General features: G+C 44.8%; 2 protein-coding genes across 4 annotated transcripts; both read left to right on the forward strand.

Annotated features, from left to right (window-relative positions):
• Nucleotides 1–11,885: 11,885 nt before the first annotated feature.
• On the forward strand, nucleotides 11,886–52,076 carry pitpnaa (phosphatidylinositol transfer protein, alpha a). The gene is made up of 12 exons (XM_084308647.1): nucleotides 11,886–12,000; nucleotides 24,502–24,532; nucleotides 30,956–31,101; nucleotides 34,746–34,850; nucleotides 35,165–35,234; nucleotides 39,046–39,120; nucleotides 40,246–40,329; nucleotides 42,022–42,099; nucleotides 47,049–47,159; nucleotides 47,605–47,727; nucleotides 48,025–48,085; nucleotides 50,051–52,076. Exons 1-11 carry the CDS (start codon nucleotides 11,984–11,986, stop codon nucleotides 48,070–48,072), a joined length of 888 nt encoding a protein of 295 aa, XP_084164773.1. The 5' UTR covers nucleotides 11,886–11,983; the 3' UTR covers nucleotides 48,073–48,085; nucleotides 50,051–52,076.
• Nucleotides 52,077–53,090: 1,014 nt separating this feature from the next.
• inpp5ka (inositol polyphosphate-5-phosphatase Ka) lies at nucleotides 53,091–101,787 on the forward strand. Of its 3 annotated transcripts, none has more exons than XM_084320350.1 (14): nucleotides 53,091–53,186; nucleotides 53,636–53,722; nucleotides 59,652–59,756; nucleotides 63,962–64,070; nucleotides 66,170–66,286; nucleotides 66,487–66,662; nucleotides 66,961–67,072; nucleotides 67,240–67,349; nucleotides 68,986–69,012; nucleotides 70,755–70,989; nucleotides 87,268–87,405; nucleotides 88,677–88,760; nucleotides 92,242–92,346; nucleotides 101,708–101,787. In XM_084320350.1, exons 2-14 carry the CDS (start codon nucleotides 53,646–53,648, stop codon nucleotides 101,756–101,758), a joined length of 1,446 nt encoding a protein of 481 aa, XP_084176476.1. In that variant the 5' UTR covers nucleotides 53,091–53,186; nucleotides 53,636–53,645; the 3' UTR covers nucleotides 101,759–101,787. The 3 variants fall into 3 exon arrangements, with proteins under 3 accessions (XP_084176476.1, XP_084176474.1, XP_084176475.1); XM_084320348.1 differs by lacking the exon at nucleotides 101,708–101,787 and adding an exon at nucleotides 93,007–96,113; XM_084320349.1 differs by lacking the exons at nucleotides 68,986–69,012; nucleotides 101,708–101,787 and adding an exon at nucleotides 93,007–96,113.
• Nucleotides 101,788–137,825: the final 36,038 nt, after the last annotated feature.

A 137,825-nucleotide genomic window follows, 5' to 3' on the forward strand; every position in this document is an offset into this window, starting at 1 on the left:
GTGTCTGTCTGTCTGTCTGTCTGTCTGTCTGTCTGTCTGTCTGTCTGTCTGTCTGTCTGTCTGTCTGTCTGTCTGTCTGTCTGTCTGTCTGTCTGTCTGGACTGGGCTCTCTCTCTCCCCTCAGGGTCAGCTGTGCTGGACTGGGCTCTCTCTCTCCCCTCAGGGTCAGCTGTGCTGGACTGGGCGCTCTCTCTCCCCTCAGGGTCAGCTGTGCTGGATTGGGCGCTCTCTCTTTCCTCAGAGTCAACTGCATAAGAAGAACATCAGCAATCAATAATAATGGCTTGAATTCATACAGCGTTTTTTCAGCCTTTTGAAAACACCCAAAGTAGTAGTAGTAGTAGTAGTAGTAGTTTATTCAGTCATCATCTCACACAATACAATATACCCCATCATTTAACAATATTTGATTTTACAGTGACTGAAAAGGTACAGACTGAAGCATAATGCTTATATATGCCTGTCCTATATTCTTAACAAAAATTGAAAAAATTGGCGGCTACGTGGCAAGGCGCTCGCCACAAATACTGGAGACGCTGGGCTCGCCTGTTCGAGCCCAGCGCTCCACATTGCTTTCAGTTTAGCTGGTCGTTCATACTAATACACATTGGCCGTATTAGGGGGTGGGAAACTGATGGGTGGGGATTGGGCGTTGTGGACAGCGACTCCTACAGGTCGGTTGGTGTGCCTGCGAAGTAGAATCAGGAAGTGTCGGGGGCAGCGTGAGCCTCCCACGCGTTACTCCTCGCCACTGAGAGATCGAGCTGTGCAGGTGAAAAGATGCGACTGCTGTTACCTCAAGTACCGGAGGGGACTTGTGCTATGTATGACTTAGTCCACATTGCAGCCGGCTTGTGGGAGGCAAGAAACAGCGTTCGTGACAGGGGAGTGTTGAATTGGATGATACGAAATTGGGATGGGAGAAAATGTAGAAAATGGGAGAAAAAGTGGATAAAAAAAAATTAAAATTAAAAAAATTAAGACTCCAAAACAGTATTCTAAAAGAAAATAGCAAAAGAAAACAGTATTATTCACCCCTGTAGTTTTCAAAAATAGCTTTACAAATTTTTCTTAAAAACCAAAAGCGAATTACTCATTCTTAACTGTATATCAGCATTGTTCCACAAAGCGCTTCACAGAAACCATCAAGCATTCACACTCACACAGTCATACACTACTGGTGGTTGTGAGCAGCATCAGCAAACACAGCTGCCCTGTGGCAGACTGACGGAATCATGTCTGCTAATCAGCGCCAACCACCATCAACAACCTTCATAAATACATTCAACATTAATGGAATAGGCTAACTACCAACTTAGCTGTAGCAGTTAGCTGTTATATGCAATCACATATGTTTAACTACGGGGTAGTAGTTGACCTAGTTGTTAGCTTAAGCTAGTTAGCTGTGGTTATTTACAAACATGTAGATGAGATTAATCATATACAGATCGAGAACATGGCTAACAGTTGGGAATTCTAAGGTACATCTTATTTAAGCATGTAAAATGGCAACTAATCAATTCAATCAATTAGATTACCAATATTATATCAACATGAAAATTTGGAAGGGAACATAATAGTATTTTATTTTAGTATTTACTATTATAATATTAGTAGCCGATTAATTTGCAGCCCGTCCTAGGTTCTGATTGGCTCTCTAGGTTAGCACTTTAGCTTCTGATGCTGTGGTGGGCACTAGTCCTAACATTGCTAACTAAACTTTTAGTCAGAGAAAAAACGTCATGAGTCACAACTATTTACATCCACGTGCTGTAAGGAATCAGGAATACGGAAAGCACATTGTCTTGTAATAGAATGACTGAAATCACTGCAAGAGCTAGTATAGGCTAGCTAGCCCAACAGTAGAATATGCACTAGGCTACTGCATGCACCTGTCATGTTACTGTTGGTTCCTTCCACTTGAACTTCATCATCATTAGCAGCAGCAGCGGGTAAACATGTCTGTAATTTTAGAACATTGTTCTGCGTCTTTTACTAGCAATTTTAGTTTTTTAATTCTAGCTTTTTCAGCTCCACCCTTTCTTTTTTTGCATTCTCCATTTCTGCGCTTCTAGGCCTACTCGCGGTTGGGAGGAAACGTGAATCTCATTCACTGATGTCTCATGTCTCATTCAAGACTGGCTAACAAAAGCATGTCTTTCACTTAACACCAAGAAAACAGTGTGTATGATGTTCACAAAGTCACCAGTAGAGGTCACTCACTCTAATGTGTTTCTGGGAGAGGCGGAGCTGGACATTGTACATTAATTCAAGTATCTTGGGGTCACATTGGACTCTACATTGACCTTCAAAAAGTAATGTGAAGAAAGTGACAAACAGTCAAGTTTAACATCGAAAACTTCAGGCAGATCAGGCCCTGCCTGCCAGTTAATGCTGCAAGGATGTTTCAGCATTCAATGATTTTATCACACATCGAGTAGGCCTACTGTTTTATCAACTGGTCTCTTTTATATGTCACTACTCTTACACCAATATAATTACTCTACAAAAAAGCCATAAAAGTATTTGATAGGAAACCAATTTCATTTCATCACTGTAATGTTTTAGAAAAACATAACATGCTAAGTTTCGAGAATTTCCAAGTTTTCAAATATACTTGCTTCATGTACAAGGTTCTGCATGGACTTGCCCCTCCCCCATTGAATGAGTTCATCCAACAGAAAGCAGACACTGGCATTACCACCAGGGCCATCAGTAGAGGGGACTGTAAGGTGCCTTTTCGGTATACTACCATTGCAAAAACTGTGTTCTCTGTTAAAAGTGGTAACTACTGGAATAGCCTTCCAGTTGTGATTAGAGAGTGCCCTACATACTCCATGTTCAAGACCCATCTTAAACTGCATCTTAAGGCAAACCAGAACTGTGATCATTTTTAATCTGATTTAGTTTATGCAACTTGTTTATTGTTTTATTGCCGGCCCACACACTGGCCCACACACCGGCCCACATAATGGCCCACACACCGGCCCACATATGGCCCACACACTGGCCCATACACTACACCGGCCCACACACTACACCGGCCCACACACCGGCCCACATTAGTGGCCCACACACTGGCCCACACACTGGCCCACACACCGGCCCACACACTGGCCCACATACTGGCCCACACACCGGCCCACACACCGGCCCACATACTGGCCCACACACCGGCCCACACACTGGCCCACATTAGTGGCCCACACACCGACTCACACACTGGCCCACACACCGGCCCACACACTGGCCCACACACTGGCCCACACACCGGCCCACACACTGGCCCACATACTGGCCCACACACCGGCCCACACACCGGCCCACATACTGGCCCACACACCGGCCCACACACTGGCCCACATTAGTGGCCCACACACCGACTCACACACTGGCCCACACACCGGCCCACACACTGGCCCACACACTGGCCCACACACCGGCCCACACACCGGCCCACACACCAGCCCACATACTGGCCCACACACCGGCCCACACACTGGCCCACACACTGGCCCACATTAGTGGCCCACACACCGGCCCACACACTGGCCCACATTAGTGGCCCACACACCGACTCACACACTGGCCCACACATCAGCCCACATTAGTGGCCCACACACTGGCCCACACACTGGCCCAAAAAAAAATGAAAAAGTAAAAAAAAAAAAAAAAAAAAAAAAAATCCCATCGGGATTCGTCCCGAACGTCCCGATGGCCAGTCCGCCACTGGTCTCAAGTGACTACCTGGTAAAATAAAGGTTAAATAAAATAAATAAAATATGACCAGGAGAGGGGGCTGTGCCCACTGATGTCTGGAAAACATAAGAGACATAAGAGAATAGGTGAGTGGGGGAGGCCGTGCAGGGTGCAGTCCTTTGGTTGGGGAAGTCTCACTCTCTGGGGTGGGTGAGCTCACACACTATGGCAGAGGGAGAAATAGCCCTTTTTGGGGGTATTCACCCTAGGGTAGGCAGGCAGTATTCCTCTGTCACACTTGCTCCATAGAGTCAAGGGTTTCCATTAGCTTCCGAATAATCCTCTCCACTTCAACATTTCCACCATAGTCATTGAGTTTAAACAAGCCACCTTCATTCTTCAAACATCCCCTAAATAGTCAATGGGGTTCAACAAGTCTTGTTACTTGAAGGTTTCCAACAGGTAACACAAACTCAGCCTCTGGCCACTTACCACTCTGTTTTGGAGAAGAATGTCGCTTCTTCTGGGTGTCTGAGGTCCTCTCTCTTCTCCTCTGGTTGTCAGACCTGAAATACAGCTCAGACCTATCAGATGAATGCATTGGCCACAGGTGTGTCCACATCCACATGCCAATTGGCTGCAGAGTGAAGTAGCAGAGGTTCATTATATTATATTATATTCAAATGTATTATGTCATATAATACGTCGTATAATATATGTCATTATACAGCACAAGTACAGTACAACGAAAATAGGTTTGGCATCTAACCAGAGTGCAAATGTAGCAGTAAAGTGATGCAGCCATATACAATGTACAGGTGATTAAACTGGGTACTACTTATACAAGTTAATACTCCTGAGTTGTAGTTTAATATGTACAGTGATACAAGGACAGTATGGTAGTAGTCATACTTTGCAGCAGTGTAACTAGTACAGATATATAGATATAGTATCTACATATGTGTAAAAGGACTACATGTGCAGGTAAATACAGACAGGTGTGGATAGATATACTGTACAGTATATGTGGTGATAATAAATATTATATTATACATATGGTATATACAGCATTTGTACATAGCATCATACAGAGCTATGGGTTATATGCAGGTGTGTAAGAAGTATATATAGGGGTTATATGCAGGTATATTCAGACAAATATGTATATATATATGCGGTAAATATAAGAATATGAATGTAAATATAAATATGCAGTATGCGGTATATACAGCACTGTTGTACATGCTATCATACAGAGTATATGGTTAGACTATAGTACTGTACGAGATGGGTAGTTAAGATTATTATGATTACTATGATTACAGTGTAGGGCAGTTGTAGACAGTAAAAGCAGTAGGTACTGTACGTATAAATTGAGTATAGGCAACAGAGTTCAGAGTCGTACAGTATAGTTAACAGAGCCTAAGGTGTAGGCAATGGAGTCAGAGTTCAGCGCTTATCAACGTGGCACTGAGTTCAGTGAGATGACAGCTGAGGGAAAGAAGCTGTTCCTGAGTCTGCTTGACTTGGAGTGGAGGTACCTCCTGGAGGGAAGGAGGGCAAACAGTCCATGATTGGGGATGAGAGGTGTCCTTGACAATGGTGTGTGCCTTCCTCAGACACTGTTTGTTATGGATAGACTCAATATTAGGGAGTGATGTAGGTTTTCACCACCCCCTGCAGTGCTTTCCGGTCAGAGGCAGTGCAATTGCCATACCAGACTGTGATGCAGTTGTAAAAGTTCACCAGAATCTGAGGGGACAGGTGGGCTGTGCTCAGGAAGAAGAGGCGCTGGTGAGCCTTCTTGACCAGTGCTGAGGTGTTGAGGTTCCAAGAGAGGTCCTCGGATATGTGGACTCCCAGGAATTTGAAGCTGGAGACACACTCAACCTCCGTCCCGTTGATATGCACAGGGGTGTGTGCGCTGGCTCTAATCTTCTTGAAGTTCACAATGATGGTTTTCTTGGTGTTGAGACCTCCTTCCTATAGGCTGACTCATCGTTGTTTTTGATGAGGCCCACCACCTTTGTGTCATCTGCAAACATAATAATGATGTTGGTGCCATGTATAGGAGTGCAGTCGTGGGTAAAGAGGGAGTAGAGAAGGGGGCTCAGCATGCAGCCTTGCGGGACGCCAGTGTTCAGGGTGAGGGTGGAGGATGTGAGATTGTCTATCCTAACAAACTGAGGTCGTTAGGAAGTCTAGTATCCAGTTGCAGACAGAGGGTTTGATGTCAAGGTCCTTGGTTTCCACAAGGTCACCAAGTTTGGTGATGAGTTTGGAGGGCATGATGGTGTTGAATGCTGAGCTGAAGTCGACGAACAGCATTCTCACATGGGTATTGCTCTCGTCCAGGTGAGAGGACGGAATGTATCGCTGAGGAGATGGTGTCCGCCATGCTCCTGTTTTCACATGTTCCGCTCACTCTCTGCACTCTGTTGTGTGTTGTGAGCCCAAGGGTTGTCACATTACATTAACCTTTCAGTAACCTTTCAGCAGTATGACCTAGGTGTCTATAATAGTTGGAAATATCTGGTGTACATTTTCTAGACGAACTAACATGAAAGTACAACCTTCTTGGATTTTTTGGTGCAACAACCAAAAATGTCACTTTAGTAGAACTTGTTTGCTTTAGACTACTACGATATATACTCTATATCCAAAACCAGATTTTCAAATATAAATATAAAGACAGATAACACGCTCATCAGGGGCGGCTGATTGGCGCAGTGGGCAAGGCGCTCGCCTTTAACGCAGGAGACGCTGGGTTCGAGCCCAGCTCTCGGCGTTGCTACCGGCTGGCCGGTCGTTCATACTAACACAATTGGCAAGTGTTAGAGGGTGGGAAAGCCGGTGGGTGGGGATTTGACGTTGTGGACAGCGACTCCTACAGGTCGGTTTGGTGACGCCGGTGCGACGGAAGCAGGAAGTATCGGGGGCAGCGTGAGCCTCCCACGCGTTACTCCTCGCAACTGAGAGTTCGAGCTGCTGCGGTGAAAAGATGCGACAGGCTGCCTCCGCGTGTCCCGGAGGGGACACGTGATGCAAGGCTTCTGTCTTCACTACAACCGACCTGTGGGAGGCATAGTCTAGCAACGTTCAAGACAGGGGAGGGAAGAATTGGATACACGAAATTGGGATGGGAGAAAAATAGAAAATGGGGAGAAAAAGTGGATAAAAAAGAAAAAGATAACATGCTCATCACAGACAAGCTTGATGTGGCCAATTACTTAAACATTTTCTTCACAAACATAGCCACAACACTGGTAAATAAACTACCCTCCCACTCAGGGCATTTTGGGGTAGAACACATCCTAGCCTACTACAATAACCTAGGGGTCCGCAAAGACGATTTCAAACTAGAAATGGTAAGAACATCTGAGGTACTCAAAAAACTGAGCGCCCTCCAACCAAACAAGGCCACTGGCCATGACAATATCCCCTCCAAATTCCTCAGAGACTCAGCAGCCACCATCACCCCAGTCATCACACACATAATAAACCTCTCCATAAAACAGGGACACGTACCGAAAGACTTCAAAATTGCGAGAGTAACCCCCCTGCACAAAAAGGGCAGCAAATTGGACCCAGGCAACTACTGCCCTGTTTCTATTCTTTTTTTTTATCCACTTTTTCTCCTTATTTTTCAAATTTTCTCCCATCCCCAATTTCGCCTCGCCAATTCTCCCTTCAATTCTCCCCTCCCCTGTCTCGAACGTTGCTAGACTATGCCTCCCACTGGTCGGCTGCAGTGAGGACGAAGCCTTGCATCACGTGTCCCCTCCGGTACACGAGGAGGCAGCTGTCGCATCTTTTCACCTGCACAGCGCGATCTCTCAGTGGCAAGGAGTAACGCGTGGGAGGCTCACACTGCCCCCGTTACTTCCTGATTCTGCTGTACAGGCGCACCAACCGACCTGTAGGAGTCGCTGTCCACAACGTCCAATCCCCACCCACCAGCTTTCCCACCCCTAACACTGCCAATTGTGTTAGTATGAACGACCAGCCAAGCTGGTAGCAACGCAGAGAGCTGGGCTCGAACCCAGTCCTATTTCTATTCTTAACTCCATCTCGAAAGTCATGGAAAAAATAGTATACGAACAGGTCGAAAAGTACCTTGCGGAAAAAAATCTAATCTACGAATTCCAATCTGGCTTCAGAACATCCCACTCCACTGACACATGCCTTCTCTATTTGAATGACCACATCATATACTGCGGCATGGTCATGCTGGACCTACAAAAGGCCTTCGACACTGTCAAGTTAGATAGATAGATAGATAGATAGATACTTTATTAATCCCCTTGGGGAAATTCAGGTATCCAGTAACAGCTCAGGCAGACAATAGAGCACAAAAAAATTAAAAAAATAAAAAAATAAAAAGGACAACCAGTACAACAAACAAACAATGAAGGTCAGCGCTGAGGTACAAAGTTGTGATGACTTAAATAAAAAAAATAAAAATAAAAAAAGTATACAAATTTAAAATAAATTTAAAATGAATTGCATATTGTCCCAATGGGGGGGGGGGTGGGCGGGTCATGAGAGAGAGAGAGATGGAGAGAGAGGGGGGGGGGGGGTCACATGGTGTTGAACAGTTTGATGGCTGTGGGGACAAAGGACAGCCTGAACCGCTCAGTCCGCGAGCGCAGCGATAAAAGTCGTCCACTGCGACTGCTCCTCTGTCCTGTCAGGGTGTGGTGGAGAGGGTGGCTGTCATTGCTCATGATGGCCTGCAGCTTACTCCGTGTGCGCCTCTCCACCACAACCCCCAGTGGGTCCACCCTCCTGCCAAGGACTGAACCAGCCTTCTTTACTAGCCTGTCCAGCCGCCCGGTGTTCTTGGCTGACATGTTGCCTCCCCAGCAGACTGCAGCATAAAAAACTATGCTTGCCACCACTGACTGGTAGAACATGTGCAGCATGTCACTGCACACCTCAAACAACCTGAGCCTTCTCAGAAAAAACAGCCGGCTCTGTGCCTTCCTGTAGAGGCATCAGTTTTCAGCGACCAGTCCAGTTTGCTATCCAGGTGCACACCCAGGAATTTGTAGGACTCCACCATCTCGATGTCTTTCCCTCCTACAGTATGTTGACTGGATAAAGGGGGGGCTTACATCTCCTGAAGTCTATGACCATCTCCTTGGTCTTGGAGGTGTTCAGAAGGAGGCCATTTTCCTCACTCCAGGCACCGAAGGCTCCCGCCAGGTCCCTGTACTCCCTCTCCTGCCCACTCCTCACACACACCACAATAGCTGTGTCATCAGAGTATTTCAGGATGTGGCAGGACTCACTGTTGTAGCTAAAGTCCGATGTGTAAAGAGTGAACAGGAAAGGAGCCAGGACGGTCCCCTGCGGGGGCCCGGTGCTGCTCACCACTGTCCCAGAGACGCATTTCCCCAGCCTGACGAACTGTGGCCGTCCCGTTCCTGAGTTTGTCTTCAAGTATGGGAGGTTGAATGGTATTAAAAGCGTGCGAAAAATCAAAAAACATAATCCTAACATAGCTCCCCGGCTCATCCAGGTAGGAGTAGGCCCGGTGGAGCATGTAGAGACAATCACTCCATTCTGATTGACAAGCTAAAAGCAATTGGTTTTGATGTCTATCAGTGAGCTGGATGCAATCCTACCTGGAGGGGAGAGAACAGATGGTGGAGGTAAACGGTACTCTACCCCCCCCCCTCCCAGTGAGCTGTGGTGTTCCACAAGGAAGCATACTAGGACCGTTACTGTTCCTAATTTATGCAAATGACATGTCGTCAGCTTGTGACTGCAACTTGTTCCTGTTTTGCGGAACAAGTTACAGGTTGAAAAAACCCTCAGCACGGAACTCGGCAGAATCTGCACCTGGCTCTCTGATAACAAACTATCATTACACCGGGGTAAAACAGTCCATTCTCTTCGGATCAAATAACAAACTCAGCAAGACCGACGGCTTCTCAGTTACAGTGGGTGACAATATTGTCACAAGGAAAGATGAAATTACATACCTGGGTTCCATCCTAGAGGCAAATCTTTCCTGTGATAAAATGGCATCCAATGTAATAAAAAAAAGTCAACCAAAGAACTAGATTCTTGTAACGGATCTCCTCTCTGGTAAACAAGAATACCCTGAAGACTCTGGCAGGAGCACTCATTCAAGGGTACTACAACTATGCTTGCACCTCATGGTACCAAAGCACCTCAAAGGCGCTAAAAACAAAATTACAAACATCACAAAACAAACTGGTCAGACTACTGCTTGACCTTACTCCAAGAACCCACCTCACCCCTGCCCACTTTGACAACCTAGGATGGCTTAGAGTAGACGACAGAGTAGAGCAACTTGCAATGAGCCTGGTCTACAAGATACACTACACCACTAAGGTACCCATGTACATGTCAAAATACTTCCCAAAGGTCAGTGAATACCACGACCACAACACCAGAGGGAGCTCCACAAATCATGTTAAACCCAGATTCGGCTCAAACAAGGGACTAAACACGTTTCGCAATTATGCCACATCTATGTGGAATGCCCTACCCATAGCTGTGAAGGAATGTGAATCACTACCCACCTTCAAAACCACTCTCAATGAGCACCTATGGGAGACTGCAATTCAAAACTGTAAATGTCTATAAATGTCCAAACCCAACCCCCTCCAATGTACAATTCCCCCCCCCACCCAGCCTACCCAACCCCCACCCACCCAGCCACCTCCAATGTACAGTTTTTTCTCTTTTTAGACTCTTTTTGTACTCATAAACAGTACTGTATATTTGTAGATCTGGTATGTCATAAATGTCTAGATGCAACAGTACTGTATGTCATGTATGTCATATATGTTATGATGAATTGAAAATGGGGGATCCTGATGTAAACAAGACGAAAGTCTTTCTCTGGTCTGCATCCCCTCAACAATTGTGTGTATTGAGCTGTACTGTATTGTACCCATTCGGCAATCTGTTAATAACATTTTCAATCAATCAATCAAAGCAGTCTTACCCCTATGGAAAGTCATAAAGTAAGCTAGTGACCACTGCTGTCCCTGTCATCCACTGTCAACACCACCATTCCTCCCAGGTGTCAGACTCCTCATTCACTTCCATTTATTTTGGGGAAATGTATTACCTTTGAAAAACAAAAGCAGATCTGGTCAATTTGTTGTAGGTTTGAGTGTGCTGTGTATCTTTACCTTGCATGGGATGTTAGATGAGTGGTTACCATGGTTACCTGCTGCCTTGTTGGAGGAAAGATTCTAAACATTCTGTGAAAAGTTGACAGTTGGTCAAACTTTTGACTCAGAAAAAAATATAATTTTTTTTAAGATAACAGATATAGAGTAATATTGCTTTATTGTTTGTTTATAATTCAGAAGTACGATATTTAGACTTGGTCCTCAAACAAAATGGAAGTGAATGAGGAGCCTCAGGACTGGTGGTGTTGATTGTGGACGACAGGACAGCAGTGGCTGCTACTTGTTGTTACTTGTTTTACTAAAGACAAATATCCCTGAGGGGTGAAATAAAGGTCCACATTTTGAATGCTTGGAATGTTTCTCTCGCTGTTTAAAATACAAGATAAGATAAGATAGTTATTTATTGTCTGTTGATACAGAAATTTGTTTTGTCAGAACACTGCGTTACAAAAAAGAAAAACAAAAGACAACCATGTTACAGCATAGACAGACATACAGACAAGACATCAGAGACACAATGTATTTAACCCCTTCCTTCCCTCCCAACCAACGTTATTCATTTGATGTGGCACAGTCCCATAAATCCAATGTTATTTTGTATTGCGCAGCCCTTTTATATTGTGTAGGACTGTACCACATTTCTTTAATTAAGTAGGCGTATTGAGTGTGGTACAAATACAAATATTTGAATCAAGCATTTTATGGCTGATGAAAAACAACTACCTCATTCACATCCCCAAGTGATTTGGGTTGACTTTGCATTATTGACACTTTAGATTCGCCTCGCAACTCGCAAGCCAGAAAGAAATGTTGATGCAAGGTTTTGTCTGGCTTGCGACGAGGCTACAAATAAATGGTTTTGTTGTTATGGAGATTCATGGTCGACTCGTTTACCCGGTAAGGTACCTTAATAAATAGGCAATACACCTGAAACTAAAGTAGGCGTGGCCATCACTTTGACACTACGCCCCTTTCGGCATCTGTCAGGAAGAAACCCCACCACAGCGCACAAAACCACAGGCGGAGAAGAAGCAGCACTCAACTTGAAACATCTTTGGTTTTTGCATACACCTGTATGCGATTTTTGCACGGAAGACGCCGCCACGATGCTCATTAAAGAATTGTGAGTATTTTGAAACCGCTATCAAATGTATTGAACTAGTATCAAACATTCAGGGAGGAGAGAGAAACGAGCGCGAAGCGTCCCTGTCGCTCCACTTGCCGTGCGTCCACTGGCACTGACAGACACTGCGTTATTATCAACTGATCAGAATCAATGAAGTTGGCTATCAACAAAAACATAGGAAACACTAGTCTGATTATATCCAATTTATTGTAATTTCAAATGTCCGTATAGTTCTTATCTGTTAAGGTGGCTTTTACTCTTATATCTCTTTTTTATGCACCTGGCCTGTCTAAATGAGGGAGTGAATTGTTGAATGAAAGGATGAATGAATACATAAGGTGGTGGGTGATAGGGTTGCAAAGGATAAGTTAAGCTTATAATAGTCAACATATTATTTGGGGCAAGTACACATAATAAGGCAATACTATGTCTTGATCAAGTTTTGGCAAAAATATCCCCATTTAATGTTAAAGGGGAACTATCTTATAAATGGCCTTTTTCAGTGTTTAGCATTGTTTCCTAGCCATGTGGACTTATATTAATAGGATCTATGTCTCTAATTCTCATATTGGCGCATTCTTCCAATTCTCCTCTCACAATATTCACCCTCACTGAACTGAGTCATCTGAAAATGTGCATATCTGTGATTAGGGATGGGTACCGAATTCGGTACTTTTAAAGGTACCTACCGAAACACGTCGGTACTACCGAGTATCGATTCACGTGAGATCCGCCGGTGCCAACTTTCGGTACAATGCGCAAAAAAAAGGAAAGTCCGATGACGTCACGTTTTGTTGGTTGCAAAAACCAAACCGCACGTTAAGGCACAATACATGTTTTTCTTTTTTACATACTTGCACCACACGCAACGTTTTTAGCTATGTGCTCGCACTGCCGCGGTGGGTTTTATTTTTAGCGGTCGGAACTCCTTCGATAGTTTCACATATTTGTAACCCATTTAACGTTCTTAGACTTAAGCTGACGTTAGCTAACCGTCGGACATAACGTTAGCTCCTAGGGCTACAGTGCAAGCCGGCACAACTCAGGACAGAAGAGTAGAGAGGATGTGACGTCGGTAAACAAGCCACACACACACCGCAGAGCGGGTCGCCTGAATACTTTCGACAACAAATGTTTGTTTCCGCGTCTCTGATTGGCCAGGTCATGTGACATGTACGCCCAATCGTGGGACCGCAAGTTTCTACACTGGTTAAGCTTAGGCGCTCTTTCGAAGTTGGTTAAGGTTAGAGTTTGTCTTAGAGCATGGCGATAGAACGCCTGCCCTGATTCCAAACTCTAACCTTAACCAACTGCGAAAGAGTCGCCTAAGCTTAACCAGTGATAAACTAGGCGTTAGGTAGTTTGCAGGCTGTTAGACCCGGAAATAGGCGCCGAACTTGCCGTCCCACGATTGGCGCACATGTCACATGACCTGGCCAATCAGAGCGCAAAACTCGAACGCGGAAACAAACATTTGTTGTCGAAAGTATTCACGCAAGTGGGTCTTCTCCAAAGCGGGGGAGAAGCACACAGTGAGTGTGGAGCGAAAATAACTGCTTGAATACTCAATCAGCAGCTGGGGTAGTTCATTGCTGCTAGATTGTTTGTTTGTTTAATCAGTTGTAAAATACTTTACATCAGTAAGATGTAAATAATAATAAAGTCATAATAATACATTATTTATTTATTAAATATTAAGTTTGGAATATTTTTTTTACAACTGAGGTAGGTAGATACAATTTTTAGAGACTAAAGTACAGAAAAAAGGTACTGTTGGGTACCGGTATCGATTCACAGGTACCGGTATCGGTTCAAATGTGAAAGGTACCCATCCCTATCTGTGATGTCAGAGATTTCTCAGCTGCATAATAATGTGGCAGTTGGCACCAGGCCACACAGTGGTTGGAGCCCAGCCTCAAAACGGCTTAAGATCTTGAGGTAGAAAAATGCTGTTTTTGAGTACTTGATTAGAAATACAAAACAATGAATAAAAAACAAAATAAAAAAAAACATACAGAGGTGTTCCATAGACTCACAGGAATTGTGTAAAAGTGCCCAAATAGTGAAAGAAATTGTAAAATAGTTCCCCTTTAATTCAGATGAATTTTCAACCCTGAACTCTGCATTCAATGTGCGATGTACTCCTCCATCACATGCATCCTGTTTAATGGAAATCCAGTAACATTAGAATTACACAACTCTGTCTGCACAGTGCCTTCTACCATCATATGTGCAGAGTACTGAGACAAATACATGCTTTCAGACAAGTATTATATTACTGGGGTGAATATATTTGATGTGACATAATATATAGCATATTCAGTTAACTAGCTAATTGTAGTCTAAAGCAAAGCTCATATAGTGTCTAACTGTTACACCTTCTCCTCATTCGTTTTTGCTACCATGTGGGTTGTAGCTTGATTGAGCATGCTAATTTAATTTAAACTCTTTGAGACCGACCATACCGCTTGCGAGACGGCTAACATTACTAACTTTCAGAGGCTGTGATGGATGAACCTAGACATTGAGGAATATTAGTAGATACTAAGCATGTAGATACCTGTAAAGAGGCTAAATATAGCTCCAAAGTAAACATTTAAGTTCAACTTGCATAACTACATTTATTATTATTATTATTATTATTATTATTATTATTATTATTATTATTATTATTATTATTATTATTATTATTATTATTATTATTATTATTATTATTATTATTATTATTATTATTATTATTATTATTATTATGTATTTATGAGGGTTATGTCTGCTTTGTAAACGGTTTATGTTTTTATATGCATTTGCCATGGCAAATACAGCCTGTGCAAATAACCCCTATATGTATTCCTGTTATTTCCCATGCTATGCCTGTTAATTTCCATGGAAGGCTTCCACCTTTTGAATATTCCCTAAATTTACCAACCCTATGGTTGATTGAAAGTATGGTTGGATTCACTAGGTTCTGGAGTCCTTGAATACTGGACACATGTATTAGTACCATGTCATGTGCACATCATCTCTGAGCCAGCATCAAGTCTGGTGTCATCTGACCATGGTGCAAAGTACACACAATGTTTTACTGTGGCAGCAGATACAGTTGGATAACCCACATAAAAGTACAAATACAGCTTCTGCTTCTGTCTTAGACAGATATTGTCTAATAAGCAACATGGCTGTAGTGTTTTATTTTTTATATATATATACAGTGTTTAAATGCATCAATCTGGTGCACTTTGAGAGCAAAATAAAGAGGCTAGATTTATGATGAACTTTGTGCTCAAAACACAAAATCGACTAGACTAGTGCTTCCCAATCCTCTCCTCGATGCACCCCAGACGTTCAATGTATTTGTTAAATTCCACCACCAGCACACCTGATTCAACTAATAAAGGGCTAGTTAAGTTGAATCAGGTGTGCTGGTGGTGGAATTTAACAAATACATTGAACGGCTGGGGTGCTTCGAGGAGAGGATTGGGAAGCACTAGTCTAGTCGATTTTGTGTTTTGAGCACAAAGTTCATCATAGATCTAGCCTCTTTATTTTGCTCTCAAAGTGCACCAGATTGATGCATTTAACTTTAAAATGTACAAAAAAAATAAAGAGGGTCGGAGGTTCACCCCCCATAGTCTCTGAAAATCCTATGGGAAACACTGCACCTGATTCAACTTAACTAGCCCTTTACTAGTTGAATCAAGGTGTGCTGGTGGTGGAATTTAACAAATACATGGAACGGCTGGGGTGTCTCGAGGAGAGGTTTGGGAACCACGGGACTAGAGCATACATTTGAGCCATCAAAGAAATTAAGCAAAAGTGGTTACCTGTGTTGAACTGGTTTATTTTTTAGAAAATAAAAATATATAGTGGATTACTATTACGACTACTACCACTGCCAATACTACTGATACATCCCTATTGGCAAACTTTATATTTAAAAAAATTGTAAAAAAAATTTAATAAAAAAGAAAGATTTCTTTTTAATAAAAAAAATAATAATTTGGTTCATTATACAACTGTGGCGGGACTAATTAGACTGTGGCGGGCCACCACAGTCTAGGTAATTAATGGGAAACCCTCATTTCATCACTGAGAACTTTTGATATACATCAGACCGGCATCGTGGCATCAGAACTGCACTGTGCTGGGGGGGCAGGTGGCGCACAGAGATTACGTTCGTCACCAACACCGGGAGACACTAGGATTCGCCTGTTCGAATCCAGCTCCCGGCGTTGCTATCAGCTTGGCTGGCCTCTCACACTGATACAATTGGCTGTATCAGGGGGTGGGAAAGCTGAAGGGTGGGTCCTGGGCGTTGTGGACAGCGACCCCTACAGTTCGGTCGGGGCGCCTGCTCAGCGAGGGTTGGAACTGAGGAGAGATAGTGTGGCCTCCCACACGCTACACTCTCCCCGGTGAGAACCTGCGCGGCCAGGTTGGCCTGCCCCAGGCTGCACATGCGTCGGAGGAAAGCATGTGACAGTCTCCGGTCTCCCGGACCAACAGTAGGGGAAAGTACGCAACAACCAGGAAGGGTGGGATGGGAGAAAAATCGGGAAAAAAGGAGGGGAAGAAAGATAATAAAAAAAAAAGAAAAAAAGAACTGCACTGTGCTGTGATCACTACTGTACGTCTAATTTTGTAGGAGTAAACAGATTTGTTCACAATGTACCATTGTTAGGTCACCCGGAGATTAAGTTTGAATATTAATAATAATATATACAGTAATAACATAATAATAACATAATATTAAATGTCCAGGTAGGGAAATGGGGAAATCTCCTGTTGCTGAATGGGGAAATTCCACATGGGGAGAGACTGAAGGGCGACGCCTCAAGATGGATCAAATGTACCAGTGTTGGATAGCAATTGCTTGACATAATAATACTAACAAAACTAACATTTCAAACAATGTACGTGTCCTGCCGGCCAAATACAATATCCATCTATAGGAGGAATGACGTTTGTGTTTTACTTCAAAAGTAGGCATCCACGGTGGGTAGGGATGGGTACCGAATTCGGTACTTTTGAGGTACCGAACCGAAACACGTCGGTACTACCGAGTATCGAATCAAGTGAGATACCGAATTTTTCTTTAAATTTTTTTCCCCCCAATCCCCTTCCTGGTTGTTGCACACTCTACCCCCTACCGTCGGTCTGGGAGGGCGGAGACTATCACATGTGTAGCCAGCCCACCGCTTCTTTTCACCTGGCAGCGCGGACTCTCACTGGGGAAGTGTAACGTGTGGAAGGGTCACACTACCTCCGCCAGATCCTTCCCTCGCTGTGCAGGTGCCCCGACCGAACTGTAGGAGTCGCTGTTTACAACGACCAGGACCCACCCCACCGGCTTTCCCACCCGCTGACACTGCCAATTGTGTCAGTATATGGACGGCCGACCAAGCCGGAGGTACCGCAGCTGGATTAGATCCCACTGTCTCTGTGGTGGTAGACAGACGCTTAGTCCGCTGCGCTACCCGGCCGCCCCCAAGGCTACACCCTTTCTGATGACCAATGACTTTTGGCTCACCAGCAAGAGGCACTTTGTGCTGAGCAATATCCAAGCAGTCACTCTCCTGTCAAACGTTTCCAAATAGAATCCGCTATTGTTTTTTTAATACATTCAAGCTATATTACATTTAAAGCACTTAAATGCTCTTATCCAGAATGACTTAACAACAAACGCAGCAGTAGGAATGACACACATCCTTTTTTTAATCACCAACATAAATAAGGCTCAGTGTTTCACCTAGGATTTTTTTCAGGGGGAGTGGTAGGCCCCCCAAAACTACTAGTGTTGTCGTGTCACAGATACGTGGTGTCAACAGTGTCGTCATAGACGCGTGCAAGGCGGTTGTTCGTATCGGTGCATTTCTCTACACTGAGCTGAAATGAAACAATTGCACATAAATTAGGTAAAAAAATATTAACAATATTTATTTACAACACATAAATTTACTTATTTACAATTATACATACAGTAGTGACAACACACATACACAATACAGGGAGGCACATACAACACTCGTAGCTATTTACAACCAGTGTCAGACCGAGCACACTCAAGTTCTTCGGAAATTCTGAGGGCTCAAGTTTCAAGTTCAAGTTTCAAGTTTCTTTATTAGCTGACATACAAAAATACAGAATACTTTTACATGGAATGCTTTTTCCTGTTATGCTCCTAAGAGTGTGAGATCATAGGACGCTTGGTTCATACACATACAGCTCATTATAGTAATATTCCACAATTTATTACATTTTAGATAGTAATAATGGCACAGAGCATAAAATCACCGACATGCGCTTTGTTTGATGCATGCAGGACTAATGAGACAACATATGCATATTCACCACCGCAAACAGACTGGCAGCCGACAACGGGGCGCCATTGTGCGGAGGGAGGGGGGGCTGCACACTGGACGCTCTGACCAAAGAGTCAGTTTATCAGAGCGGAGCAGATTTTCTGAGTGCATTTATTAACTCACCTTAACTAGGGCCCTATGAAATCCATTTTTATCTTTTCCTGTTTTCGGATATGAATTTTCCTGTTTTCGGATTTCTCGGTTTTTAATTTTCCCTGTTTTTCGGATTTCTCTGATTTTATATTTTTTTCCCTTTGGATTTAACAAAGAAAAACAATACAAAATTATGTTTTTAACTAACTTTAATAACAGTACATCTGCAAACAGTGCCAGTGTAGTTCAATGTTCAGTGCCAGTTCAGTTATGAGGTTTCTTTTTTTCAATTCAGTTCAGTTCAATGCAGTTCAACTGCCAGTGCAGTGCAGTAACTAAATAATAATGAAATAGTTAAATAATACAAAATAATAATTTGTTTAAAAGAAATCAGAAAAAACTGTAAAATGTAATTTATTTCAAAGAGATGTCCTTTAAAGGTCCATGCTTCTCCCCATCTCTGGCTGACATCACCATTGTGATACATGATGGTTAGGCCTTTGTGTTTTCCTCAGTGAGGGATTATCTTTTGTCAGTCAGCAGCGTTTTGCACTTGCTGAAGCTTCTCTCTGTATATACATTTTTAAGTTTAAATATCAACATTATCTGGCCATCCTCAGTAAATTCTATCAAACTTTCCAAATACCAGAGTTGGGATGGGCACGTGCGCACACACACACACGCATGCACGCACGCACGCACGCACGCACGCACGCACGCACGCACGCACGCACGCACGCACGCACGCACGCACGCACGCACGCACGCACGCACGCACGCACGCACGCACACACACACACACACACACACACACACACACACACACACACACACACACACACACACACAGACACACAGACACACACACACAGAAAGGGAGAATGGCTTATATGAACTATCCAGTTCATATATCAACTTATATCAACTATTCAGTTCGTTTTTATAGTGTAACGTTTGGTTACTTGAAGGAGAGAGAGAGAGAGAGAGAGACTTGTTACGCGTGACGCTAGATAGTCTCGGAATGTCACGGAATGGATTTGGTAGCTTTTTTCTGCGTCTCCGTAGACCATGCCGCGCCACAGTTTTAAAGTCTTAGTGAAGATTAATTTATATGAAAACTGAATTTAGCTAGCTTGCCAACATTACTGTGATTAAAGCAAACAAAAAAAATATATAATAATAATAATAATTTACATTTTCTTTTTTATATAATCTTTTTTTTATTATTATAATTTTTTTCAGGAGGGGCGGGGGGTCCCACCAAGGCAATGGTAGGGGAAGCACTGAGCTAGTTCTTAACCCTTTCACTGTCGTGCGGCAGTGAAAGGGTTAACCCTCTGTGTATTGTCACAGTGAAAGGGTTAACCGTTTTGGTAGTGCGGCAGTGAAAGGGTTAATAAAGGCAGTGTACCCTTTTGATGCAAGGCCTATGGTCATAATTATTTTCATTAGACTCTGCCACTATTGTAGTACTGGTGTTGCTCCTGACTAGAGTTTTTATAACAACTATATTTTCCAGGCCTGATGGCTCCCCTTCCACTCTGATCCCCTCTAATGAAATATTCAGGCCATGCTAGACTGGCAACAGGTGGCCATTAATTGGCTATTGTACCATGGACCACCGAAGGGAGACACATAAAGGGTAGCCTACCCTACACACACAAACAGTCGTGGGCACACACACACACACACACACACACACACACACACACACACACACACACACACACACCTTCTTTTCTCTGCCTGGTTGTCCCTTGACAGTGGCATTCTTCAGGGTGGTTTTCTATCTCATCTCTCTCTGGCCTACAGTCAGAGGTCTGTCAAATCTCCATCAACAGTAATAGGCCCCCATGTCTCAACTACAGTGTGCTACACAATATGTCTGGCTAATACTCCTCACTTGTTCCAATTAGACAGGCCAGTATTTAGTCTGCCTGACTAATGACCCATTGACAGATGACTGGGTGTTTTTTTTGCTTAGATCCTGACTTATGGTGTTATTCTAAGTTGGTTGTGGGTAGCCTATTGGTGTGTCCCTGTTATGGTTTGTAACCGACCCCAATCGCACAACACAAGACAGGTATGAGAGTAAGCCAAGAACTGGGCATTTATTGAAACACACAGAAAACGGCACTGTCCCTTTAAGGGAGAACACAAATTACTGGAAAACAAGAAATGGGAAAAAGGCACAGTGCCTTTAAGAGGCGAGCTGGCTAAGGGGAAGGCTAAGGGAAACAGGAACAGGACAAGGGAAGGAAACTGGGAGGACTAGGAGGAACTAGGAGGACTGGACAGGGAGGACTAGGAAGACTAGAGAGGACTGGACAGGGAGGACTAGGATGACTAGGAGGACTGGACAGGGAGCACTAGGAGGACTAGAGAGGGGAAGACTAGGAGGACTAGACAGGGAGGACTAGGATGACTAGGGTGGGGAAAACAGGGACAGAGGCCCGCGGAGGCGGGCTGGGGACAGGGAGGACTAGGAGGACTAGAGTGTGGAAACAGGGACAGAGAAAAACAGACAAGGCCTGGGAAAAGGCATTAGAAGAATGTTGCTGCTCTGCAGCTTCTCCCGGGAAGGTTCGTCTGAGGAATAGACGATGACGTCAGAGCCGCTCTGCAGATTCCTCTCGGCAGCTCTCCGAGGTGGAAACGGGACAGAGAGGGAGAGAGAGCGGGTTAGCTCAGAGAACAGTTGGGAACAGAGCAGGTGACAGGAGAAGTGACTTGTCCCAAAACAGATAATCCAGTGACAGAATCTTCGGTGTAAATACACACTGCGAGTAATGTCCCAACAACAATCCACGTGATGAATCTTCGGTGCTATACACACTGTGAGCGAAGTCCCAATACTAATCCAAGTGATAATATCTTCGGTGTGAATACACACAGTGAGCGATGTTAAAGCAAATATTATCCCAATGAACAATCCAAAAGGCTGACACTGGGTGAGTGACAGTCTGACAAAAAAGCAGGATATCTTCAGTGTCTTAAACACACGAAAAACGAATTGGGTCAAAGACAGTCTTGCAAAACTCACCCAGGCGCTGTGCGTAAAGAGAGCAGGATCAACAGGGCGAGCGCGTCGCCACGGGGAACGGGTTGTCCAAGCGGAGGTCTGAGTGGTGCGCGACTGCTTGGAGTACGCGCCGGTACGGGGGGCACATCTGGCGCGGAGGTCTGAGTGGTGCGCGACTGCTTGGAGTACGCGCCGGTACGGAGGGCGCATCTGGCGCGGAGGTCTGAGGGGTGCGCGACTGCTTGGAGTCCGCGCCGGTACGGAGGACGCATCTGGAGTGCGTCTGAATGCGCGTCTGGAGTGAAGAGCGCGTCTGCGCGGAAGAGCGCGTCTGCTGCGCGGAGGTCTGGATGCGCGTCTGGGCGTCTGCTGCGCGGAGGTCTGGATGCGCGTCTGGACGTCTGCTGCGCGGAGGTCTGAAGTGGAACACTGGAATACCTCCCGTGGAAGTTTAGAGAGCGCAGTCCAGTGTCTCCTTCCAGGCAAACGGCGACAGGAGGCGAAGGCTAGAGCGCATCTCACGCCGGAGATGAAAACATAATAACAGACAGAGAACCTCCCGAAGGAGTTAGGTGATAGAGATATGATACGGAACGACCCGACAGGAACTGAGGGGAGAGCGAGGTACTTAAAGCCCACAGGGGAACTAATTAGAATGCACATCAGGTGCGTGAAGGTAATTGATACTTGAAACTAGAAGTGTGTGTTCGGCACCAGACCAATCAAACACATAATGACAGGTAGTCCAAGGGTGTGGTTGCTGAAGAGCAAACGAACGCGAGGGTGGGGGCTAGTGAGGTGAGGAGAATGCAATTGATTAACAGAAAACTAAAGGAACAGAGCGAGTAGGCTTAAAGGAACAGAGCGAGTAGGTGAGCAGCGGACAAAACCTCACAGTCCCACTGTTTGTTGAACATGCTGGTCCCACATTGCTAGAACATTGGCCCCAGTGCCCTAATAAAACAAAGCGACCATTTATTATCGGGCCTCATTGCTCATTGCTCATTGCTCATTGACAGTATAGATGGCCTATACGGTCAACTACAGAAGCAGAATTCCCTTTTCTATGACAGGTTTTTGAATAATAACATTTTCTTCTAAACACACAATAGTCAAGCTAACATTACTGAAACTCATACTGGACATTGGTCTGGTAGCAAATCCTGGCTCAGACACTGAAATTACCCCAGTCTCTCCACTGCTATTTTACAATTCTATAGGAAAGGAACTGCTACCAGGAAATATGGTGTTTTAAGATGTGTTTTTATGGCATTTCTGCTTTATTGGGGACAGGATAGTGAGTGACAGGAAACCCAGGACGTTGCGATCACGCGGTGTGTTTCCTACCCCGATGATATCATATAATCTTAATATTAATACCGTGGGTATCACACTCCTATGCAGAGCTGTGTCTATTCCTTTACACTATGAAAGTCAAATGTGATCTGAATAGTGAGATCTTTTCTTTTTCTTCTTTTCTTCTTTATTATTATTATTATAATTATTAAAAATGTTCTTGTTTAATCTGATTGTTTGTTTCTTTGTATATGGTATAAATTATTATTTTGTGTAAATTAGGTTGTATGCAGAGTCGCCGACCATCAAGTAATACCGGTACTTGTTTAGTTTAGGAATAGGGGGCAGGTAACTATACGAATTATTCTTCTTCCTGCTCCTTTTGCCCATGGTATGGTATTTATGATTTTGTATAAAAACTCTATGATTGTATTGCTTCCATGTGGCAAATAAAAGTCTGAATCTGAGGGAGCTCCAGTAGCTCACCGCGTATCTCTGCGCTATTGCGGCGTCGGGGACAACCGTGCGCGTCACGGATCTGGGGTACACAAGTTCGACTCCCGAACTCGCCGTATTTTCTCAGAGTGTCTTTCCCCCCGATCTATATCCTATTTATTCAACCTCTTTCTGTCGGTCGTGCTTGACCAGAAAAAGCGATAAACGCTAAAAGAACCAGCTGACTGGTCAAAGTAAAAAAAAAAAAAAGTCTGAATCTGAATCTGAATCTGATCACAGCCTGCAAAACACCTCCAAGACGGCAAAACATTTGACCAAGTCCGGACATCTGTGACCAAATTAGTTTGAAAGAAAATGCGTCTGTAAATTTTTATTAGGTGTATACAGAGTATCACAAATAGCCACATAATACATTTGAACATTTATGAGTTATGCAGTGATGTAGTAATCAGAAAAGTAAAGTATTTTCCGCGTAAGGAAACCATACCTTTATGGCTGCGTTCATCATCGTTTCCATGGACACAGTGAATAAACGAGGCTGCACAGACACTGTGAAATCTAATTGTTTAACTTCTTTCAACAAATCTTCGGTTATTATTTATAATAAAAAATATGGGGTATACTATTATTTATTCAATATGTTAAGGGGAAATTATTTGAGTATAAGCAGCACCGGTTAGTTTACTTCCCCTTTGGGCAGAGATGTTGGACAGGAACGCAAGTGGAACATTGTCCAGGAGAATACATGGGTATAGACTACTGCACTTCCGCGTTACATTGAGCTCATGGGAGAGAGCCTTGGCATTAAGTGGTTGTAGCTACGGCTGTGGGGGTGCTGGAGACATGACCCAATAGACTTTTATACGCCTAGTCTCCTGAACACCGAGAGACCAGTCCCAAGTCGATCTGCACTTTCTCGGCCGAGCTATAGTCACTTTTCCGCACCTACTCCGAACTCTGCATGCGCAGATTGATAAACCTAGATCTCTGAACAATCCAGAGAGACTCCGTGGGCAATCTGCGCATGCGGAGTTAGGTAGTAGGTGCAGAAAAGTGACTATAGCTCTGCCGAGAAATTGCTGATCGACTTGGGACTGGTCTCTCATGGCTCTCATCCACATTCATTCATTTTCTCCCCCCACTCTCTCTCCCATGATTTCAGAATACCGGAAGTGTTGCGGTGGTCTATCAGACAAAGGACTTTAAATGCAGTAATGCCTTGTTGATTGCTGTGTTGTAATTATTTCTCTCTCTTTTCTCTTTCTCTTCTAGCCGAGTCATCCTGCCCATTTCGGTGGAGGAGGTAAAAAATCTACTGCATTGTCACCTTATTCATCCGTATCTCCTGTTTTCTTCTGTCATCCATGCTTACAATCAGCGTGTGGCTGAAGTGTCTAAAGCCTTAGTCGGTTCCTTAGATTACAGTGCCCATAGCACAGATTGTTAGTTTTATTAACTTCCACTATCCATTAAACAGCAATGAGTAGGTCCAGGGGCGTAGCAAGGACGTTTGGGCCCTGCACATATTTGTGTCTCTGGGCCCCCCTCCCCTCCCCATATGCACCTCCAGACATTATTAATCAACTTCACGGTTATACAGGCTCACCCAGAGTGGCAATAATGGCAGGGTAGCACAAATTGGCTGTTATTACCATATCTTCCAAAAAACTGCCACCTCTTTCAAATCTGTCACAAGAGGACAATTCTAGTGAAGCCTCAATAGCCTGCCCTGCACAGGAAAACTCACCTTTTTGGAACTTTTAAACCAACACTTTAAAGCAATCCTCAGCAGTGGGCCCCAGGTAGTCCGTTTTACTATTCCCCCACTTCCGGTGCCCCTGCGTCAGTCTACACTCAAAATGTCATATGGTACTGGAATTTTGAACAGAATACTTTGCTCTAGGTTTGAGCCTTGGAGCAGATTATTATCTGCTGCCAACATTAGCTAGACTTAGAGCAATGAACCAGAGAGGTCTGCGCTTCTTCTGCTGGGAGGAAGGAGAACTACTGGTTGTATAACTCTCCAACAAGCTATTAGTCTACATTTTTCTTTTTGCTCCTATACATTACATACCTGATGTTCCTGTTCTTACAGATGCTTACTATAATATAGTATATATCATATATACCTGACCTTATTGTTCCTCAGTGTGCTGTAGCTACTCTATGTTAGGGCTGGGCAATTAATTGAGTTTCAATTTCAATTTTGGCTTCCCACGACCACGAGAACAAGAGAATCGAGATATAACGATCATTATTATTAATAATAATAATAATATTATTATCTCTGGAGAGTAACAGAAAGAAGCATTTTGTATAAAAGTATTCTGTACTTCTGTATGACAACTAATAAATAAACTTGAAACTTGAACTTGAATACACTTTATTTGTATAGCACCTTTCATACAAGAATTGCAGCTCTTAATTGCTTCACAGCAGTAAAGAAAAGACATAGGCATAAAATGAGCACAAAATTGACAAAAAAGTGCAGACATAAAATTAGTATAAAATAGTTAGCAAGGTAAGGTATAGAACATTAAATCACATAGTTTTTCATATTATGATCTAACATCTTAATATAGGCATCTTTTTTTACGGTTTGATTATCACGGATACACATCCTTTTAACTTTAGCTTTTGTGATTTATGATCACAGGGACTCAAACCCATGATGGTCTAGATCAGAGGTTCTCAAACTTTTTTATACCACGACCCCATTTTATTTAGGATTTTTTTGGCGACCCCACACGTAATTTCAACGTGGAAATGAGGAATATCAAAATAAAAGCACACGTTGTTGAACCTGATCATGCATATTTATTATAAAATGAAATTACAGCACTATGTTATCAATGAAATGGATTCATATTATCAACAAAAGCAACAGAATTGTTTCTGTATACACATTTATAAAACAAGGGCCTGTCCAGTGAACTTGACTTTCAGTAGCTCGTCAGTCGTCACACGAAAGATCATTGAGCACTTCCTGCTCAGACAGTGGCCTGCTGCGTCATGCGTAATGAACGGATCTTTGATCCAGTTGTCCAAATTGTCCGTGCGCTCTCTCCGAAATTGTTCAATGAGCCCTTCTAGTGGCTACATATGATTGTTTTGCAACAATCTGTTCCTACAAAAAGCCACCAAAAAAAATAGCAGGAAATACCCCAAAATCTCCGCTGATTATCCTGTAGTGCCACTAACGGAGTCTTAATCCAGCTCATTATCAGCACATGTCTCTGCCAATAGGTTGTTTTTGTCTGCAAGGAAAATCCGCTCTTCTTCTCTGAGTAAAAAAAAAGGCGATGTAATGCTCTGCCTCGAGATAGCCACCTCACTTCAGTGTGGTATAGCAGCTGGTTATGCGCAGAGCCCATTTCATCGCGGCCAACCGGCACCACTTCTGACAACAAACCTAACCATTGCTAGTCCAGGTTACACACAAAAGACCAGACCCCCCTCCGCGATTATAAATGCGCAGGATGTACTGAGATGTGTATTGGAATACTGTGTGTCGGCCTGAAGGGGCGAGACGTGGCAAACACACACAGCGGCCCGGTGGAAAACTCTATCTGAGTTTTTTTTTTTTTTTATGCTTGACCCCACTGTCACCTACCCACGACCCTACTTTGGGTCGCGACCCGTAGTTTGAGAACCACTGGTCTAGATTATTGTGCCCCATGGTGTGTTGCTCTCAATTGGTCTTGAGTTGTAAATGCAACGCACCCTTACTTCACAGTGTTTTCTTTGCCCCTCCCCCCATGCCCAAACAGTAGTGTCAGCTCATGTTGAGAGGAAGGAGGCCATGGCACGTTTCTCCAGTTCTTTTTAAATGTCTTTGGTAACTTGTCGGAGATGATAGAAAGGCAGCCTTTCGTCGAGAAGAAAGGTAAAACTGTTGTCTGGAAACACTTTGGTTTCGAGGTATCAGACTTGGAAGTTGAACAAGATAAAATACTATACTATTTGTTACACAGTTGTGGCTACACCACAAGGCAACACAACCAATTTGTTCAATCAAGGAAAAGTTAAATAAATGCTTATAAAGTTCTCAAATCAATGAGTGATCGTGTTTTCATAATCAGGATTTGAATATCAATCAAAATAATCGTGATTATGATTTCTGCCATAATCGAGTAGCCCTGCTGTAGTATGTGAGAGTTTGTTTTTAGTCTCTCACAGACTCTCAGGTCTTATTATATTCTGCTCTCACTGGCAGCTGCAAACACATGTTATAGTAATGTTTCCCGGCCACTCTTGCTGCACACTGAATTTCGATGCCCTTGCAGTTGAAAGGCTCTGTTGTAGGCCTACAGCCACTATATTTACCAGATTGAATTTAGCTGGCTCTTATCTTGCATACCATCTCTTGATTGATTGATTGAAAAGTTTATTAACAGATTGCAGAATGGGTACAGTACAGTACAGCTCAATACATACAATTGTTAAGGGGATGCAGACCAGAGAAAGACTTTCGTCTTGTTTACATCAGGGTCCCCCATTTTCAATTCATCATAACATATATGACATACATGACATACAGATAGACAGTACTGCTACATCTACAGACGCAGCGCTCAAAAATCAAACCAATTCTGCTGCTTGTCTGCTGCTTGTTGCTGGAACAAAGGGAGGGTAGTTAACTTAAGTGCTTCCCCAGGAAGGGGGTCGGGGGCTACTGCCCTCAGACCCCCAAAATAATTTTTATATGGGCAGTCTGACTTGGGGTACTGACCATATATTAGTGTTGCAATGCATGATAAGTAAACAGTGAAAAAAGCTAAGAAATCTGATGGGGCTGGGACATTTGGGACGAATAAATATTTAAGATGAAAATCTGCCCAGCCTGTGGGAGGAAGTGGAGGTGTGAAATCTGGCCCGGTCAAGAACAATAGGAGTCACACAATCAGTTTGGAGTGCAGTGGTGGAGGAGTGGTAGAGGCGCATGAGAGGTTTGAGTTTTGAGTGCTGTATCTGTATACATTTATGACATATCAGATTTGCAAATACAGTACTGTTTGTGATACAAAAGTGTCCAGAAAAAGAGTGTATATACATTTGACGTAGAAACTGTACATTGGAGGAGGTTGGGTGGGTGGGGTGGGGTTGGGTGGGTGGGGGCTGTACATTGGAGGTGGGGACACACACACACTGAACACTGTACATTGGAATACTGACAAAGCCATACTTGGTCATTTACTGTACAGCTGGGTTAGGACATTTGTAGGGGCCAGTTTCGAATTGCAGTCTCTCGTAGGTGTTTTTTGAGAGTGGGTAGTGATTCACATTCCTTTACAGCTTTGGGTAGGGCATTCCACATTGATGTGGCATAATTGCGAAACGTGTTTAGTCCCTTGTTTGAGCCGAATCTGGGTTTAACATGATTTGTGGAGCTCCCTCTGGTGTTGTGATTGTGGTATTCACTGACCTTTGGGAAGTATTTTGACATGTACATGGGTACCCTGGTCGCGTAGTGTATCTTGTAGACCAGGCCCATTGCAAGTTGCTGTACTCTGTAGTATACTCTAAGCCATCCTAGGTTGTCAAAGTGGGCAGGGGTGAGGTGGGTTCTAGGAGTCAGGTCAAGCAGTAGTCTGACTAGCTTGTTTTGAGATGTTTGTAATTTGTTTTTTAGTGCCTTTGAGGTGCTTTGGTACCATGAGGTGCAAGCATAGTCGTAGTACCCTTGAATGAGTGCTCCTGCTGGAGTCTTCAGGGTATTCTTGTTTACCAGAGAGGAGATCCGGTACAAGAATCGAGTTTGTTGATTGACTTTTTTTATTACATTGGATGCCATTTTGTCACAGGAAAGATTAGCCTCTAGGATGGAACCCAGGTAGGTAATTTCATCTTTCCTTGTGACAATATTGTCACCCACTGTAACCGAGAAGCCGTCGGTCTTGCTGAGTTTGTTATTTGAACCGAAGAGAATGGACTCTGTTTTGCCCATGTGTAATGATAGTTTGTTGTCGGCGAGCCATATGCAGATTTTGCCTAGTTCCGAGCTGAGGGCTTTTTCAACCTGTAACTTGTTCTTGTCAGTGGTTGGTTACCATATCAGCAAGGGTACAGGTTCAATTCAATTTCCTATGTCCTTCTCTCTGTTTGGTCACAATCGGTGATGACTACTTTTTCTACTGTTTATTTGAGTTTTTTTCATCTACATCACAGTTGTTGCTGCCCCCCCCCCTCTGGTCATTGTTACTTCAGACATTTTAAGCTGAAACTTCAAGCCTATAACACTGCATTCTTTGCCATTCATTTCCCATGAAAGCTGACCAGACGGTGTAATAAGCCAATTATTGCACGACTAAGCCTTGTAATGGGGGTCTGCTGCATGCAGAGCCGCTCCCCTGATCCCCCTCACTGTAGCTCGTATTGTTATGAGTATTAGTCATTTTAGCTGGATTTCCCCCGCCTGGTTGAGAAAGCTCGACGACTCTTACTCAAGAGTTTTCACAATGAAACGGGGGGAAGGGGGGGAGACATGTGTAATGGATAGGATAGTTATTGTCCCGAAGGGACCGCAACAGGAGGGCAATCAAGATGGCAAAATACGTGATTTGTTCCAAGACCCACGTTTTCCCTTCATAGATTGTACTTCATATTTTTGGTGATTTATAGCCTCTATCTTCCTGCTATCGCTGCACACGGTGAATCCGACCGCTAAAGCCACGGTTTAACTGACAAGCCTGTCTGGCGTGCGATAATTGCACATGGTTTTGTCTTTCATTAATGACTTCCTCCACTGATTTAGTTGAGTCTTATTCACGTCAGCTGAATAACCCAGCAGCAGAGTCTTCTACCACGTCGTCAAGACGAGTCTCTGGGACAATAAGGAGACACACTGGTTTGACGTGTGGAGTCACATTCCTAAGCTCCTAATCAGAGCAACTGACTGAGCATCCCCAGCTACCAAAACAGCCATCAGCCTGGTTCTTTGGGCAAGGCCTCTCTGCCAATCTTCAATGAAAAGAAGGCATGCTCCTCTACCAGCAGAACTAGTAGTGCTACAGAAGGAATTTCAACTTTGGCATTGATAGACAGATGGATAGACTACATACATAGTTTTTTGTCTGGCTCTTTTGTCAATCTCAAATGTTATGTCACTTCCCCAGCCCTCACTGCGAGAAAGAGACACACCCCCTCAGTTTGTACACAGTTTCGCTTTTAGTTCTACATTGAGTCAAACCCATTAATAGCTCCATGTGCTAATATAATTTCCTGTACTTACAGGACTGCAGTGTGTTAAAAAAAAAAAAAAAAAGGGCGAGTGGGTGAGCGCGTGGGCAGGGCGGACTGACTGTAGCGGCAGTGTGTGAGTCACTCTCCCCTCGTCACACACTGCCACCGACCCACTGACTGACTCGAGGGCAGAAAGTGTGAGTAAGAGCCGGGGCAGAGAAGGAAGAGAGGGGGCGGGGGTAGAAAATAATAGGAAGAGGTACAAGGGGACAAACCGTTGTACTGTTTGCTAAATTCAGTGTCTGACTGGGGGCAGTTAACTGAGGTCATGAGTGGCACTTCCACAGGAGACTTTGACCTGTGTGTGTGTGTGTGTGTGTGTGTGTGCGTGTGTGTGTGTGCGTGTGTGTGTGTGCGTGTGTGTGTGTGTGTGTACAATCCATCTGTCTTTCTTTCTGTCTCTCCCTTCCTTCCTCTCCATCCCTTCTGTCCGTGTCTACCGCCTCTCTGATCCCCTCTTCCTCCTCCTCCCTGTCCTCTGCAGTACCAGGTGGGTCAGCTGTTTGCCGTAGCTGAGACCAGTAAGAACGAGACGGGAGGCGGAGACGGGGTGGAGGTGCTGGTCAACGAGCCCTACGAAGAGAACGGGGAGAAGGGACAGTTCACGCACAAGATCTACCACCTGCAGAGGTGGGTTACTTACAGCAAGATGGGGACAGGTGGGTTAGTTACAGCAAGATGGGGACAGAGGTGGGTTACTTACAGCAAGATGGGGACAGAGGTGGGTTACTTACAGCAAGATGGGGACAGAGGTGGGTTATTTACAGCAAGATGGGGACAGAGGTGGGTTATTTACAGCAAGATGGGGACAGGACTATTGTTATTATGGGGTCACTAAACCTGCTTTTATGGTTCAGCCTAGAGTAAGGATAGTAGGCTCTCCACACTTCCTTAGATTGTTAATCTTTAATAATAAATGTGTTTGTCACTCCACAGAAAAATTTGTTATTAACCAACTAGCCAAATTTGAATGATTTTAACCTGTTAAGCTGTAGGAATATTTCGCCTAAAGGTACATGCCTAAGTAAATGGAAGATTGCTCCACTTCTGCAAGGTCAATTTGCATGTTCTTGGTATCTAGGAACATCTAGGGACCTGGGGGTATGTATTTCCAGTGTCAGAAATATTGTGTCTGTTACTAGGCTGAGTAAATTGTAATGAAGAAAAGGAGAATATAAATTATGATTTATGATTTTTGCATCTTTGATCATGTTAACTGCGGGGTACGAGAAAATGCTCACTGAGCTCATTCACCACCTTAAAAATCTAAGCAAATGAATAAAGGGAAGATGATTAAACAGAAGGATTTGTAGATACAGTAATTAATGATAATCGATTTTAATTATAAATTCATATTTGACCTTGAACTTGACCTTGACCTTATTATTGCCAAATCATACATCTATGGATAGGGAAAATGCTCCTCTTTCCAATGGCAGGGTTGAATCTGGATTTAGTAATTTCCTTGCGGTTTTTACGATAATTAGCATTTTCCGATAAATTCGTATTTCCGATCAATCGTATAAAACATCGGTAAAAATGAAAATATACACTTTGACTACTGTTTTTGATAGGGTTATGGTCTTTACTCTTGGCTACAAAAAAATATATTTAAAAACATTAACCTCTTAACATCCAAGGGCCCACATGTGGACGATTCTTTGCCGACCTCTAGTGGCTCGGTGTGCATTTCTTTTAATACAGTATATAGATAGAATTAAAGCCCTATTTGTTGCCTGTCGATTGCCCTTTCAGGTGACAAAATCCGTTCAGCGGTTCTCGAGTTACATGCCGATATGTGAGGCGTGCCCCAAAGTACGCAAAAGTACACATTACCACCCCCGACTCCCGGGGCTCTAGCTCCGTCAATCATTTGGCTATCTCGAAAATCTTTGCACAGGGTTGTAGCCAATGAGTGTGGCTGATACCCCATGATATGATAATTGGGGATCTAATTGGGGATCTAATACAGTATTCTCTGCTATGAATCACTGGGGGCGTGTCTGCTGAAAGCACTGAAACCACACCTTTCTCTCTCGCTCACACTCTTCTCTCTCTCCCTCCACCCTCTCTCTCTCCTAACCTCTTCTCTCTTCTTGTCTTTCTCTCTTTGTCTCAATTTACATTAAGCAATTTACCTCAGTGAAAAGACTTTTCACATGTTTTAAGCTATTTATTTTCTAACATGTATAATATGTTTAGAAAGAAATCTCAGAATTTCCTTTAAACAGACTTTAAGATGATTTATTATATAAAAAAATATCATACTTTTTCTTACTGCCATTTTTGTTGCAATAGCCAGGCAGTAGAACTCTGGGATTTGCAGTTTGAAAACACACTAATGAATGGCAATGTACTGCATTTATATACCTCACATTAACTCATTCACTCACACATTCACACACCGAAGGCAGAGGTCAACCTTGCGAGGTGCCAACCTGCTCATCGGGAGCAGTTAGGGTTAAGTGTGTTGCTCAAAGACACTTCGACATGCTGCCGGGGAGGAGCCAGAATCGAACTGGGAACCTTCAGATTTCCAGACAACCACTCTACCTCCTGTGGCTCCCATAATAACCCATGTTACTACAAATCACCACAGGTGTCAAATCTACCAAAGAGACCTTCAGGATCAACACTGTAAACAACGAAACATGAACTGCAACCGTGACACCTTGACGTATCACCTGCTAGTACACGTTACCAATGTTAATCTCCCCTGGCAGGTGATTCTGCTGCTGCCATGAATGTGTTTACATTAGAAAGCTTCCTCTATTATGATGCTACATTGACCGCACCTTCCTTTTGTACTCCTCGCTGCCACCACCACGCCTCGTTGTAATAGCCAGAAGCACGGGCGGGACTCCAGTGTAAACTAAAATGAATTCAATACATCTTTCTGGAATTGGTTGATTTGACCTCGGTACAAGAGAGCTAATCAAATAGTCCCCCCCCCCCCCCTCCGATTAACACTGAGACAGGTCAACAAAGGAATTCAAACTAATGAATAATGTACACAGGTCTGTGACACGCCTATTCCTAGTAGAAGCCATTGTTGTACACAACTCTTTAAGTGCAAAATAACAAAACAACTGTATTATTGACATGTTTATAACTAGATTTATGCTGCAAGGGTATATCCCTGAAACACCCCGAATCCTCAAGGATTGGCCATCTTTAACCTCACCCCTCAAGTAATCACGTCCGGTTGACCAGGCGTCTTAAATAATATTATTACATGGCGTTTTAATTATTTCTCGATAACTGACCGCTGCCATGGGCAACGCGCAATAATGACCGCTGATACGGGTAACACAGCGCTATTGACCAATCACAATCAAGCATTTTGATCGCAGTCACGAAAGCTAAGCATTACCATTATGCACAGCTGCACTCATCAGTGCAATCAGACCACACACCTGCCGGCTGCCGGCGTTGACAGAGGAGCCACAGAACAACTGCGTCTGTATTTGATCTCGTCTTGTCGATGGTGTAAAATGAATTAGGTATATTGTTAGTAAGTTAGCCATGTAATAAGCGGGATAATGTATAGCTATACTCGGTCATTGTCGCAAAATAATTGACCTTCACTGCGTTTAGAACACCTCTGCGCGGCGCCTCTGTGTTCTAAACTCTGTGTCGGTCAATTATTTTGCGACAATGACCTCGTAGCTATACATTATCCCTTACATACATTATTGATCACATACACATCAGTAGGATATCACAAGACTAATTTAGACTAAGACAAACACATTTAAAATGTCATAATAATCAGTCATAATCATTTGAGGAGTAGACACGTTTAAAGATGTTGTTTGCTAGATGCTACACAGCAAGGTTTGTGAACAGCCATGGGAAAGTAAGGGAAAGTTATGGTGGCCATGGTGTAGGTCATTTTGGCAAATGTGTTGAACACAAGGAGCCACATCTAGGGATATAATCTTTGACCGTTGACTGTATGACAAACGGGTCAGGAGATATACTAATTTGAAAAACTCATCGTTTTGCCTGACGGTGCTAGAGGAAAGGTTGTGGGGTCACCAACATTAATAGGCTTCTTCCTCTAGGGGCCATGAATGTCCGGAGTAAATTTGAAGACATGCAAATAACGCTAACGTCAAGGATCTGACGTGGCGATGGCGGTTGCAGTGAATCCATAATATCCCTGATGCTGTGGCTTCAGGGATATAATAACTATGTCAATAGTAGTTAGCTAATTAGTAGTCAACCTACAGTATCCTACACATCCTCAATGCCTGTCTTTCACTCTGCAGTAAAGTGCCAAACTATGTCCGTGTGCTGGCACCAAAATCTTCTCTCATCATCCACGAGAAGGCCTGGAATGCATACCCCTACTGTCGAACTAGTGAGTCCTCCTTGTACACACACACACGCACGCACGCACGCACGCACGCACGCACGCACGCACGCACGCACGCACGCACACACACACACACACACACACACACACACACACACACACACACACACACACACACACACACACACACACACACACACACACACACACACACACACACACACACACACACACACACACACACACACACACACACACACACACACACACACACACTCACACAATTCTAGGTGACATTAAATAATTTATCAGGGCATACATGCTGGCATTGGGTCTGGGGATACCTTTTTGTGGTGTTGTGGAACTCCAAAGATGCCAAAAGTTTGTTGCTAGGGACTTCAGCATCTGCCCCAGACCGCAGCTTCATCAGTGTCAGATACAGGTGAGGTCCATAAATATTTGGACATTGACAAAATGTTCACAATCTTGGCTCTTTACAGCAACACAATGAACTTGAAATTAAACAATCAAGATGTGATTTAAATGCAGACTTGCAGCTTTTAATTGAGGGTATTTACATCTAAATCAGGTGAACAGTGTAGGAATTACAACCGTTTCTACATGTGCCCCCCCCCTTTTTTTAAGGGACCAAAAGTAATTGGACAAACTAACAATCATAAATCAAATTGTCACTTAACATTGAGTGCCACGGACACGTTTTGTCGTTAGTTCATGCCGACCTTTGAGTGCCCCCGACGCTATATAGCGTTTGTTTGTCGTTTTTCTTTTTATTGGCGATTTGAATTCATATTTCATCAATCGAGCCTCGGGTTGCGTCTATACTTTCTACAACGGCGCTCGGTTTCCGGGTTCCTCCGATTGGCCACGACGCACACGTGACCTCCGCTAGCACGCCCCCTTCCTGCCGCGCGCCGCGCTGCGCTGCGCTCGCCAAGCTCCTGCCGCGCCGCGCCGTGCTCCCAGCTTCCTCAATGAAATGGAAATCGCTACTTTACATCAGGGTGAACGCTGGCTGTTGGTAACACCACCCACTTCAATGACAGGCTCTCATATTTGCGAATGCATAAACTATTAAAAAAATATACCGTTAACTGGAATATGTTGTTTCTTTACACATATGTTGGATTATGTAATTGTCATAATTTGTCATGACAAACCAATAAAATCGCTACTTTACATCAGGCTGAATGCTGTTATGCTGCCACCACCCACTTCAATGACAGAGCTCGGCGCATTACATCAGGCTGAATGCTGTTATGCTGCCACCACCCACTTCAATGACAGAGCTCGGCGCATTACATCAGGCTGAATGCTGTTATGCTGCCACCACCCACTTCAATGACAGAGCTCGAGCTCGGCGCATTACATCAGGCTGAATGCTGTTATGCTGCCACCACCCACTTCAATGACAGAGCTCGGCGCATTACATCAGGCTGAATGCTGTTATGCTGCCACCACCCACTTCAATGACAGAGCTCGAGCTCGGCGCATTACATCAGGCTGAATGCTGTTATGCTGCCACCACCCACTTCAATGACAGAGCTCGGCGCATTACATCAGGCTGAACGCTGTTATGCTGCCACCACCCACTTCAATGACAGAGCTCGGCGCGGCAGGAGCTTGGCGCTTGAGGAAGCTGGCGAGCGCGGCGCGCGGCAGGAAGGGGGCGTGCTAGCGGAGGTCACGTGGGCGTCGTGGCCAATCGGAGGAACCCGGAAACCGAGCTCCGTTGTAGAAAGTATAGACGCCCTCGGGTTAGTGCTGCAGAGTCTCTCTGAGCTCAATTGGGAAGATACCGCCCCCTATCGTCTTTCCCTGTGTAACTGCACCCCATTACTTTACACTGACGAAGGGGGGCCAGTTTCCTCATTTTACTTTTCCCTCAAGCCAACTGAAGAATCCATTGTGTGTCTGTGTGTGCGCGATCAGGAAATGAGAGAATCGATATTTCAGCCCGCCTCTATAGCGTGCATAAGTACACATATACTATCGATAATCTAGCGTTTATTTGAAAACTATTCATAAATAGGCCAAAAAATTCCAACATTTTTGTGTATGCTAGAATATTCCAGTAAATGCCATTTATCACGGAATCTATATATTTTCCTTGAAAACGAGGGCTTTTCAAAATGCTATAAAACGGAAATGAACCGATGAAAAAACAATCCGTTTCGACAATGTTGACTGCAAACAAGTCATTGATAAGCGACGGCCAGATTAGACACATAGCCATAATTTAAGACAGAGATTATGCGTTCACAACGCTATCATTGAAGTGGGTGGTGGCATTTAACCATGCTTTACCATGTTAATGGCCGGTAATCAAAGTGTTAATTGGTTGCAAATTCTTTGCAGTCTGGAACCCATAGACAGTCTGAAACCAGTCTGGAATCCGTAGACATCACCAGAGGCTGGGGTTTGTCCCTGGTGATGCTCTGCCAGGCCTCTACTGCAACTGTCTTCAGTCCTTGTTTTTGAGGCATCTTCCCTTCAGTTTTATCTTCAGCCAGTGAAATGCATGCTCAATTTGATTCAGGTCAGGTGATTGACTTGGCCATTGCATAACATCCACTTATTTGCCTTAAAAAACTCATTGGTTGCTTTCGCACTATGCTTCGGGTCATTGTCCATCTGCACTGTGAAGCGCTGTCCAATGAGTTCTGAAGCATTTGGCTGAATAGGAGCAGATATTGCCTGAAACACTTCGGAATTCATACTGCTGCTTTTGTCAGCAGTCAATCATCAATAAATACAAGGGAACCAGTTCCATTGACAGCCAAACATGCCACGCCATAACACTACCACCACCATGCTTCACTGATGAAGCATGGTGGATCATGAGCAGTTAATTTCCTTCTCCATACTCTTCTCTTCACATCATTCTGGTACAAGTTGATCTTTGTCTCATTGGTCCATGGGATGTTGTTCCAGAACAGTACAAGCCTTTTTGAAATGTTTTGGCTAACTTTAATCTGGTCTTCCTATTATTGAGGCTCACCAATGGTTTATATCTTGTGGTGAACCCTCTGTATTCACTCTGGGGAAGTCCTCTCTTGATTGTTGATTTTGACACAGATACGTCTACCTCCTGGAGAATTTTCTTGATCTGACCAACTGTTGTGAAGGGGTTTTTCTTCACCGGGGAAAGAATTCTTCTGTCATCCTACAGTTGTTTTCCATTGTCTTCCGCTCTTTTGGTGTTGCTGAGCTCACCAGTGCATTCTTTATTTTTAAGAATGTACCAAACCTAATGTTTTTGCTATCTCTCTGATGGATTTGTTTAGATTTTTCAGCCTAATGATGACTTGCTTCACTGATAGTGACAGCTCTTTGGACCTCATATTGAGAGTTGACAGCAACAGATTTCTAATGCAAATACCACACTTGAAATTAACTGTAGACCTTTTATCTGCTCCATGTAAATTAAATAATACACACATGGCCATGGAACAGCTGAGCAGCCAATTGTCCAATTCCTTTTGGTCCCTTAAAAAGGGGGAACCACATATAGAAATTGTTGTACTTCCTACACCGTTCACCTGATTTGGATGTAAATACCCTCAAATTAAAGCTGCAAGTTTGCACATCTTGATTGTTTAATTTCAAATCCATTGTGGTGGTGTACAGAGCCAAAATTATGAAGATCGTGTTGATGTTCAAATATTTATGGACCTGACTGTAAATTAAAAGCTTGACATCGGAAGATGGTTTCATAATAACCTTGTCTCCTTTCCCCTTCCCCTTCCCATGTCATATCATCTCCTGCTACAGTTCTCACAGTAAGTACAGCTTCCTATGCCTTTCATGGTCTTGTATATTTTAACACCGCTCATTTGGGGTCACTTTTTAATTGATTTTATATTCATAATCTGTCTGCACTCCAGTTGCTATGGTGAGAATCAGAGTTGCTCTGAAACAATCCCAGTACTGTTCCCAATTAAAATAGTTTGGCTTTTTTAACACGGGGAAAGATGAGACTGTAACCGTGTCTGTCAGACGAAAGCAGACACGCCGATGATGAGCTTCACCTCACATTGTTGTGTGTGTGTTGGTCTGTGTGTGTGTGTAGTGTATATCAGGTTCTGTGTGTGGCTGCATGTCTACAGCTTTGTTAGTGTGTCTCTGCACACGCACAAATGTTCTTGCACAGACATCAATGAGCATTTGCACGTTTATGTGAATGTTAGTGTGCAGGCGTGCATTGATCCTTTAATGTGTCTCCCTCCTTACAGAATGAGTACATGAAGAAAAACATGATGATTAAGATTGAGACATGGCACAAGCCTGACATGGGGGAACAGGACAATGTAAGTGATCTGAGCTGCTTGTGGAACTGACTGCTTGAGCAATCAATTGGCCTATCTCTTTTTTTTTATCTACTTTTTCTCCCCATTTTAATTTTTTTTCTCCCTTCCCCAATTTCGTATCGTCCAATTTTACCCTCCCCTGTCTTGAACGCTGTTGGCCATGCCTCCCACAAGCCGGCTGCAATGTGGACGAAGCCTTACATCACGTGTCCCCTCCGGTACTCGAGGAGGCAGCCGTCGCATCTTTTCACCTGAACAGCGCGATCTCTCAGCGGCGAGAGTCTGCGTGGGAGGGACACGCCGCCCCCGTCGCTTCCTGATTCTACTGCGCAGGCGCACCAACCGACCTGTAGGAGTCGCTGTCCACAACGTCCGATCCCCACCCACCAGCTTCCCATCCCCTAATACTGCCAATTGTATTAGTATGAACGACCAGCCAAGCTGGTAGCAACGCAGAGAGCTGGGCTCGAACCCAGCATCTCCTGCATTTGTGGCGAGCGCCTTGCCCACTGCGCCACCTAGCCGCCCCTCAATTGGCCTATCTCAAGTGAAGAAAACTGGGCGGGTTTGAGATAGGCCAATTGTGCAATACATTTTTAAGTTTCCGTTTCCAAAGCAAAATTCTTACAAAATCTTAAAGAATTGTATGAAGCTTGAAATTTAAACCTGTACATTTTCTTTACTTTGGTTCATGGACAAATGCAACCTATTTTACATGGCATCATGTGGTTGCAATCTTTAAAATTTTTTATAAAAATTATGTCTTTTATGTGGTTATAAAATGCATTGGGGGAATACACTAGGAGTTGTAATAGTCAAGGAAAACTGCAATGCAAGTCATTCTCTTGTCACTTCCTTGCCAGACCACAGTGAGTTTTGCTGACATCATGTAGTTTTGTCCTCAAAACAGAGGATAGTGGAAATCTACTCCTGAGGCTCTTTCCAGTCCACAGCTTTAGCCTGTCCTTCATCCTCGCCGCTTCCGACTCTTACAAGTGACATGATGGTGTATTAACCCTTTGTCGTGTGGCAGTGAAAGGGTTAACCTTATGTAATGTCGCAGTGAAAGGGTTAACCATTTGGTAATGTGGTAGTGAAAGGGTTAACAGGTCTCCCTCTCCGCAGGTTCATGGAGTAGACCCCGACACATGGAGCAAGACTGAGGTAGTTTTCATTGACATTGGAGACAACAGTCAAGTAGACCCAAAGGTGAGAGCAAGTAAGGAATGGTACCTGGTCTTGTGGCAGACACACTAATGTACTGAGAAATATATCTGTGAGAGAAGCCAAATCTAATTATTATTTAGACCTAATTACTAGCTCCTACTCAAACCTGTAAAGTGGTAAACTCAAACAACAACAACTCTACCCACACATATGAATTAGTTTGATTTCTGATCAGAATTTAATTTGCCTAGCCTTTAATAAACATTTAGCAGATGCTGGACATTTATTTGAAAAGGAATACTCTGGGCCCCTTCTTATTGATGATAATTGTGTGTGTGCCATAAACCAGTTCAACTGGAGAGGATCAATTGTATATATATATATATTATTTCTTTTAATAAAAAATGTTTAGATATAAACTGTCCTCTCCAATTATGACAGAGCAATTAACACATATTTAATCTTTCCATCTCAATGGGCAGATTTCCTAATGTTTGGAAATTGACCCATGTGAATCCTTTACATAAAGGAGGCGATAGAGTTTATATAAATAATTACCGTCCAGTCTTCAAACTACCCTGCTTAGCAAAGGTCCTGAAATATTTTGTAAACAACAATTAACTCAAGTCTTTTTTTAAAGTCACTCAGTACTTAGTCGGCACCAATCCGGATTTAGAGCTAATCACATCACCATTTCAACTATTATATTGGTTACAAATGTAATTATATAATATCTGTATTACATAGGAAGAAACACTGCTGCTAATTTTGTATGCATTTGATACAGTGATCATCCCTTGCTCTTACAAAGATTATCTAATATTGGTTTGGATAGAAAGGCTTGTGATTTGTTTCAGAATTATTTGTTTGAGAGTGTGTGTGGTGTCGGGAAATGCCCAGTCTGAATTCTTGTCAATAACAAAAGGTGTGCCGCAAGGTTCAGTTTTGGGTCCAGTCCTCTTCACCATTTATGTTCCCTTCCCTGAATGGTTGTCAAGGCCATCTTTATGCTGATGACACTATTGTGTATTGTATTGCTGACTCTGTACAACTGTCCATTGAGAACTTGCAAACTTTCCTTTAATGCTCTTTAGGAAGCACTTATTAATCTTAAATTGGTACTTAATGCAAGTAAAACAAAATTCATGCTGTTTACTAGAGCCAGAAATGTTGAATATAATGGTTTGCATATATCCAATGTGAGTGGCTCTAGCATTGAGAGAGACACTGAGTATAACTATCTTGGCATCTGGCTTGATGAGAAATATACATTTAAATACCATATAGACAACCTTGCCAGCAAGCTGCAACATAAAATTGGCTTCTTGTACAGAAACAGAACCAGCTTTTCTGTGATTAGTAGGAAGAGGATGGTTGAAGCAGTTTTGGACTATGGTGATGTAATTTATAAACGTGCTGCTGCTTCCACTCTTAAACCACTTGACTTGGTCTATCACTCTACTCAGATTTCCCCTGTTTTTAAGCTTAGTTCTTTTTTTTTATCTTGTTGTGTTACTACTTTTGAACTGTCTATTTACTCAACATAATTTGAAAATGAGTGCAACCTCAGTGGTCTTTGAGTTTTTGAATAAAGATTTGATGGAAAGCTGTCCACGGATGAGAGAAAAGAAAAGGGAGATGCATTAGTCAGACTGCTACTCAGCTACTGCTACATATCGTTTGTGATTGCAGTCGGTCACTGTTTTAAGTTCATGGACATCTTTCTTTTCATAGGACTTAAAGGAAAATGAGGATCCCACGACCTTCAAGTCGGCGAAGACAGGCAGAGGACCCCTGGGACCCAAGTGGCAGGTATTTCATCACCCGCAATCTGTGGAACTGCTGTTGGTGGAGTGGCACTGGCTCACACACAAACAGCAGAGAGGAGTTGGCACAGGGCTGAATAGCTAGATATCATAGTAGCTTCTCAAATTGAAGGTCTGTGCTGGTCTGTGTGCATTATGAAATGGCAATTTGCGCATCATTGGAATTCTGAATTGGGCAAATCTTAATCTACCTGGACAGGCCGCCCAAGTAGAGCCTATGTATGGGAAACACTGAACCTATATGCAGTGGGGGGGGGGGGGGGGGGGGTCATTGAAAAGATAGGATATAATCTTTACTCGCATGTGTTCCTAAAGAAATGTTCGGTTCACACACATATATTTTTAGTTGCTAAATGAAAAGTTCACACTGTCTGCATTATGAACTGTAAAAAGAGTAATTTCATATCGGTGCCTATCGGCCAACATATGGGCCAATACAGAGTCTCTGATAGGCCAATATCAGCTGAGCGATTAATCAGTCGGGCCCTAAACAACAAAACTAGGCTACTTGTTATTTTTAAGATGTTTAAAAATAATAAAAATGTCTGCTAAAAGGCTGGGAATCGTGCAGTGAGTGGTTGCTATAGTAACTAAGGACTCTGTGGTAGAAACACAATGGATGGTGCATGCGTAGAAGCTGGTCTGTGTTGCCAGTAATTTACCAGTGACTTCAAATATGAAAGAAAATGTATCATAATGATGAAGGATACAGATGACTCGACATTCAAAGAGATGGGAGTCTGGACTTGTTAGTCCCAATCAGGGGCGGATTTAGGATTGTAGGAGATCCGGGGCTTAGCCCAGATAGGTGCCCGCGTTAGCAGGCACAGAATTTTTTTACTTCGACACCACAACCTTTAACTTATACCACCACCTTAAAGCGGACAAAAGGCATTAGAGAACACTTAATTCACACCCTTTAACACTTTCGCGGCCACTGGGATGAGTCTAATTAATCTCAAGAGGACCGTGAAATGTAAACAGACGTGGGGCTGTTTGTAGAGCTAAATCTATACTTTATAGTATTGCTATCTGTCTATTCTCATTGTGAATTGAGACCATAAACCGTCCCTTCAAAATGGCTTAAAGAATTTTTTTTCCACCAATACATTCTCATTTTATAGCGCCGTGAATATAAGCATTATACCGGATTTGGTCTAGTATATTTCCTGGAAGCCGAGATAATGGACTAATAGCTAATAACGTTAAATCCAATGGCATTTCGGTTATAGATACGCTCCAGTTAAAACTCAAACTGCATATGATCGGTACAATCCTCACGCATGTATGCATGAAAGGGGGGGACGTTGTTTCTGATTATTGATTACCAATAACCGCGTTAGCCTCATTAGCCTCATAGGCCGAACGCCTGGATGGCTATCAAAACAAGGCCCGATCGGGATGTACTTTACATGAAAAAGATCTTACCGTGGTCCGGTGGGATCCCCCCGAGCATTTCCCCGTTATCGATCGCCATCTGGTAGATCGATATGTCCATTGGCTGATGATAAATCCCCATATTGCATGGTGAAATCTGTGATGCAAAACGTAATCAAAGCTACATGCTGCACATCTAGAATCCTGCTAACTGAAATCTCCATTGAAAGTAAAAAAAAAAAAGACTGATCCGTTCAGCCACAGGGCACACTGCATTATCGCGATAGTGCCCCTAAGAGGATCTGGCCGGTATTGCACCTTCTCGAATTCATAGAGTAGGGTAAATCTGCAGTGCCGCTCGGCGACCTTGAATAGGTTATTAATATGGAATAAAAGCAATAACAACTTGCCACGGATTTCCGTGCTTCTGTCCACAACGGGTGGAATCGAAACACGGATAAATACGTTGTTCGTCTCCATTGTGTTAATTAATGAAGCAAACAATAATAATAATTAATAATAATAATAATAATAATAATAATAATAATAATAATAATAATAATAATAATAATAATAATAATAATAATAATAATAATAATAATAATACACTGTATTTGTATAGCACCTTTCATCCAATTGCAGCTCAAAGTGCTTCACAGCAGTAAAAAAAGACAGGCATAAAATGAGCACAACATTGGCAGATCAAGAGCAATGCATAAAGTGCAGACATAAAGCATAAAATAAATAGCAGCAAAATAGACAAAGTCAAGGTAAGACATAGAACATTAAATCACATCGTTTTTCATATTAGGATCTAAGATCTAGGGTTAACTTGCCGAACGTTGAGCGCCAGGACCCCCGAAAACCAGAGTATAGTCGTTGTTTCTTTTATTCGATATTTCCATTCATAAAGACATGCCGGCAGCCTGTGTTATCACTGGGGATGGGGCTGAGATCTCAAAAGTCCAATACTGCCGCCTAACGCCTTGCGGCCGCTATTGCACTCCATTTGGAACGATGTGGCTTGGTGTCTGGGCCGAGCTGCGGCCTGCGGGCGGGGTCTAACTACTCGGTCAAGCCAAACGCTTATAACGCATGCATAGACGAGGGTCGGGTTCATGTTCAATGCTGGATTACGTTGGCACATTGATCGACATCAGTACTTGGAATGGCGATCAGATAATTGGAATATTATTTTCGGGACAGATCCAAAAATTCCTTCATGCTGATCGGGCGTGTGTGTGTGGCGTGTTCCGTTGGTTGCGATCGAAGCACGGAGGGCCCCCCCCCCCTTCATGCATCCATGATGAAACATAATACCTATAATCTAAATTTGATTTGAGAACAGTAGCTAGTCCAGGGAAGAAACGATAACGCGTTTACTAGAATACACGTTGCCGGCCATTACGAAGCATTTTGGAAATGACACCAGACCACCCTGAAACTACACTCATATTCACGACGGTATAAACGGAAATGTATGGATGGAAAAATGATCTGTTTTTTGCATCTTGACCGGAAGAAACTCAATGACAATCGACTATATTAATAGATCCATAGCTATAATATATAATATAGCTTTAGGCCTGCAAACACAGCCACGTATCCCCATGTTAAAAGGCGCTGGCCTTTCAACAGTAACGGTCCTCTGGCGCTGAAAGTGTTAATAGGCGTCTTTGTTTACGGTTTGATTATCACTGATACAAAGTAAAATAGTGCAGTGCAATAAATTAGTTAGTAAAATAGAATAAAATAATGCAATAGTGCATTGCAATAAAATAGTTATCATCGTATTTTTTCGGGAGGCCGGTAAGGAGTGCATTACAGTAGTTGAGTCGGCTTGAGATAAAGGCATGGATCTGGTTTTCAGCTTCCTTTTGATTTATAAATGGCCGTAATTTAGCTATGTTTCTAAGGTGGAAGAATTATGTTTTTGTCAACTTGTTGATTGTGATTTAAAGCTTAGGTCTGAGTCTACCATAACACCAAGACTTAACTCACTCAAATACAGTTAGCAGCTGGATAGACTACAGATGGAAATTAGCTTCTGCTAAATCTGGTGCAAACATATTTTCATGTAACAATGATTAATTGTTAAAAAAAAAAAAAAAAAAAAAAATTATTATTATTATTATTATTATTATTATTATTATTATTATTATTATTATTATTATTATTATTATTATTATTATTATTATTATTATTATTATTATTATTATTATTATTATTATTATTATTATTATTATTATTATTATTATTATTATTATTATTATTATTATTATTATTATTATTATTATTATTATTATTATTATTTTTTTTTTTTTTTTTTTTTTTTTTTAAGTCGATTCGGGGCTTTTCAGAAAACATTCTGGGCTTGAGCCCAAGTAGCCACCCCCTAGCCCCGCCCCTGGTCCCAATTAGCAAGATGGGACCAGATCACTTCTCTTAACGGACTTTGTTAAATTATGTTAGAAGATTAGAAACAGGCCTGCCAGTAGGCTACAGGTTAATTGTGCGTAAGTGTTATAATTAAATTCAATAAAAAAGACAACATTTAATTTAATTTAAAAGATGTAAATATATACCTAAATTGTTTTATTCAATGTGTTGGTAGGTACATAGGCTATACTTATTTTCTTCATAAAAACTAGATTTGATCTTCAAAAACAACAACAACAGTTTTCCAGTCATCTTATAATCAGGGTGGTGTTATATTCAGGTCAATACGGTATTTGACCAAAGGCTTTGGTTGTATTAATTAGAACACAAGTCTCTGAACACAGTATGCTGTGGGACAATGTTTCCATTCTTCCTTTTTAATTTCTATGGGAACACATTGGATCATTAGACTTAGATATTATTCTACTTCTCTGACAGTTCCATCTCTGAGTGAGGAGCAGTATAGTTTTGTACTTTTTATTAATTTTTTTTGGTTAACCCTCCTGTTATCCATGGGTCCCGAATTGAATGAGGACAAATGGGTAAACATAAAACGAACATGATGATGTGTTTTCAAAGTCCTGTACCCACACATTGGTGTTCCTTGGGGTCAACTTGACCCCAGGCTGTTTTTAACTGTATAAAACATTTTACAAATTTCTTTTGATTGTTTAGGATGATATTGAGGGGACTATTACATACATATTACATTTCTAATCTTAAAGAAACGTCCCTCTGCTTTAGGGCCCTAATCTAACATTCCAAAAACACTCATAGTTCACATGGGGGAGGGAGACTACCCACAATTACTCTGATATTTCCCGCAACATGGAGTCAATGTTTTATTTTATAGTCGACAAAGAACCATTAAGCACCTGAAGCTTGGGTAACAGTTTTGATTATGATCATTTTGTGGAGGTTTAAACTGCTGGGGTGTAAAGTAAATTTGAGGATGACAGATTACAGGGTCAAAGCTGGGGCATTGTTGTGCGGTTCAAGTGTAATCATATAGGTGTTTTGTCTTTTATGCAGTTCCTGCTTGAAGACTAATAAGCTGTTTTGTGCGTGTGTGTTTGTGTGTGTGTGTGTGTGTGTGTGTGTGTGTGTGTGTGCTTGTAGGAAGAACTCCAGAGCCCCTCCAGCGGTCCTCACATGTGTGCCTACAAGCTCGTCACAGTCAACTTCAAATGGTTAGGACTTCAAGGCAAGATTGAGAGCCTCATTCAAAAGGTACTGTGAAAGATACTTGAGAAAATGTTTACTGTTTATTGCCCTCTAGCGGCCAAAATGTAAATTGCCACACATAAGTATTGTATGAAACACAATAGGGATAGTTCTGATTTTTAGATGCAGTTTTCCAGAATGCCTTGCACTACAGTACACTAAGCACTCCACACAGTCCAGAGACCTGTCTTACTGTCTAACAGACCAGGTGTCAACATAATGAAGCAACCATAATGAAGCAACCACTGCCTGGGATCTGAGAATCCAAATATCCGCACATCGTTGCTATTTCCAGTTTGCAAACCACTGACACTGTTCACTGAAGACTCTTCTAAATGTAGATGCATGTTGTTTTAAAGTATTCCCTTCCTCAGTTTAGATCACCCTCGTCGTTCTTGTGTGGTTACTCATCTAATCTCTCTTCTTCCTTTTCTCACCCATCCGTCTGCAGCAAGAGAAGCGCTTGTTTATAAACTTCCACAGACAGCTGTTCTGTTGGATGGACAGATGGGTGGATCTGTCGATGGACGATATACGACACATGGAGGAGGAGACGCAGAAGCAACTGGATGAGGTAACTATAGAGTGCACATAGTGTACCTTATCTAAAATAAACCTGTGTAGAGTCTAGATTGTCCGGCAAGCTCATCTCTTTTATTTATACTTTACTTGTGGTAAAATATTGATAGTAGCTATCTCAAGACCTTCTCTTGTAATAATGACACTTTGCAGAGTGCAAACATCTGTATTTTGGAATATTGATCAATAAATATCATTCTAAATAACCAATAAAACCAATCACATTTTGGAATGAAATCCCTCATACATGCCTTTCTCAGTGATGTGTGCCTGTGTGTTCTGCATGTTCCAGATGAGGGAGAAGGAGCCACGGAAAGGCATGGCTGTGTGTGAGGAATGAAGCAGCCTGGACTGTGAGTATAACATGACCCCACTGCCAGGTCTACATCACCATTTGTTGGACTGAAGATTGTTTTGTTTGTTTGTTTGTTTGTTTCAGTCTGAAATGTCTTGTCTGACCCTTTGAATTAAGGACAATCAATACAATTGAATAATAGCTTTTACAAAATCTTTGAGGTTGTAAAAGCTATATTTATTAAACAGCATAAGTATTAATGGCGTAAGTTACTTACTAGGTCATGAGAAATGGGGCTATCTCTGCATCACTGGAAAATTATTTTACACTGTTTAGTTTTTTACTGTTTTTTTTTGTTGTTGATAAAAAGCAGGTCAGATGTTTATCCTGTGTCTGGATCTATCATGCATGAGTTGCTTTTCTGTCTTTTGGATGTTTTGCTCTGGTCAAGCCATTGTTTTTATGTCAGACATTACAAACTCCTCATCACTGTGCTGTGATGTTGCTACTCACTCTGGGGTGAGGTTGTTACTATGGGGTGATGTTACTCACTCTGGGGCGATGTTACTCACTCTGGGGTGATGTTGCTACTCTGGGGTGATGTTACTCACTCTGGGGTGATGTTGCTACTCTGGGGTGATGTTACTCACTCTGGGGTGATGTTACTCACTCTGGGGTGATGTTGCTACTCTGGGGTGATGTTACTCACTCTGGGGTGAGGTTGTTACTATGGGGCGATGTTGCTACTCTGGGGTGATGTTGCTACTCTGGGGTGATGTTGCTACTCTGGGGTGATGTTACTCACTCTGGGGTGAGGTTGTTACTATGGGGTGATGTTGCTACTATGGGGTGAGGTTGCTACTCTGGGGTGATGTTGCTACTCTGGGGTGATGTTGCTACTCTGGGGTGAGGTTGCTACTCTGGGGTGAGGTTGTTACTATGGGGTGAGGTTGTTACTATGGGGTGATGTTAGTCACTCTGGGGTGAGGTTGTCACTCTGGGGTGAGGTTGTTACTATGGGGTGAGGTTACTATGGGGTGATGTTGCTCACTCTGGGGTGATGTTGCTACTCTGGGGTGATGTTGCTCACTCTGGGGTGATGTTACTATGGGGTGATGTTGTTACTATGGGGTGAGGTTGCTACTCTGGGGTGAGGTTGTTACTATGGGGTGAGGTTGCTACTCTGGGGTGAGGTTGTTACTATGGGGTGAGGTTACTATGGGGTGATGTTGCTCACTCTGGGGTGATGTTGCTACTCTGGGGTGATGTTGCTCACTCTGGGGTGATGTTACTCACTCTGGGGTGAGGTTGTTACTATGGGGTGATGTTGCTACTATGGGGTGAGGTTGTTACTATGGGGTGATGTTGCTCACTCTGGGGTGATGTTGCTACTCTGGGGTGATGTTGCTCACTCTGGGGTGATGTTACTCACTCTGGGGTGAGGTTGTTACTATGGGGTGAGGTTGCTACTCTGGGGTGAGGTTACTATGGGGTGAGGTTGCTACTCTGGGGTGAGGTTGTTACTCTGGGGTGAGGTTGTTACTATGGGGCGATGTTGCTACTCTGGGGTGAGGTTGTTACTCTGGGGTGAGGTTGTTACTATGGGGCGATGTTGCTACTCTGGGGTGAGGTTGTTACTATGGGGTGATGTTACTCACTCTGGGGTGAGGTTGTTACTCTGGGGTGATGTTGCTACTCTGGGGTGAGGTTGTTACTATGGGGTGATGTTGCTACTCTGGGGTGAGGTTGTTACTCTGGGGTGAGGTTGTTACTATGGGGCGATGTTGCTACTCTGGGGTGAGGTTGTTACTATGGGGTGAGGTTGCTACTCTGGGGTGAGGTTGTTACTATGGGGCGATGTTGCTACTCTGGGGTGAGGTTGTTACTATGGGGTGATGTTACTCACTCTGGGGTGAGGTTGTTACTATGGGGTGATGTTACTCACTCTGGGGTGAGGTTGCTCACTGTATGGCGATGTAAGTGTGATTAATCAGTCACAATGTTTCCTCCTTTACCTCTTCAGATCTGGCTCTGACACAGGAGGCCTTGCCCGTGAACAACTGCCACACACCCTATTCCTTGGACATCCAATCGGATCTGTAACCACTGGATAGACCTCATCAAGAGCATGCCATTTTCAAGTTGGAACATTTGCTCTTAATGAGAGAACCTATACTCTAAGCACATAATGCAGTTCTGTACATGCAGCTGACAGCAGGCAGCTCCAATTTTGTCTAATCAAATCAAGAGTTGGGGAACAGGGTGAATGGGTTGGGTTTTATGATGGCTTGGCTTTGATGCCCCTTCCATTCCTAATTAGAGATGTCACTCTCATGTCTTTTAAATGAATTGTTATGTGCTTTTGGATACCCCCCCCTCTTTGATTCACTCTTTTCCAATTGTCATTGATTCATCACATGTTTACTTACTGGAGGGAAGTAGATTTGTAGGTCATTTAAATTCTGTTTTCCTAAAAAGGTCAGTATAGTGACGATACATTCGACTGCCTTTTCTCTGCAAACATCATGAATATCGCTCCAATGTTGGTTTTGGAATGAAAAATGGTTTCAATGGAACCACAATAGTCTTACATTCACAGCCATTACCACGTTAGGCTAGTCGCATGTTAGGCTAGTCCCATGTTAGGCTAGTCCCATGTTAGGCTAGTCCCTTGTTAGGCTAGTCCCACACTAGTACAAATTGGGTGTGGCTATTAAGATGAGACTCTTCTGAATCCAATGATTCCAATCATATTCATGTGTGTTGATGTGACTCTCCATAGTAGAAGATGTATTTATTGTCAACATTCACAAGGCCTTTGAATGTGGTGATAAAATTCATTTTTTTTTATATTTATTCTTTTTATTCTTTTTTTTTTACTTGACCTCACTATATAAAAGTACCTATTGTGACCTCTAGGATTATCACAGTGTCATGAAACTAGAGACCTAGACAGTCGGATGATGTATGGCCTACGGGCTACATTAACAATAAAAGGGGCCATTTTCAGAAAAACTGCTCACCATCCAATCCTTAGGGAAAACAACAACTATTCTCCATTGTCCAACAACAAATTCTCCATACTGTATGTCAAAGTTATTGCTATCAAATCACGCTATGGACTTTTCTAAAGTGTTCTTGGGTCTTTTTCAAGACAATTTATTAGACATACAGTACTTTGGTCATTATAGGTCAATTATAATATCTCTAGCTCTGTTATTGACACAAATGAATAAGCCCTTTGACTTTATGGCGAGACATGTAAAGTTAATAACATGGACTTCATGGCTTAGAGCTCCCTGAGCCCGGTAGGTCTATTCTCTAATCCATGACCGAGTGCGAGACAACATGATAAATGGAGCTATAGCTTAGCAGTAGAAGGGCAGCTTTTGACTTCCAGTCACGGTTAGGTCAATCTTTATGTCAATCAAGTGATGCATTTTGATCATCTGAAGATGAACCTTTTGTCTTTTTCGTTGTTTCTTCTTGGCTTGCATTGAAAAGACCGGGATGATAGTTTATACTCTCAGATTATGATCTATAATCCTGGCCCTGTCGACCATTTGCCAGCTCAGCCTCGGAGATATCCACTCCTACTTTAGTGATGGCTTTGGTTTCACTGTTAAAGAATATGGGGTTATGCAGGGGAACTCCCTAAAAACATGGTATCTCATGTATAACACCCCCCCGCCCACCTTAACCCTAACGTTAACCTCATTGATTGAACCTCATCATCACCTCACCATCACCGCCCACTGGATACGGTGCATGACGTAGTGATACCTGGTATTTAGTTAATCCCGTTATGCAGGAGTAATCTGAAAACAGATTTCAGAGTAAGGTCAGGAACACATCAAATAAATGATCTGTAATTGTTCACTAGATAGGTCTACTTTATTTAATTTGAGCTTGTTTAATTATTGTAATATGTGAATCCTATCTTGAATTACTGTAAGTGTATACTGTGTTTTACTGGAATGAGCAACTGCATTGTATCCTATTCTCTAAAAGATTGAGTATGATATTAAAAAGAATATATTTTATACTTTGCCTCTTGTATTGTGTGTTGATTGAAAACTTTATTAACAGATTGCAGAATGGGTACAATACAGTACGGCTCAATACAAACAATTGTTAAGGGTATGCAGACCAGAAAAAGACTTTCGTCTTGTTTACATCAGGGTCCCCCATTTTCAATTCATCAGGATATTTATGACATACAGATATACAGTGTTTCATCCTGACATTTATGATATACAAATATACAGTACTGTTTATGAGAAAGATCGTAAAAAAAAATATATACATTCGAGGGGGAAGACACTGTACATTGGAGGGGGTTGGGTGGGTGGGCTGGGGGGTTTGGACATTTACCGGGACCAGTTTCGAATTGCAGTCACCCGTAGGTGCTCTTTGAGAGCCGTTTTGAAGGTGGGTAGGGAATGGGATTCACATTATTTTACGGCTGTGGGTAGGGCGTTCCACATAGTTGCGAAACGTGTACTTAGTCCCTTGTTTGAGCCGAATCTGGGTTGAACATGATTTGTGGAACTCCCTCTGGTGTTGTGGTCGTGGAATTCACTGACCTTTGGGAAGTATTTCGACATGTACATGGGTTTGTTGTGGTGTGTATCTTGTAGACCTGTTATCATGAATTGAAAATGGGAAAACGCTCATCATTGCTGACGCTTTTGCTGCCATATTAATGTATTATACATTCAATTCACTATATACATGGATTCGAACATAACATAACATTACATTTGCGGCATCTTTTTCTTTTTATCTTCTTGGCGTGGCACGATAACCTCGATAACCTTACGCTCACCTCGCTCACCTTAGAGGGGCTTCGCCTAACCAATCAGAGAGGGGGCTTGCTCAACCAATCAGAGAGGGGCTTCGCTCAACCAATCAGAGAGGGGTCTGCAGAAATGGGCTCAACCAACCAGAGAGGGGTCTGCAGAAATGCGGCTACGGAAAGTATAGATGCAGCTGGACCCTATTGGAAAATCCCAGTGCTTTTTCTCCCTTAGAGGGCGCTGTTGGCCTGTTTATATTCGACAGTTGTTCAGGAAGTGACATTTATTATTTGGACGCTGAGCAAAACTAGAAAATAACATCTGCGTCCACGGGAATTGCTAATAGCGAAGCATTATCAGGTACTATGCGACCCAGAACAACTACACTTTGAGGCTATTTGTGACACATTTGACTGCTTAAGTTAACCTCAGCGGATAGTGCCGTTTATTATTGCTCAATGCTTACTACACTACCGTGTTGCGTTAGCTAGCGAATGGCAGCTGGAAGCATTGCACGATCAAAGCTCATTTAACGTTATTTATCCCATTGTCGTGTATGCAATGTGCAGTGTGTATACAAACCAAAACAAATGTTGGCTGTTGTTTAAATGTTTAGCTATAGCCACGCAGTAACGTTAGTTTTACATTGTTTGCACATGCAAGTTAACGTTAGCCAGTGGTGACTGAGGTGATTAGGCAGCTAACTGAATGTGCATCTCTTGCATTATCCCAGCCTTCTTTTATTTTGCATTCTACGTTACTCCACCTGTTTTTGTACTGTTATTTATCACTACACCATGACATTCCAGGAGGGAGATAATGGAGGAGAAGGAGGAACAAGAGGAGGTCCAGAAGTCGTACATCGGTGCGCAAAAGGGAATCGAGGACAACTTCAGGTCAGAACTGTATTATATGCTAGATTGTGAAGTATTTGCTCAAGCGCAAAACAACATTATATTAGTGCATTGAATCCACCATTACACAATACTTAGTTAGTTAGCACTTAGCACAATACCTGTCAGTCAGCCTAAATCTGGCAGCATTATGTCAGGTTGCCCAACAACTATGCAGTTTAGAGCAAAAATAGGCAACAATGTTGCTCCACAGAGGAAAGTGCAAATGACCACCTGGCACTGAGTTTGTGAAAGAAAGATTGGCTGGGTGGGTGGGGTGAGGGGGCTTTTGGATTGCATTCTTCAGTGGGATTTTGCATAGTTTTCGTACATGGCAGTATTAAATTTTTTTTCTCTCAGAGAGATTAACCAGTCCACTAATCACCCTGTCACTCGAAGGCCTCCAAATCCCTGACCAAAGACTTTGGCCATCTCATTTAGTAGTTGGACTCTCTGGAAGGCACCAAAACGTGCAGCCTTCTCCTAGACAGTTGTTCTGTTCTTTCTCTCCATCGAAGCGGAAGGATTCTGATGTAGTAGTTTTGGAATGTGTGATTGTGGTGCCTGGTGATGCCAGTGTTTGAGAAAAGAAAGGAATACACATTGCCGAAGAGCCAGATGTTTGAGTGAAAACTTCAGGTGTTCCTGTTCTCCAAGCTTCAAGAACCATCAAATAGAAGAACCATCTTCAGATCCAGATCCTCCGTAAGCCACTCGCTACACACATCTCGTGACCACTGTTTACCCTGCAACCATCCACCTTGAGCCATAATGGAGGAGATCCGGCGGTTGTTCGGTGCCATGGGACGCGTTCGTTCAGACAGCCTGACCAGTGACGCCACCCAGTCGACGGTCAGCAAGCTCCTGTTGCGGCATCGCCTCAACCAGCTGATGACCTGTGTGGATGACCTGGACCCCAAAGACAAGCTGCACGACCAGGTGGCCAAGACGCTGGACAGTGCCTTCCTCATCTGTAGCAGGAAGGCCAACCAGCCCAAGAAGGACGGCTTCAGGTGGACATAAGATGCATCGTAGCATAGCTTCTTTTCTGCTCTCTGGATGTTGAGCTGGAGAGGGAGGCCGGTCTGCCAGGGTGATATTCCACAGTTCTTCTAGTTTCCTCTTTCCTTTTTCAAATGATTGCTCTCTTTATGTCTCTCTTGTGTCTTCCGCAAATTCTCACATTTGCTTGAGTATGTAACTTGTCCGATAATAGACCATAGATATAAGCTCAACTTAACTGAAAATACCCCCAATTCTTGTTCATTGAAACTCCACCACATGTTGCTGCTACTGTAGGACTTTGCAACTTTACCCCTCAGTGTCATAAGAGGCCTCAGTTCCTCCAACTCGACCTCCTCACCATCTCCCGCACCAGGCGTTCCACACTGGGAGACCAAGCTTTTCTGTAGCTGCCCCCAGGCTGTGGAACTCCCTCTCCCCTACCATCCGAGGCTCTGACACCTTCAACCCCTTCAAAACCAGAAAAAACCCAGCTGTTCACACTTGCCTTCGCGCAACATGGCCCTGCTCCCAAGTAGCCCACCCCCTTCCCCCCTGACTCTTTTCTTATAAGCTACTGATCCATGTCGCTTTTGTTTTTTGTTACCGTTTCGTCCAATTGGCCAGCACCCTGCTTCCTTTTTTATTTTATTTATTTCTCCTGTTGTTACTATAGATATATATTCATATCTTTACCCTTTCTTTTATATAGCTTCTCTCTCTTTGTAAAGTGTCCTTGAGTCAGAGAAAGGCGCTTCTCTTAATCCAATTTATTATTATTATTATTTAATTGAGCAGGGAAAATAGGATGTTAATGGAGGGGTTGAGTGGGGAGATACGAGAAACTCACAATACGATACTGATATTTAGTCCTTGATAATATCACGATACACAATATCTGCGTTAATTGATACATTGCAAGACAGTTTATTTAGGATAAATCACGATATTTGTGTAACTGAAGAAGAAGACCTTCCCATAAAAAGGCAAAAAGCAGGAATTGTGTATTTGGTCACAGAATTTACATGAAAACGTATCAGATTCTTTAGTGTGCATCACAAACTGGCCAACTATACATGAAACAATGTACAACAAATTGCATAGTGCCTCTTTAACACACACTGACCACAACTTCATTATTATTTGGCTAACTATGAATTATGTCCCCAACGGGAAATGTTGTTACTATCTGCAATAGAAATGTCATCATCTGTTTTATCTAATAAGATAACGTTTTCAATCTGTTCACCTCATTCCAAAAATGTTTATTGCAGTCAAAAATTGTTAAATATCGATGTCGACTTCGGCGTCACTGTATCCACTATTGACTACATCAGGCTGATCACCTCGTGGTACTAAACACAGTGCAGGTTGAGTTGGTGTGACTGGTCTTCATGATGGTAACTAAACACAGTGCAGGTTGAGTTGGTGTGACTGGTGTTCATGATGGTAACTAAACGCAGTGCAGGTTGAGTTGGTGTGACTGGTGTTCATGATGGTAACTAAACACAGTGCAGGTTGAGTTGGTGTGACTGGTCTTCATGATGGTAACTAAACACAGTGCAGGTTGAGTTGGTGTGACTGGTGTTCATGATGGTAACTAAACACAGTGCAGGTTGAGTTGGTGTGACTGGTGTTCATGATGGTAACTAAACACAGTGCAGGTTGAGTTGGTGTGACTGGTGTTCATGATGGTAACTAAACACAGTGCAGGTTGAGTTGGTGTGACTGGTGTTCATGATGGTAACTAAACACAGTGCAGGTTGAGTTGGTGTGACTGGTCTTCATGATGGTAACTAAACACAGTGCAGGTTGAGTTGGTGTGACTGGTCTTCATGATGGTAACTAAACGCAGTGCAGGTTGAGTTGGTGTGACTGGTCTTCATGATGGTAACTAAACACAGTGCAGGTTGAGTTGGTGTGACTGGTCTTCATGATGGTAACTAAACACAGTGCAGGTTGAGTTGGTGTGACTGGTCTTCATTATGGTAACTAAACACAGTGCAGGTTGAGTTGGTGTGACTGGTCTTCATGATGGTAACTAAACACAGTGCAGGTTGAGTTGGTGTGACTGGTCTTCATGATGGTAACTAAACACAGTGCAGGTTGAGTTGGTGTGACTGGTCTTCATGATGGTAACTAAACACAGTGCAGGTTGAGTTGGTGTGACTGGTCTTCATGATGGTAACTAAACACAGTGCAGGTTGAGTTGGTGTGACTGGTCTTCATGATGGTAACTAAACACAGTGCAGGTTGAGTTGGTGTGACTGGTGTTCATGATGGTAACTAAACACAGTGCAGGTTGAGTTGGTGTGACTGGTGTTCATGATGGTAACTAAACACAGTGCAGGTTGAGTTGGTGTGACTGGTCTTCATGATGGTAACTAAACACAGTGCAGGTTGAGTTGGTGTGACTGGTCTTCATGATGGTAACTAAACACAGTGCAGGTTGAGTTGGTGTGACTGGTCTTCATGATGGTAACTAAACACAGTGCAGGTTGAGTTGGTGTGACTGGTCTTCATGATGGTAACTAAACGCAGTGCAGGTTGAGTTGGTGTGACTGGTGTTCATGATGGTAACTAAACACAGTGCAGGTTGAGTTGGTGTGACTGGTGTTCATGATGGTAACTAAACACAGTGCAGGTTGAGTTGGTGTGACTGGTGTTCATGATGGTAACTAAACACAGTGCAGGTTGAGTTGGTGTGACTGGTGTTCATGATGGTAACTAAACACAGTGCAGGTTGAGTTGGTGTGACTGGTGTTCATGATGGTAACTAAACACAGTGCAGGTTGAGTTGGTGTGACTGGTCTTCATGATGGTAACTAAACACAGTGCAGGTTGAGTTGGTGTGACTGGTCTTCATGATGGTAACTAAACACAGTGCAGGTTGAGTTGGTGTGACTGGTCTTCATGATGGTAACTAAACACAGTGCAGGTTGAGTTGGTGTGACTGGTCTTCATGATGGTAACTAAACACAGTGCAGGTTGAGTTGGTGTGACTGGTCTTCATGATGGTAACTAAACACAGTGCAGGTTGAGTTGGTGTGACTGGTCTTCATGATGGTAACTAAACACAGTGCAGGTTGAGTTGGTGTGACTGGTCTTCATGATGGTAACTAAACGCAGTGCAGGTTGAGTTGGTGTGACTGGTGTTCATGATGGTAACTAAACACAGTGCAGGTTGAGTTGGTGTGACTGGTCTTCATGATGGTAACTAAACACAGTGCAGGTTGAGTTGGTGTGACTGGTCTTCATGATGGTAACTAAACACAGTGCAGGTTGAGTTGGTGTGAATGTGTGACTGCCTGGTGGTCTTCATGCATTCACTACAGCAGGCTGATCAGCCTGTGGTAGTAACACTGAATGCACTGTGCAGTTGTTCTGGATCTTAATCTTCGCCGCTGTGATCATCTTATGCCCTGGTCACGCACCTTTGTTGTTAAGGTTGAGGCTCAAAGGATTATGGGTGTTTGCCTCACAAGTGCAACAAGTTTGTCTATTCAAATGATGTGGACTGTATACTTGTATTATTAGAATTAGGTTATTTCCTTTAACCTCATCACTTGTTCTTGATCTGAAAATACATCAATGATAACATTGATATCGTATGACATCTGACTGAAATATGATCTATGAAGTCTTTGACAAAAGACATTTCTTGGTTTACTAATAGTCAATAGTATTTTTCTTTTTCAACTACCGGTAATTGTTTAGTTGATTTAAATCGGCAAACCTGTCAAATTTTGTTTCACACAATATCCATCCGCATATGAACTCAACCATGCAGAAGGACTTCTTTAAAGTCCAGGTAAAGCAAATTCAGAGATTTGTTTCTAAACACATTATACATGTTAGAAAATAGTAAATAGTTGCTAAAAGACTGAACTATGTAGTAGTGAATTGTGGAGTTAGACCGTTAAACAGTATTACAACAGCTGTGTTCCCGATTTGGGGCCTGAAATCATGTTTTGATGACGCACTGGACTGGAGCCATCCTTGGCATAACCTCTCCCCTAACACTCAATCAATAAAGTGTGATCTGACTGTGCCCCCACAATAATAGTTATTAATGTTTTTAATTATTCAAATTTGGCTGGGTGGTTTAATAACATTTTGCTGTGGTGTGGCACATGTAGAACATACGTTTATTTTCACTTTACCCCGACTTGTAACATAATTTAGCTTGTTAATGTCTAAGAATTTTGTACCCCTAGCCCTATTTCCTACTTCCTAGTACTTACCAATTCAGTTGTTGATTGGCAGTCCTTTCTCAACACAGTCCATGCTGTTGTGTCATACTGGATACCCACAGCTCTGACTAGTTAAAGCCAATGGGACCATGCCACAGTCTGTACAAGCCCTGAGGACTACTTGCACAGACTGGAGCGCCTTCCAATGTGATCTTCCTTTCATTTGTTGACTATTAGCCAGAGCTGCGGGTATAAGTGTGAAGACAACAGCATGGGGTTGCGCTGAGAAAGGAGTCTACTGATGAACAACATCATTAGTAAGCAGGAAACGGGGTAGTGGTCCAAAATTCTGAACATAACCCTTCAAAGACTAAACATATTTGTGAATAGTTTTTTATGCAAGAAATGTGCTTATCATTTCCCACAAAATTACAGAATTTTGATTGAATTAAATATTTATGTTGAACATGTAAAAAATTTAAATACATAAAAATGTAAAACAATTAGTCAAAAGCAACAACAAACCAAAATGGTTAAAACAAATTAACTAACAAATAACTCATTCAGCATTCAAATAAACCACAGCTGTAATTGATAAAACTTTATGAAAATCTTTGCAGGTGAAGACCAGAGGGAGATGTTTTAGTGTGATTTCTGAAGAAAAAAAAAAGGGTCATATTGTTGTTGTATTTGGAAAAACAATGTGTGAGTCTCCCGCCCTGCTCTCCTGTCTACAGACTGCACATGGTCACATGGAACGTAGCCACGGCAGATCCTCCCGATGACATCACTTCCCTTCTCCATCTCAACTCTCACAAGACCCCGGACCTCTACGTTATTGGGTAGGCAGTTGAGGAAACGTGTACCAATTGGTTCAATTTCATATAATCTTGAGAAACCCAAAAGTTGGGCGACTAGGTGTCGGTGGCGCAGTGCGCAAGGCGCTCGCCACCGTTCAAGCCCAGCTCTTGGCGTTGCTACCAGCTTGGCTGGTCGTTCATACTAATACAATTGGCAGTATTAGGGGGTGGGAAGCTGGTGGGTGGGGATCGGACGTTGTGGACAGCGACTCCTACACGTCGGTTGGTGCGCCTGCGCAGTAGAATCAGGAAGCAACGAGGGCGGCGTGTCCCTCCCACGCAGACCCCCGACGCTGAGAGATCGCGCTGTTCAGGTGAAAAGATGCGACGGCTGCCTCCTCGAGTACCGGAGGGGACACGTGATGCAAGGCTTCGTCCACATTGCAGCCGACCAGTGGGAGGCATGGTCTAACAACGTTCGAGACAGGGGAGGGTAGAATTGGACGATACGAAATTGGGGAAGGGAGGGGGGAAAAAAATGGGGAGAAAAAGTAGATAAAAAAAAAAGAAACCCAGAAATTATCGCTGGAAATGTACTCTCACAAACCCTGCCCTCTTTTCTTGATCCTCCAATCACAACTGTTGCTTTTTGCAGAACTATGCGAGCAGACTCAAATCCTTTTTAGAATGGCATACAATTTAAAGGCCTCCTCTGTACATCTTGTAGATGACGAGCCGTCAGACTCTTGTCCGTAAGAGCGTCTGAGTATGAGATCAGGTTTTATACAAAAAAAAACATGTTTTCCAGTCACAGATTATTTGTGGTGACACAATACAATATCAGAGAGACGGCCAATTTTTTTTTCCCCCACACAGAAACCCATTAAAGGTTCAGTTCAGAATGATCTCCACAGTACACCCAAAGTAGATTTCAGGCGTTGTACAGACTGGAGCATGGCCACACACACTAGACTTTGCATTAGCTTTGTGGTAGTATGCAGTGGTGGTTGCACGCCGTTCCACCACTTCTTTGAGCAGGAACATGCACAAATGTGCACACAAGAATGCATTACACTCGACTCTGTGCCAAGTACCCACCTGGCTACTTTGCATAATAATAGCTCAGGTCGTCGGGTGTGTTCAAATACTACAGTTGGACCATTCAACACACAACCGGTGAATGAAATGTGTTACATTCCATTCCTATAGGCAATTAGGCATAGTCTTTATTCGCGAGGGAACATTTATGCACATGTGAAACTCGCGCAGGTCATTAGAACACAGTGCAACCACCTATGAAATCACCACTGCACCACTGGGTAGTTTGCAGTATCCAGTATGAAGAACAGCATGGCCACACACACTAGACTTTGCATTAGATGTGTGGTAGTATGCAGTATCCAGTATGAAGAACAGCATGGCCACACACTAGACTTTGCATTAGATTTGTGGTAGTATGCAGCAGTATCCAGTATGAAGAACAGCATGGCCACACACACTAGACTTTGCATTAGATTTGTGGTAGTATGCAGCAGTATCCAGTATGAAGAACAGCATGGCCACACACACTAGACTTTGCATTAGATGTGTGGTAGTATGCAGCAGTATCCAGTATGAAGAACAGCATGGCCACACACACTAGACTTTGCATTAGATGTGTGGTAGTATGCAGCAGTATCCAGTATGAAGAACAGCATGGCCACACACACTAGACTTTGCATTAGATGTGTGGTAGACTCAGTGGCGTATTTAGACCACTATCACTAGGGCACGTGCCCTAGTGATGATCATCTGTGCCCCAGTGATGAAAAAAAATTTTTTTTTTTTTTTTTTTTTTTTTTAACAAATGTTTTTTATTTTCCCTTTTTTAACATGATCAAATGATCATTTAACATGATCAAATAATTATTATAATATTTTTTACTTCGCTTTGAAATATTATAGTGAAATATTTTGCACTGCATTTATCTTGTTGAAATCCTCCAACAGGCTCTTTTTTGTAAGTTGACTGGTTTGCACACCAATAATACAGTGCAATAATAGAATAGTAGAATAGATAGTAAAATTATGCAATAGAATGGCCAGAGTAAAATAGTGCTACAGTACAATCAACAGCGGGGTGTATTAGAAGGCTATGGTGAAGAGGTACGTTTTTAGCTTATTTCTGAAAATATTAAGAGATCTAGCTTCCCTAATGTCCATAGGTAGTGTGTTCCATAACTTTGGTGCATAGTTGGCAAAGGCTGCATCCCTGATTTTCTTTAGACTGTGGCTTGGAACCTTCAATAGACCAGTAGTAGATGATCACAATGTTTATACTTTGTATATAAGGAGGAGGACCTTGAAATCAATTCTAAATGTTACCAGAAGCCAGTGTAGGTTACTTACTTGTAACTTCGGGTTTGATCCAAGGAGTAAGTTGCCCCATATTGCTCTGTAACATTTCTCTTTTTGTTATAGGACCGACTAGTAGGATTTCAGTTTTGCCCTCATTTAATTTTAGGAAGTTGTTCGTCATCCATTTGTTTATTGCTAAGAGACAGGCGGAAATGGAGTTTATAGCTGTGTGATCATTTGGTTCAGCGGAGATGTACAATTGTGTGTCATCTGCGTAACTATGGAAACATACATTGTGCTTTCTAATGATGTCTCCTCAATGTTCAATGTTCAATGCAATGTTCAATGCAAGTAAAGCACTTTAAACTTTAAGTATGACTAAATGCTTTATTGACTATATATATAGTAACTGTTCCAAAATGCATAGATTTCTATGTATTTTAGGGGTTTGGGTGGCTAGCTCTTTTTAATATAAATGTCAGATTGTTTTATTTATTTCATAGATTTCTATGCATTTCAGGAGTTTGGGGGGCTGGCTCCCCAAAATAATTAAATAACATAACCCTAACCTAACCCTAAAACCGAAATAAAGTTAAAAAAAAATAGTTACAAAATCCACCCATTTTCGCCCACAAACCGGCCAAAACTGGCCAAATTTTCGTAGTTGTTGGTGCCCTTCTGTGCCCTACTGAAGTGCTGGGTCTAGATACGCCCCTGGTGGTAGTATGCAGCAGTATCCAGTATGAAGAACAGCATGGCCACACACACTAGACTTTGCATTAGATGTGTGGTAGTATGCAGCAGTATCCAGTATGAAGAACAGCATGGCCACACACACTAGACTTTGCATTAGATGTGTGGTAGTATGCAGCAGTATCCAGTATGAAGAACAGCATGGCCACACACACTAGACTTTGCATTAGATTTGTGGTAGTATGCAGTATCCAGTATGAAGAACAGCATGGCCACACACACTAGACTTTGCATTAGATTTGTGGTAGTATGCAGTATCCAGTATGAAGAACAGCATGGCCACACACACTAGACTTTGCATTAGATGTGTGGTAGTATGCAGTATCCAGTATGAAGAACAGCATGGCCACACACACTAGACTTTGCATTAGATTTGTGGTAGTATGCAGCAGTATTCAGTATGAAGAACAGCATGGCCACACACACTAGACTTTGCATTAGATGTGTGGTAGTATGCATGCAGCAGTATCCAGTATGAAGAACAGCATGGCCACACACACTAGACTTTGCATTAGATGTGTGGTAGTATGCAGCAGTATCCAGTATGAAGAACAGCATGGCCACACACACTAGACTTTGCATTAGATTTGTGGTAGTATGCAGTATCCAGTATGAAGAACAGCATGGCCAATTGGCCACACACACTAGACTTTGCATTAGATTTGTGGTAGTATGCAGTATCCAGTATGAAGAACAGCATGGCCACACACACTAGACTTTGCATTAGATTTGTGGTAGTTTGCAGTATCCAGTATGAATAACAGCATGGCCACACACACTAGACTTTGCATTAGATGTGTGGTAGTATGCAGCAGTATCCAGTATGAAGAACAGCACGGCCACACACACTAGACTTTGCATTAGATTTGTGGTAGTATGCAGTATCCAGTATGAAGAACAGCATGGCCACACACACTAGACTTTGCATTAGATGTGTGGTAGTATGCAGCAGTATCCAGTATGAAGAACAGCACGGCTTGTGTTGAGACAGAACTGTACGACGGACAACATCACTGTTAAGTAAGAAATAGCGCCAGGCGGCCAGGATTCTCTACTTCTCCTTTAACCGCACATCTTTTCCACTGCCAACTATGTGTGTCTGACCCATCCCAGCCTGCCGCTACTACAAATAACCTGTGTGTTGTGTGTTGTGTCAGTCTCCAGGAGGTGTACTCTGGTCCAGTGAGGTTCGTATCTGACTTGACGTTTGACGATCCATGGAGTCGGATGTTCATGTCTGTATTAGCACCACGGGGATACCTCAAGGTATACAGCATCTCCCCCTGTCACCTTGCTTCTCACACAGACACACACACTGATCTATTCATTATTCTGTATCTATGGTTACACCTGTGGTTTACATAGATGATAATAATGAATGATCTATCTATTCATTATTCTATATAGGGCTGTACCGAATAGTTCGAAGCTTCGTCCATAACGTTGACATTCGAATTCTAAATCAACATTTGAATTTAAAATTTTAATAATCATTTAAAAAAAATTGTCTATTCATTCTGTTTAAACCAATGGGGGTTTTCTTCACAGTTGCAGATAAAGATTAGGCTACACTAACACATTTTTAATAAAACAAGCCTATCTGCATCCACTTGGCGCTCGGCACTCCATCAAGACATCACCATCACTTTCGTACCAACGTGCCCTTATTGGATTATTTATGTTGACGAAACTGACGAGTTATATTCATTAACTCACTCAGCGCCAGAGGGTATTGCACTTTGGAACTCAGACTCATTCCCTATGATAACACCAGGCTGCGTGAATACTTTACCCAAGGCAGTTGTCCTTCCGCGTTCGGTTTGCGTGCCCTGATTGGCCTCTTAGCGCCGAATCGCGTTAGCCCTACTATCGCCTAACTACTCGCTCAATATACTCAGCTGTAAGTACAATTATGTTGACATTGTTTTCCTCTTATTGCTCCTTCCTAGCAGCAGCACGGCGATCGAAAGGAGCCTTGAAGTTGTACAATCACAGCTTTATTGTAAACAATTCCAAATGTTTTACATCCGTAGTACTTTACCATCTCCGCGGTCAACTAACTGCGAGCATCTGCAGCGACGTGATTCTCTTCACAGTAATATTACATTTCTCCCGATACTCTGCTAGCTCTGTATAGCTGTAAAGACATTGATTGTCAATTCATTTGAAACGGATCAGACTGTGGACACCACAACAGCTGTAAGTACAATTATGTTGACATTGTTTTCCTCTTATTGCTCCTTCCTAGCAGCAGCACGGCGATCGAAAGGAGCCTTGAAGTTGTACAATCACAGCTTTATTGTAAACAATTCCAAATGTTTTACATCCGTAGTACTTTACCATCTCCGTGGTCAACTAACTGCGAGCATCTGCAGCGACGTGATTCTCTTCACAGTAATATTACATTTCTCCCGATACTCTGCTAGCTCTGTATAGCTGTAAAGACATTGATTGTCAATTCATTTGAAACAGATCAGACTGTGGACACCACAACAGCTGTAAGTACAATTATGTTGACATTGTTTTCCTCTTATTGCTCCTTCCTAGCAGCAGCACGGCAATCGAAACAAGCCTTGAAGTTGTACAATCACAGCTTTATTGTAAACTATTCCAAATGTTTTACATCCGTAGTACTTTACCATCTCCGCGGTCAACTAACTGCGAGCATCTGCAGCGACGTGATTCTCTTCACAGTAATACTACATTTCTCCCGATACTCTGCTAGCTCTGTGTAGGCTAACGCGATTGGGTGCTGAGAGGCCAATCAGGGCGCGCAAACCGAACGCGGAAGGACGACTGCCTTGGGTAAAGTATTCACGCCACCAGGCTCCCTGGATGGATAATGAATGGAAATATCGAATAAAAGAAATAACGATGAAAACCCGACTTTTCTCGGGTTTGGCGCTCAAGCGTCTGGGAGTTAAACCGACTTATCTCGGGTCTGGCCCTGAATGAGTTAAAGAAAGTTGATTTTAATAAAAAAATAAAAGACTAATTTAATCACTTTATTCAAATTGAGCATATTTAAAAAAAAATTATATATTTTTTTGATTACGTCATAAAATATGACGACAGACATTCGAAGCTTCGTTCGAATACTTCAATAGAAGCTTCATGTAAAAAAAAAGACATTCGGTACAGCCCTAATTCTATATCTGTGTGGTTTACCCATCTATGACAAGTATCCACTGTGGGAAGGGCCTTAGTAAAGTATCTTGAGTTTCCTTTTTTCTTTTTTTAATTGATTATTTATTAGATTAAATAGTGTTGAAATGGTCTATTAGACTACTAATAGAGTATTAAATACTCTGTGTTGAAATACTGGAGACGTGTGTGTGTGTGTGTGTGTGTGTGTGTGTGTGTAGGTATCGTCCATCAGAATGCAGGGTCTGCTGCTGCTCTTAATCTCCAAACTGGACCATGTCCCCTTCATCAGAGACATCCAGGCCACATACACACGCACTGGCATCTTTGGATACTGGGTGAGAGATAAGATGAGATAATGGGTTTTTTATTTATTTTTTTTGGTCTGACGTTTGGGTTGGGGGAGGGGTCTGATGTTTGGGTTGGGGGAGGGGCTGCGACACCTCAGGCTCTAATAAGAGACCCACCTAGAGGTCGCTGTTTGACAGACCGTTTCTAAAGTTCTCAATCTCACTCTTTCCTTCCCTCGCTCTCTCAGGGTAATAAGGGAGGCGTGTCAGTCCGTCTATCCTTCTATGGCCACATGCTCTGTTTCCTCAACTGTCACCTAGCAGCGCACATGAAGTACGCAACGGAGCGCGTGGACGAGTTTGAGCGCATCCTGGACTCTCAGACCTTTGGCCCTAAACAGGCTCTGCAGGTCCTGGACCACAGGTCAGTAGAGCAAGCCAAAATGAAAGCATGTGTTGTAGTTTGATTTCACCAGGAAGAGAGAGGCCAGGGAACACAGCTGTTGGGGGAGGTAGGGTGTTCCATAGACCAGATGCTTTCACAGAGAATGCTGTCTGGCCAGATGTAGTGGCAGCGTTGTGCTCTGGAACACCGGTGTGGTGTCAGACTGTCAGGTTATTTTCACCTTATGTCTCCTGGGTGGACGTCTGTTTGTGACAATGATGGACCAGTGAACGGCAAGTGTGTCTCGCTCTCTCTCTCTCTGATTGTCTGGCTCCAGGTTGGTGTTTTGGTTTGGGGATTTGAACTTCCGCATCCAGGACCATGGCATGCACTTTGTGCGCTCATGTATCAACAACCAAACCTACAACCTGCTCTGGAGCAAAGACCAGGTTTGACCATTTTGTACTTTCCATAATGGATTGGTCAACGAAACATACAGCTGGGCTGCTGAATTATTTACACTGGAGTCAGTGAAACTCTTAATAATAAGACAGTAAAGTCTCTCATTTGATACATTGTGACATGTACAGGACTGCCATGACTTTGTCTTTCTCAGTTGACAATGATGAAGACGAAAGAGCCGATGTTGCAGGAGTTTAAGGAGGGGTCGCTGGATTTCCAGCCTACATACAAGTTTGACTTGAACTCTGATAGCTATGACAGCAGGTAAGTGTTTACATGTATACACACACACACACACACACACACACACACACACACACACACACACACACACACACACACACACACACACACACACACACACAAGTTGCCTAGTAATAGGCAATGGTGATATTTTCTTGACCTGAAAACATTTAATCTGCGATTATCCAATCCTGTTGTAACTAAGCGATTTGCCTGAAAAACGTTTCGCTTTTGTGCATAGATCACTAGATTTATCAGTTTATAATATGCATTTCATGTTTGCATTTCCTGGTTGAAAGCAGATGATGTTTGTGAAATGGACGTTAGATGTCTCATTAACACTATGGTCGCCAAAAACGCTGTACCACGTCATTCCCCGCCATGCTCATTCTGCCAAAGACGCCGTACCACGTCTTTGATATCAATATTTCAAAAATCTGTGATCGAAATCATATTTCTCCCCCGGAGACTTGAGATCTACTGTTGATCCCCTCTCAACTCTCCAACGGTTCAAGAGCGCCATCTGGTGGCCAATCGGCGGATCGCCCAGAGCGGAAACAGGAAATGGAAGCTGGTGCTCATTCCAATTCGGTCCGATCACTCGGTAATAGTCCCAGGACTCGAGCTAGACACAACGGATAGCAATCTGTTACCAATAACTCGATAAACAACATGATTTGGACGTATATACTATTATACAACCTGGAAATGGATCGCATATTTCTACATCCCATAATAGGAATATTTCTGTTCCACGCTCATCGCCCAACGCTATGAGGAAGCTACGGTAAGATTCAGCGTTATTTTTTACCGTGTTCGATACTAACTGCTCTAATGATCATATCACCCACACTAGATGAATCATCTAACGTTGGCCACGGAATTATAAACGACCCCCCCCCCCCCCATCCGGTCAACATCAGGTGATCAGTAGTAACTTCTAGAAGCACGTCCATTTGAATTTTTTTTATCTCTCGCAGATTCCTATCAAACTGTATTTGATCATCAATATAATGCATTTAGGGCTATAAATCACGTTCCGGAGAAAGCTGCAGAAAACGATAAAAACATACTTATACTTTAGACCGTATTTTAGTATGAATATGTGAATGAAAAAGTATAACGTTGCTACACCCTGAACAATAGATACTTGACGTTGAATGGGCCATAGTAATGTCAATTTAGCAATACAATTTAAAAAGTTATAGCCCTGCAAAGAAGGTAAACATCCCCATAGACAAATAGAGCTGGCGGAGGATGGTATATTAAGAATATAAGCCTGGCGACCAAAGTGTTAAATACTTGAGCTACAAACGTAGGACTGTTCTGACATTGATATTGATGTAACTAAAAAATGTTTTTAATGTGCTACACATTTTTGAAAATGCTGGTTGAAATGAAATTCAATGTTCAGTGCTGTAAACACCACCCCCAAAGTTCCTGCACTTTGAAAAAGTCCTACCCTCAGAGCAGGGACGTTTTGGGGGGTAAAATAATGTCCCGGAACTTCTGCTTAGACCCTGGTCCCCGTGGTGGACACGCACAGAGTTCCTCAAAAGGTCCCCAGTTCCGGGGGGAAAGTTCCTGCAGTGGGAAAGGGGCAAAAGTCCAAACTGTATTTCTCTTTTATTGAATTCTATATTTTTCAACTCCGCAGGCTCTACGGGACATGGTTTTCCTTTCAGTAAGATTTCAAAACACCTCCACTCCCTTAACGTGTCACCTCTTATCCATGTTTCAACTCCTCTAACTGCTGTCATCCAACATAGCATGCTAGTTCTTAGTGCCTGAACCACCAACGTTCAGATGTCTTACTAGAGCAAGGTTAACTTCAGCCATAACCCTCTTCAGCTGCGGTCAACTACAAATTAACCACACTGGCCATAACTAACAGTCTTCGCAAGGCATGATTGTCAATCGTTGAAATGCTTTTTCCGCCTCTACTGAATACAGCCGGGACCAACGGAACATCAGGCCTTCGGTTCTGTGGATCTAGAACTGATACTTTTGCTGTTATACAGCCAACTATCGGTCATTCCCATGCAGTACCGATTGACTGAGTTAATGAGCTGCAGTACATTAAAGGAAGCACTACTCTTGTCGTTGGGAGTTGGACAAAACCTTTTGTTTTTTTCCCAGCACAATGCAGCTTGTCTCATCTTGTTTGATCTATTTTACACCATTCTCTCCATCTTCATCTCTGAAATTGTCGTTTATTTTCTTCTTGTGTGCCCTCTTTCACTCAACATATAGTAAAACCGGGAAAAATAATGTCTCACTGATAAACCGGTTCTCGAGAACTATGGGAGGGTTTTGCTTGGGCTATTAAGACATAGAAACATACGACGGGATAGTGGGTATTGTGAGATGTCCTGGCGATACTCGGAGAGAGTATAATAGCCTTATTAGCAGTACATTTAAACCGCAAAATAATCCAGTTCAGTGCCATGTGGCGTGGCATGTTGGGTGACACGGATGTGCAGCCGTGGTAACTTTTCCAGCAAATTGTGGCAATGCGGGGGATGACGTCTGTACATTGGCACTTAAGTTAACTGAGAAACAGCACGTCGGCATTCCTTGTTGAAACCCACAGGTGGCAAGCTAGCTCATTACCTTGCACTTGGCGGTAGCGATTGGTTTATGGGAGCTGAAGGACATAAGTTTAAAATGTTTCTTCCCGCAATGTGACAAGTGCCTGTTGAGGAAATATAATGGTTCAGTGTCTGGATCCCATCGCCTGGTAGGATGCTGACCGTGGTCACGGTTGTCACTTGTTGGCCAAGATACAAAGCTCCAATTCATCATTTCCACCTAAAAGGTTGTTTATAAACCTAACCGTTTCCACTGCCTACAAATTGAATAAACATTTAAATAAATTAAAGAATGTCCTTTCAGGGTGTGGCTGTGTAGTGTAGAGGTCTAAGTACTATCCTACCACCCCTGAGACCATTCCCGATAGCCTTTCCTCCGGCTTGGTCAGTCGTCCCTACGAACACATTTGGCCGGTGGGGTAGGAGTCCTGGTCGTTGCAATAGTGACTCCTACTGGTCGGTCGAGGCCTTCTCAGTAGGGAGGGGATCTGTGGGAGATGGCGTTAACCTCAGAGCGCAGTATGCTCTCCTCCTGTCGCGTGAAAAAAAGTGGCTGGCAAGACTAAATGTATCGGAGGATACATGTGGTAGTCTACTACACCCTCCCCAGACCGTCAGTAGGGTAGGGTAGCGACCAGGGGGGAATTGGCATAATGACTAAATTGGGATAATGGTAAAAGGCCAACTTTGGGCCCTAGACAGTAGACACTAATACAATATGTCCGTGTCCCTTTTAATAGCCCTCTCCTTCCATGTGTGTTTGTTTTCACCTGGTAACCACATAGCTCTCTTCCCACCTCTCTACCCCTCCATCATCTCCACTTCGTCTGTCCAGTGGGAAGAAGCGTAAACCAGCCTGGACGGACAGAATCTTGTGGCGGGTCAGACCAAAAGCCCCACCCCACGAGGAGAAGGATGAAGACGAGGACCCTGGATTGGCTGAGAAGATTTCCATGCAGCGGGCAGAGGAAGAGGAGTACCCTCTCAAGATCAGACAGGATCTATACAGCAGCAACATGGACTACGGCATCAGTGACCACAAGCCCGTCATAGGCCTCTTCACCTTGGAGGTGAGAATCTAGACCTATAAGGATGGGGAATGTTGGGATGATTTTCAATTCTAATACTGACTCCTATACTTCAAATTCCATACTGGTTATTGAGAATTTATCTACTTTTTTCTCCCCATTTTCTGTTTTTCTCCCATCCCAATTTCGTATTATCCAATTCTACCCTCTCCTGTCTCGAACGTTGTTAGCCCATGCCTCCCACTGGTCGGCTGCAATGTGGACCAAGCCTTGCATCACGTGTCCCCTCCGTTACACGAGGAGGCAGCTGTCGCATATTTTCACCTGTACAGCGCGATCTCTCAGCGGCGAGGAGTAACGCATGGGAGGCTCACGCTGCCCCCGTTGCTTCCTGATTCCGCTGTACAGGCGCACCAACCGACCTGTAGGAGCCGCTGTCCACAACGTCCGATCCCCACCCACCGGCTTTCCCACCCCCTAATACTGCCAATTGTATTAGTATGAATGACCAGCAAAGCCGGAAGCAACGCAGAGAGCTGGGCTCGAACCCAGCATCTCCTGCGTTGGTGGCGAGCGCCTTGCCCACTGCGCCACTTAGCCCCCCCCCCCCCCCCTATTGAGAATTTTTTAAACTTACTTCTTCATGCACTACAGTTAAGATCAATTAACATTCACATTCACCATCTGCTTTTAAAATGGAATCGGATCATACTCTAGTCTAGACCGATCTCAAACTCTGCCCTCTTTTCTTGATTCTCCAATCACAACTGTTGCTTCCCTCAGATAAACCTTTTTGTTTTGTTGTTGCTTCCCTGTTTGTCTGAGGGAAGCAGTAGTTGTGATTGGAGGATCAAGAAAAGAGCGCAGGGTTTGAGATCTATTCATTTTTTCTATATATATATATTGTGACGAACCTGATGGGATGCAGGTTCGCCACGGTTCAAATACAAACAAAAACGAAGGTCCACACAGAACAATATCAATAAATACAAAATATTTATTGATTAGGCGAAAAATCCAATGGGTAAAGCAGTAGAATGGTCAGGGTACGTTCCGGGGTCGATATATAACACTCGCTCTTCTCCAACACCAAACTCCGCTCTCCTAACCTCTGCCCCTCCCTTGGTTAATGTACTGCGTGAGATGCTTGTGAGTGCACGTGAGGTGTGTCTCTACATTATGTGCAGGTGTACTATATCAGCTAGTGTGTGTGTGTGAATGTTGTACAGGTGTGCTACATCAGTCCTAATCCTCTACCCACGTGACGGATATATCTTCCCTCCCTTACATATCCCAAGGAGGGGGGAGTAGATCTGTCACAATATATATAGAGCTGGGCCGGTAACGGCGTTAACGTGCTGCGTTAATGCCGGACTGTTATCGCACGATAATTAGGGGTGGGACGATACATCGATCCAGAACGATACATCGATCCAGATCGATATATCGATCTATTATCAAATAGGATCGATGCAACGTAAAAAGATCAATTCATATTGCGATACTCTTATTTAGAAAATCCCCTGTTGAGCATATCCGCCGGGCCGCAACAACAACATTAGCTCAGCGTGTGTAGACGTTAGACAGCATTGCTTCAGAGTCCGCCTATTTTGAGACCCGAAATAAGTGCCTGTTGTTTTTTTCCCCACAAGGGGTCAAATGCATCTAACATGCTTTCCATCCTCGCCATTCCTTTATTTACATTTACATTTAGTCATTTAGCTGACTCTTTTATCCAAAGCGACTTACAAGTTCTGTATGACAAGCCATCAGGAAGGGCACAACTCTTATCAGCTGAGCAACAATGTTCATCAAAGTGTTGAGTGCTACAGTGTAGGTTAGTTTATTAGGACAAGTGCATGACAGTACGGTTCGTTTTTTATTTTTATTTTTTTAAATTCAGATAATGGTTGAAGAAGTGCGTCTCTAGTCGACGGCGAAAGATTGGACGTGTTTCGGCTGTCCTAACTGGGGTGGGTAGTTCATTCCACCATTGTGGGTAGGGATGCACCGAAATTTCGGCCACCGAAAGTTTTGGGCCACCGAAAGTTTATGGCCAAAAATGTCCTTTCGGCTTTCGGCCGAGTTTTTTCACCGAAAATATATCACCGAAACAGAAACCACCAGCTGTAACCTAACTAGGGATGGGTACCTTTCACATTTGAACCGATACCGGTACCTGTGAATCGATACCGGTACCCAACGGTACCTTTTTTCTGTACTTTAGTCTCAAGAAATTTAATTTACCTACATCAGTCGTAAAAAGAAAAAATCCAAACTTCAAATAACTACAATTTCGACAGTTTTCGGCTTGTCATTGCTCCGACTGCTTTGTTGTTGAATCAAGTCAAATCCTAGGTAAGCATATATTGTGCGTGTGAACGTTGACATGAAAAGAAAAAAGTAAAAAAAAAAAATTAATAAAAAATATATTTTTATTTTTCGGTTTCTCACTTGATTCGATACTCGGTAGTACCGACGTGTTTCGGTTCGGTACCTCAAAAGTACCGAATTCGGTACCCATCCCTAAACCTAACGCGTGTTGTTGTGATGATGTCATCAAAACGCGGATTCAGTCATTACATGCGCAAACGTGAGCTCTTCAGTCCTGCGTTCTGCAGCCTGTGTGATAACTCCTCTTGGGACTCGGGAGGCGCGCTGTAAACTCTGCGCGCAACGAGTCCAATAAATGCGTCTTTAACATGCTTTATAGTTTATATCCTTATTTACTATGCCCGTCGCGGTTAATCACAGAGTGATCTAATATGCATATTATTCAGAGCGAGAGGGATTGTGTTTCTCACATTGACGCTGTCAATGTGAGAATGTAGTCGGACGGTTCGACGTTACCAGTGTCAGGGTCTCGGCTTCTGTAATGGGAGAGAAAGATGACTGAAGGATGAGGTTCTCGATTCAGCATTTGGAATGGGTGGGGGTTGGGAGAAGGAGCTGCGGATGTTCTCCACTTTTTCCTCAAAGAAGATCGCAAAGTCTTCGGCAGAGAAAGATGAGGGAGGGGGGGGGGGGGAGAGTGAGGAGGGAGGACATGGTAGCATGCAGTTTGCGAAGATTCTTGGCAGAGGCCTCGATCCTATGGTGAAAGAAAGAAGCTTTGGCATTAGTAATGGTTTTGGAGAATGTTAACAAGAGGTTGTGATATGTGTCGATGTCAGCAGTGAGGCGTGACTTTCTATACTTCCTTTCAGCTGTTCTCAGGACCTGTCTTTGTTCTCTCACTGGATCTGTCAGCCATGGACTGGGTGGGGAACGGTGGGCAGGTTTCTCAACGAGGGGACAGCTTGTCGAAGGAGGTTGTAAGGGCTGAGAGGAGGGTGGAGGTTGCCATCTCTGTGGAGAGAGCACAGTCTCGTTAAATACCGAAATTAACGTTGCGTTAGCGTAAACTAACTAAGCTAAGAGAACAGCAGAGGTCCACTAGGGACTGGAAAGGAGGGGGGGTTACTGCATTCTCGAGATAGCCCCACTAACAGGATCTGGCCGGTACTGCACCTTCTGACTCCCAATATGCCTTTTCCAGCCAAAATACAGCGCTGTGACAGTGAATAGGATATATTAATATCGGAAAAAAAAGAAAAACGAACCAAAAACAGTGAACAGGAGGTCTATTTGTATTAAAAACAATAGATTGTTTTTCATTTGTCTGGAAGAGATCAAAAATAAAAATGTCAAATGATATTTCCATTAGAGCTGCCGCGGTATTGATGTTTTCCTTACCGCACACATTTGCGAAATATTTCCTACCGCTGCGGTTATTACCGCACACACACACAAAAAAAAAGTTTGAATGCATTTTTTTTTGTAGTCTACTCTTTATAGCATATAGCCTGCCTCTAGTCTAAATGTCTATCTTTAGAGGATGACTTTGCAGCATGAATATTGTTTGGGATTCGGCAAGCACGCATTCGTTAAAAGTGAAACACTGATTCGAAGTATCCCCTCTGTGTCGCGACCCTTTCTTCTTATTATTATTATAACGTTACTACTTATGATTACAAAGGCATTCGTTTTGTGGCATTACGTTATATAGTTACACGTTCATATTTACCGGACCATAGCAAGGCAAGCGTTACTCAATTCATATCTCAGTTCCTTTCTTTGCTCAGAGCGTGCAGAGTTGTACCCATTCTGCGGTCTGTTAATAAAGTTTTCAATCAGACAAGTGTATAGAACGAAGGGCTTTTATTATAACATTTCGTTGCAGTAAAATCATTATGCCTCGTTCCCTGAGGAGCGACGGTACGTCGGTAATCCACTCCGGTCTCCGGTGGGAGCTAACGTATATTAGCCGTGTTGTGACTGAGCTCTGATCAATGGCTGAGATTCGGGAAGTAAAAGCACTGCAAGACGATCCATCGTGTGACGCGTCTCTTCTGACCAATCAGTGGTCTGCAATGTTTCACATGACTTTTCTGGTACCCAATAGGGTCGCTTGGAACCTCGATAGAGGAGTAGGGTATATCTGCAGAGCCGCAAGCCCAACGAGAGAAGGGTGCTTTATTATTATAAAAAAAAAAACAGCGGTGACGCGGTATTCAGCCTACTCTTGCGGTGGGCGTGATGTAACAGCGATACCGCGGTAATCGCGGCAGCTCTAATTTCCATTGCCTTTTTTTGTTGATTTAAATGTTACTGATTGTGTTAAATGGGCATATAATATCATCTCATATCGATCGCAGGCACCTGAGTCTAATCGTATCGTATTGTATCGTGAGAGACTTTGTGATATCGGCAAATATCGTATCGTTGTCCAAAGAATCGATATCGTATCGTATCATGATGAAACTGGTGATTCCCACCCCTACTACGGATGAGGCACTGGGTCTTATGTACACTACTATACTATACAATATACAGTTATACTATATATCCTTATGCTATCTTGCTATATCCATCTATTATTACTAAGAACCACTCCCGTTATTTTAATTTTAAAGTGACCTTTTCATTGTTGAGTGTGAGCATGTGCGTGTGTGTGTGTGTGTGTGTGTTCGTGCTAAAGTGACTGTTAGTGTGTGAGCGTATACAGTATGTGTGTTGTGTGTGTGCTCATGTGTGCTTGTGTGTGGAGAGTTCAGTGTTCAAGACTCTGATGGCCTGGGGGAAGAAGTTCAAGTTCAAGTTTCTTTATTAGTTGTCATTAGGGATGCATGATAATTATCGGGCCGATATCAGCAATTATGACGTCATCCCGATAAACCCGATACGTTATTGATAGCTCCGATAATATATAATATATTTTTTGGTAAAAGAAAATGCCGTGTGGGTGAATTGGGATGAAGGGCATTTGTTTTTACTGTAGGCTCCTCCCGTTTTGCCAGTACAGTGGTACGACTGATAGCGTGTGGTTTAGGAAGAGGGCGTTTTACACAAATCCAGCGCTCTCTTTCTTGGCTGTGACGTAGCCACGTAAGTTTCAGATGCAGCGCGGATGTAAACAAAGATGGCGTCAGTCGTTTGGGAATAGTTTCAGAGGAAAAAAGTTCACTTGCTATTTGTAACAAATGCATTGCTGAAGTTCCACGAGGAGGGAAAAGGGCAACAACTTATAATACATCCAACCTAACAAGTCACCTGCAACATCACCACGATGGTGTGTTAAAAGCCTACGTGTTAAAAGCCGTAGCAGAGCCGTTGAACGGCTCTGCTCCGTAGTAGCCAGGTTAATTTGCACCACCAAGCACTGCTTAAAAGCTAGCGGCTTGAGCCCTTGGGTCATTTGTCAAACTTCTTTAATTTAGCAAACGCCTCGTCAATAGGTACAAGCGCCGCGGGTTCCTTTGTAGCTGGCTTTGGATTCACAGCAGCTTTAACTGCTCGCAAGTCGTCGTAGGCTTTTAACACACCATCGTAGCGGTGGTGATGTTGCAGGTGACTTGTTAGGTTGGATGTATTATAAGTTGTTGACGGATTGTGAATTTTCTGATTCAAATTATATTTATTTGGAAAAATAAATATGGTCACTTTATCAGTCAAAACTGTTGTCTTGGCTTTGTTTTGTTCATAGTAGTAACGCTCATGTCATGATAAATCTGGTTAGGTCAAAACGTAAGGTTATGTATATAACCAAGTTCTATGAATACTGGTGACGCTCAGCGTCAGTCTGCATTAACCTCACTTCGTGCACAGCACTGAATAAAAATACACAATGTACCTTTACATACCGACATCCGTCTGGCCACACCCCTATCCACTTACCTTCATAAGCAGGTGTGTGGTCACCTACTCGCCTCCTTCCCAAACTTTCACCACAAGGCGAGGTCAAGGGCCGCAGTGGCGTCCCGACGCTGAGCGTCACCAGTATTCATAGAACTTGGTTATATACATAACCTTACGTTCTATATCATACTGGCTCCGCTCAGCGTCAGTCTGCACAACAGGAGCTGAGCGGGAGCCAGAAGCTCGACAATGTACCCCGCTGAGGCCCCCCACAATCATCAGACAGGAGAGGACCGAGCCCCCCGACCCTCCCTAATGGAGGATACCCTCCCTATTGGAGGACGGGAGGGAGACTGATCCGACCGTGCGAAGAGAAACTCGAGCAACTCAACGCACAGGGTGAGCAAACCGTGGCTTGACTCCACGACTACGCACACGCACAACCCGCATGCCACCAGGGAACGAACGGAAGGAACAACCCTCGTTACTGCCCCCAAAATCACGGGGTCAAGAGCAAACTCAACCCTGTGGCAAGGCCGTAGCAGCGGAGCGCGAAGGAAGACTCAGACCCACTGAAGGGACTGGATCCCCTGGAAAAAGGGGGCCCGGAGAGGTCAATGATGCCACGCATCAAGACCTCACCAGGTGGTCACTTAGTGACACCGCCCCCCACATCGCCAGCGTATTCGGACAGGGCCCCTCCAAGAGCGGGCCCTTCCCCCCACTAGTACGCCGCCTGGCACACTGACCCTGCAACACAGGCAGTCAGCATGGCCGTAACTTGAAGCACTCAAAAGGCTAACCATAACGGAAGCAGGCAGCGCACCGGGGAGACGACCCCAGAGGGGTCGATCCCTTAAACCAGGCAGCAGGCTTTAGACCCGAGCCTGGAGCACTGCGGACGAGACAGGCGCCAAAGGGGTCAACTGAAAACAGCACCCCGGCGGAAGGGGCGTATGCTGGCATTGTTGCGCACCATGACAAAGCCTCCACCAAAAAAAAACCACCCAGAGGGGTCGAGGCAGAGAAGGCTGACACGATTGGCAGACGTCATGAACGTGCAGGGGCACACTCAACCAGGTAACCCGGGAGTTGACTCTGCTCCAACACACCAGGGAATCAACCACCCTCTTGATACCACAGGCGGTGGTTGTTCCTATAACCCCTCAAGAAAAAACTCAAACACACCTGCGGGTATACATACACCGCAGTACAAGTGTTTCAGTTTTCAAAAAAGGGTTATTCCAGGCCTACGGGTCGACGAAACAACTTCGGACCAGGCCCGGCGGCTCGGGAAGCACACAGGGCTACCAGAGGAGGTCCAGAAGACCACCCCAACAGCCCCCTCTTCGCCATGCGTGAGAGAAGGGCGAAAAGAATGGAGAACCAGCCCCTTTACGATAGCGCAGGGTACAACCTGTACCCAACAAAGGGTCTCCATAACGCCCAACCCTGTGACACCCGGGCCGACCCGGCATTTTCCCCCCCGAAAAAAGCACAAGTCCCTCAGGGTACCAGAACGGCAGATCTGCGTCCCCGGCGGACAACGGGTTAACTGACCTGGACCAGCGCGACCAGAACCAGTCCCGTGCCCTAACCACGCCGACATCCCCACTCCAGGAGAGGGGGTAGGTATGCGTGTCGATCTAAAACATGAAAAGAGGGCGCCACCCAGACGGTCCCATTTATACCACGCTCAGTGGCCCACCCCAAGGGCGTGAGACCCCTCTACCTATGTTCTGATCTATTCTGTTAACATCCCCCAGATATGAACGAGAATCCGTCGAGACCCAGTAACAGGCGCTCGGAAGAGGAAAAAATCCCCCATCCCAGTTGCCCTATAAAAACGCTGTTTTAATAACGGGCAACCATGGCGCACTAGCCTCCTGCGTGATTCTTATCAGAAAACACCCAGAGCCAGCACTATGTACGCGTCGAGACCCAAACACATCAATGGATAGTCTAACCAGACACCAGACATTGGTCCTTCAAGTCGCCTGGGAGAACGACAAGAAGTTGTCGTGCTTCATATTCTTCACTCTTTTTATTATTAAAAAGAAACAGACTGACATGAATCCCACGTGACGCAGCCGAGGGTACACATTTTTTACATTCTTACATCCCGCCACCCTCACCACAGAGAGGAGACGGGAATCCTCAGACTTCCCACGGTGAGCCATAGATTGAAAAGTCACGGTAACATTGAGTCATGTGACCAACAGACTCAAGTCACACGTATATCGAGCGTAGTAGAACAGTAAGTTCCTACGCTCTGCCCCGACAACTTGACAATAACGGACCCTACATACGGGTCTGAAAAAACGCACGGAAGCCGTCGTCTAATAGAAACGTGCCTAGTGACGTTTTCTATGACGGGGGGAACCCCATGACTCAACCACCTTTTTCAACCAAGTGTAAGCTGCAGGCCTTGCTCAAGCTCTAACATGAATGTAGCGACCAACAAGACTTAAAGTCTAGCCCTCCTATCAAACCCATACTAGCGAAAGATTCACACGTCGTATCCCCATCATGTTTGGTGAATAAACACACAGTTTGTAACAAAAAATACAGTCCCTTTTAGTAGGGACTCTTTATTTTCTATAAACAAATCATATTTGGGCCGGGAAGGGAACAGGGGGGGACCACAGAGTGAAAAAGTCAACTTTCAGCGACGCCTGCCACGAGCTGCTCGGGACTTGCCACCCCCGGGAGCCCCGGAGGGACGGTAAATGATCGAAGGCTGGTCATGACGATCCCTACCGTCACCTCCGGGCGTAGATGGGCCGGCTGCAGTGGCGGAGGCGCCCTCTCTCCTCCTGGCCTTCTTTGCCGAAGGTCCAGCAGTGGCGGTGGTAGCAGCGGCGGCTACGGCGGCGGAACCCCGACGACGAGCCTGCCGTCTGACTCCACCGGCGACATCGGGCGGGGGGAAATGAGGCTGGAGCACGGAACGCTCCTCCTGCATCTCCCTGCAGGTTGAGGTCATCAATTGCAGTGCCGACCCGAAAAGTCCAGCATCGGAGAGGGGTGCCGTCAGAACAAGTGGAGTCCTCTTCTTCTCCGGCACACGCGCCTGCTCCAGCCAAAGGTGGCGCTGGACTAGAGTGGCCAGGGCGCGTACTTTCCCAGCGGCTATGGCCTGCGGCTGGATCAGATGCAGGATGGCTCCTGCCGCCTGGGCGAGCTGATCATGTTGCAAATCAGTCAGCTCCATACCGCCCGTCAGTATCCCGGACATGAATCTCGCCAGCTGCGCGATGTTAGAAGTGGCAGCCAGAGATTGCGTCGCGGAGATAAATGACTGGTCACTCCAGTAAGCCAACCGCCTCGCCGATTTCCCTTGGGGAACCGGCTTCCGGACGGCTCCCACACCACCTCAGGACAAAGGAGCGCTGCCATCGGCCTATCAAGCCGAGGCACGCCCTCCTTCATGCCTTCTACCAAACCCACCACCCTCGTGACTTGCACGTAGGCGGGGGTGAGGCCCATGATGTGGGAGACCACCTGTCCCTGACGGACGTAGGCCTCCATTGAGGGGAAAAATGGACAGACAACGTCAATCCCTCTCACAGGACAGTGTTGCCATAGATGACCTATGAGATCGTCAGGAATAGGAACAGGCAGTGGCTGCGGCAGTGGCACGCCGTTTGCGACTGCCGCCGCCGCCATGAGCTCGGGGAACAAAGCATGCAGTTCCCCCTGCATACTTTCCCCCACCGAGCTCTCGTCCCTCACATGCAGCAGACTACTGGTTACAGAGCCACATTCTGATGTGGCTGATAGCAGGGCATCCCGCCGCCGAGTCGGAGGTTCTAACCCAACATCTGCGTACGAGGAATCCCAAGGAGACATCTCACCCCCCTCCAGTGTTACCTGGACGGGTGGCGGACATAGTCTCCACCGGGGCATCGAACAAGAACCCGTCCGCTTCTACCATGTAGTCATCTGTTTCCATCGGCCATGGAGAATCAGACGCATCCTCATCCGGCTCCAGCAACTCACCAAAACCAGGCCGTTCGCGTCTACAAGCCACCATCTTGCGACGGGAGCGAGCCGACGCAAAAAGTTTGCGTCTCAAATCCTCCGCAACCAGAGGAGCCGGCCACCCAACAGCGGACGACTCTCCGGAGGCAAAGGAACCAGAGCCGGAACCAGGCCATCGCACAGGAGACGGCGCTGGTGCACCAGCTCCTTGGAGAGGCAAACTATCTATCGGACGCCTACCGGGCGCGGCTGCCGACCACGAAAGAGGCCTCAACCCCGCTCCAAGACGCACGACAGAGGAGGCAATGGAGAACCGCTGGTGAAGGGTGACGTTGCTAGCGCGACCCTCCGAGGTAAACATTATGACTTAGCTTTTTTCTTTTAAAATTTATGAGAGAAAGAAAAAAGCAAGAAAAAATTTAAACACGTAACTCAACTTTCTTCAGCTAACAACCTCGTCAAGTGGGTATATAACAGGCACTTCCTTGTGGTGAAAGTGAAGAAGGAGGCGAGTAGGTGACCACACACCTGCTTATGAAGGTAAGCGGATAGGGGTGTGGCCAGACGGATGTCGGTATGTAAAGGTACATTGTGGATTTTTATTCAGTGCTGTGCACGAAGTGAGGTTAGTGCAGACTGACACTGAGCGGAGCCAGTATGATATAGAACTACAGGAATCTACATTTAAAAAAAAATTGTATAATACAATAAATATCGGTTATTGGTATCTGCCTTGAGGAGCAGAAAGTTATCTGGGTAAAAAAATCAATATCGTGCACCCCTAGTTGTCATACAGAAGTACAGAATACTTTTATACAAAATGCTTCTTTCTGTTACACTCCAGGGACTGTGCTAGACAAAAATAGATAAGTATAAAATAAGTATAGCAGTATAAAATAGAAGTCAAGTACGTAGACAAGTGTTCAGTATATACATATATAAAATGTACAATGCAGAGTAGAAGTAACAGAGTTACAATACAATATACAGTACAATTAGGGCCGTTAGGTGGCGTAGCGGAGATTGCCTTAGTCACCAACCCCGGAGCTGTGAGCTGGATTCGCCTGTTCGAATCCAGCTCACAGCTCCGGGGTTGTCACCAGCTTGGCTGGCCGTTCACACTAATACAATTGGCTGTATTAGAGGGTGGGAGAAGCTGGCGGGGTGGGTCCGGGTCGTTGTAAACAGCGACTCCTACAGTTCGGTCGGGGCGCCTGCTAAGCGCGGATAGGACCTGAGTGGGATAGTGTGATCCTTCCACACGCTACACCCTCTCAGGGAGGATCCGCGCTGCCAGGTGAAAAGAAGCGGTTGATTGGCTGGACGTGATAGCCTCCACTCTCCCAGATGATCTGACTGTGGGGGGTAAGTGCGCAGCGACCAGGAAGGGGATTGGGAATTGGCATACGACTAACATTGGGTTGGGAGAAAAAAATCTGAGGAAAATGGAGGGGGAAAAAGATCAATAAAAAAAAATATATATAATATACAGTACAAAACAGAAATGGGATGAGGTACAATTTACAGTAAAGTGTAATGAGGTATGGGTTGTAGTGCAAATTCTTTACCAATAAATATAAAGTGTGTTTAGGTGTTCTAAAGTGGGTAAAGTGGGTGCTGCAGTGAGTTGTTTGTTTAAAGTGAGTGTGCGCGTGTGGATGTGTGTGCTGTGAGTGCATTTGATGGTTGTTCTTCTGAGTCTCTCTGTGCTTGCCATGAGACTCCGGTATCGCTTGCCTGACCGCAGCAGTTCAAAGAGGCAGTTGTTTGGGTGGCTGGAGTCTTTGATAATTATCTTGGCCTTACCCATGCACCGCTTGTTGTAAATGTCCTGGAGAGTGGGAAGCCCCCTCCAATTGTGTGTTCGGCTGAACGGGCCACTCTCTGTAGTCTGCTACGGTCTTGTGCGGTGCTATTCCCAAACCAGGAGGTGATATTGCCAGTCAGGATGCTCTCTATTGTGCATGAGTAGAAGTTCTTAAGGATCTTCTGACTGACTTGGAACTTCCTTAGGCGCCTGAGGAAGTAGAGGCGTTGCCGTGCCTTCTTCACAACACTGTCAATGTGTGTGGTCCATGTCAAGTCCTCGGATATGTGGACTCCGAGGTACTTGAAACTGTTCACTCTCTCAACCGGTGCCCCGTCGATGCTGAGGGGGCTGTAGTCCATGACCCCGACCTCCTGAAGTCCACAATCATCTCTTTTGTTTTGCTGACGTTCAGGGAGAGGCAGTTCTCCTGACACCACTGCGACAGATTCTCTACCTCTTCCAGGTAGGCCCTCTCGTCTTTGGCAGAGATCAGGCCCACCACTACTGTGTCATCAGCAAATTTGATGATTGTGTTGTTCCGCTGTGCCACACAGTCATGTGTGTACAGGGAGTAGGAGGGGACTCAGGGTGCTTTCTCACTCACCATTCGGGTCCGTACAGTCCTCATTCCGGGTTAGGGTGCACACACTTCAGTCTTGGTTCGCTCCGGGTTCTGTTTACGGTTTGCGTTTTGAGCGTGTACGCTTGCCGTAGGCGATGTCACGCTCGAAAATGTAAACACAGTTAACACATGTTAACATGGCGGTGGAGACTGGATGCTGATATAAAATAAACAAATAACCAATAAATATGAAGTTATATTTGAACCTCTGTTGTCAAGCCTTGTCAATATAACCCACCCCCTTTTCTCACAAATGGATGGTGTTGTAGAGTCCGCTTTTGAGCGTTTCCCAGGGCTAACGCTAAGCTAACGGCTAACGCTAAGCTAACGGCTAACGCTAGTTAGCTTATTACCTATTACTAGTCTAGTATAGCCACTGTAGCACTTATTCTTCAGCAAAGAACGTGCAATAAACAAAACGGATACATTCACTGTGTTCTGCCTCATTTGTTGATGAAACAAAACTAACATCAACACAATTGAACACCAAAAGCGGAGTTTAGTCTCATCGGCGCCGATTTTGTTAGCTTACATGCTAACGTGAATGGAATATGCCAGTATAACAGTATAGCATTGTGGCTAGCAGCTAACGTTAGCTCACGTTAGTTAGCCAGCACCAAACTGATGATATCGGGAGCTATCAGTAGCTAGATAACATTAGAGACACCACTGGTCTATAGAAATAAATGCATTCGAACAAGAAAGTATAGTAGACATAGCAATGGCTAACGCTAAGCTAACGGCTAACTCTAGTTAGCTTAGCCTGGTCAGCAGCTAACATTATCCCATCGCTCGTGGCAATTATATTGCATGTCATTGATCTACTGGTCGACCACGGCCGACTGGTTGGGCACCACTGGTCTAATAGAAATAAATGCATTCGAACAAGAAACCAATGTATAGACATAGCAATGGCAAACAAAATTGCCAGGCCTAATGCGAGCCAGGGAAGTGCTGTGCTTTGTAACGTGGCTTCATGTTTTCATCCACTGAGCTCAGCTGTGAGGCTCCACATGCTTGTTTGGTTGAGGTCTGAACTTGCAAATTGCCCATAAATATCGTTTTTGTGGGTATTGTCCAGTTGTTGCTGTGTGGTTTTATCTGCCCAAAATTCAAGCAAGTAACAACGTTGTGTGTGTCAGCAAGTTGATACAAAAGCCTCCCCCGCTCCCACTGGCGCGCACCCGGAACCACCTATTTCAGCGGTCCAGGTTCAGCGCCCCCGGGGATGGGGGGGGGGGGGGGGGAGCGTTCTCACTAGGACAGACACACCCTTTTCTGATGCAAGCCGGCTCTGATTCGACCCCGAACGGTGAGTGAGAAAGCACCCTCAGAACACAGCCCTGGGGGGTCCCTATGTTGAGCGTGATGGATGAGGAGGTGCAGTTGCCTGCTCTTACCACCTGGGGTCTACCCGTCAGGAAGTCCAAGACCCACTGGCAGAGGTCATAGTTCAAGCCCAGGTCCCTGAGCTTGGCTATGAGTTGGGAGGGGAGTCGGGGACTATGGTATTGAATGCTGAGCTGTAGTCGATGAACAGCATTCTCACATAGTTCCCCTGCCTCTTGTCCAGGTGTGATGCTGCTGTGTGCAGCACATGGGCTATGGTGTCCTCCGTGGACCTGTTGGGGCCATATGCAAATTGCAGGGGGTCCAGGTTGATTGGGAGGGAGGAACGGATGTAGCCCTTCACTAGCTTCTCAAAGCACTTCATGGCTATGGAGGTGAGAGCTACAGGGCGGTAGTCGTTGAGGCAAGTGGGTGTAGATTTTTTTGGGTACAGAGATAATGGTGCACTTCTTCAGACAGGTGGGGATGACAGCCTGTTCTAAGGACAGGTTAAATGTCAGTGAATACCGGGGCCAGTTGGCCGGCACAGACTTTTAGGACGCAGCCGGGGATGCCGTCCGGTCCTGCTGCCTTCCTGATATTCACTTTCTTAAAGGTCCTCCTCACCATGTTGTGTTATCCTGAACACTGAATCTCCAACAGCAGCGCCCCCCCCCCCCCCCCCCCCCCCCCCCCTCCATTGCAGTGGTTTGTAGGCTGGTGTTATTCACTGCCTCAAACCTTGCATAGAAGGTATTGAAATCATTTGCTAAGGAGATGTCACTGTTCAGTTTGAGGGAGGTGCCTTTGTAATCTGTCATCGTTCTGAGGCCCTGCCACATACCTCAAGAGTCAGCCTGTTCAAACTGAAGTTCAACTTTATCCCTGTAACGCCGTTTTGCCTCGATTACTGTCCTCCTTACGTTGTATCTCGCCGCCTTGTGGTCAGTGAGCCGAAGTCTCTGTCCTAGTTGCTGGTGTGCGCAGGCGTTTGCCTGACCGCAGCGCGTGTAGCTTTATGCCAAGCAAGCAGTGCAAAAACTTACCGTAGTGGCATGCAGTAATGCGCCTTTCATTTTCCGCCGCCCAGCGCCCAGGTCGCGCGGAAATAGGCTGTCTATTGCCATTCTCTTTGACAAACTCTAACCTTAACCAGCTCCTTAACAACGCCTAAACTTAACCGTTCTAACCTTAACCAACTCCGAAACAATGCCTAACCTTAACCTTAACCTTAGAAATTATATTGCCATTCTCTTTGACAAACTCTAACCTTAACCAGCTCCTTAACAGCGCCTAAACTTAACCGTTCTAACCTTAACCAACTCCGAAACAATGCCTAACCTTAATCGGCGAAAGAATACACGTTAAAAAAAAATCACGTTAAAAAATATTTTCGATGGGATTCGAACTCGCCAGCAAACAAGCCATAGGATCCACAGCCATGTGTCCTTGCCAATTGAGCTATTTGCTAGATACTGATAAGGGGCGGTGACTTATATATATTGAGCTCCGCTCGTGTCGCATGCGCGGGCACCTCGCGCGAGCACGCCGGCGCACGCACGCACCTGAGCGAGCACGCCGCCGCCGGTGCACGCACGGTAGCATTTGTCTGAAAAGAAGGGCGCTTTACCGCACTAGCGTGCGGTGACGAATGCGGAAGCATTTTTGCACTGCTTGCTTGGCATTAACGTACAGGCGACCGCAGCAGCTTGAACAGGCTGTTGTTGGGGTGTTGAGGGTCTTTCATTATTCATTATATACCCACTAGTAGGCAATAACATTTATATATTTCTTTCTCAATCTTTCACTGCCTTGAAAAGTATAACTCATGATACCATACTGTTACAGTACCTATAGGTGTTGTTTTACTTACTGCAGTAATTCAACATGTCCCCTAACATTACCACTTAGTAGTCAAGGTGGGGAACCCAGACAGTCAGGAGCAACTACTGCCTATCCTAGACTCAATGATTGGTTTCACAACTTTAGTCTCACATACACCAACCAATAAACCTAGACTTCTTGATTGGGGGAAAGTTTTGGTGCAAGGACCTTCGGGTTATGTAGTATATGTACGAAAACGTTGGTCCTAATAAAGATGTTTTACTGCAAGTGAAGAACCAAGTGTGCAGGAGTTCTTTGTTCCTGACTGGTTGACCCACAGTATTCTCCCATTCACCTGTTACCTTGGACTCAGGTGTGCAAGCACTGTTCTAGTGTCACATGGTCCAGATGCTTGTTCTGTTGGGGAGAAGAACTACCGGTACTGTGTCTCTAGCGCTCACTCACTTCCACTCTTCTCTTCCCTGCTTCTCCGTTTGTCTGTCTGTCCTTCTCTGCTCCCTTCCTCTAATAATTATCTCCATCTCCCCCTCCCCTCCTCCCTCCCTCTCTCCAGGTGAAGAAGATGTACCAGACCCCCCTGGTGCGTCTACACGCTGAGGGCGACTGGAGTGCTGACATTGATGCCGTGGTCGTCTACAGCCCTCTGCAGCCCTTTTCCTCCAGTGCATGGGACTGGATTGGACTTTACAAGGTTGGACGACCAACTGATTTTAGGGGTGTAACGATGTCGATACAGAATTGAGTCGACAATACTGTGTAGAGAATATTCATTCTCTTCCCTGGGTCTTTCTTTTGTTACCCTCCGTTTAACTGGTGGTATGGCCACTGCTATTAGGATAATGTTTAAGGCTAAGAAAAAGACATTGACAGATAAAGAAATTAGACATCGACCAATTTTAATCTGCGCCGATGGGACGTTTCACAAACTTGTTAACTGCTGAACTTGGCTCTGATAATGGCCGATGGCTGCTCAGCCTCCGCCATAGGCTAAATCAAGGTAATGCCATTGTGTACCTAAGATTATTTATATTTAAATGAAAGTTAACTTTATATAAGACTGCTCTATTCATAAATTAATTATGAGCAGGATAAGGTTGTTGGTTATAGTATGGCATTATTAATGCATTAGACTGCAGACTTAACTACTGCTCTGCTGAAAGCATGCTGTGTTTTGCAAGCAACTGTAAGTGCAAGCGTACAGTAGCAAAACTATGGGCCAATAGCCATCATTTGAGGGCCACTTTTGCTGAAAATAACTGTGCGTGTGATTGACTCCTGATAATAATCTAAACAAAGACGTTACAGATATGCAGCAGCCATACATTATTTGGTAATCCTAAATCTTGGCCAGTTCAGCCAAGTGTCTCATCGCCCATTGTATATAACATATTCCAATGATGTAATCCACTAAATCACACATTTCCAGATATATTTGTGTCTTGATATCAGGCAGATGGCTACTGCTAGCTCTTCAACTCAAAGACTGTGTCCTGCACAGTCTAAAGTTACCCTATTTTACTAACGTTTCAAAAGAGTGACTTATCACCATCGACTTGAGAAAAGTCAAATAGAAATGGCAGTATCATTCCCCCATATATTAAAGTACAACTTAAATCATTCGTGTAGATATTGAATACATAAGTTCAAATTAAAAAGTAAAAATAGCTATATTGAATATATTATTTATTTTGTTTCTTGGTTTTCTAAATAAATGAATATGGTGATATATATAAATGACAATGTTGTACCTGTCCCGCTTTCACCAATAAAAACTAACTATTGGTTACATAATTATTAAATTTAATTAATAAATATTATTAATAAATTAAAATGGGAATTTGTATAGAATCTAGAAATGTGTTTGTTACACCCCTAGTAATGATGTATGTAGAAACAATGTTGGAATAACGTAGATAAGCAGTAGTTGATATTTTGAGGTGAGAGTGTGTTTGTGGATCTCAGGTGGGCTTCACCAGTGCGACCGACTACATCACCTACACTTGGGTCAAAGATGATGAAGTGTCCTTCAACGAAGAGCTCATACAGGTAACAATTGTTTTGTGTGTGTCTGTTAACACTTTGAGTGCCACGGGTCCGGTGCCCCGGAACCCCATTGCGTGCCAACACCCACTTCAATGATAGAGCTCTCATATTTGCAAACGCATAAACTATATCTTAAATTATGGCTGTGTCTAATATGGCCGTCGCTTATCAATGACTTGTTTGCAGTCAACATTGTCGAAACTGATTGTTTTTTTTAATCGGTTCATTTCCGTTTTATACCATTTAGAAAAACGCTTGTTTTATTAAAGTTCCAGAAGAAAATAAAGATTCTGTGATACTCCCTTTACTGGAATACACTGGAATACACAAAACACGTTGTCATTGCCTATTTATGAATCGTTTTCAAATAAACGCTAGATTATCGATAGTATATGTGTACTTATGCACTGTATAGAAGCGGGCTGAAAAATCGATTCTTATTTCCTGATTGCACACACACACAGACACACACATATGGCACACGCTGATATATAGGTTAAAATAGCTCTGATTATTCCAAGACTGGTAAAATAGATTCCTTACCTCAGATCAGATGTTCTGCAAAAAGATTAATCAAATTCCTGATTGCCATTCCAAATATTGATCGTGTTTATTGATCCAATGTTTTTTTTTTATCCACTTTTTCTCCCATTTTTCTATATTTTCTCCCATCCCAATTTCGTATCATCCAATTCAACCCTCCCCTGTCACGAACGCTGTTTCTTGCCTCCCACAAGCCGGCTGCAATGTGGACTAAGTCATACATAGCACAAGTCCCCTCCGGTACTTGAGGTAACAGCAGTCGCATCTTTTCACCTGCGCAGCTCGATCTCTGTGTCGAGGAGTAACGCGTGGGAGGCTCACGCTGCCCCCGACACTTCCTGATTCTACTGCGCAGGCGCACCAACCGACTTGTAGGAGTCGCTTGTTCACAACGTTCGATCCCCACCCTTCAGTTTTCCCTCCCCGTAATACGGCCAATGTGTATTACTGCGGACGACCAGCTAAACTGAAAACAATGTGGAGAGCTGGATTCGAACACGCGAATCCTAGCGTCTCCACACTGGTGGCGAGTGCCTTGCCCACTACACCACCTAGCCGCCCTGTTTATTGATCCAATGTTATAGTCCGAAACGCATAATCGAAAGCTGCTCCAAGCCTCGCCAGTGAATCTGGTAACAGACACTGCTTGCCAGAGATGGGGAAACCCTGAACCGGAGTTTTTCTCTGATGCACTTTTTCACTCAATCCAATCCAATGATGTGCATTACCATCCGGGAGACGATAGGGGGCGGTATTTGCCCTTTGAGCTCAGAGCCATTCCCAATGATAACGTCAGGCTGGACGGATGAAAAATGAATGGATATCGCTAATAAAAGAAATAACGATTAAATAACGAGAAATCTCTTTAATGGCAACCAACGCATGGCGGCAAATAACAAGAAATCTCGTTGTTGGCAACCAATGTGTTAAACATAAAAAAAATACAATGCATAATAAATATATTCATGATCATGCAACATAAAACAATTGTAGGAACGGTTTGGGAGAGGAAGGGGTTTTAGGTTGTGTGTTGTGAGTTCCAAAAAAATGTACTTAAAGTTTAAAGGGGACATGTCTTGCTATTCCTTTCACTATTTGGGCAACTTTACACAATTCCTGTGAGTCTATGGAATACATCTGTAAAGTTTTTTTTTCAAAAAAAGCGTTTTGTATTTCTAATCAAGTACTCTAAAACGATTTTTCAAGCTGTTTTGGGCTGGGCTCCGCCCATAAGCGCTTTGAGTGACAGTCACCCACAGTCTGCACTGCCAGACAGAGAGATATAGAGAGATTGAGGGGGATACTAATAAATTTCGCCTCGGGGGGGGCATAATCCCACGGGACAATGCATTGGTAACTTGTTTCAAATGACAATATATACCCCTGTGAATATTATTGCACGGATCGGAATACGGGAGCGCGCGTTGGAGTCAAAAGATATTTTGACAGTGATATGCAAGTGGAGAAGCCCCATCCCCGCGCGCCGGTCGGGAGGTTGTGTGTAAATGCGTGTGTGTTTCTCCGACAGAAGCTCCTGTCCCTCTCCATCTCTCTCTCGCTCGCTCTCTGCCTTTCTGTCGGCACCCGCTTGAGGAAGTGTCGGTATTTCCACTCGCTCTGTTGTTGAGTGAATGGTTACGCTACAGCCATAGACGGGGCGTTACTGCAGATCAGCTCCTTGCTACGTAGGCTAGCGAGTCAAATCAGAATAGCTTAGTTCACTGGGGGAGGATATTATCTTTATCTGTATGTAAGACACGAAAATAAAAAACATCAAATCAATCTCAACTGAATTGGAGCAATCCGCCAAAATGAGAATTAGAGACACAGACCCCATTGATACAAACCCTCATTGCTAGGAAACAATGCTAAACACGGGAAAAGGCCATTTATAAGACACTGGAAAGCTCAATATATCAAAAGCTCAATATATCAAAACGTGGCACTTTACAGTGAACAGGTCGTCTATTTGTATTAAAAACAATAGATTGTTTTTCATTTAAAGAGCTCAAAAATAAGTGTCGAATGATATTTCCGTTGCCTTTTTTGAGTTGATCTAAATGTTACTGATTGTGTTAAATGGGCATATAATAGTCTCATATCGATCGCAGGCACCTGAATCTAATCGTATCGTGGCAGACTTTGTGATATCGGCAAATATTGTATCATTGTCCAAAGAATCAATATCGTATCATGATGAAACTGGTGATTCCCACTAGGGCTGGGCGATATAACGATAATTATCGTGATATTTTAATAATAGATATAAAAAAATATATATATTTTTTTCTTGACCTGCAACAGGGCAGTTTTAAGAGACAGTGGACAGACTTGTCTTTCTTGCCTGCAACTTAAAGTAATGGCTTTGCTTGTCCAAATGACAATACTGACCAAATAGAGATTTATTTTTCTCTTGTCCATTTATTTTGTTAGCTTTCCAATTTAAAATACAGTTTGAAACAGTCTGTACACAGTAGACTACAGTATGTGTGCTAGCAGAGCTAGTCTCCAGTCACGAGTCACAGTGCACAGTTTGTCCACCAAAAAAGCGCCAAAAGATAGAAAATAAACGAGCAGAGCCAGACCTATTCAACTCCCCTGGAGCCACATCCAGCAGAGAAGCTTGTTTACTTTCGCTTTCAAACCAGCTGCAGCCTGAGAACTGGAGTGTGAGGGGATGTAACACTAAAGATGGCGGCAACGACAAAGAATAGCTGCAAAATAAACACATCTGTTTAAAAAATATATATATATTTTTTTTAATACTTCGAGTGATCGTTATCGTGATATCATTTTTGCCCATATCGCCCAGCCCTAATTCCCACCCCTAGTCATGGTTAGGGTAAGGGGCTAGGGAATAAATGCAAGACAATGGATGGTATTAAGGATAGTATAACTTGGCTGTGTGTGCTACAGTAAATGTTTCTCTCTATTCCTGTAGGTGTACGTCAGTAAGGAGGAGATTCCTGTGCTGGGAGGAGAATGTGTGCTTTGTTACTTCAGCAACACATTGCAGTGCATTATTGGAATCAGTTCACCATTTAAAGTGAGTGTGTGTGAGGAGAGTTGAATTGATCTTTTAATGTTTATAACTTGTGGGCGTCTGGGTAGTGTAGAGGTAGGTAAAAGCACTCGCCTACCACCTGAGACCGAGGTTCAATTCCCGGTAGCGACACTTCTGGCAAACCCTGCCCCTTTTCTTGATCCTCCAATCACAGCTGTCGCTTACCTCGGACAAACTTTGTTTGTACGAGGAAGTCCGAGGTAAGCGACAGCTGTGATTGGAGGATCAAGAAAAGAGGGCAGGGTTTGAGATAGGTCCAATTTGTGGGTGGGAAGCCACCGCCGGTGAAGGTATTAGTCCTGGTTGTTACATTAGCGACCCCTACTGGTCTGTCTGCCTGTTCAGCAGGGAGGAGATCTGGGGGAGATGGCGTGAACCTCTGTGCGCGTTACACTCTTGCCAGTGAAACTCCTCGGGTGAAAAGAAGTGGCTGGCGACTCCACATGTATCGAAGGAGACATGTGGTAGTCTATACCCTCCCCAGACCTACAGAAGATAGCGCAACGACCAGAACCGCGATACACAAATGGTATTGGCATAATGACTAATAAATTGGGGAGATAAATGCAAAAACTTGACTGTGGTTTGAACTTGAGAAATTAGTCATACAAACTGGAATTAATTTACAAATCTTTCCTTCAGGTCCACGAGTCTAAGGTAGCGGTTGAGGAGGGCCTGCTTCCTGAGAATGTCAATGGACTTGACAAGGCTACAGACAGTTAGGACCTCTGGTATAGATAGGTCATAGTATGATGTGGAAAAGGCTCTGTCAGGACCAGTACCTCCTGGACCACAACAAGGCCCGTAATTACTGTGGTTGTAGTGTTTTTCATTCTGCTGCTGAAGAACCAGATTAGGAAAATGTGTTAAAGAGGAATGGAAACACTAGAAATCAAAGGGACAATTCAGAATGAATTTATATTTGCAAATAGGATAATCCTTTTTACAAATGAAAACATTTATACATTTTAAGATCCCGCCATGTTTTTGTTGTCATGGATACACAGTGTAACTGGTTTAATAACGTCTACATTGCTATAATCTTAACTGGTAGACATTTTTTGAAGTCTACTTTCTTGCACCGGTGTACAATAATGAAATCGGATGTATTGATGTTCAATGTAGTGAGCTGCCAGAAGTCATAAAACCAATGACACTACATACAGTATCCATGACAACAAAAGCTTGAGACGGATAACTTGGTTACTTAAATATATACTTTAATTTGTAAAACCATTTAGTCAAATATGACAAATTATTTGACTTGCAAATATAAATACATTTTAAATGATCCCTTTTGCTTTCTCGTGTTTCGATTCCCCCTGTTCGAAACCCTATTGTGTGTTTGGTACAGATGAAGTATGGTGTAATGCTCTTGATGCTATACCTCCGTTCACCCACAATTCTAAAAAAAACATACCTGGAGTGCTCCCTCATCCATCCCAGGGCTTTCCCTAAACAATGGTATAGGGACACAATGCCACTATGACAATGTTCCAGCGCCACCACATGTTTTGTAACAAAGGTAGCAGACAGGGGTAGGTGGAAGGTGCAATGTGGTTGTACAATTAATCAAACGCAGTAAAATAGCTTTAGCTCCCCGCTGGACAATGGCCAGGGGCATTTATTTAAGCAAAACAGAAAATGTAAGAAAACCAACAATCATACTGGCTCCCATTGGAGCACCTAACTGTCTTTACTATAGTCCAGTCTCTAACTAGGCCGGGCTGCTGTCTGGCTTACCGGTTGTCAACTCACGGTTGTAGATGTCTCCCAACAACTCTCCATTCCAAGACACACACTGAGGCTCTCTGTCTGTCCTCTCCGAGAGGCACGCTGATTGCTGATTGAGAGACAGCCGTGTGTGTGGGTCTGCCTGTGTGAAGCTGTCAGTCCTCTTCTCTCCATTGGGAGGAGCCAACAGGCAGGAACATAGAATCCATTAAACACCATTCCCCTCAGCCCCTTACATACCCCCCCTTCAGTTCCTGCTTGGGAGAGGAAAACGAGGTCCAGAGGGAATCTCCGGGACAGGGCACCTGCGTTCCCGTGTTTGGCTCCCGACCTGTGGATCAGAGAAATCAAACTCTTGCAAGGAAATAAACCATCGACTGACTCAAGAATTGGTCTCCTTTTTGGACATCCAGACCAGGGGAGCATGGTCAGTTATGAGAGAGAAATGTCGGCCCACCAGATAATATCCGAGACGCTCCAGTGCCCACTTGATAGCCAGTCCTTCCTTCTCTACCGTGGCATATCCTTCCCTCAGTCTCTTGACTTCTTCCCTCAGTCTCTTAGATTAGATTCTTTAATGACCACCCAGCCAGGCTGGAGGAATTTGTTTTCAGTGCATTACATCAGCGTTTCCGTTAGAACATATTCGTGCCGGTCTGGGTGTCCTGCAAGATTTCTATCCCCGGACATATTCGAGAAATGCCGGTCAGCCTGGTTTTCCTTTTTACCGGCTGAATGCCACCATCGGCGCCAATGTTAACGTTAATATCGCCTAATCTATGTTTTAAATTATGGCTATGTGTCTAATCTGCCCATCGCATTATCAAAGACTATTTTCCAGTCAGTGCTGTCAAGGCTGTTTATCGCGTCGTTTCCGTTTCAGAGCATTGAAAAGCCCCCGTTTTCAGATAAAAACAGCTCATTCTGGAGCATTCTATGAAAATCGTCTTTTAGTGGAATATTTCACAACGTTGATATTCGTCGGCCTTTTTATGAATCGTTTTCAAATAAACGCTAGATGATCAATATTATACGTGCACGCAAGCACATTACGGCCGCGCGCGGATAATCGCCCCGTTGATTTCCTCTCGGACTTTTAGTGAAACCGAAAGAAGACATTTCACAAAACAGCTTATAACTTCATCAAACTTACTCTGATTATCCTAACACTGATAACATAGAGTCCTTACCTGACATCAGATGGTATCCAACTGGTATATTCCAATTCCTGATCACCATTCGAAAAAATCGATACGTGTATGGATCCAACGCGATACTGTAGAACTCCATGATCAGCGGGGATCTGAGGTTCCAGAATGAACTGTGTCACTGGTAACCCTGGCTGGATCAGTGAACTGGAAAATGTGGATATAATGTCGCACCTCAGCCAGGAGAATTAAACTTTCCACTCGGGCCTGAACGCTCGACATTAATGGTGGCCAGACAGGCTCAAAAAAAGAAAGAAAAAAAGATTCACATCCGAGCGGCGCCATCCGCGCTTTATCAGCGTGAAGCAACATGTAATGATTGTTTCGTTCATCGCATAGGCTATTTAATTTGAGCCTATTTTAATACAATTCAAATAATAAAATTGTGCTTAGAGAAATTATTTTCACCGGACATTATGACCGGAGATATTTAAATATTCGGACTTCAACATATTTTGCCGGTCAAATACCGGTAATTACCGGCTAACGGAAACGCTGCATTACATTGCATTGTTCCAACATAGAACATAGAACATATAACATCACTTACAATACACATACTACATGCAGTTAAATACATAGATACATTATTACAAAAACTACAATATCACAGTTTATGTCCATAACAGCAGAGGTCGGGGGTGTTGCTACAGGGAGTTCAATGTCTGTATGGCAGTGGAGAAGAAACTGTTTTTAAAGCGGTATGTTTTGGTGGTCAGGGATCTGTAGCGCCTTCCGGAGGGCAGCAGCTGGAAGATATGGTGTGTTGGGTCAGATCGTTTTCCTTGCTCTTCTTATTGTACTTTGGCGGTGGAGTGATTCGAGTGATGGGAGGAGGGGGGGGGGGGGGGGGTGCGGATTATTTTGGAGGATTATTGATTATTCTTTGCAGTTTGTTTTTGGAGTGAATGTCCATACTGCTGTACCAAACTGTCATGGAGAAGGTGAGGATGCTTTGTATGATAGCCTGGTAAAAACGGAGCAGGAGATATTTTATGATTCTATATTTTGAGCTGGTGGAGGAAGAAGTCTTTGATTGGCTTTTTTGTGGATGTGGTCTGTTGGTTTTCCATTTGAGGTTGTTGCTTATGTGGGTGCCAAGAAATTTGATGGAGTCTGTGTTGATTATGGGTTCGCCGGAGATGAATACGGGGGTCTTGGGGTTTGGCTGGCGTCTAAAGTCGATGATTTTAGATTAGTTGAGGAGGAGGTTATTGTCTGTGCACCAGGTGACTGTATGGTTGATCTGTGTACGGTATTCCGTTTCATTGTTGTCTGATGAGGCCTATGATGGTTGTGTCGTCTGCATATTTGTAGATTTTGACTGAGTTGTGGAGGGATGTGAGCAGGTTGGTGTATAAGAAGAAAAGCCAGGGTTAAAGGACGCAGCCTTGGGGGGCTCCTGTGCTGAAATATAGAGGGTGGGATGTGATGTTGATTTTGCTGGTGTTGAGGTGGGTGAGAATGATGCGTTCGAATGATTTCATGGCTACGGATGTGAGGGTAATTGGTCTGTAGTCGTTGAGGCAGGAGATATTGTTGGATTTTGGCACAGGATGATGGGACTGTTTGAAACACTGGGGGACTGAACAATTACGGAGGGAGGTGTTACATTTTTTGGTGAAGACGGGGGCCAGTTCTGCAGTCTTTTGACTTCTTTCCTCAGTCTCTTGTCTTCTTCCCTCAGTCTCTTATTTTCTTGGCAAAGAAGAGCACGGTTGGCATATCCTTCCCTCAGCTCCACTGTGCTGGGTAGGGGCTGGCGCCGTACCTCTCTTTATCTCTGCATAAATGAGAGCATTCTGCTGCCTTTGCCAGGAGCTCACTGTGCATAGCCTTCTGCTCCTCATTGGACTTTAACAGCTGCATCACAAGGTTCTCCATGCTGCCCATAACGGTGTTTGATTATTGTACAAACAAATTGCATTGCCCACTTTCTCCAGCAGTGTAACAAAGGTAGCAGACAGGGGTAGGTGGAAGGTGCAATGTGGTTGTACAATTAATCAAACGCAGTAAAATAGCTTTAGCTCTTCGCTGGACAATGGCCAGGGGCATTTATTTAAGTAAAACAGAAAATTAAGAACTAACAAAATCATACTGGCTCCCATTGGAGCACCCAACTGTCTCAACTCACGGTTGTAGATGTCTCCCAACAGCTCTCTCACTCTCCATTCCAAGACACACACTTCTGTTCTCTCTGAGAGGCACACTGATTGCTGATTGAGAGACAGTGTGGGTCTGCCTGTGTGAAGCGGTCAGTCCTCTTCTCTCCATCGGGAGGAGCCAACAGGCAGGAACATAGAATCCATTAATCACTCACCCTCAGCCCCTTACAGTTTATAAAAAATAAATTAAAAAAAAGTCAAGCTTGAGGCTAGCTTAGTAACAGTTTGTGGTGCTCAAAGCGCCCAAAATGCATGTGAAAGACAGCCATGGGACAGCCGGGGATGAGCAAGGTTGAAATGTTTGAAACGAGTTGAAATGATGCACAGAACTATCAAATTGTCTTTCCTAATAAGCAGCAGAATATGTGGTGAGTGCAAGAGGGGCTGAGTGTAGGCAGAGTCTTTCTGGACATGTCAAACAAGTAATATTCTGATGACATGCTTTGGACCATGTCAACACGGCTCAGCCTATTTAGCATCCATGTAAACTGGTTGATTTGAAATGTCCAATCTGAATTATTTCAATCGGGTTGAGGAAATGTTGTAACCGCATTGAGAACTATTTTCTCTAGAAGTACACCCCCCATAATGAAAGTGATGACAATGAGGTCTTCTGGAAAGAGACATTGCTGTTGAGCTTTTCAAATAAATTGTTGGTGCTTGGAGCCTCAAACCCAATGCCATTATTGGAGTGACGGAAGACATCTCTACAGCAGATATCTCTACAGCAGATATCTCTACAGAAGATATCTGTCGGAAGATATATAAGTCTGCAAATCACACAGAAAGTATATGGATGGATAGATAGCACTCTGGGCAAGGAGGAAAATATATGTATTAGAATATTGTTTGAACTGCCTATTTAAATCAAAACAAAATGATATTTATGGTATCATTGATTTATGATAAAAGAAAATTACATTGAGAATATTGAAATCCAAACTACCTGTAGGATTGATTTGTGCACTTCCCTGGAAACCACATAAAGAGTCAGAGAAGGGTATAACCAAGAAGCTGGATGAAAAAATTTGGAGTTTTAACAATACTTATTATTTTTATTAATGAAAAAAAGCGACTGGGTATTGGACACGCACAACTTCAAACCTACGTCCAAGCCAAGGCAAGCCAGAATAATAAATGCTTTTCAAACTATATCTTCAACTAATTCTGCATAGTCTTGCTTTTTGCGTGACATAGCTATGCTAACTGAAATAACCTGTTTTATTCCTCTTTCTAACGGATACAATTTTTTACAATCGGTAATTCATGCTGGTAGTCTTTAAAATATTAAAAACCTACTTTTGTGTATTTTAAAGAGTTGAGCTGTAAGGTGTGTGACATTATGGAGCAGAATTGTCTTCAGTTTACTAATTATTAACTTCACTTCCTAATGCACTTGAACATATATCTTTACTAATTCGTATGTCCTGTTGATCAGAATTCACAATGGGTCATGCATTGCTTTTCAGATTGCAGTTCTTCATTAACTCTGCAACATTATATTGTTTTTCTTGTTAGAGAAATATATACGAGTAGATGTTTTGTCTATTTAATTCCATTTCAATAGTTCTAGGACTCACAGCAGGATATATAAATTAAAGGAATATTGCACTGTTTATTATTGTTATTGATGGATATTTATATTTATCGTTTTGAGTTACATGATGGATGGTTGTGGTTATTTGTCATGTTATGGTTAGAGTCCTTTAATAATGGAAATGTATGTCAAGAGAACAAGTTGGATTCAGCAAGTGCCTTTTTAAATCGTAAGTTTGTTGACATTGTTTATGCTTTGCTGTTAAATTTTGATACATTATGCATCATCAATACTCATCTTATTATTTATAGTGTCAAGATTAAATTATATTCATGGTCTCTAGTTTATTTTGAACAAATGTAATCTTTATTTTAAAGATTAACTTTACTATTAAGTTCCAACTTTTGGCTATGTTATATTGAGACCTGTTCACATGAATGTCATCATCAACTTGCTGGAAAACGCTTGTACATTTTATCTGTAAAGATTAGCCTTCTTATGTCACTTTATCTATATTTTTTATTAAAAAGTCACGAGTGATCAATTTTCTCAGTAACATTGGATATGATATGCTGTAATGTACTGTCACAAAAACAAAAGTGTATATATTTATATAAGCAAATATTAAAATACTTCTCATTGTAGTCTTGTGTCTCTTCATTTAGTTGCCCAGGCTATTATATGTCCAGAAAGTGGCATGTTTTACCCTGAGCCACTGTTAATTTCATACCCTCGGGCCAGATGTTGTGTAGTGTTCTCAACCCCAGTAAGTAAAAGTCTGTTGTCATATATTAACCCATTCTCTGCCGGAGCTTATATCCATCGCTGTTTGATCTCTGCCAGCGCTATTTGTTTATGGAGATATTCACCTTCTTTGCAGGGCTATAACTTTTTAAATTGTATTGCTAAATTGACATTACTATGGCCCATTCAACATAAATTATCTATCGTTCAGGATGTAGGAACGTTTTACTTTTTCATTCATACTAAAATACCGTCTAGAGTATAAATATGTTTTTATCGTTTTCTGCTGTATTTCATAGAACGTGAGATATAGCCATAAATGCATATATTAGATGATCAAATGCAGTTTGATACCGATCCATGCTATATTAAAAATTTCAACTGTACATGGTCCTAAACATCATGACTGGTCATCTGCGGGTGAACGGAGGGGGGGGGGGGGGGTCGTTTATAATTCAATGACCGACGTTAAATGATTCATGTAGTATGGGTGATATATTGATCCGAGCAGTTTGTATCGAAAATGGTAAAGAAAAATGCTGAAACTCACCCCAGTCTCCTCGTAGCGTTGGGTGATGAGAGTGGAGCAAAAAGATTGCTATTATGGGATGTTGATCGATGCGATCCATTGCCAGGTTGTATATTACACGTCCAAATAATGTTGATTATTGAGTTATGGCAAAGATCCATATCCACGGTGTCTGTATTGAGCCCCGGGACGATCACCGAGTGGCCGGACGAAAATAGGGGACGGACCAAGCACTTCCGGTTTGGCAACTTGTCGATCGGCCACTAGGTGGCGGTATTGAAGCGTTGCAGAGTTGAGCGGAGTCCTACAGCACCAGCCAAGACTCCGTGGGTGAAATGTGAGTACCATGACGAAAATATGAAATATTGATCTCAATTGATCATTGGCAGATTACGCATGGCGGAGAATGAAGTGTTACGTCATCGGCAGAGAATGGGTTAATATGAACTACTATGGGTTATTTATTTAGTTGATTCATTCTGCCTTTGTTTTTTGATTGAAGCATTCTATTTTTAATGTTTCATTAATTTCCTATTATTTCAATAGCAATAACAAGGACACATGCCAGGTTTTCAATAATTGTACAAAGAATGCGTTACCTCTGCAGCGAGAGATTACAACTCTGCCAGAGCTCACTAATTAAGATACATGTGTATGTTATCTGAGACACAACCATTCCATATACAGTACATAGAAAAGAGTGTCTACCTAACTTCATTTATTGGGTGTTCTCCACCCAGAGTTGACAGGGAATATATCACAATGTTTATTATTTATTGGCACTTTGACTGTATTTAGTTTTCCAGTATGTGGCCAGCTGGGGTTATTGTGGGTGTGGCTCTGACGTCAGCGCGTATTTCAGTCTGACCGGATGGCGGCTGGAAGGAACACTTCTAGTTGTGTGCGGCGGCGATAGCAGCAAACATTTCCCCTGTGACGGGACGAGGGGGAGTCCTGGTGAGTAACTTGACTGTATTATAGAGCGGAGCTTGCATTTTCATGTCGATAGGTTGCACGATTTAGGTGTTTATACTGCGTATGGTCTTCCTTAGGGACCGACGGACCTTGAACGGTGAAGAGGCGAGGCGTTGTGCTTAAGCCTGGCGATGCAAAGGTATCGCTCACTTCTTTTGTTTATGATTTGCCCACATGCATATTACACACGCAGACTGTTTAGGATAAATAGTAATACAGACGACCTGTCCTGATTTCCCTCAGGCTGGGGAACTAGATGTACCATTGCGGCCTGGGTGTGTGCTGTGTGTGTGTGCGGCGCCGGGTGTTTCATTCATTCAGTTCAAGTGTAAGTCTAGCTCTCTCTCTCGTCCGTTTGTATGACCGGGGTGTTAATAAATGTTTGTTTTGTACTGTGCAACAGCCAGCATTTTATGCCTTGATATTTATTGTAGTTTTTGTGTCATGACAGGTGGTGGTCCTGGTCAACAAGTGGTCACTGTTTTTGGCTATTACACGTTAGGGTGTAGTGTGAGTTCAGTCTGTCTCTCTGTGCTAAATGTATACATGGCGATGTATACATGGTGATAGTGATACCTCTATTTTTGTATAAAATTCAACTAATCCTTTCTGATATCATAGCTTAAATAAAGATAATTATATTAAACATAATTGCTTTGTCTGTCTGTTATATGTCCTAAGCCTCCTGGTTACAGTTTGGCGCAGTTGACAGGATCTAATTTGATTTTGTGACCTAGGCTTCGGGTATTTATAACAGCACATAGAGAGACAGATTGGATTTGCAGAGAATTTAGGGACAGAGTGGCTAAAAACAGTGACCACACAGCGTCCAAGAAAGGCCGGAGAGTCAGTCAACAGAAGACTCTGCCGTCACCACAGTCTCCTGGCGGCCGGGTGGACAAGAGGACCGTTGGTGAAGTGACGTATCACAGCTGTTTAAGGTGGCTTTGTGAAACACGAAAATGAGTTTGAAGGACTTACAAGATGAACTTGATGCTCTGAAAGCCAGAGTGCAGTCCGATAAAGAGGCCATCAGCCAGTTGAAAACTGACAATGAGTCTTTAATACAGAGGCTGGACGGGAATCAATCTCCTGTGTCTGCTCAGTCCTCTGGTAATCAGGGATCGGGGGCGGGTGGGCATGTGGGGGGGGAGAGTCTGCCTGTTGGTACCAGGGAACGGATTGTATACCTGCCAAAGGAGAGAAAATGTCCAGTATTCACTGGGGGCTCCAGCGCTATTTTTTACGATTGGTTGGACGAAATTAATGCTACTTTGATCTACCGCTCTTACGCTGGCGCCGAAAAAGCGGCGTACATTTACGAGCATCTGGGGGGGGAAGCAAGGCAGGAGATAAAGTATCGCACACAGGCTGAACGATCGAGTCCAGTGCAGGTGTTAGACATTCTCCAAGAGGTATACGGGCAGCCCCCGTCACTCACTAAATTACAAAGACAGTTCTTTGATAGAAGACAACAGGATGGGGAGTCTGTACGGGAATATTCACATGCATTAATGGCTATCATGGAAGAGATCAATCACTGTAAGGTGAAGGAGGCGTGGTGTGGCGATTTTGCCTTGCGTGACCAGTTTGCAGAAAATGTATCCGATATCAGTCTCCGTCGAGAATTAAAAAAAAAAAAACCCGCCAGCAACCCACAATGTCGTTTTTTGCGCTCCGTAGAGAAGCTTTTCAGTGGGGAGAGGAAGCGGAGTGGGGGGGAGAGCGTAGAAGGCGGGTGGTGGGTTCCTGTGAGAAGGTGGAGGCCACGCCAGTAGAGGCGAGTGTAGTTACTGCTGCGATGGAGGGGAAGCCTGATCCTACGCTTGCCAAAGTTTTAGACATGTTACAGAAACAACAGGTTCTAATTGATGATTTATCACAACAACTTTCAACCACTTTGCAGGCGTCAGGGTCTAGGCGAACAGACGCCCGTAAATGGCAGCCACGGTACGATGCCTCAGGGCAGCCCATTTGTTTTAAATGTCAGAAAGCTGGCCATATTGCACGATTCTGTGTGGCCCCACGGCCTAGCCGTAGTCAAGACCATTGGTCTCCTGCTTTGGCCGCAGGGAGGGATGGGGCAGCTCAGATATCGGAGCAGCAGGGAAACTGTCTCCCTCTGTGGTGAAGAGCCAAACCACAGGTGGAGTACAGCCAGGCTCGGTAACAGTACCCCATATTGATCCGCATGTGTATGAGTGTTTGGTGGGGGAGTGTGACACTGTGGAAGTTTCTATGGGGGGGGTGAAGTTTCAATGTTTAATCGATTCCGGGTCAAATGTGTCGACTGTTACCGAAAGTTTTTTCTTTAAACATCTACTGCCAAAGTGGGGGGGGGATTTGGCTGACTGTGGGTGGCTGACATTGAGTGGGGCCCATGGATTGAGTATCCCCTATTTGGGCTACTTCACCGTTGATGTGGAGGCGGTGGCGTTGGATAGGACCATACCGCAGAGGGGTATATTAGTGGTGAAAGACCCCGTTGGACAAGCCGCAAAAGTGCGCAAACAAGCAGTGCCGGGCTTGCTCGGGATGAATGTTATTAAGGAGTGTTATCAGCTGTTATGCCCTGCGCATGGTCCTAGCCCACCGCCGCTCCTCCTGAAGGCCCCAGGTTGGCAGACTGCTTTTGCAGCCTGTCTAAATGAACAAACTGTCACATTGGAAAGGAACATGTTTGCTGCTGCTGTCTCCCCGTTCACAATCCCTGCAGGATCGATGTGTTTTGTTCCAGCGGCCGGACCTGACAGTCTATGCCTGTCTAGGACATCTGTACTTATAGAGCCGTTGGGGTTGGAAGAGGGGAATTTGCCTGCGGGGTTAGTGGTCTCTAGTGCCTATGTAGAAGTTAACAATGGACATTTGATTATTCCGGTCATTAATGTAGGTTCCTCAGATGTTAGATTGAAGCCACAGACACGCCTCGCATCGTTACATCTGGCTGAGGTAGTGGCTGGGGAGGGCGTTTCTGTCCATTTTAAGCGGGTGGGTCCACGGGAGGAGCAGGTTATGATTAGGGAGCAGCAGGGGTCGCAAGGAGATGGGGAGCTGTCCCCCGAGATCGCTGCACTGTGCTTCCCGGGTTTGTCGGAAGAGCAGGCAAGACAAGCCAGGCAACTGTTGTACAAGTTTTCTCATGTGTTTGCCTCCTCAGATAGTGAATTAGGATGCACAAATCTGATTTATCATGAAATCCCAGTTGTTGATGAGGCCCCGGTGAGTCAGAGGTACCGAAGGATCCCGCCCAGTCAGTATGAGGAAGTGAGAAGCCACATCCAGAAGTTGTTGGAACAGGGAGTGATTAGGGAGAGCAGTAGTCCGTACTCTTCCCCCTTGGTGATCGTGAGAAAGAAAGACGGTTCGATTAGGCTGTGTGTGGACTATAGGCGGTTGAATGCCAAAACCCGCAAAGATGCGTTCCCGCTGCCTCGCATTGAGGAATCATTGGACTCTCTGAGTGGTGCAACGTGGTTCTCGACACTGGACTTAGCGAGCGGGTATAATCAGGTGGAGATGCTTGAGAGGGATCGTCCGAAAACGGCCTTTTGCACGCCATTTGGGCTGTATGAGTTCAACCGGATGCCGTTTGGTTTGTGCAACGCACCGGGGACATTTCAGCGGCTCATGGAGCGCATCCTGGGTGACCAGCGGTTCAAAGCATTGTTGCTCTATCTTGACGATGTCGTGGTCTTCTCTTCCACCTTTGCAGAACATCTACGTCGGTTGGAGAGGGTTTTGTTACGGTTTGAGCAGTGCAACCTGAAAGTGAAGTTCAGTAAGTGTTCATTCTTCAGATCGGAGGTGTCATATCTGGGGCACGTTATCTCATCGCAAGGGGTGGCGACTGACCCAGCGAAGATACGTGCGGTAGCGGAGTGGAGAAATCCCCGGAATGGGGCGGAGTTGTTATCCTTTCTAGGTTTCGCCTCCTTCTATCGAAGGTTCGTGAAGAACTTTGCCAATCTGGCAGCACCTCTTCATGCTCTCGCGGCACTTGGTGGCTCCAAGAAGGAGAGGCGTCCTCTTTCATCACACCTGTTTCATCAGCATTGGGGTCCGGCATGTGAGGAGGCGTTTCAGGGCCTGAAGCAGAGGTTGGTTTCGGCTCCGGTGTTGGCATACGCAGACTTTACCAAGCCCTTCACAGTGGAGATCGATGCCAGCCACCAGGGTCTGGGAGCTGTGCTGTCTCAAGAGGTTGAGGGGCGGAGAAGACCGGTAGCGTATGCCAGCAGGGGGTTGAGGTCCTCAGAGCGCAATATGGAGAACTATAGTTCTATGAAGTTAGAGTTGCTGGGCCTTAAATGGGCGGTGACCGATACATTTCGGGAATATTTAATCAGTAACAAGTTCACCGTACTGACGGACAACAACCCGTTGAGCCATTTGCAAACCGCGAGATTGGGGGCTGTAGAACAGCGGTGGGTGTCAGAGTTAGCCCGGTTTGATTATGATATTGTTTATCGGCCGGGTCGGCAGAATGCAGCTGCAGATGCTTTATCCAGGCAGTACTCTGTCTTGGACTCTAAACCAGAACCGGCAACACCCGGCTCATGTCCAGAGGATGACAACTCTGGGCCGGGGGGTGGGCAGGTTGTGCGGAGTGAGGAGCAGGTGGGGGTGGCCCCTCCGGCCAATGTCTCTACTACTACCTTTCCGTCTTACACTTCAGCGTCTTTGTCTCTGTTACAGCAGGCCGATCCAGTGGTGGCGTCTTTTCTTAAGTATTGGCGGCGAGGGGAGAGGCTAAGTCGAGAGGAAAGACGGGCAGAATCCCCTAGGGCATTAGAACTGTTGCGGCAGTGGGAAAGGGTGGTAGAACGGGGGGGGGTGCTGTATCGAACGCGAGAGGGCCCAAGGGAGGGTCAGCAGGAGCAGGTAATCATGCCTAGGGCATTGCAAAAAGAAGTGTTGGATCAGATGCATGGAGGGCATGGTCACCAAGGTATTGAGCGGACCTTTAAGCTGGTGAGTGGTCGGTGTTATTGGTCCGGAATGTATCGGGATGTGGAGGATTTTTGTAAGTCCTGTGAGCGGTGCATTGTGTCGAAGGCCCCACAGCCAAGGGTAGTGACTGCCATGGGGAGCGTGTTGGCATCCAGGCCACTGGAGGTGGTGGCCATGGATTTTACAGTATTGGAATCTTCCTCAGATCGGAGAGAGAATGTTTTAGTATTCACTGATGTGTTTACGAAATTTACCGTTGCAGTCCCGACTCGGAACCAACAGGCTACCACGGTTGCCAGGTGCTTGGTTAAGCACTGGATCCAGCCTTATGGCGTGCCAGCCCGGTTGCATTCCGACCAGGGCAGGTGTTTTGAGGGCGAAGTGGTGCGATCGCTCTGTAAATTGTACGGGATGAAGAAAAGTAGGACAAGTCCGTACCATCCACAAGGTAACGGGCAGTGCGAACGGTTTAATCGAACCCTCCATGACTTACTTCGTGCTCTTCCCCCGGAGAAGAAGAGGAGGTGGGCGGAGTATTTGCCGGAGGTGGTGTACGCTTATAATACGACAGAACATCAGAGCACGGGCTATTCCCCATATTTTCTCCTGTTTGGCCGAGCCCCTTGCACACCTCTAGACCTCATGCTTGGTGGGGGCAATGAGGAAGTTGGAGGTGTGGGAGAGTGGGTGCAGAGACATCAAGAGCGGTTACAGGTGGCATATGCGCAGGCTAGTGGTCAGATGCAGAAAGCAGTAGAGTCTCGGCGTCGGCACTGGGGGCCGACGTCCAAGGACGCGGACTTGCAGCCAGGGGAACTGGTTTATGTGCGGAATCGGAAGGTAATTGGTAGGAATAAAATTCAGGATCTATGGCTTTCCATTCCCCATCGGGTCGTCAAGCGGTTGGGCCCCAAGGCAAAGGTATCGCTCACTTCTTTTGTTTATGATTTGCCCACATGCATATTACACACGCAGACTGTTTAGGATAAATAGTAATACAGACGACCTGTCCTGATTTCCCTCAGGCTGGGGAACTAGATGTACCATTGCGGCCTGGGTGTGTGCTGTGTGTGTGTGCGGCGCCGGGTGTTTCATTCATTCAGTTCAAGTGTAAGTCTAGCTCTCTCTCTCGTCCGTTTGTATGACCGGGGTGTTAATAAATGTTTGTTTTGTACTGTGCAACAGCCAGCATTTTATGCCTTGATATTTATTGTAGTTTTTGTGTCATGACAGGTGGTGGTCCTGGTCAACAAGTGGTCACTGTTTTTGGCTATTACACGTTAGGGTGTAGTGTGAGTTCAGTCTGTCTCTCTGTGCTAAATGTATACATGGCGATGTATACATGGTGATAGTGATACCTCTATTTTTGTATAAAATTCAACTAATCCTTTCTGATATCATAGCTTAAATAAAGATAATTATATTAAACATAATTGCTTTGTCTGTCTGTTATATGTCCTAAGCCTCCTGGTTACAAGTACAAAATTACTTGTGACATACTGAATTTCCACTAGTAGGGAAACTACTCTAAAATGGTAGTTTACCAAACTGATAGCTCCTAAGCTAAATCTGAACTACTCTCAAAGAAATGTAGTTTGTCGAACTAAAACTACTTTGAAAAAGTAGTTTAACTATATCCAGTGGTGGAAGAAGTACCCATTCCCTTACTTTACTTAGAAATACCCAGATAAAATAGTACTGTGGTAAAAGCTGAAGTCCTCCATTAGAAGATTTGACTTAAGTCAAATTTAAGAAGTATTTGTTATTGAATGTACTTCAGTATCAAAAGTAAAAGTACACATTATACATGATGTTTGTGCGTATTCCATGTGCTTGGGAGAGTTCAATCTTCGAACCATTGACCTCTAAAGGTTATGTTAAAGTGTAGTCTGCGGTGCGGCAAAGGGAACCGCTCCCGCCTACCTCCGGTCAATGGTCTCTAACTACACACCCTCAAGACCCCTACGCTCTGCATCTTCTGGCCGCCTCAGACCTACTCCTATCCAAGCTCCCGGAGGGTCATCAAAGAGAAGCCGCCTATTCTCAGTCCTTGCCCCACAATGGTGGAATGAACTACCCATCCCAGTTAGGACAGCCGAATCCCGTCCAATCTTTCGCCGTCGACTAAAGACTCACTGCTTCAACCATTATCTGAAATGATTAAAAAAGAAAAAAAAAATCTAACCCTGACTAACCTTACTGTCATGCACTTGTCCTAATAAACTAACCTACACTGTAACACGCAACACTTTGATAAACATTCTTACTCAGCTGATAGAGTTGTACCCTTCTTGCTGTCTTGTCGTACAGAACTTGTAAGTCGCTTTGGATAAAAGCGTCAGCTAAATGACTAAATGTAAATGTAGTCTGAATCACAGGATATAGACTGGGTATAAACTACCATTGACTGACTATTTCAGTGGGAATAGACATCTCAAACCCTGCCCTCTTTTCTTGATCCTCCAATCAGTCCGAGGTAAGCGACAGTTGTGATTGGAGGATCAAAAAAAGAGGGCAGGGTTTGAGATAGGTCCATTCTCCCCTTCCGCTAACTGTGACACTTTTGCAAGGGCTCCGGCACTGCATGGTTGATTGATTGATTGAAAACTTTATTAACAGATTTCAGAATGGGTACAATACAGTACAGCTCAATACACACAATTGTTAAGGGGATGCAGACCAGAGAAAGACTTTCGTCTTGTTTACATCAGGGTCCCCCATTTTCAATTTATCAGGACATATATGACATACAGATATTCAGTACTGCTACATCTATACATTTATGACATACCAGATTTGCAAATACAGTACTGTTTGTGATACAGAAGGAGTCAAGAAAAGGGAGTATACATTTGACGTAGAAACTGTACATTGGAGGAGGTTGTGGGGGGGGTTGGGTACATTGGGATATTGTCAACCATACTGGGTAATTTACATTGGAGGTGGTTGTTATACAGAAACACTGTATAAACAAGCAAAACTGTACATTGAGGGGGGGGGGGGGGGGAGACACTGTACAAACAAGCAAAATTGTACATTGGACTATTGACAAAACCATACTAGGTAAATGACTGTACATTGGAGGGGGTTGGGTTAGGACATTTACAGGGGCCAGTTTTGAATTGCAGTCTCCCGTAGGTGTCCCTTGAGAGTGCTTTTGAAAGTGGGTAGTGATCCACATTCCTTTACAGCTTTGGGTAGGGCGTTCCACATTGATGTGGCATAATTGCGAAACGTGTTTAGTCCCTTATTTGAGCCGAATCTGGGTTTAACATGATTTGTGGCGCTCCCTCTGGTGTTGTGATCATGGTATTCACTGACCTTTGGGAAGTATTTTGACATGTACATGGGTACCTTGGTCGTGTAGTGTATCTTGTAGACCAGGCCCATTGCAAGTTGCTGTACTCTGTCGTCTACTCTAAGCCATCCTAGGTTGTCAAAGTGGGCAGGGGTGAGGTGGGTTCAAGGAGTAAGGTCAAGCAGTAGTCTGACCAGTTTGTTTTGAGATGTTTGTAATTTTGTTTTTAGCGCCTTTGAGGTGCTTTGGTACCATGAGGTGCAAGCATAGTCGTAGTACCCTTGAATGAGTGCTCCTGCCAGAGTCTTCAGGGTATTCTTGTTTACCAGAGAGGAGATCTGGTACAAGAATCGAGTTCGTTGGTTGACACTTTTTATTACACTGGATGCCATTTTGTCACAGGAGAGATTAGCCTCTAGGATGGAACCCAGGTAGGTAATTTCATCTTTCCTTGTGACAATATTGTCACCCACTGTAACTGAGAAGTCGTCGGTCTTGCTGAGTTTGTTATTTTAACCGAAGAGAATGGACTCTGTTTTGCCCATGTGTAATGATAGTTTGTTATCCGCGAGCCATATGCAGATTTTGCCTAGTTCCGAGCTGAGGGTTTTTTCAACCTGTAACTTGTTCTTGTCAGAGACCAGCAGGGCTGAGTCGTCCGCAAACAGGAACAAGTTGCAGTCACAAGCTGACGACATGTCATTTGCATAAATTAGGAACAGTAGCGGTCCTAGTATGCTTCCTTGTGGAACACCACAGCTCACTGTGAGGGGGGGGGATAGGGTACCGTTTACCTCCACCATCTGTTCAATTCAATTCAATTCAATTTATTTAATGACCACCCAGCCAGGCTGGTGGAATTTAGTTTCAGTGCAGGTTTCATAGCAGTTCCAACATAAAAACATAAAAACATAGAACATATAACATCACTTACAGCGTACATAAAAGAAAACACAATTACATAGATACAGTTCAGAGTTTGTGAGTTTGTCCATGTCCATGTCAGCAGAGGTAAGGGGGGGTTGCGGGGGGTACTACAGGGGGGGGGGGGTGCTACAGGGAGTTCAGTGTCCGTATGGCAGTGGGGAAGAAGCTGTTTTTGAACCGGGTTGTTTTGGTGGTCAGGGATCTGTAGCGCCTCCCGGAGGGCAGCAGCTGGAAGATGTGGTGTGCTGGGTGAGTGGGGTCGGAGATGATTTTCTTGGCTCTCCTGATTGTTATTTGGCGGTGGAGTGATTCGAGGGAAGGGAGGGGGGTGCAGATTATTTTTGAGGATTTATTGATGATTCTTTGTAGTTTGTTCCCTCCCCTCAAGGTAGGATTGCATCCAGCTCACTGATAGACTATCAAAACCAATTGCTTTTAGCTTGTCAATCAGAATGGAGTGATTGACAGTGTCGAAGGCCTTTTGTAGGTCCAGCATGACCATGCCGCAGTATTTGCCTGCGTCCACCTCTTGTTTGATGTGGTCATTCAAATAGAGAAGGCATGTGTCAGTGGAGTGGGATGTTCTGAAGCCAGATTGGAATTCGTAGATTAGATTTTTTTCCGCTAGGTACTTTTCGACCTGTTCGTAGACTATTTTTTCCATAACTTTCGAGATGGAGGTGAGAATAGAAACAGGCCGGTAGTTGCCTGGGTCTAATTTGCTGCCCTTTTTGTGCAGAGGGGTCACCCTCGCAATTTTGAAGTCCTTGGGGACGTGTCCCTGTTTTATGGAGAGGTTTATTATGTGTGTGATGACTGGGGTGATGGCGGCTGCTGAGTCTCTGAGGAATTTGGAGGGGATGTTGTCATGGCCAGTGGCCTTGTTAGGTTGGAGGGCGCTCAGTTTATTGAGTACCTCATCTGTTGTTACCATTTCCAGCTTGAAGTCGTCCTTGCGGACCCCTAGGTTTTTGTAGTAAGCTACTATGTGTTCTACCCCATAAAGCCCTGAGTGGGAGGGTAGTTTGTTTACCAGTGTTGTGGCTATGTTTGTGAAGAAAATGTTTAAGTAATTGGCTACATCCAGCTTGTCTGTGATGAGCGTGTTGTCCGTTTTTATGTTTATGTTTGAGAATCTGGTTTTAAGTTTTTTACTGCATCCTAGTTGATTATTGAGTAATTTCCAAAGTTCACGTGATTTGTTTTTGTTTTCCTCAGTTTTGTCATTGATGAAATTCTTTTTTGCAGTTTTGATCATGGAGTTTACGTCGTTTCTTAGTCTGTTTCTTTCTAGTTTGAGTTCAGTCACGTGGGCTTGGAGCATCCGGGGCTTAGTGCTGCCCAGGATGATTGTGATTGGTTTAAAGAAATACAAACAAGCCACAGCGTTTTCCCCCTATACCTGGCTCATGGGTACGCAACCTATGTGTAACCAACACCAAAAACCCTGTGCTCTAACTCAAAATGCTACTAAACCAAGGAACTATTAATGTAAATGTAAACTAAAGTACTAAGGTAAACCAACGGACAAGGACTGAAGAACCTAACAGCTCTTTCTCTAAGCACAGACAGTGCATGTGTGTTACTAGGTCTGCCTTTAAAGCTCCCCAGCAGGTAACCAATCAGCACTAATTGGCTAATTGGCAGGCCTCACCTGCATGCCCGGTGACACAGGAGTGATCAGGCCTCTAGTACATAACACCTCCCCCACCAAACTGGTTGCCCAAGAGGCAACCACTACACAACAACCCATAAACAAAACAAAAAACAACTGTGACCCCTTAGTTGTCAGGGCCACTACCACAACAGCGATAACGGGTACCACAAACACCGGTACTATGATCGTGAGAGGGCGTTTGCTAGCACGTTGTCCCTCCCACGATGTGGCGAATATCCAAGTTATACGCCTGGAGGAACAAACTCCATCGCATCAAACGATGGTTCGAGTTCACCATGCTGCGAAGAAAAACCAAAGGGTTATGGTCTGTATACACAACAAGGGGTAAACTGGAGGATCCAACGTAAACATCAAAATGGTTCAAGGCAAGAACCGGGTCGGCCCCTGTCGAACACGACCACCGATACCGATCTGTCAAAATTATACTGCAAACCAAAATCAACCTGAGAACTGCGCTTAACAGAACAGAACACAGCACAACAAAACCATAGATCACTGATACCACCACCGCACCCATATCCATCCCACCTGGCACTGGCAGTTCAGGATACTGCACACCGTGAACATCCAGAGTAGGCTGTACCGCCTCAGGTACAGCCCCAGTGTACCGGGAACATGGCAGTACGACAGTCACAATAACGTCTGGAACACCATCTAAAATGGCGTCACCCAAAATAACTTTGTCCTGATCAAAATCAAAATGGCTGCCACTCAACAGACCAGGTCGCGAAGGCGGCTCCTGCTCCACAGGACACAGGTAACTAGGTTGACCATCACACCTAGTGCATGGCAGAGAATCAGTGTGGACATGTGGATCAATGTCAGAATCATCAACTGACATACTGGGACCATCCCTGCCCACAAGTGAAACATTAGGGACAATAGAGCTATTGTGGGAAGGCTGGCAGCCTAAGTCAAGCTTAGTAGCCTCTCCAACTAGAACGGTGTCACATGAAACAACAGCACCTCTCATAGCATCCTTCCCACACTCATCCTCCAATTCGTTCGTGGCCTCAGCCACCGTACAGGCTGGGAAGACCTTGAGACACTGCGCTGCCATATCATCTCCTGTCACATGCTTCTCCGGCACGCCTGTCAACTCTGGTTTCACCACCGGGCCTAACACAACCACAATCAAGAGAATCATTATGCAGAGGTACATCCACAGTGTGCTTTCCAAAATTCTCAACAGGTACACATTTTAACTCAACAAAGAATGTGTCACTAAGTGTAATGTCCCAAGTCGAAGTATCAACAACATCACTTTTGTCCTTTGACATTTCTCGTGCCACAGCACACACAGGAAACACTCCTGGATGTTTCTGTGCCAGCTCATTAGAGACCTCAGAAACCACAGGAATGGGAGTTACAACCGGAGTAGCCAACACTTTGTCACCAGCCAAATCATTCCCTAGAATGAAGGACACCCCCTTTATGGGAATGTGAGAACATACCCCCACAACAACATTGCCTGATACTAAGGGAGAATTGAGCATGACCTCATGCAAAGGTGCATCCACAAATCCACCCCCAAAGCCCCGAACAACGACACCGGAATGCAAAGAAGAGTTTTCTGAAAACGGCAAAACCCCCTCCAGAATGAGGGACTGAAAAGCACCGGTATCTCTCCAAATTGTTATAGCCTGTTTGGACTCTAGTGCATTAGTCAGGGAAACAAATCCATTCATCATAAACCTTGAGGAACCCTCGAGTTCTTTGTCCACACGTTTGATACTTTCCCCATCCCCATCTAACGTTGGCATAGGCGTCCTGCATATGGTTTCTACCAGAGCCACGGTTCTGAAATTTTTCTGCTCAAGCACCGGGCACCCAGCAACGATATGACCAGGTTCTTTACAGTAAAAACAGATAATCCCTTCTGGGAATGCACCAGCAGACCCACCCCGCCTAGGAGGTGAAGTTAACTGACCAGCAGACACAGGTTTTGGGAAACGGCCCCCCTGAACAGGACGCCTATCCCCGGACTCAACACGGTAGTCCTCCAAAAACACGGACTTGTGTGTCAACACAAACTCATCGGCGAAGACAGCGGCGTCGCCTATCTTCGATACCCCACGCTCATTTAGATGTGTGGAAACGGTATCAGGAACACATCTTTTAAATTCCTCTAGGAGAATCAACTGCCTAAGCTGCTCTCTTGACTCTGCCTTCTGAGAAGTGCACCACCTGTCAAACAGGTTCTCCTTCTCCCTACCAAACTCAACATAAGACTGCCCCTCCAACCTGCGATAACCTCTAAAACGCTGACGATAGGCCTCAGGGACCAACTCATAAGCCCTCAAAATGGAAGCTTTAACCAGCTCATAATCAGCGCTTTGTTCAAGGGACAGAGCAGTGTAGGCTTCTTGTGCCCTACCAACTAAAACACATTGCAGCAGCAGTGTCCAGGCGGTATCAGGCCACTTCAATGTGGTTGCCACCCATTCAAAAAGGGGAAAATATCTTTCCACGTCTTTCTCAAAAAATGGTGGCACCATCCTAATATTCCTGCCTACATCAAAACCGGAACGTTACTCTGGATGCAGAGCACCCGCCTGCAAGGCAGCATGCTTATATTCAAGCTCCTTCTGTGCACGCTCGTGCTCCAACAACATTTGTTTCTCCTTAAACTCACGCTCCTCTCTCCTCTCCTCACGCTCGTGCTGTAGCTGCCTTTCCTTAAACTCCAACTCCCTTATCCTCCAGTCACCCTCTACACCAGGTAATAGCGGAGATGCGCCAGACGAAGGAGGCTCCTCCACCCTCTCCTCAAGCACCTGTTCCCTAATGAGCAAAACCCTCAAAGCACCCAAGGCAGATGGTTTCAAACGTTTCTCACTGGGAGTAAGCTCGACCTTGTAGTGCACAGCAAGCTCGAGAAGCTGTTCTTTTGAAAACCTCTCCAACATGTCATGTGAAGGGTGATCCACAAAATCCCTAACGGAAGCCATCTTTTCTGCACCAGCGCCACAACCCGTTCACTTTAGAGTCACCAAAAAGCTGCCAAAAGCACCCTAGTACACACACAATCCACCTAAAGAGCCACCAAAGAAACACTAAAGAACCACTGAAGAACGACTAAAGAACCACGACGAACCACTGAAGAGCCATACAGAATGCCAAAGCCACTAATAATAACCATAAAGGGATGTGTGCTACGGAGCGCACATTTCAAGGACGCAAAAAAAACATTAAAAAAAAACACACCCACCCCAAATAGACGTGTCATACACTCAGGGTGTTAGGTGCTACCAGGTATGCTCACCAAACACTCAAACAAACAAAATAAATCCAACAAACAATTCCAAACAGGTGCGCCTTCTAACCTGATATGACTACATATGCTTCTACGTCTAAACTGCAGAAAAAACCGGCCCACCACATGTCTACCCTAAGAAACACTAAATCAAGCCCTACCACACTACCTGTGTTTTCTGGCCGCCCTAATCTACCTACCCTTAAACTAATGCCCTGTAGACCTAACTTTCTTCAACCACACCTGCTACCAGTCAAAGATCATATACCAATCATTTCATTGACCGCCCCAGGAGTACGTGGTGCACAGGACGCTAACCAACAACCAGAAAATAATGTCCCTATCTACATGTGGTGCCCACTAAACTATATATTTTAACAGCATAAGTAGTCACATCAAATTACAAACAAATACGGCATACTCACCTGTTTGATGAAATGGCTCAGCCCCCACGTTACACCATATGTAACGAACACCCAAACCATAATACGATGACACCCCGTGCAACACAAAAAAAAAACCACCAAACAAAGTTCTAGGGGTAAAAGATCCCGGACGAGCCCCCAACTGTTACGACCCTGGCTCATGGGTACGCAACCTATGTGTAACCAACACCAAAAACCCTGTGCTCTAACTCAAAATGCTACTAAACCAAGGAACTATTAATGTAAATGTAAACTAAAGTACTAAGGTAAACCAACGGACAAGGACTGAAGAACCTAACAGCTCTTTCTCTAAGCACAGACAGTGCATGTGTGTTACTAGGTCTGCCTTTAAAGCTCCCCAGCAGGTAACCAATCAGCACTAATTGGCTAATTGGCAGGCCTCACCTGCATGCCCGGTGACACAGGAGTGATCAGGCCTCTAGTACATAACAACCATAATGATAATAGGTTCAGCCAGACCTCTGGAGAGAGTTATAGATACAGTATGCAAGTGGTATGTAGTCCAGTTATGTGTGTTCTGATTATATCCCCTTGAAGTTGGCAGGCTTCACATTTGAAAGTAGATAATCTTCATACATTTTTGCCATGTTTTCCATGCAAAAAAAAATTCTTCAAAGTAACTGATGTGTGGATGTGTTTGATCTCCAGGACAGGAGCAATACCCAAAGGTTTGTTTCTAGGGAGAGGACAGCAGTTCTGTTCTGTTTATTTACAAATATAAAAACAATGACATATAATAATATAATCCACAAAGAAAGGTGAAGGAGAATTGCCTAAAAACCCTCTCTAGGGCCTTATATGTGGCATTCTCCATGAAGCAAACATTTTATTATAGACATTACATCAATATAAAATCCCCCAGTTGTTGAGGAGGAATCAGCTAAATGCAAAGTTTCTAGGGAAATATGTCGTTTGTAATTAACTACATGACCCAAAGTAGAAAAGCTACTGAGATTTTAATGTTAAACTATCACCCAACTACTGAAAATAGGTAAACGACATGTAATTGACTACTCCCCAATCTTCTTTCATCACAATTGTTATGTAATTTTGTATTAATAAAAAATATATAGCGTAATTTTTACAATATGGGCTATATCAACGATACTGCTATATCGTTGAACTAATGCTTCACTCTCACAAGAGTTGGTGATACACTCCTATACCTACAGTATACAGCCTGCAAAAAAAGTTGACAGCGGAACGCCGTTCAACTCTGCGTAGTGTAGACTTGTTGGTCATCTATTATGATGAATTGAAAATGGGGGACCATGATGTAAACAAGATGAAAGTCTTTCTCTGGTCTGCATCCCCTTAACAACTGTGTGCATTGAGCTGTACTGTATTGTACCCATTCTGCAATCTGTTAATACAATTATCAATCAATTGGTACCTTGTGTGTGATGTAGCAGGGATGCGTGTATCTTTTCCGCAACGGAATTCGGTTTCCGGGTTCCTCTGATTGGCCACTGACCCCACGTGACCCTACCCTATTACACGCCTCCCTTATCGACGCACGTTATGCGACGCTCTACAGCTCTTTCGCTGACTTCCTCGCAGAACAGCTGTTTCCGTATATTTATAATATTGGAAATGCCGCGCTGTGAGCGCTGTGAAGCACCTCTGTATTAAATGCCGACAGCACCTCTGTATTAAATGCCGACTCATCAATCAATCAATAACAACAGTGTAGTGACTACATTATTGGTTACGTGTTCTCCTCTGAATGTGTTGTGTAGTGGGAGGGAACGAATGATCTGGCGCCGCAGCCAGAGGGGACATCTATTGCGGTTGCACTCGCTGTTATTCATTCATTGATTCATGTGCTCTTGTGTTCTTGTTGGCTTTGTATAATAAACAAGCATTACGTTACCTCCGTTCATTCCTCTTTCCTCCGGCACTACACTGGTGACCCCGACGCAGATTTTTGTTACCGAATTGTGTACAATAATCAGCGAACGAACATTCTTTCAAAATGTCCGGACGAGGGAGACGTTCAGGCCATCGGCAGCCATCAGCATCCCTCGTCAGGGAAGCGCATGGTGCGCGCGTGCCCACGCTCAGGCTACCTGAGTTCTGGGAGTCGACTCCGGCTGCATGGTTTGCTATCGTGGAGGCAAACTTCAACAAGAGCAACGTACATGTCAGCTTGTGACTGCAACTTGTTCCTGTTTGCGGACGACTCAGCCCTGCTGGTCTCTGACAAGAACAAGTTACAGGTTGAAAAAACCCTCAGCTCGGAACTAGGCAAAATCTGCATATGGCTCGCCGACAACAAACTATCATTACACATGGGCAAAACAGAGTCCATTCTCTTCGGTTCAAATAACAAACTCAGCAAGACCGACGGCTTCTCAGTTACAGTGGGTGACAATATTGTCACAAGGAAAGATGAACATACCTACCTGGGTTCCATCCTAGAGGCTAATCTTTCCTGTGACAAAATGGCATCCAATGTAATAAAAAAAGTCAATCAACAAACTCGATTCTTGTACCGGATCTCCTCCCTGGTAAACAAGAATACCCTGAAGACTCTGGCAGGAGCACTCATTCAAGGGTACTACGACTATGCTTGCACCTCATGGTACCAAAGCACCTCAAAGGCACTAAAAACCAAATTACAAACATCTCAAAACAAACTAGTCACTACTGCTTGACCTCACTCCTAGAACCCACCTCACCCCTGCACACTTTGCCAACCTAGGATGGCTTAGAGTAGACGACAGAGTACAGCAACTTGCAATGGGCCTGGTCTACAAGATACACTACACGACCAAGGTACCCATGTACATGTCAAAATACTTCCCAAAGGTCAGTGAATACCACGATCACAACACCAGAGGGAGCTCCACAAATCATGTAAAACCCAGATTCGGCTCAAACAAGGGACTAAACACGTTTTGCAATTATGCCACAACAATGTGGAACGCCCTACCCAAAGCTGTAAAGGAATGTGAATCACTACCCACCTTCAAAAACACTCTCAAAGAACACCTACGGGAGACTGCAATTCAAAACTGGCCCCTACAAATGTCCTAACCCAGTTGTACAATAAAGACCAAGCATGGCTTTGTCAGTATTCCAATGTACCCCCCCCCCCCCCCCCCCACACCTCCAATGTACAGCCCCACCCAACCCCACCCCACCTACCCAACCTCCTCCAATGTACAGTTTCTATGTCAAATGTAGGTCAGTATTCCAATGTACAGTGTCCCCCCCCCTACCCAACCCCCCCCCCCCCCCCACCTCCAATGTACAGCCCCACCCCACCTACCCAACCTCCCCCAATGCACAGTTTATATGTCAAAAGTATATACACTCTTTTTCTGGATTTTTTTAGTATCACAAACGGTACTGTATTTGAAAATCTGGTATGTCATAAATGTATAGATGTAGCAGTACTGTCTATCTGTATGTCGTGTGTGTCATATGATGAATTGAAAATGGAGGACCCTGATGGAAACAAGACGGAAGTCTTTCTCAGGTCTGCATCCTCTTAACAATTGTATGTATTGAGCTGTACTGTACTGTACCCATTCTGCAATCTGTTAATAAACTTTTCAATCAATCAATCAATCAATCACACGACCGGTACAACCACACGGTGGCAGTGTTGGGCAGCTCCACCGCAGCTAGAGTGGTAGGGTTTTTGTCTGATCCCCCGGTGACAAACAAATATGAGCGCCTCAAGACCCTACTGCTAGACACTTTTGAACTGTCCGCTGCAGAGAGGGTGCGCCGCCTATTTGCTATGTCGGAATTGGGAGACGAGAGACCTTCTGCGCGCATGGAGAGGATGCTGAATTTGCTGGGGGCCGAAGACCCCATGATCCTCTTTACGGAGCTGTTCATGCGCACGCTGCCGGCACAAGTGAGGATGGCACTGGCCAACACCGACATCGTGGCCCCCCGCGCCCTGGCCAGGGAGGCGGACCGTTTTGTTTTGGCCATGCCTCAGCGGTCCACTGACCTGCTCGCTCCCGCGACCGCCCCGCCACCGGACCGTCGCAGGAGAGCGAGGGAGGACTCCAGACCTTCTGGCCAGCACGGTAACGCAGCGGGCCATTGCTTCTTCCATGCCACGTTTGGCGCCAAGGCCAGACGGTGCTGCTCGCCCTGCACCTTCGGACCTACGGGAAACGGCGGGGCCGGCGCTCAGTAGTGGCCCTGAGCGCTGGCATCACCAACAGGCTGCTCTTCATCCGAGACACCGCCTCTGGTCGCAGTTTCCTTTGTGACACGGGTGCCCAGTGGAGCATCATTCCGGCAGAGAGGTCGGATGTGGCAAGGGAGGAGCGCAGTCCGCAGTTGGCGGGTGCGGACGGCACGCCCATCCGCTCTTATGGCACAAGGGCGGTGGACGTGTGCTTCGGAGGACAATGTTTTTCGTGGGATTTTGTCGTGGCGGCTGTCACATTCCCCCTCCTTGGCGCGGATTTTCTGTGCGCCCACAACCTGCTAGTGGACGTGGGGAACAAGCGCCTGGTCAACTCACAGACTTTTGCTTCCTTTGCATGTACGCAGGGGGAGGCCGTTTACGGCGGGTGGTCCAATACACTCGCTGAAAGTGACCAGTACCTTCGGCTACTCGCTGAGTTCCCCGACCTGGGCAAGCCCACGTTTTCCGCGCCCACGGTGAAACACGGGGTGGAGCACCACATTGAGACCAGTGGGCCTCCCCTCTACGCCAGGGCCAGACGCCTCAACCCGGAGAAGCTGGCCATCGCCAAGGCAAAGTTTGCGCACATGGAGCAGGTGGGCATCGTTCGGCGCTCGAACAGCCCCTGGGCGTCTCCCCTGCACATCGTCCCTAAGTCAGACGGTGGGTGGCGCCCGTGTGGGGACTACCGCCGCCTCAACGACGCGTCCAAGCCTGACCGCTACCCGGTCCCGCATGTCCAGGACTTTGCGGCGAACCTGGCAGGCAATCGCTTCTTCTCAAAAGTGGACCTGGTACGGGGGTACCATCAGGTACCGGTGCACCCCGAGAATGTCCCCAAGACGGCCGTCGTCACGCCCTTTGGGCTTTTCGAGTTCCTGAGAATGCCGTTCGGCCTGAAGAACGCGGCGCAGACCTTCCAACGCCTCATGCACTCGGTGCTCCGGGACCTGCCATTCCTCTTCGTCTACTTGGACGACATCCTCGTAGCGAGCGCCACAGAGGAAGAGCACCTGTCCCACCTCTGAACCCTGTTCTCACGGCTCAGCCAGCATGGGCTGATCGTCAACCCGGCGAAGTGTGAGTTCGGGCGGCGCGCCATCGACTTCCTCGGGCACCGGGTCTCCGCGGAGGGGGTGACCCCCCTCCCCTCGAAGGTGGAAGCGGTCGCCGCATTTCCGCGCCCCCGCACAGTCAGCGAGCTCAAGGGGTTCATCGGGATGGTGACCTTTTTATTATCGCTTCCTCCGCCACATCGCTCACATCCTGCGGCCTCTGTACGACGCCCAGAAGGGCAAGACGCTGAAGCAGCCGGTGGACTGGACGGCGGGGCAGGTCAAGGCTTTTCAAGACACCAAGGAGGCCCTGGCCCACGCGGCCATGTTGGCCCACCCCTCGCCCTCTGCGCCCACCGCTCTCACCACAGACGCCTCTGACTTTGCTGTGGGAGCGGTGTACGAGCAGTGGGTTGGAGACGCCTGGCAGCCGCTTGCCTTCTTCAGCCGCCAGCTGTCGCCCAGGGAACAGAGGTACAGCACGTTCGACAGGGAGCTCCTCGGGCTGTGGCTTGCTGTCAGGCACTTCCGTTTCTTGCTGGAGGGACGCAAGTTTACGGCCTACGCTGACCATAAGCCGCTCACGCACGCCATGTCCAAGGCGGCAGAGCCGTGGTCCGACCGCCAGCAGCGCCAGCTCGCCTACGTGTCCGAGTTCACCACGGACATCCAGCACGTTGCTGGGAAGTCCAACCAGGTGGCAGATTGTCTCTCCAGGGTGGTGGTCGGTGCGGTGCAGCTGGGTTTGGACTACGTCAGCATGGCTGCGGACCAGGCCGCCGATCCTGCCGTCCAAGCGCTCAAGTCGTCGGACACTGGACTGCGCCAGGAGGAGGTAGTGTTCGGTGACGCGGGGGTTACACTCTTGTGCGACGTCTCCATGGGTCAGCCGCGGCCGGTAGTCCCCGCCAACTGGAGACGCCCTGCCTTCGAGGCCATACACGGTTTGTCTCACCCTGGCAGGAAGCCGTCCTCGCGACTGGTGTCGGAGAAGTTTGTGTGGCAAGGGCTCAAGAGGGATGTGAGAGCCTGGGTCGACACGTGCACCGCCTGCCAGCGCGCCAAGGTGCATCGGCACATCAAGGCCCCCCTGGAACAGTTCTCTGTGCCCGAGCGGAGGTTCGACCATGTCAACGTGGACCTGGTAGGACCGCTGCCGCCCTTGCACGGATACAACTACCTTTTCACCATGGTGGACAGGACGACTCGCTGGCCGGAGGCGGTCCCGCTCTCCTCAACGACGGCCCCCGACCTGGCCCGGGCGTTCATCGCGGTGTGGGTCTCCCGCTACGGCACCCCGGCTGATCTCTCCTCTGACCGTGGCTCACAGTTCACTTCGGAACTGTGGGCGGCGGTGGCGGAGAGTCTGGGGGTCAAGCTCCACCGTACGACCGCCTACCATCCGCAGGCAAATGGGCTCTGCGAGCGTTTTCATCGCTCCATGAAGGCCGCCCTTCGAGCCAGCCTCACGGACGGCGACTGGCTGGACAAGCTCCCGTGGGTCATGCTGGGGCTCAGGACGGCGCCAAAGGAGGACCTCCAGTCGTCGTCGTCCGAGCTGGTTTTTGGACAGCCGCTAAGGGTCCCCGGTGACTTTATTCCCAGGTCGACAGAGCCCTGGTCTGCCGCTGCTCAGCACGCCTCGCTGCTGGACAGCGCCAGGACTTTTGTCCCGGTCCCGACTACGCAGCATGGGGTCCCTACGTCGAGGATGCCCCCGGAGCTGCACTCGGCGAGGTTCGTGTTCATCCGTCACGATGGCCACAGGACTCCACTACGCCCTCCTTACGACGGACCCTTCCGCGTCATCGAGGCCAGGGCCAAGAACTTTGTGGTCGACGTGGGGGGTAGGCCTGAGTGTGTGTCCGTGGATCGCCTCAAGCCGGCACACTTGGACCTTGAACTGCCCCTGGACTTGGCCCTGCCGCCGCGCAGAGGCCGGCCCCCGGTCCTACCTCCCCTGCCACGCCGGGGCCATTCCCCCCTGCGACCCCTCAGACCCCCCGCCGCTCGTGAGCGTCTGGTCACTGACCCCCATCCTGCTCGGCAGGAGGATGTGTCAGACGCTGTCACACCCCCTCCCGCACCTCCTGACTTTACCAACAGTCGTAGGGGCCGGGCCATACGCCCTCCTCACCGTGAGGATTTTGTATATTGAGGTGAACACTGGGGGGGCTGGTGTAGTGACTACATTATTGGTTACGTGTTCTCCTCTGAATGTGTTGTGTAGTGGGAGGGAACGAACCTTGGAAAGGGCAGTCGCCGCCCAGCTTCATCAACATCTGTCCAACCATGAGCTCTACGAACCCCTTCAGTCAGCCTACCGAGCACATCACAGCACAGAGACCGCCCTCATCAAGATCACTAATGACCTCCTCCTTGCTGCAGACTCCGGACACATCAGCCTCCTCATCCTTCTCGACCTCTCCGCGGCGTTCGACACAATATCCCACTCAGTCCTCCTCAAATGCCTCTCCGACAACCTAGGCATCACCGGTACAGCTCTGTCATGGTTTCATTCATATCTCACTAATAGATCTCAGTTTGTCAGCGTCAGCGGCTCATCCTCCCCCCCCGGCCCCAGTCAACCACGGTGTCCCCCAGGGCTCTGTGCTGGGTCCCCTACTATTCACCATTTACATGCTCCCCCTCGGTCAGATTATACGTCACCACGGACTCGACTTCCACTGTTATGCTGATGATACTCAGCTCTACATCAGCACCTCACCATCCTCCCAGATCCCCCCACAGTCTGTAGTCAACTGCCTCCACGCTATAAAAACCTGAATGGCAACCAAATTACTTAAACTCAACAGCAAAAAGACAGAGCTCATGGTTGTGGCCCCCAAGGCACTGCTCGGGAAGGTTGGAGATCTCCTCCTCCACGTTGACGGCTGTTCCATCTCCCCGTCTCTCGAAGTCCGTAACCTGGGCGTCACCCTTGACTCCACACTTTCATTTCACTCCCACATCAAATCTGTCACCAAGTCTGCCTTCTACCACCTCAGGAACATCTCCCGTCTCCGACCCTCACTCTCAGACTCTGTGGCGGAGACCCTGATCCACTCATGTGTCACCTCCCGGTTGGACTATTGTAATGGAGTCCTGTTCGGGGTACCCAGCAAAGCCCTGGACAGGCTCCAGTATGTCCAGAACTCAGCTGCCAGGGTTCTCACTCACACCAAGCCCTGGCAGCACATCACCCCCACCCTCATCCATCTCCACTGGCTTCCAGTCAGGTTCCGCATCACCTTCAAACTCCTGCTCCTCACCTACAAATCCCTCCATGCCCTCGCCCCCCGGTACCTGTCTGATCTCCTCCACCAGTACACTCCATCCCGGAACCTACGATCCTCTGATCTAGGTCTCCTCTCCATCCCTCGCACCAGGTTACGGACTTTTGGGGACAGAGCCTTCAGCGTGGCGTCCCCTACCCTCTGGAACTCTCTCCCCCCCGAAATCCGCAACGCCCCAACCCTGGACACCTTCAAATCCGCTCTAAAAACACACCTCTTCACCAAGGCTTTCCCCATCAGTTAGTTTTAGATTAAATTAGGTCCATTATCCCCTACTTTCCCTCATCCCCTCTTCCCCCTCCCCCCCTACTTTCCTTGCCCTATTTTTTGTCCTGATTGTAAAGCGACCTTGGGTTCTATGAAAGGCGCTATATAAATTTGATTTATTATTATTATTATTATTATTATCTGGCGCCGCAGCCAGAGGGGACATCTATTGCGGTTGCACTCGCTGTTATTCATTCATTGATTCATGTGCTCTTGTGTTCTTGTTGGCTTTGTATAATAAACAAGCATTACGTTACCTCCGTTCATTCCTCTTTCCTCCGGCACTACAACATTAACGATAACGTTAACGTTAGCATTAGGCTAACGCCAAGCTGTAATGTTACCAGTCTCGCGTCAATCTGCTAACGTTAGCATTAGGTAATAACCGGTTTAAAATGGATGGTGATTACCTCACGTTGTGTCTATTCTGCTAGCATTAACGTTACTAGTACAAACAATCAAACCAAAACATTGACATCTAACTTATCTTTAGATATTTACTCAACCTCTAATGTCTAACTATGAATGAACACAACACTCTAACTTAACATCTTTAACTAATAAAGTACTCAACCTCTACTGTCTTTAACTATGAACAAACACAACACTCTAACTTACCATCTTTAGATAATAAAGTACTCAACCTCTACTGTCTTTAACTATGAACAAACACAACACTAACTTACCATCTTTAGATAATAAAGTACTCAACCTCTACTGTCTTTAACTATGAACAAACACAACACTCTTACCATCTTTAGATAATAAAGTACTCAACCTCTACTGTCTTTAACTATGAACAAACACAACACTCTAACTTACCATCTTTAGATAATAAAGTACTCAACCTCTACTGTCTTTAACTATGAACAAACACAACACTCTATGTTCTGGGCTTATGGTTTGTCCAGCAAGGCAATCACTGGACTGAACCTCTGCTGCAGCTTATGGCTGCTTGTATCGGGTCTATGGCAGGGTCGTAGCACATGTTAAGAGGGGGAGATCGTCTCAAGTTAAAGTCTTCTCGTGGTATGCTTTCACAGGGAGATCCTGATATAGAACTGAGTGTGCTTAGGGCTCAGACCCATGCTCTTACAGTAGGACTGAGCGTACTTGGGGCTCAGACCCATGCTCTTACAGTAGGACGGAGTGTATTTGGGGCTCAGAGTGACCCATGCTCTTACAGTAGGACTGAGTGTACTTAGGGCTCAGAGTGACCCAAGGGCGGGCCATACTTTTTTTTTTTTGGAAAATCAATCGAGTGGGGTGTCTAAAATATGTGTTTTTTTGTGGGGAATTCAAATATGGGATTATTTTTCTAATCGGATAACTCCTACCTACATTGTTTTGGATTTCAAAATGGCCGATTTGACCATTTTTCACCCCTTGGAATTTTCCATGTATGGCCAAGGGGTGAAAAATGGTAAAATCGGCCATTTTGAAATCCAAAATGATGTAGGTTAGAGTTATCCTATCCCAAAAATGAACTCATATTTGAATTCCCCATTAAGAAACACATCATTTAGACACCTTGCATGTTAGGATTTCCTTCAGATTCATGTTGGCATCCATGTATGGCCAAGGGGTGAAAAATGGTCAAATCGGCCATTTTGAAATCCAAAACAATGTAGGTAGAAGTTATCCGATTAGAAAAATAATCCCATATTTGAATTCCCCACAAAAAAACACGTATTTTAGACACCCCACTCGATTGATTTTCCAAAAAAAAAAAAAGTATGGCCCGCCCGTCTGACCCATGCTCTTACAGTAGAACTGAGTGTACTTAGGGCTCAGAGTGACCCATGCTCTTACAGTAGGACGGAGTGTACTTAGGGCTCAGAGTGACCCATGCTCTTACAGTAGGACGGAGTGTACTTGGGGCTCAGACCCATGCTCTTACAGTAGGACTGAGTGTACTTGGGGCTCAGAGTGACCCATGCTCTTACAGTAGGACGGAGTGTACTTGGGGCTCAGACCCATGCTCTTACAGTAGGACGGAGTGTACTTGGGGCTCAGACCCATGCTCTTACAGTAGGACTGAGTGTACTTGGGGCTCAGAGTGATCCATGCTCTTACAGTAGGACGGAGTGTACTTGGGGCTCAGACCCATGCTCTTACAGTAGGACATAGTGTACTTGGGGCTCAGACCCATGCTCTTACAGTAGGACTGAGTGTACTTAGGGCTCAGACCCATGCTCTTACAGTAGGACTGAGTGTACTTGGGGCTCAGAGTGACCCATGCTCTTACAGTAGGACTGAGGGTACTTGTCTACACTCTACTCGGTTGTGTACTTTATTATCTAAAGATGGTAAGTTAGAGTGTTGTGTTTGTTCATAGTTAAAGACAGTAGAGGTTGAGTACTTTATTATCTAAAGATGGTAAGTTAGTGTTGTGTTTGTTCATAGTTAAAGACAGTAGAGGTTGAGTACTTTATTATCTAAAGATGGTAAGTTAGAGTGTTGTGTTTGTTCATAGTTAAAGACAGTAGAGGTCGAGTACTTTATTATCTAAAGATGGTAAGTTATAGTGTTGTGTTTGTTCATAGTTAAAGACAGTAGAGGTTGAGTACTTTATTAGCTAAAGATGTTAAGTTAGAGTGTTGTGTTCATTCATAGTTAGACATTAGAGGTTGAGTAAATATCTAAAGATAAGTTGGATGTCAATGTTTTGGTTTGATTGTTTGTACTAGTAACGTTAATGCTAGCAGAATAGACACAACGTGAGGTAATCACCATCCATTTTAAACCGGTTATTACCTAATGCTAACGTTAGCAGATAGACGTGAGACTGGTAACATTACAGCTTGGCGTTAGCCTAATGCTAACGTTAACGTTATCGTTAATGTTGTTATTATAATAATAATAATAATAATAATAATACTTCGTTTTATATAGCGCCTTTCAGAGGACCCAGGGTCGCTTTACATAAGGGGGGGGAGGGGGGGAGATAACAAATTAACAAACATAGTGGACAGACACAACATATACATATAAAGTGAGAAAGTTAGGGGTTGAAGGCCAGGTTGAAGAGGTGGGTTTTGAGCAGTTTTTTAAATGAGTCCAGAGTTGGGGTGGTGCGGAGTTCTGCAGGGAGGGAGTTCCAGAGGGTGGGAGCTGCCACACTGAAAGCTCTGTCCCCGAATGTCCGTAGTCTGGTTCGGGGGATGGAGAGCTGACCAGTGTCCGTGGATCGCAGGGACCGTGACTGAGTGTAGGGTTGGAGGAGGTCAGTGAGGTACTGAGGTGCCAGGGCCTGAAGGGATTTGTAGGTGAGCAGGAGGGTTTTGTAGGTGATGCGGGATTTGATAATAATAATAATAAATCAAATTGGGGAGCCAGTGGAGGTGGATGAGGATTGGGGGTGATGTGCTGCCAGGGTTTGGTGCGGGTTAGAACCCTGGCAGCTGAATTTTGAACATACTGGAGCCTGTCCAGGGTTTTGCTTGGGACCCCGGACAGGACCCCGTTGCAGTAGTCCAGGCGGGAGGTGACGAAGGCGTGGATGAGGGTCTCAGCTGTGGTGTCGGAAAGTGATGGTCGGAGTCTGGAAATGTTTCGGAGGTGAAAGAAGGCGGATTTGGTGAGGGAATTTACATGGGATTGATAGGAAAGGGTGGAGTCCAGGATAACGCCCAGGTTGCGGACCTTAGGGGATGGGGAGATGGAGCAGCCGTCAATGTTGAGGGTGAGATCCCCAACCTTCCGGAGCAGGGCCTTGGGTGCCACAACCATGAGCTCGGTTTTATTGTTGTTGAGCTTGAGGAGATTAGATGACATCCAGGTTTTTATTTCGTGCAGGCAGTTGATAAGGGAGTGTGGGGGGAGATGGGTGGATGGTTTGGTGGAGAGGTAGAGTTGAGTGTCGTCGGCATAGGAGTGGAAGTTGAGGCCATGGCGGCGGATGATCTGACCGAGGGGGAGCATGTAGATGGTGAATAGGATTGGGCCAAGTACGGAGCCTTGGGGGACGCCTTGGTTGACTGGGGCCGGGGTGGAACTGGAGTCGCCGATGGTGATGAACTGTGTCCGGGTGGTGAGGTAGGATTGAAACCAGGAGAGTGCTGAGCCAGTGATGCCGAGGTTGTTGGATAGGCGGTTGAGGAGGATGGAGTGGGAGACTGTGTCGAATGCTGCAGAAAGGTCAAGTAGGATGAGGATGCTAATGTGGCCAGAGTCAGCTGCAAGGAGGAGGTCGTTGGTAATTTTGATGAGGGCGGTCTCTGTGCTGTGTTGAGTTCTGAAGCCGGATTGAAAAGGCTCATAGAGCTCATGGTTGGACATGTATTGTTGGAGTTGGGCGGCCACTGCTCTTTCCAAGATTTTGCTAAGGAAAGGAAGGTTGGAGATCGGACGGAAGTTGTTTAGCTCGTCTGGGTCGAGGCCGGGTTTCTTAATGATGGGGGTGACGGAGGCTGTCTTGAAGCAGGGGGGGACGAGACCAGATTCAAATGAGGAGTTGATGATGTTGACCATGGTGGGGCAGAGAGCAGGGAGGCAGATCTTGACCAGGGTGGTAGGCATGGGGTCAAGTGAGCAGGTGGAGGCTTTGGCTGAGGCTATGAGCTTGACAACTTGGGGACCATTTACCGGGGAGAAGGAGGAGAGGCTGCATTGGGGGGGGGGGGGGGGGGCACCCAGGGGGAGGAGCAGGTGAGGGGGAGGAGGGGGGCACTGCTAGCTGCTGGTAGATGGTATTGACCTTGTCCTGGAAAAAGACATGGAACCTGGAGCAGAGGTCGTGGGCACCAGATGGGCGGGGGGGGTCGAGGGGGCGGAGTAGCCGGTTGATGGTGGAGAAGAGTGTCCTGGGGTGGTTTTGCTGGTTGCCGATGAGGGTGGAATAGTAATTTGTTTTGGCCTTGATGAGAGCTAGCTTGTAGGTCTGCACGTGGTCCTTGTAGGCCTCGAGGTGGACAGTGAGGCCAGATCTTCTATGGAGTCTCTCCAATTGGCGATCGACAGCCTTCAGGGAGCGGAGTTCAGGGGTGTACCAGGGGGCAGGACGGGTGTAGGTGACAGTCCGGGTTTTGATGGGGGCGAGAGAGTCCAGGCTGCGGGATAGGGCGGAGTTGTAGTGGGCAGCCAGACCATCGACCTGGGTGCTGGGGGGAGCTGAGGCCAGGTGGATGGTTAGCAGGTTGGTCAGAGCTGGTGCACTGACTGTTTTGATGTTCCTGTAGGTGATGGTGCGTGCATTCCGAAGCTTGGGTAGGGAAGTAGGGAGGGTGAAAAGGACAGCATGGTGGTCGGACACCGCCAGGTCGAGACACTGTACATCAGATGGTATTATGCCAGTGGAACAGACCAGGTCGAGTGTATGGCCTTTGGTGTGGGTGGGACCATTTGTGTGCTGTGTGATATTGAAACAGTCCAGTAGTGAGAGGAAATCAATGGCTGTGGAGCAGCTGGTGTTGTCCACATGAATATTGAAGTCCCCAAGCAGGAGTGTGGATGAGCACATGGTGCAGACAGTGGTGAGGAGTTCAGACAGGTCAGACATAAAGTAGGTGGAGGCTTTGGGGGGGCGGTAGATGAGGACTACCTGGAGTGGTGTAGGCCCAGGTAGTGAGAAAGCCACGCACTCGAAGGAGGTGACAGTGGGTACTGGGAGCTCTTTGACTAGAAAGTCAGCCCGATGTATTACAGCCAGCCCACCACCACGACCCTGAGTACGTGGCTTTTGGATGTAAACATAGCCTGGGGGTGTGGCTTGGTTGAGTGAAATGAAGTCCTGTTGATATTGCCATGTCTCAGTAAGACATAGAAAATCTATATCTCTGTCAGTAATTATGTCATGGATGAGGAGAGATTTATTGTTAAGAGAGCGAACATTCTGGAGCATGAATGTTGCATTTTTGATGGATGCTGGGGCAGACAGTGATAGAGGGATGTCAACACAGACTAGTGGCCGCAGATTGGTCAGAGTGCGCACGTGGGGTTTGTTGTGATGACGTCGTTGCTGCACGTTGTTGGAGCGCCAGCCCGGTAGCACAGAAGGAATTCCATGGTCTGAATAGTAAACAAACTTGCAACGGGAGGCTCTGTGTATGTAGCGAGGGCGACGAAGGAGCCCCAGAGACTTAATAGCATCGATGCAGTTTGGTGTGGAATAACGGAAGAGGTTGCAAAGTTGCAGCGTGGAGTATTGGAAAGTTACCATGACGGTATCAGAGAAGTGCCGGTGTTGGCTAGCTTGCAGAGCCGAAAGCCGGGGAGGAGGCGTCCATCCTCGGGTCGCAGCTCCAGCTAGCAGTATAGCCAGGAGTGAAAGGTATCCCAGTGAGAGGAGTTGTGGAAAGTCCCGATGGTGTGGCATCCGATCAGGCGGGTTGAGGGGTTTTGGATGTCCTCAGAAGACCGCGAGCATCGGAGTTGGTTGGCAAGCTACAGCAGCAGAGCTAGCGTTATGGGGCAGCTATGAGTTTGGGTAAGTACTCCAAAGTATTGCGATATTCCGACTGTTTGTAGAATTCAAGGGTTATTGATCGATTGATGAGTCGGCATTTAATACAGAGGTGCTGGCGGCATTTAATACAGAGGTGCTGTCGGCATTTAATACAGAGGTGCTTCACAGCGCTCACAGCGCGGCGTTTCCAATATTATAAATACAGAAACAGCTGTTCTGCGAGGAAGTCAGGAAGTCAGCGAAAGAGCTGTAGAGTGTCGCATAACGCGCGTCGATAAGGGAGGCGTGTAATAGGGTAGGGTCACGTGGGGTCAGTGGCCAATCAGAGGAACCCGGAAACCGAATTCTGTTGCGGAAAAGATACACGCAGCAGGGACATAATGAGACAGAGCAGTCTATAGTTTGATTGATTGATTGAAAACTTTAATGAACAGATTGCAGAATGGGTACAGTACAGTACAGCTCAATACACACAATTGTTAAGGGGATGCAGACCAGAGAAAGACTTTCGTCTTGTTTACATCAGGGTCCCCCATTTTCAATTCATAATGACATTTATAACATACACACCATACAGATATAGGCTACAGTCTAGATATAATAATCTAATCATCTAATCTAATCATGACATTTATGACATACATGACATACAGATGCACAGTACTGTTACATTTGTGACATACAAGATATGCAAATATACAGTACTGTTAAACAGATCTCAACAGTAAATATATACGAGGGGGAGGGTGCATGGGTGGGAGGGGGGTTCAGACATTTACGGGGGCCAGTTTCGAATTGCAGCCTCCCGTATAGGTGCTCTTTGAGAGCGGTTTTGAAGGTGGGTAGTAATTCAAAATATTTTACGGCTGTGGGTAGGGCATTCCGCATTGATGTGGCATAATTACGGAACGTGTTTACTTTAGTCCCTTGTTTGCCATAGACATAACGTTGAGTGTCGATATCACACTTTTTAGTGTGACCACCCACACTATTGTAATCTATACTATTTTTATTCTTTATTCCGCCGATTTTTGTCCGCTAACCCCTCCCAGAGCTTTTGCACCACATACACGTGAAAGGTATCAAACCGACCGGCTTGCTCCAACTCGAGTTGCTATTACCTTTCGGAAAGTTTCACCACAGCGTTTGGCTACAAATCGACTTTAAACGGGAACATTTCGGTCCATAGGGAATGAATGGCGAATTCGAGTGTAGGAGATGCATTTATTTTTTTAACATCATCTTTTGTAAATTGCGACAGTGATCTAAATTTTGAACGTAGATATAAAAACAACACATCAAAAAGATGACACGGCTGTGCCCTCACTCACAAATAAATGGAATTGGACATGACCATTTGTTTGAAAGTTATGCTCCACATAGACACAAATGGGTTCCTCACTCTAGCAAAAACCAGATTTTTTTGCCTTTCCCCCCTTGTTTCCCGATCTCCACCCAGGCGACAATTGTCGACGGAATTACACAATATCACACAGAACCCTTCATTGGGGTCCTCAAGCGCTCACATTAAGAGGACTAAGCGTCATCTCTTATCGTTTTCTTTTAAAGGCCAACTTGCATGTTGTATTTTTGTTCAATAAACAATGTGGACTAGGCCAACGGTGACTTTCATGAAGAAGGAAAAAAAATGTATTGAAATTGACCCAGTTTTAGCGTTTTTATCAAACATTTTGTCTGCCCAACACAATCACCACGCACGTGGATATTTTAATCAATGGTTCATAACGTGCGCGTGTAATCGAAATTATGTCGTCACAACAGGTGCAGGGCACCAGGGGGCTCTGAGAGTCACACACAGCTAGTGGCAGGCACTGCAGGCACAGAGCCTTGCTACTACTAGCCGAATGAAAATGTATCTGTTTCACCTAACAACACTATTGCTCCGTGATCATAGCCATCCATCTCTAAAGCTAACCACTATTTGTAAAAGCCACAACCACGTTACCATATTTGTAATAATGTAAATCATTGTGTCGTTGTACATATTGTGTATACACTGTTAGAAGCTAACATAGCTTAGCTTGGTAGCTATTGTGTTAACAACATATCCCGACGTCCGGCTCGCTGGCCGGCATGAATGCCCGACCCAAAATGGTTCTCTCCTCTCTGTACACCCCCATCCCCACGGGTACCCTGCCGGGGAGCCCATGGACGCGACAACGGCGGCAGCCGTAGGGTGCTCGAGCCCGTAACGCTAGTGGTACACGATAGCTATGAGCTAACTAACGCTACAGGCTCAAACACCCTACGGCTGCCGCTGTTGTCACGTCCACAAGCTCCCCGGCAGGACACCCGCGAGAACGGGGGCACACAAAGAGGAGAGAACCACCCCAAATCGGGCACTCATGCCGGCCGACAAGCCTGACGCCGCGGCACGTTGTTAGCACAATAGTAGCCCACTGTGATGCACCGAGTGGGCCACCATTGATCAACATGCAGCGACGTGTAGCTTGCATGATGCGTGTGCAGTGCTTTGCCACACAGGTCTGAGAAGAGGACCTGCACATGATTTTACTCGTTCCCCAAACTCCTCTACATGCCCCGATCTAAAATGGTTCACGACAGTAGACATAATGCTAACGTTAGCCAGCGCCATATATGCAGTAGTACTATGACCCGGACGGGCATAAGGCATACGTTTCCTGAAGTGACGTCACGGCCGTGCTAGCGTCTGATAAGCTTTTAGATTTGCTTGTGCATGTTATTCGTGCGTGGACCTTTTTAACCATTTCTGAGTGAAATTTCCGGCGTCAAATGGAAAAAAATAAATAATTAAATTAGATACCAATGATGTAAACTACCCATAATTGCAGAGTAGGGTTTAACCTGCAAGTTGGGCTTTAATGATCGTGAGACTGAAGGATGCGTCAGCCCTCATTGAAATACATTGGGTCCAAAGTGCCGAGTCATTGTGTCAATTAGGATTTGAATCAATTAGGGGGAGCAGGTGTGCATGACTCAGAGGGAGCTATCAACTCAATGAACTCAATGACCTCTCAGGGAGTTAACCCTTAATGGCCCCTTTGTGTATCTTTTGAACCGTTTGTCGTAGAGACTTGCGGGTTGTGGCATTGTACTCAGTAGGGATGTCCTTTTTCATTGGTCTATGTTGACCACTCCTCCGATCCTTAGACCACACCCCCTTAGGCCACACCCCCTTTGTGTATCTCTTGAACCGTTTGTCGTAGAGACTTGAGGGTTGTGTCATTGTACTCAGTAGGGATGTCCTCTTTCATTGGTCTATGTTGACCACGCCCACAGTTTGGCTCCTCCCCCTTTGTGTATCTTTTGAACCGTTTGTCGTAGAGACTTGCGGGTTGTGTCATTGTACTCAGTAGTGATGTCCTCTTTCATTGGTCTATGTTTACCACGCCCCCTCCCCCTTATCATTAGGCCCGCCCCCTTTTTGTATCTTTTGAACCGTTTGTCGTAGAGACTTGCGGGGTTGTGGCATTGTACTCAGTAGGGATGTCCTCTTTCATTGGTCTATGTTGACCACGCCCATATGTTGGCTCCTCCCCCTTTGTGTATCTTTTGAACAATTTGTCGTAGAGACTTGCGGGTTGTGGCATTGTACTCCGTAGGGATGTCCTCTTTCATTGGTCTATGTTGACCATGCCCCCATGGTTCGGCTCCTCCCCCTTATCATTATGCCCCGCCCCCTTTTTGTATCTTTTGAACCGTTTGTCGTAGACACTTGCGGGTTGTGCTATTGTACTCACCTCTTTCATTGGTCTATGTTGACCACTCCCCCGATCCTTAGGCCGTGCCCCCTTTTTGTATCTTTTGAACCATTTGTCATAGAAACTGACGAGAGACCCTCTCCCGTTGGCCGGCGGTGCACAGGCGTCACCCACACTTTAATAATTTCCCCAGCGCCGAATTGTCTAGTTGTTATTTATTCCGCCGATTTTTGTCCGCTAACTCCTCCCAGAGCTTTCGCACCACATACATGTGTAAGGTATCAAAACGACCGGCTTGGTCCAACTCGAGTTGCTATTACTTTTTTGGAAAGTTTCACCGCATCGTTTGGCTACAAATCGACTTTAAACAGGAAATTTCGGTCCATAGGGAATGAATGGCGGAATGTAATTAACTAGAGTGTAGAAGCTGCATTTCTTTGTTTTACCTTCACTTTTTGTAAATTGTGACAGTGATCTCAATTTTGGACGTAGATATAAAAACAACACATCAAAAACGATGACAAGACTGTGCCCTCGCTCACAAAAGAAAAATAAATGGAATTGTACATTTCTATCTCAACTTATGACCATTTCTTTGAAAGTCATGCTCCACATAGACACAAATGGGTTCTCCACTCTAGCTAAAATCAGATTTTTGACCGTTCCTTCCCTAGTTTTTCCGATCGCCACCCAGGCCACAATTGTCGACGGAAGTACACGATATCGCACAAAACCCTTCACATAACCCTTCAGTGGCGGACTCTCAGGCTGTTTGAAGGGCAGGGGCGAAAAGAAAAAAAGGGCACCTACTGCACAACATGGGACCCCATCCGTGAGCAAAAAGATATGATGCTGTATGGTGAAATAGTCTTCATCCTTGATTAAGATTAACATTAGAATAACATAGACAATCCAGATTAATAGTATAACCACACCTCTATGATAAAAACACACAGGGAACAATACACCTTTCAAATGTTTATTTCACCTCATTGTCATGGTGTTTGAAAAGTAGATTTATCATGGTGTTTGAAAAGTAAATTATCATGGTGTTTGAAAAGTGGATTTATCATAGTGTTTGAAACTTAGATTTATCATGGTGTTTGAAAAGTAGATTATCATGGTGTTTGTACATTTCTCAATGCTAAAGATATCAGTGAGGAATATAAATATTTGGGAAACAGCATTTTAATATAGTCTGGGTTGAAAAATAGTGAACCTATTTTTTAAAAGCTATTTACAACATATATTTTACAGGATATAAAACAGTTTAACAGTTAAAGTTAATTTGAGTGCCGTTGAGCTTCTTCCTTTCTCTCTCCTAACTCTCCTTCTCCCCTCCTGCCCTCTCCTTCTGTCCTCCTATACTCCCCTTCACTCCTCCTGTACTCCCCATCTCTCCTCATGTACTCCCCTTCTCTCCTCTTGTCCTCTCCTTCTCTCCTCATGCGAAGTACGCGGTATTGCGCAAATACTATTCCCGACTCGTGGGGCTCTAGTTCCGTCAATCATTTGGTGATCTCGAAAATGATTGGACAGGGTTGTAGCCAATGAGTGTGGCTTTCCAATGATACCCCACTGGGGATGTACGAATCAGGGATCTAGGTGAAAAGTCACGAGCGAAAACAGGAAGAGAAAAACCGCAGAATTAGTTGAAGTCTATGAGAAAACTGAGCTTTTCTTTTGTACACAGTTTACCAAAATCACTCCTAATCACTCATTTCTGAACGGATCTTTATGATCTACATAAGACTTCAGGCTATGGATCTCGGGTGTTTTTTAAGCCTCCAGCCATTCTGGGAAAAACTACTTCTAGACTACTACGGAAAAACGTGAGTAACACGTTTTTCTACAACTCAAGTTCAGACCTATGTTACTATATTTAATTAGCACTAAAGGTGAGTTGTCCTTATTTGATCAGAAACTCCAGAATGTCATCTTTCAAAATAGACCAGGCTCATGCATGTGGTATAAGTATAAAGTATAGTATTTTGGTTTGCAAAGAAAGTATGCAGTCCTCAAAAACGAAAACTAAAAGGCCAGTTTTGGGGTTTACTACCACTCTTAAATTAGCAAAGCAATTCACACTGAACTTTAACACTTTTGCGGCCACTGGGATGAGTCTAATTAATCTCAAGAGGACCAGGATATGTAAACAGACGTGGAGCTGTTTGTAGAGCTAAATCTATACTTTATAGTATTGCTATCTGTCCATTCTCATTGTGAATTGAGACCATAAACCGTCCCTTCAAAATGGCTTAAAGGAAAAAAAAATACATCAATACGTTCTCATTTTATAGCGCCGTGAATATAAGGGGATCATCCCTATGTTCCCCGGGTCCTATGTTCCCTGGGTCCTATGTTCCCCGCTTGATTGATTAATAGATTGAAAATTGTATTATTTTATTAATTATTAATGTCCGCCTTGTTTCGAACTAGTTAAGCTTAGGCCCTCTTTCGAACTGGTTAAGGTTAGAGTTTGGAATCAGGGCTGGTGGTCTAAAATTTTCAATCAATCAATCAAAGCGGGGAACATAGAACCCGGGGAACATAGACATGCTCCCAATATAAGCATTATACCGGATTTGGTCTAGTATATTTCCTGGAAGCCGAGATAATGGGCTAATAGCTAATAACGTTAAATCCAATGGCATTTCGGTTATAGATACGCTCCAGTTAAAACTCAAACTGCATATGATCGGCACGATCCTCATGCATGTATGCATGAAAGGGGGGGGGGACGTCGTTTCTGATTATTGATTAACAATAACCGTGTTAGCCTCATAGGCCGAACGCCTGGATGGCTATCAAAACAAGGCCCGATCGGGATGTACTTTACGTGAAAAAGATCTTACCGTGGTCCGGTGGGATCCCCCAGAGCATTTCCCCGTTATCGATCGCCATCTGGTAGATCGATATGTCCATTGGCTGATTATAAATCCCCTTATTGCATGGTGAAATCTGCGATGCACAACGTAATCCAAGCTACAGGCTGCAGATCCAGAATCGAGCTAACATAAAACTCCATTGTAAGTTAAAAAAAATAGTCCACCGTTCGGCCACAGGGAACACTGCATTATCGCGATAGCGCCCCTAAGAGGATCTGGCCGGTATTCACCTTCTCGAA

The sequence above is a fragment of the Notolepis coatsorum genome, assembly GCF_963971535.1.
Source record: "Notolepis coatsorum genome assembly, chromosome: 1".
In the NCBI taxonomy this organism is placed as follows: Eukaryota; Metazoa; Chordata; class Actinopteri; order Aulopiformes; family Paralepididae; genus Notolepis; species Notolepis coatsorum.

Coding starts and splice junctions, on each gene's coding strand:
- pitpnaa (XM_084308647.1), top strand. Junction 24,533..30,955: donor TGCCCATTTCGGTGGAGGAG/GTAAAAAATCTA, acceptor TGTCCTCTGCAG/TACCAGGTGGGTCAGCTGTT. Junction 35,235..39,045: donor TTCATCAGTGTCAGATACAG/GTGAGGTCCATA, acceptor CCCTCCTTACAG/AATGAGTACATGAAGAAAAA.
- inpp5ka (XM_084320348.1), top strand. CDS start 53,646: ATGGAGGAGAAGGAGGAACAAGAGGAGGTCCAGAAGTCGTACATCGGT. Junction 66,287..66,486: donor CTGGCATCTTTGGATACTGG/GTGAGAGATAAG, acceptor TCGCTCTCTCAG/GGTAATAAGGGAGGCGTGTC. Junction 87,406..88,676: donor ACTGGATTGGACTTTACAAG/GTTGGACGACCA, acceptor TGTGGATCTCAG/GTGGGCTTCACCAGTGCGAC.